Source organism: Myotis daubentonii, chromosome 3 (assembly GCF_963259705.1).
Source record: "Myotis daubentonii chromosome 3, mMyoDau2.1, whole genome shotgun sequence".
Lineage (NCBI taxonomy): Eukaryota > Metazoa > Chordata > Mammalia > Chiroptera > Vespertilionidae > Myotis > Myotis daubentonii.
The window spans coordinates 165,403,997-165,525,892 of NC_081842.1; the positions used below are offsets into that span (position 1 = coordinate 165,403,997).

The window sequence follows — 121,896 nt, forward strand, 5'->3', positions numbered from 1 at the left end:
TCCAAATTTCCCAAGGACTTTGGATGTGTTTTTATGGGAGCGCTTCAGTGCTATTGAAACAAATTGTTGTCTCTGGGCCCTTGTTTCCAAATTGCAACCATTAAATGTTTTCAGGTGTGATCAATATTTTTTGAAAGTTTCCAAATTTCATTTGTAAAAATGCATGCTTCGATTGTGGAGCAATTATGCTTTCATATGCTGAGAGATATTTTAACTCTTTCCTAAGGCTATGTACAAAAAGAAGATATCTACATTAAAAGGTGAGGCTCTCTCTCTTTATTTAAGGAAAATAAATGTTCCTTTGCCAGGAGCCGGTCCATCCTTGCTGTTTCAAGGGACCTGGCATATATGGCATACTGTTCTTAATATGTTTGCTCACCTTCTTGGCACTATGTGTTTTAACCAAGGTCACCTCTCTGAGAAAGGTTGTTTCCCCAGGTAGGGATTTTCCCCTGAAGTTAGGGAGGGAATAAAACCCCTTAACTAAGTGCCAGGCGGGTAATTAATCACTTTAACTACGAACAATCATGCTTAAGCTACATAATCTTTACTCCCTGGAATGGAGATAAGAAACGCCCTAACCTTTGGAATAGAGATTGATAGGATTGAATCAACTGGTATAAATACAGATGTAACAAGACAGAACTTAGAAGAGAGACAGAACCTAGGCACAGAACCTACACAGAACGTTCTCTAGAGACAGAAGAACTTCGCTGGAGAGAACATGGCAAAAGATCCTGGACAGAAACTGGCCTCAGAACCTAGAGACAGAACCTAGCAAGAGAACATGGCAAAAGATCCTGGACTGAACCTGACTACAGAAATTGGCAAGAGAACCTGACTAGAACCTGGTGACTGAACCTGGCTGGAGAACCTGGACAGAACCTGGCTGGAGAACCTAGCGAGGGAACATGGCTACAGAACCTGGCTGGAGAACCTGGAGAACCTAGCAAGAGAACATGGACACAGAACCTGGCTGGAGATCCTAAGCAGAACATCTCTGGAGATCCAGACCAGAACTTGGCTGGAGATCCTGGCTAGGCTGCTGATCAACTGAATGCTGCCTCTGTGTCATTCCTTCTTCGCCAACTCCATCCACACCTTTGGGAACCCCTGGACCTGCTGGGGTTGGACCCCAGCATCTGGCGCCTGAACCTAACCAGAACCGGGCTGGAGATCCTAAGCAGAACCTCTCTGGAGATCCTAAGCAGAACCTCTCTGGAGATCCAGACCAGAACTTGGCTGGAGATCCTGGCTGGAGATCCTGGTTAGGCTGCTGATCAACTGAACACTGTCTCTGTGTCCTTCCTTCTTTGCTGACTCCGTCTACGCCTTTGGGAACCCCTGGACCTGCTGGGGTTGGACCCCGGCATTCCATTAATTTTTTTAAAATAAGTTTTATTGATTTCAGAGAGGAAGGGAGAGGGAGAGAGAGAGATAGAAACATCAATGATGAGAGAGAATCATTGATCAGCTGCTTCCTGTACACATCACACTGGGAACTGAGCCTGTAATCTGTGCATGTGACCTGACTGGGAATCAAATTGTGACCTTCTAGTTCATAGGTTAACACTCGACCTCTGAGCCATGCTGGCCAGGCATTCCTTTGATTTTTTATATTAAATCTATGTAAGCGTAAAATGTCCTTAAAATCCTTCTTCTTCCTCAGAGTCCATATCTAAACATGCTCTAATATTGGCTGATGCTATTCCTGAAATTCTCCCCTCTGCCCATCCCCACAATCCTTGCCCCATTCAGACTCATCTCTCTAGAGCTCTTTCAGCAGCTTCTTACTTTACCTTCCTGACCTTAACTAGTCTTCCTCCCTCCCTCCCTCTACACCAGTGGCTCCTAACCATATTTTGGCCATGCCCCACCTAAGCATCTCTAAAATCTTGATGCCACCCCCCCCATGACATATAATTCTTATTATTCAAAAAGTGAACTCCTATTCATGTGGAAGAAGGCTAAAAGGTCATTAACTTGGTCTAAACAAGCTTCCAAAGAACATGGCATCCATGAAAGAGAAAAATAAAAGAACGAAAGGACAGTTGAAGTACTGAAGAAGAAATCACTAAGATATTGTTAAAAAATAACAATATGAAGTGATATGAAAAATAGCAAATAAAGTTTCAAAACATATAATAGAGCACTGAAATGCATAAATATGTCACAATCTACACTAATAAAAGAGAAACATGCAAATTGGTGTCACTCCACTACACCCACCAGCCAATCAGAGTGACTATGCAAATTAACCCAACAAAGGTGGCGGTTAATTTGCATACATAGGTGCGAAGTGAAGACTGAAGACTCCGGCTAGAGTGAAGACTGAAGACTGAAGACTAGAGACTGAAGAGGCTTGGCTTCTCTGCTGCGGCTGGACCAAAGACCTGGGTCCTGGGTGCCAGAGGAAAACCGGTGCCAGCAGCCAGGGGAAGGAAGGACTATTGAGCGAATCTTTGTTCAATGGGCTTCTAGTATATATTTATATACTGTATATGAGGCCCCTAGAACCATAAGAAATGCAAAAAATTCACTGTTAATAACTCATTCTCGAAATGCCCCCCCCCTTAAAAATCAAATTGCCCCATGTTGGGAACCACTGCCCTACACTGCAGCCAGGGTGATTTTTCCATAGCTCTACCATGCTTATATCTTTCAATGGGTCTCTGAAGTCCAGCCATGATCGGAGAATCAGGTGCCTTTTCCGCCCTGGCCAGTGATAGCAGGAAGTAGGGGTAGAGCCAGCGATGGGAGCTGGGCACGGTCGAAGCTGGCAGTCCCAGGAGCTAGGGGTCCCTTGCCTGGGTCTAAAGCGAAGCCCATGATTGCGGGGCCGCTGCAGCTGTGGGTCCTCGCTGCCCGGGCCGGACGCCTAGGCCAGAGGCGTCAGGCCTGGGCAAGGGGCTGATCCTGCAATTGCAGGGTGATGGGGGTCAACGCCTGAGGGCTCCCAGTATGTGAGAGGGGGCAGGCTGGGCTGAGGGACACCCCCCCAACCCCACACACACACCCAGTGCACGAATTTCGTGCACCGGGCCCCTAGTCATTACATAAAAGGGTACGGTCTTTTTTTCTTTTAGTTTTATTCATTTCAAATGGGCTGGATCTGGCCCACGGGCCGTAGTTTGCCCACGGCTGGCCTAGTGCATCTGCTATTCCTTTAGTTTCCAATGTATTGCACTGTCCCCTCTGCACACCCTTCGTCCTACCTTGTTGCCTGGCAACACCTACTCATCCTTCCAAGACTTCAGCATCACCTCCTCCACAAGAGCCTCCCTGATTCATGAGAGTAAGTTTCCTCTGTGGGCCTCTGTAACATCTTCCCCGAACCAACACAATTACAGTGCTGACATACTTGATTGTAATCCCTCTGTAGATGGGTGTGTAGCTTGAGATCCCCCCTCCCTCCCCCCCCGCCCCCCCAACACACACACACCAGGAGGCGATTGCATTCTTGAATGTAAGGATCATACCTTGCCCTATCAGTAATCCCAGTGCCTGTCACAGAGCCTGAGACATATCAGGTCTTCACAAAAGATTGGTTTGTTGCAATAAAATCTATCCGGGAGGACCATGGTCTGAATCAGTTTTTGCTGCTGTTGACAAAAATACAGTTTGTTCCTCACCAGAAGGTGTCGCCCTAGCTCTATGTTTTCTACACATATTTTGGCTTTTCAGCTTTGCTCTAATATATAATTGGGTTCTTATGGGAAGGAGATGATAATTTAGGCACTGTTTACAGAATAAAACTGATTTAACCTTCAGTTTTTCTGTGAATGTTTTTTTTTTTTTCAAATGTAGTGTTCCAACTGAAAGTGCCAAAGTAAAAAGGAAGATTTCAAGTTTAAAAAATGATTAGAGCAAAATAAAAATTCAAGTGAAGACATCAAGTTAAGAACACAGGAGAATGTTAAGCACAAAATCAACACTTCAGAATGGTAATGGCACAATAATAGCTATAGCCACACAACTGTTTCTATCTCACAAGCAAAATGCAAATTGTGTCTGATATTTGAGCAAAAGCACTGAAAGGGAAAATAAGGCCTGGAATGAAATGGCCTTGTTGTAGGATGTCTTTAACTTTGAAGAGCCCCAGATCCTGTATAAAGAACTTTTAATCATGGACCTATGCAAAATTACACATATAACACAAGCAGAGAATGAGGAGAAATGGAGATGCAGACAGAAAAGGAAACACAAGGAGATGATCAATGATCATTGAAGATATGAAGGCATGCAAGGAAGAAATATTTAAAATAAGATAGAAAGTGGCCAGGTACACATTGCTGAATGCTTGAAGCTTGGTGTAGTGAAGGAGATAGACTCTTGGAATCAGAAAATCCAGGTTATGGATTCTAAAATCTATTAGCTGTGAGAACTAGGGTTGTATAGGCCTGACCTATCAGATGGTCTGTTTTTTGCAAACATAAAATAAAGTCTATCTCCAAATGGAGCCATGAGGGTCAAATAAGATAATACAAGAAAAACCTTGCTCTTTAAAATGCTATATTAACGTAAGTAGTAAAAAAGGGAAAAGGAAGGTAACATTTACTGAGCATCTACCCTGTGGCAGGTCAGGTAGGTGCTGGGCATTTTTCATAAAAACACCTTCTATGTTTTCCAGTGGGTCAAGACTCTCCCCTATTCAATGAGTTGCAACCACAGCTCTCTCCTCCACACATCCCTTCTCTTTCTTTGCCCTGTCACTGCATTCTAATAAGTATCTCCTAGAAATGGAAATTATGGACATTACTATCTATCCCTAAACAGTGAAGGGTCTTCATGAAGGGTGAGCTTTACTGAAACCGGTAGTTTTCAGCTTCAGCTCTGCCTGGTGGTAGTGGAGCCGTAGAATCGGAGGAAGCTCTGGATGGGTTTGCCAACTAATTCCTGGTGGAAGCTTTCTTTTGAAGGAAAAATATGTAAAATAATTTGTCATCAGATCAGGACCATGTGTTCCTCATAGACCCCTTCTCAAATGGGTAGATGAGACTTTTTTAATTCAAAAAAATAGATTCAGAGACATAAAAGCATGGAACAGACTGACGAATTTCAGAGGGAAGGAGGGTGTAGGCGTAGGGGGGAGTGGGGAGTGATTAACAGGAGAATTTATGTGTGTATATGGAAACAGACAATAGAGTGGTAAAGGCCTGGGAGGTGCAGGTGCAGGGTGGAGGGGGCCAAAGGAAACAACCAACAAACAAAGGGGACATCTGTAATACTTTAAACAATAAATAAATAAATAAAGATTTCTTTATTACAGGGTGAAAGCAGTTTTGGAAAATGCCACTTTGAGACAAGAGGAATAACCTTGTTCTGGATGTGTTCTCCATTAATGTTTACTAAATTAATTTAGTCTCCATAACTGACAACAAAAACAATCTATATTACTAAGGTTATTGAAGTCAATACATGCACAGAATTATAAGTTTTCTAATCCTTTGTAATTTCCATTTCAGAATCACTGGATTTGAACAGGAAAAACATGTTTTCTTGCATGTACATCCTTTCGGATGCAGTGGCGTCAACAGTGTTATTATTCTAATGAACTTTACATGGGCTGGGTGAGAAATAAGTAGCAAAAAATAAAATGGTTATATAGAGAAAGTAAATTTCAAGATTTTATTCAGCTTAAGGTAAAGAAAGCAAATCTCACAACTGTGTTTGTCCTCAATTTGATCCTAACATTCTCTCCTTTTATTTGTCCTTGGCTTTTCTATATATTCTAAAAGTTTTATATAGAAATTAAACTTTTGTAGACATTTGGATCAGCATCACACAAACACTATTAGAATATTAGCCATCTATGCAATGGATTACAACTTCCATAGATTTTCTTGTGCACTTTTGCAAAACTTCATTCATTATTTACATGGCTGTTGAACAGAGGCTATTGCCAGTTACTATAACAGCAGGTCGAATATTATGTCAATTGCTGATGAGTAGCTCTATTCCTTGTCAAGATTAACAGGTTTTTGATGTTTTCTACACAATGGAATTAATGTTATTCCAGAAGGTAATGGTAATGAACTAAATTTTACATCCACAGAGGAGACTGGACAGCAGGGCAGTCTTGCACTTTCGTTTTTATTATCTGTAATCAGGTGCTTTATCACCACAAATCCTGTCTGTCAAGTTGCCTCAAATAAGCTGGATTTATTAGCACAGGTTGTTACCCCTTGTTCCCATAATGAGCTCCACTACTGGTGGTGGCTCAAAGAACCACAGGAAACAAAGCAGAGGACCTGTCATTAGACAGCAGACTACATAGGCAGTGGGGATTGGAAGTGGCTTTTAACTCCGCACCACTGATGGTAATTTTTGGTTGCTTGCCTGATTTGCCTGGGGCAACTAAAAACATCACCTTAGGCCAATTCAAGCTAACTGTCAGCCTATGCAGTGGTGCTAAATTTGAGATATGATTGACAACTGTATATATATGCTCAGATGTGTGACCCCTAGTTCATAGTCATTAGCATCCAGCACTCAATCAGGGCTGGCCTGCCCCAAAGACATTAGTGGAGGCCAGCCCTCTGATAAGACCAAAGAGCTCTGGGGAGGAGCAGCAGCACATTCTCACCCAGGTGTTCACGGTTCTTGTTGCATCACTGACCATCCCTGCACAGGACAAGCTGGACAGCTTAGGGCCGTGTGATGACCTTGTTTGATATTCATTTGTGTGTAGGGGCAGTTACGGCTGAACGCCATCTGGCCTGACTTGGCCAGCCATTTCATCATGTGCTGCCTCTCCTTGATGATGGATTTCTCTGAATAGCTGAGAGGGTCAAGCATTAGCTAAGTAAGTAAAAAACAATGTGTAAGCTCTGACGTTGCTCATCACATTTCCTCTCAATCTAGAAAATTGTAAAAACTGTCCTTCTGTGACTTGCCTGTAATTTTAGGGAGCACACATACTTATAAAAGTTATTATTATAATACTACAGGCCCACTGCATAAAATTGTGCAGTTGGGGGCGTTCCTCATTCTGGCCTGTGTCCTCTTGCAGTCTGAGAGACCTCGGGGGATGTCTGACTGATGGCTTAGGCCAGCTCCCTGCGGGCCTAAGCCGTCAGTCGGACATCCTTAGTGCTGCTGCGGCTCTTCCCCACCGCCGCTGGGCTTGCCAGCCATGAGCCCAGCTTCTGGCTGAGGGGTGCTCCCCCCGTGGGAGTGTACTGACCACCAGGGGGCAGCTCCTGCATTGAGTGTCTGCCCCCTGGTGATCAGTGCACATCATAGCAAGCAGTTGAGCGGCCTTAGTATACAATTAGCATATTATGCTTTGATTGGTTGAACAGCCGACCAGCCGACCGAACACTTAGCATATTAGGCTTTTATTATATAGGATCTGCATATTGCATCCATCACCTTTACATTTTAACCACATCTCAAACTCTATTCTTTCTACATTTAAAAATTTTTTTTTTTTGCATGCTTCTAGTGTTCCGGTGCTTGATCAAACTTGTACCAAAGCTAAAATCAATATGAATGAACTGTCAGACCCCTCATCTAAAAACAGGGCTGACATTAGATGTGCTGTGCAATGAAGGGTGGTACATTAGTTAGGGAAAGACACTTAAAATTATATAGGAAATATGACTTTGCACCCAGTCTCAGGATAAAACATCCAAGGGCCCTAACTGATATGGCTCAGTGGATAGAGCGTTGGCCTGTGGACTGAAGGGTCCCAGGTTCAATTCCGGTCAAGGGCATGTACCTTGGTTGAGGGTACATCCCCAGTGGGAAGCATGCAGGAGGCAGCTGATCGATGTTTCTCTCTCATTGATGTTTCTAACTCTCTATCCCTCTCCCTTCCTTTCTGGAAAAAATAAAATATATTTTTTAAAAAATCCAAGGAAGTAAAACATTCACTAGGGTCTCCTGGTGATCATCTCCAGCTTCTATCTTTGCTGAACTTTCTAAGATCTCAGCTGGCTCCAAAGAATGTCTTTCTCTTCAAACTTGGCCTTGAGAAATTTCACTTATCCTTTGGGAAAAATTCTACTCCGTACCTACAGGGACTGGAGTAGATCCAGTGGCCTTCCTAAATTTGTTATTCAGTGGAGAGAGGAATACCCAGGAGCTCCAGTGCAGGGTGGCCTCTAGCCATTCACATCCTGTAGAGCAGTGGTTCTCAACCTTCCTAATCCCTTTAATACAGTTCCTCATGTTGTAATGACCCCCAACCATAAAATTATTTTCATTGCTACTTCATAACTATAATTTTGCTACTGTTATGAATAATAATGTAAATATCTGATATGCAGGATGTATTTTCATTGTTACAAATTGAACATAATTAAAGCATAGTGATTAATCACAAAAACAATATGTAATTATATATGTGTTTTCCGATGGTCTTAGGTGACCCCTGTGAAGGGTCGTTCGACCCCCAAAGGGGTCGCGACCCACAGGTTGAGAACCGCTGCTGTAGAGCAATCTCACATGGGGAATCACCCTCATGGAGCCTTCTGCATGTCTTCCCACCAGTGTAGTTGCTCATACTTTATTTATCTTCCGTTGCCCAGTAGATATCTGCTGGCTCACCTGGAGATGGTAAAGTTCTACCCACAGATAACTTTTGTTTGGCCTGCATAGTGTCCTAAGAATTAGAAAATTTCACCCAAAAATATATTTTAAATTTTAATAATTTGTTTAGCTTCTTTGAAAAAAATAAGATGTGATTCTAGAAGGCATTTCCAGGAGGCAACAAGTGGCCGAGCCCAGAAATTCAGCTTTGTAGGCAGGCTGTGGGATCGCCTCTGCTACAGGCCTGTCACTCCCCTTTGTCTTATATTTTTCTTCCTCCTTTGGGTTTCTTCACTTCTGGTTTAAAAGCATAAGAAGGAGGAAAAATATTCCAGATCGGACACCTCTCTCACAGTGGAGTTGGCAGAAGTAGTTCATTTCAGAGCAGTGTTGGGTTCTTTATTCTTACTTTTCTCAAATATTCTCACTCTTTCAAATTGTGATTCTTGGGTCTTCCAGGAATAAAAATAAAATGTGTCTTTTATTAAACTATATACTCCCTGTGGCTTTTGTTTAGCTACATAAGACTTGACAGATACTTTGAATTGTCACATATGAAAATTGGATCAAATACCTAATATAAGGCCTCAGCTTCTTTCCATCAGAGAAATGAAAGGATCTCCTTCTGCCAGGGCTGGTGGAGGTTCACAGGGGATTGTTACATTCTCTATACCTATAACCTCATATAATAACAAATTTAGAGCTTCTTAGAAGCTGTATAATCTACTTATTTCAATATAACTCTGTACAAAGATCTCCTTTAGAATATGTGATCATTTCTAGGGATAAAGAATCCTACCATCAAACTTGTCCATTCTGTTTTTGGACATGTCTATAGCATATGTGTAAAGTATGTCCTTGCTTATAGAATTGTTGCAATAGGACTTCTAATTGTTATGTGTTCTAGAAAGTTCTTCCTTTTACTGAGCCAATCATCATTTTATAACTTCTTCTCTTTTATGACTTCTTCTCCTAATGATCTCCCATGAAACTTCTCAGTCTCTTCCTCATAAAATCCTTTCAAATATTTGATGACATTGATACTTTCCAAAGTCCTGTCATACGTAATTTCAACATTACCAGTTATTTCAGTGGTTGATTTTATGAAATGGTTTCCACAATGTCCACCAGTTTAATAAACATATACTTGATATTACATTTTTAAATGTAATTCTTTTTATTTTAGAATGTTGAATGTAATACCTAGAAGTAAGTGAAACAGGTTTTTATATTTTAATTTCAGCAAAGGTTTCCTAGGCAGAGATTATAACAATAGGTGCTAAAAGGGATGCCAGTTGCATAACTGCAGGGGGCACATTTACATCATGGTCTATGTGAACAGGACGCCCTGGAGTTGTGCATGCTGTGCACAGCCTGTGTGATCCCATATGGACTACCCCGACATATCCTAGAGAGAAGTGCTGGAAACACATGCAGGGTATGCATTAGCCTATCACTCACTACCAGACACAGAGGAAGAAGCTGGTGGTAAGGATTTCATTGGAGAGAGAGAGCTAAAAATGTGTTCATTTCTCTGTTTCCACATCTACCTGCTGTGGATGAGAGGGAACAGGATGCTTCCCCCTTACCTTACACTAAATGAATAGGGCTTTCAGAGCCTGGGGTTTGCCTTTGCATTTGGAGAATGCAGTGACTGATATGTACCTGAGATATAACTCTATCATGTGGGAACAGTGTTCTAGATATGATCAGATCAATGAACTTGATCTGAACACAGAAGAACTTGTACATGTAAGAATGTAAATCAGTATCACATTGATGCTTTTAGTTGCTATGTCACAAAATTGCCTTATATTGAGTTTCCAAATAACTACCCAGGTATATCTCAGGTGAACTATAATTTGGTCAGGTATCTTAATATTTTATACTAGAGGCCTGGTGCACAGATTTGTGCACTGGTGGGGTTTCTCGGCCTGGCCTGCACCTTCTTGCAATCTGGGACCCCTCAGGTTGATGTCGGACTGCTGGTTTCGACCCGATCCTCACAGGCCAGGCCGAGGGACCCCACCAATGCATGAATCTGTGCACTGGGCCTCTAATATGCATATAAGATCTTTGGTTAATCTCTTCCCACCCTCCCTCATCCCTCTCTCCCTCTGAGATTCATCAGTCTGTTCCATATTTCCATGCCTGTGCATTGAGCATCTGCCCCCTGGTGGTCAGTGCACATCATAGCTGCTGGTTGAATGTTTGAATGGTCAAATGGTTGGACGGTCACTTAGGCTTTTATATATATAGATGGGAAAACAATTATTTTGAGGCTAAATCAGAATCACCTTACTTCAGAGCAGCATCACTAAATGTGGATTTAGACTGCTTTGGTTTGTGTCTTGTCTACTTAGTTGGCCAACCCATTAATCTCTCTGAGCCGCAACGTTCTCATTTGTACCATGAAAATAATAATACCTCCCCTATCCCAAATGTGAGAATTTGATGAGAAAATGTGTGTGGGTTGGAAGCACTGGATAAATACTGGTACTTTTCTGTCTCCTTGATGACATCCTCAATTTGTGGTTTGCTCATCCCCAGTCACACTGAAGGGGGCACTATAACACAGGAGCTGAGAGCCCTTGCTAAGGAGGTGTCATCTTCATAAGCATATGACTTGAGCAAATTACTTCACTTCCCTGCTTCTCAGCACCTTTCTCTGCAAAAAGGGGAACTAATATTATTTTGTGTATACGATGAACATGGCATTTAAAGCATTTAGCACAAAGCATGGCACACAGCATGTATTCAGTAATTTTTTAAAAATTGTCATTACTGCTACTGCAACTATAGTAGAGTTTTTTAATTTGCTTTGATGACAAGGCCTATGACTGTCCTCCAGAAATCTAGACAAAGAGTCTCTTTGAAACATGCTTAGACACTCTGCTTGCTCTGGGAATGACTGAAGAGCCTTTAATGTATTGGGTCTGAAAATGAGTGGCCAGTTTCCAGCAGGAGGTGGTAGAGGGAGGAATGGCTACAGAATGCCATTTTGACCAGTTCTCACTCTTTTTTACCCACATTTCCTTAAAAAAGCTCTTGCCAATTCCTCTGAGACATATCCTCCTCCACATTCTAGGTGTCCTGACCATGTCCCCGAAAGTTTCAAGGTTACTTTGATTCTATCACTTTCATTTCTTCCATCATCTCCTCCCTTTATCAAATAAACTAAAGAGGAATTGTTTTCATCATGGATTCCTATGAATCCACCCCTCTGCCTGTTCCACTACTAATGCCACATTGTTTGTTCATCTTCCCTGATATCATCTGCTTTTCCTGCTGTGCTTCTTTACGCTACCTCTCTGGACAGCAGAGGACGAGTTGCATTGTTTGTCATTTATGTTTTCTGCTATATTATAATCCCACTACCTCTCTGGACTGTAGGGTCCAAGTTTCAAAGTAGCTAAATTGTAATAAGATGGAAAAAGTAAATTTAGGCTTGTACACTTTTAAAAGAGCTCCTTGTACACTTTTAAAAAATAATTATAAGTATAATACTTTAAAAAAGACTATTTTTATTCTGGGATGATAATTAATAATGTCTTCCTATGAGAAAGCAAAATGTACCATAATGAGACGACCCATTATAAATTCTGATAAAAGCAAACAAAAAGAGAAAACATTTTTATTTAGCTTGGGCCACCTTGTCCTCTGAAAATTTATTATTTCTTCTAGACTTGTGGAAATCCTGAGAATATCTTGCAAACCAATATTATTACCTTAATAAACACTCAGGATTTGCTGGCTATGGCTTTAACTGGAATTGTTAAAATCAAATCATTTAGTGGGAAAGATGCTATTTATGTTGAAGAAAATAATAATTTAAAACTCTACTATTTGTTTTCTTTTTCTTTGTGTTTTAATGTTAAGACCTTTTTTTTAAATTACTAATTTGTTGTAACTAAGTTCTCACTAAATTAGCTGAATTAGCTGTGTTGAGGGGAGGGCGCATGGTAGAAAAAGCAAGAGCTCTTTCTGATCAGAAAGATCTGTTTCTTCTATTCACAAGGTGGTTGACCTTCATTAGGCTGGCAAACCTCGTTGAGGGCTGGTTGTATCATCTATAAAAAGATAAATAGCACCTGCCTTATCAGACTGCAGTGAGAATGAGAATAAAGTGGCTGGAACAGCATAGGTAGTTATGAGAGTGTGGTTACATGTTATAAGGACGAACAAGTTACCATTTTCTGATGAGGAAACTGAGGGTTGGAGGCTGTCAGTAGCTTTCCCTAAGTCACACAGCTATTCCATGGCTGCAGTAATCACTGTCGGCCAGTTTTTCTGTGATAACCAATAACCCTCAGATCTCAGTGGCTTTACACATCAAAGGTTTGTTCCTCATTTGAGTCCCTGTCCATCGGGCGTTTGCAGGGGGTCTCTGGTCCATGCTGCCCCCACCTGGGAGGGAAGGCTGAGGTGAGCACCATCATCTGGAACGCTGATGATCGCTGAGGCCAGGGAAAGCAAGGTGGAGAGTCCTGCTCTTAAAAGGTTCTACCCAGAAGGGACACCCATCATTTTTCCATTCATTTCTCATTGGCCAGAACAAATCCTATGGCCATGCCTAACTTCAAGGGGATGGAGATGTGCAAGCCTCTCCTATAACCTAAAGAGAAGAATCAGATATTGGTGAATAGTAACACTTTCCACAGTGACAGAATTCCCTTTCAAGCCCAGGTCTCTGATTTGCATATGGGCAAAACAGGGGAGCCAGAGCCTGTCACCTCTTCCTAAACCAGTTCTTCAGCACATGGCCGGCCTTGATGGAATATCAGAAGAAAATTCCCACAATTCAAATATTACATATGTGTAACTGCTCAAATGTAAGTGCAAAATCATGATGTCAAGCAAAATGAAAGGGATTTGTGGATTTCCTAATTTTTGTAATTATGAATAATTGAAACTAAGTACTTTCCATCTAAGATTTTGCTTCTTTCTTCATCACTTGGTTGCCTTTTAAATCAGTAGAACTGTATGACTCCTCTTGACTTCTTTCCCCCGAATGCTAAATGCTTCTTTCTCCATACAGTAGCACGCTCCGGTGGTTACAGCTTTGCCTTTTCCCCTTTGGCTTACAGCTGACGAAATAACCTCAGTTGCTTTGTGTGACTATGGAACACATTCGAGAGACAAGGCCAAGAAATTTCGTGCTTCTACTTCTAATGCTGCACAGTGTTGGCTCATCAGTGCACTTCTCCTGTATCCCCACCTGACTGACCATTTAACTTAGGAATAAACATTCCTGGGGTGCCAGCCCTGCACAGGTGCAGACAATAAACCCTATAGTCACGCGTCCTCTTCAACCAACATACAGGGTTACAAAACTTTCCCTATACAGGGTTTTTACTATCGCCTTTACTATACAGGGTTGCAAAACTTTCCCTATTTCAAGGAATCACCAGATTCTTTTTTTTTTTTTTCAGATGTAGTTGTAGAGCTCATGAGCTCAAGGTTTTGCTGTTTTAATCTGCCATCCTGTTGATTTATTTTCACTACTTTGACTTTTCCTACAGTTGGCTGGTGGATAATCTCTCCAACTCCCATTTCAGAACAGTCTTTTCCACTTTGTCTGTTATTTGATGCTTGGTCCACATTCCCATTCCATGTATCACAATAGGAACATTTCATTAATTCGGAACCTATGATCACTCCAACAATAACAAAACCTTTCTTTAACCTTTGTGCTCTTAGGGAGGAAGGGTTGGTGGCACAATTATTAGTGAAAGCATATTCAAGCTCCTTGAGGGGTGCTATTTCCATAAAACTAATATGTTAATTACCAAAACATTTTTAGTTAATATCCATTTCTCAAGGACTTTATCGGGTAGCACTTCTGTAATCGAGTTTGAGTTATAATATGAATTTGTAAGTAACAAAGCTTTGTCTTTATTTAAAGCTTTGTTATCTTTCAGACAGTTTGTTGTTATATGAGGTTCACTATCACTGCCTCCCATATGAACAACCCAGTCTTCTGCTCCAAGCCATGCACCCATCTCCTTCAACCTGAGTTTAAGAAGTGCCGTGTTTTTGTCAACATGATCAAATCCAAGGGCTCACAGTCCCCTCCCCCATGTCCTTCTAGCTGTAGAGAGGAAGAGAACAAGACATCCAGTCAGCTGTTTGCGGTGTCAGAATGCTGGAAGCTCAGGGCTGTTCTGTTTTCACGGAAGAGCCGAGTGCAGTGTCACTTAAACCAAATGAAGCTGTAAAACTTTTTAGGAACGGTTGCCCTTAAGGGCTCGAGGGTGTGGACCATGCCATTTACTCTGTCAGAAAACACAGGTGTGGTAATAAATAAAATCCTATGCTTCCTGTGGCAATCAATAAAATTCCTGTGCTTCCATTTATTTTCACCAGCCACACTATTGAGTCACTGCGCCTGGGGAACACTGGGAGGAAAAGAGTTGGTGAAACCGAGAACATCTTTCCCTGAGATCAGTGGCCTTCCAGTTATTACTGTCTCCACTGGAAGTTATGCTTCCTTACCCCTGGGAGGTGGGAAGGAAGAGAGCAAAGTGTTTAAAAGTGTGGGTTCTGAAATCCTGGAGAATGGGATTTGAATCTCAGCTGTGCTACGTGGTAGCTGGTATTTAACTTATTTGAACCTCAGTTTCTTCATCTGTATAATAGGGATAAAAATGACACCTTACAGTTGTGAGGATTCAGCGAGTGAAGCACTTAGCATAGAGCCTGATACATAGTCAAGTCGAAGAAGAGTCTGATATTAGGCCGAGTGGTGCCTACATGGAGTTCTGAGTACTCTGAGCATGCTCTGTTTCTCATGGCGACCAGTAGAGTCAGACATGTGTAGCTGCTTAGGAAATGCTGGATCAAGTCAGCAAACCTAGTCTCTCATTTCATGAGGTCGTTGTGATGGCTCTGCTTGGTTCCTCTCTCCAGTTTCAATACCTATGGTTTAGAAAGCATTTTTTGGCTATTGGTGGAAAATCATAGACATGGCCAGCTTGTTAATACATAACAAATGTACTCATATGTAAGTGAGCCAGAGTCAGAGAAATAATTATTTATGACTTTTATACACCTTCTTCACATTGTCCCTTCCAACGGGAGTGTCCAGGAAAATATGGCTTGCATTTCTTATATCATTTATTCAATGAATACTTATTTGATTAAATACTTTCCAAAATCGTGGCTACTGGATTGACACTGAAGGAGAAAGCAGAAACTTAGCCTGGAGTTGGAGGAGATAAGAAATGCATGCAAACTACACAGTATAATATGCCACATGGGAGGCAGAGACAATGCAAATTGGCAGAGGTGGTGATCTCACAGCAGGGATTTGACACACCAGAGCTCTGTTCAAATCCCCTTTCTTTAATGAAGCCATCTTCTCTTAGCTCTTCTCCTTTTTCTCCTCTTCCTTTTTTCTGTTCCAAATCATAACTTCCATTGATGTTTGGGCTACAGAAACCAGGACAGGGTCTACAGGCACTGGCAGAGCCTACACTCACCTTGAAAGGCTTAAGTGGCGGAGTCTACTCTCACCTTGAAATATCTTTTCCCCCCAAGTCCCATCTACCTGGCCACCTCCTACACATCTTTTAAGGCTTCTCTTAAGCATTGTCTCCTCTGTGAGTATTTCCCTGGACAAAAACTTTAGGATATAAATGGGGAGTGTATACTATCTAATAAAAGAGTAATATGCAAATTAACCATCAATCCGTCACAAAGATGGTGGTGGCTACGGAGCTGGAGTGAGCAGGAGGCTTGAGTTGCCCCGGCAATGGAGGAAGCCAAGCTTCCCACCTTCCCTGCTGGCCCTGAGCTCCACTCAAGGCTACAGAGTTTCAATTATAGAAGATAGATAAATCCCAGGTACCTGCTTCCAGCCTGTGGCGTGGCCAGCCTGCAAACAGCCTTCAGCCCCTCACCCAGGCTGTCCAGGCACCCCAATATAGACCCCTACTCTGAAGGGACTGTGGACAGCCTGAAAACAGCCCTCAGCCCCTCAACCCAGGCTGGCCAGGCACCCCAATATAGACCCCCACCCTGAAGGGACTGTGGACAGCCTGAAAACAGCCCTCAGCCCCTCACCCAGGCTGGCCAGGCATCCCAGTAGGGACCCTCACCCTGGAGGAAGTGTGGCCAGCCTGAAAACAGCCCTCAGCCACTCACCCAGGCTGGCCACACCCGCATGGGGTGAGGGTCCCCACTGGGGGGCTTGACCAGCCTGCAACAGCCATCAGCCCCTCACCCAGGCTGGCCAGGCACCCCAGCGGGACCCCCATCCTGATCCTGGACACCCTTCAGGGCAAACTAGCCAGCCCCCACCCATGCACCAGGCCTCTATCCTATATAATAAAAGGGTAATATGCAAACTGACCCTAACAGCAGAAGGACTGGGAATGACTGATCACTATGACACACACTGACCACCAGGGGGCAGACGCTCAATGCAGAAGCTGCCCCCTGGTGGTCAGTGCGCTCTCACATGGGGAGCTCTGCTCAGCCACAATCCAGGCTGATGGCTGCCAGTACAGCGGTGGTGGTGGGAGCCTCTCTCGCCTCCTCAGCAGCGCTAAGGATGTCCAACTGCAGCTTAGGCCTGCTCCCCGCTGGCAAGTGGACATTCCTTGAGGGCTCCTGGGCTGCCAGAGGGATGTCTGACTTCCAGCTTAGGCCCAATCCCCCCAGGGAGTGGGCCTAAACCAGCAGGTGGACATCCTCCGAGGGGTCCCAGACTGTGAGAGGGCACAGGCTGGGCTGAGGGGACCCTCCGCCCCAGTGCACAAATTTTTGTGCACCGGGCCTCTAGTTTATCAATAATATAATGATTTGAAAAGAATAAAAACATAAATATTCTTTATTCTGCTTTCAGATTTCTTAGTGGTTATGCCTCCCCAGTAGCCTCTGTGTTTCTCTCTTCTCCATGATGGTTAGTCTCTTATTTCTCTTGGTGTAGAGTCCCTGGGAGAGGACGGTAAAGAATAATCAGGGTGTCAGGGTAGAAGAAATAATACTGTCATTAGTGAGAAGTGATGCTCAGCATCACAAAGAATGGGAACATGGCTGGAAATGGTGGGGGATGGGATAGTATAGGAACATTGGTCAGAAGGTACTTCTGTATTACACCTTATACCTACTTCCATCAGATCACTCATCACTTTACTTTGTCATTCTCTGTCTGCATCTCCGTATAGATTTCAGACTAGAGGGCAGACAGGAATTCTGTTCATCTTTGAGACCGCAAGCATAGTAAATACCACTGATCTCCCATGGCCACTAAAGAAGTTCATTGACTCTCATACTTCAACTGATCGGTCTGCAGATTCTATCCAACTCAGAAATGGGGATATAAGGATCTGGAGAAGCCTTGCCTATCCTGATTACTCACAACTCTACATTAGGGATGACCCTTTGAGTTTGCTACTCTGTCCACTATACATACCCTCTCAGCCTTTCTTATACCTGAACCCACAGTTCACTAAATGGTTCACTGGAATTAAGCTAATTAGGGAGGCTTATTAAAGAAGGCTAGAAAACAATTCAGGTTTGAAGTTAAATCATTGGACATTTGCTCTTCAGCTTCTCAGTGGTACACTTTTGAGTGACACTAGCTAATGTTGGAGGATGTCAGGTATTAGGAAGCTCTGGTAAACTTAACCTTCTGCATATTGTGTTCTTCTGAAATGCTTACATTATCTACTTCCTACTGGGGTTTGATGTAGTGTTGATAAAAGAAGGTAGTCCTGGGGTCACATCAAATCATCATGCATGTCTGTTACAACTGAGGAGGAAGTCCTGATGACTTGACCTTTATGTGTAGGAGAAAGATAAACCTTTATGGGGAAACTTACTTCTCCCATCTATTTATTCATTCCTTTGTTCCTTTTTTGAACACTCTGTGAAAGGCACTGTGATAGGTGCTGGGGATAAAAGGTGTAGTATCTGTTTTCAAAGTCCATGAGGGTAAATTATCTCTCTGATTGCAGTGACAACACAGTCCAGGGGTCAGCAAACTATTCTGTAAAGGGCCAGATGCTAAATATTTTAGATTTTTTTTCTGGCTATCAGGTGACTTATAAACCACTCAACTCTGCCACCAAAGCAGCCATAGATAATTCATAAACAAATAGGTATGGATGTCTTCCAATAAAAATGTATTTAGGATAGTGAAATGTAAATTTCATGAAATTTGCATGTACCATATAATGTTATTATTTTGATTTTTTCCAACCATTTACAACTGTAGCAACCCTTCTTAGCTTGTGCAATATACAAAAAGAGGCAGGGGGCTGGGTTTGGCACTTGAGCCATAGATTTCCCAGCCCTGATGGTCACTGGTAGGTTAGATGTGTGTGTGATTCCTAAGTCCAGCTCTTTTTCAGTCAAAGCAAAGATCCAACCAGCATCATAGGAGTAATCCTTGTCTTTTCTACTGTCCTACCTCTATTAATCCCCTGTCCTCCAAATTCCAACTCCACAGGTCTGTCTACAAAACAGAAATCTTTTTATAAATTGATGATACTACCAAGGACATCTGGGGACTTGTTTTCCTGTGAGAAAATGAAAATGACTCCAATGACTATTTGGTCTCTAAAACAGTTTAATTTAGTATTTTTTTTTTCCCTTTCCCTATCTCCATACTAGAAATTAACATAAAAATTCCTTCTGGCTAAATTCCCAATACATTTTCACAGTGAGCATTTTCTGAAGTGAAAATTAGTAGCTTTCTTGCAGTTTTCATCAGGGATGTGAAATCATGCAGCTCACAGGGGTGAATAACTCAAATCCCATTTATGAATTAATGCATGCTGCTGAGGGTACCTCGCTGTTTTCCTAGTGACAGGGATTCATTTCTACAGAATCCTGAGCATCTAAAGAGTGTATTTTAATTTGCTTCTTCATTCCACCAGTGAGAGAATACCATTTCCTATTTGCACAAATGAATTAATAAGTAACAACTGGTACCTATATAAGATTATATTATTTACACCATCCTTAGGGGTTGGCAACACTTGGGCAAATTATAATGTCTCTCCCTAGTCCCTCCTCCCTCCATCCCCATTTTTATCCAGGTGAAATCTAGAAACAGTGAGCATTAAGGACACCCTGAAACGGGAATCAGAGTCTGTGGGGTTAAGCATTTATGGAAGAGGGAGCCCAAGTCCTATTTATGCCTGCACAATGAATAAGTACTTATAGGGCTTCCTTGTTTAAGCTTAAGATGCTACTTTCATATCTTACATCTTCCTTCTTTGACAACCTCTGCCTCTCTCTAGTTCTAGCTAGCTGTTCCCCAAATCAGCCTGAGTCCTCAGTCTCAGAACCTAAGCTATTAGCCAGACCACCCCCCTCCCCCGCCCACACACACACATTGGGATGGCCTCTGGTCTTTTAGGTCAGAAAACTCTGATAGTATGGAAAATGAGAGTGTTTAGTAAGTACTCAATAAAAATGCTTCCATTTTGAAGACATTTAAAATTTTTCCTTCATTTATACTCCAAACATTTATTGAACTGCTATTCGCTTCTGAGAATACAGAAAAATAAAATAGAGGAGCTCATGTTCAAGTAGAAAAGGCAGCCATAGACCATTCAGTGCAGCACAGGGGGTGAGTATAAAAGTGAGCTATGTCCAGGCAGTATGGGGCCCAGAGGTGGGAGTCATCCATACACTTGGGCACATCAAAGAAGGTAGTGTTGGAGAATGAATAGAAGTCCGTCAGGTAGTCAAGGGTGGAAGTAGGTTCCCGTTAGAGGGATAGCACAAAATTTGTTTTGTGAGAGAGTTTAGGGTGGCAGGGGTGGGGAAAACGGTCACAGTGACGCTGATGAGAGATGCTGGGGAGACATGATGAAGGGTCTTGAGTGTTGTGCAGAGGACTGGGCTCCGACCTGTTCAGTGGCCCTTTAGGGTGGGTGGGAAAGCAGAAAGACATTAATGAGGTGACAATCTTCGCACTTGCAAGAGAGGCTGAGTTAGAATGGAGCTCCATGTGTCCAACCTGTCACCTATACCAGAGGCCAAGTCACCCAGCAAAAACCCTGACAAAGCAAGGAGAGGACTAGGAATAGGTCATCTGCATCCAACGCTTTAAAATTCCTCCACACCGAGGCCCTCTCCCTTAAGTCGAGGCTTCATCAAAGCCTTGCTGTCTACCTACTGGATTCGAATACAACTACTGATTCCAGAGTAACTGCATCTTCCCTGCCTTCTGAGCTTCGGAACAGCCAGCCTCCTGGGAGTGGGGACTCAGCTAGGAGCAAAGATGGGAATTTTACAAGGAGGAAATGACCCGATTACAGCGCCTTGCAGATGCAGAAGCAACATAAAACCCCAAAGCAGATTGAGAAAGGCTTCTTTCTCTTGAGTTTGCAGTCTAGGGTCTGTTTTACAAGAAGCAATGCGACACACTGTAGCTGCTCCCTGCTCTTCTTAGTGCCCAGAGGGAGCCAACTCCCGCCTTCCCTGGGGCCTAGCAGGAAACACACCAGCCTAAGCACACTGCCTGTGTGTGTGTGTGTGTGTGTGTGTGTGTGTGTGTGTGTGTTCAGATTACAGGTGCTGGGGGACCCGCGTCCCGCAGCAACAGACCAGGAGCTGGGCGTCCTCTCACTTAGGGGCCCAGAAGACGGGCCAGCAGCTGAGCCTCCCCGGGCTGGGTTCCAGCACAGCCTTGGCTTCTCCGCAACCTGGGCGCTTGCATTCTCTCCTCCCTTAGCAACCGGGAGGCTGTGGATACCGCCCGCGGGTGGGGCCCGGGAGGCTGCGGGTGGCTGGGGCGCAGGGGTGGCGGCAGCCCAGCCCAGGTGCCACGCGAACGGGCGACGCCGTGCGGAGCCCCCGCGCGAGCGCGATTGCCAGGGCGCCAGGGAGCATCGGCCCCACGCAGCCACCCTCCGCACCTGCTGCGGGGTCCAAAAAGGACCCTGCAAAAATGAGCCATTCTCACCCCGCTGGGTAAGTGACAACTGCGGCTTTTTTTTCCTTTTTTTTTTCTTTTTACAACTGCAGCTTTTCCACGCAGTGGCAGGTGGCGGCTTCAGGCGGCGGCCCCTCCTTCTCCCTCCTGCGGTGGAGGGAAGAGGCGAAGGGGAGAGCGAAGGGGGGGATGGGGCGAGGAGTAACATAATAGGGATTCTGGGTGGCAGCGAGGATGGCAGAAATCCCAGGCTTCGTGTCTCCTCCCTCCCCTTTCCTCGCTTCGTTCACGTTCGGCCCTTTTGAAATGTTCGCTCTGGAAGGATCTAAAAAGTGGATGTGAGAAATGCATCCATTAAGCAGGGACCTTAGCTGGGATCAAGGCGACCCTGTGGTGTGGAACGTATGTGCTTAAATGCTAAAGCAGAGGTCACCAACATACGCATTCGTTGGGAGATCCGGGAGTGAGATAGACACATTCTCACCGTTGCATCTTGCAGACACACGAAGTGTGAATTGGCCTGAAGCTGAGGGTGGTTGCATTGTGAGGAGTGCCTCTCATTTCTGGGGTTTTATCTGCCCCGAGCCCAAAGGAACATAAGGGGCCTTTAATAGCATTTTGACCAGGAGAGGTGGTATGACACAGACAAGGAAGGAGGAACGGAAGGAGTTGTGTGCCTGTATGTTTACAGGCCATCTTGCCTTTGGGGAGGGTGACTCCACCGAAGACATATTTAGGCAACTATTCAATCCATTCTAGAAAGTTAACAAGGTCATTATTGGCTATTGCCCCCTCCCCCCCCCCAAAAAAAAATAGTCTTGGTCCTTTTAGTGGAAGCGTGAATATCCAATTTCTGAATTAAGCAATGCAATGCATAATACATAATTTTTTATCATGATACATCTAGTAAGTAGGTAATATCCCAGTTGATCTTACAACTAATTTGAAGATGTTTTCCTTTTTAACTGGATTTATTGCACATTTTCAAGAGCAGCAAATTAGCAGAGGACACCATATTTAAGATCATTTGGAGTTTGTAATGTCTAAAATACCACATTAGTCTTTGTGCTTTGGATTTATAGTCAAACTTAAAGATTTAATTTTTTAAATGAATTTTCTGTAATGACATAAACAAAAATATTTGAAAAAACTAAAGGCATACAAGGTGCCCTGTTGGAAGTCAGTTTTAGAACTTTCTGGAAAGTGATGTAGCTATGACTAGACAAAGTTCTTATTTGATCTCAAATTGAATTTCGCTGAGGTGCTTCAAGGCTTTGATGCTGAGCTCCCGCGCAGTTTCAGTTAGCCGTGGAGCACGTGGGATGTGGATGGCACTATTTTTCTGCATCTGCTGTTTGCAGAATGTCCACATTCGGGAAAATGAATGTGTCAGTCATGGTTGTCTTCCTATGTTTTTCAAGTTTTTAGCTAAGTGAGAATCTGATTAGACCATTTAATCATCTATTTTAAAATGTGGAAAAACTTGTAGCTGCTTATGAAACTGTGCATGATTAAGATTTCAGAAACTGCCTTTGCCGGTTCAGCCTAGTGGATAGAGCGTCAGCCTGTGGAATGAAGGGTCCCAGGTTCGATTCCGGTCAAGGGCATGTACCTTGCTTGTGGGCACATCCCCATTAGGAGATGTGCAGGAGGCAGCTGATCGATGTTTCTCTCTCATCGATGTTTCTAACTCTCTATTCCTCTCCCTTCCTCTCTGTAAAAAATCAACAAAATATATTAAAAAAAAAAGATTTCAGAAACTGAAGCGAAATTTTTCTGAAGCTCCATTAGTTTCAAGTGCATGGGAGAAGGACAAATCTGTGATCCAGTGAACGAGTATGCTTCACAGTGCTCTTCGAGAAAGGTATTAAGATGCCAACAATCATTTTGCACTGAAATTGGAAGCTCCTGGAGTGTAGACACCATATCTCATTCCTCTCTGTGCCCCCTTACCTAGGACAAATGTGCTGCATACAGTAAAGCTCCACAGATGCTTGTCGAATGAATGGCAGCATTTGACGGAACATCCGGTCTCCAGGTGGATGTACTCACGTGGGAAGACCATATTAGAGCTTAACATTTATCAAGTGCTTACCATGCGCCAGACTCTAGTCTAATGTTTTACACGAAATACCTCTATTAATCTTCGCATCTATTCCATAAGGCAGGTTCTAGTCACCCTTATTTTTACAGCTAAGGGAAGTGAGGACTGGGAACTTTCTAAAGATCTCACAGGAAGGCAGGTTCAGGGCTGGCACGCAAAGCCACGTAGTCCAGCTTCAGAGCCCATGGGCTTAAGCCATCATACTACATTACCTCTCCCGGTCAACAACTGAAGTTTGTGGGAGCCCTACACATATAGCAATTCTTATCCAGATCAGACTGACATCTTTCAGGTGGTAGCTGCATACAACTATCTAGTCTCTTAATATATGATTAGGAAATGATTTTGTTATAGTGTGTAAAAGTACCTATATATTTTGGTTTCGGATCATCAAAAATAAATGAAAATAATAAACATAACAACTCTAAATGTCTTAAAATCCACCCGAGAACAAAATTATTCAAATTGCTAAAGTTTTCCCCTCCATATAAGTAGTGATTATTTTTCTTGCCTGTGCTACCATTTGGAAATAATAAAACTTTCAGTAGCAAGTAAAAGGTTTCATTAAAGCCGAGAAAGCTTTTCCATCATTACTGAAGCAGTTTGTACTTATTACATGTGAAGGATAAAGTGGTAATAAAGTGCAGTTGTACAATAAAACAGAAATTTTAAATCCCTAAAATTCCACCGATCAATAAGTGACGCCCTGATGCTTTCTCTCGGGGCTTCCTTCTGAGTTCCACTGCTTACTTAATTACAGCAGGAGACACTTGACGTACAAATTGCAAAGGGCCTGTGCTGACTTCGTTCAGATGGAGTTTGGAGTCAATAAAAGTAGTCTTAAAAACGTCTGCCACAGATTATAATAAAGACTGAATCTGAGCTGCATTTCAATTTGGGGGAAGTCAAGTAGAAAGCACCATTTCTGGCATTGCCATCTCCAGTGAAACCGTCTTAGAGTGGGGAATTTCAGTTGGTAGTCTCTCTGGTTTGCTAAATCTCACCAAGTTGCTCTTTGTTTGTAGGTTGTGCGCTAGTCTTAGAGATGGAATGGCGATTTTATACCCCTCAGTCATTCATGACAATAAAATGATAATGCTCTCTTGGCTCCTGCAAAGGATCATCTCTGAATCCTTGGATCTTTTAAGTAGAAAGAGTCACATTCGTATGTAATTTGCTTTGCGGAACTGGAAGAATGGGGAATATTATCGTTTACGACAAGATAAAGACGCGCAAGATGTGTGTTTGGAAAGATTCTGCCAAGACTTGGAAGCACTTATTTTTGTTGTTTAAACTTATTAATTCACACTTTTTTAATGTAAGGAAGTGTTTCTGTAGTGACAATATACTGAAGTGTGATATAGAATTAACACATCCTTAGTACTCTCTGATAACTCAGCCCTTCATCAAAAGCAAAGTAAAAACTACTGAAAGTAAAATTGTCCATTTTTAAATAGTAGATATGTATATCCAAAAACAAACCCCCCAAAATCACAAATCTACCATGTTATTTAGTGGGAGCGTCCATTGCCCTTTGTCTCTGCTTTCCTCATTAGCGAACAGTGTAATGCTTTGTATGTTTGTAGTCATATTCTAGTTTGTTGCTCATCAACCACTCCCACTACCAAAATACATCACACAGAATTTCAGATTTGAAATCATTATGTATTTCATTTCCAATTGGGTAGTCCCTAATTAACCTCCTGCTAATATTAGCAACTTAACTTCTAGAAGTAAATGGTTTCTGGTTAAAGTGAATTGCATGTGCTCATTTTTTTTTTTTTTTACTTCCTCTCTTATTTTGTTAGAGATTCTGCTCATTTGTTTTTATAGATGGGATGTCTTCTCTTAGTCCTTTGCTTAGCAAACCTGTTCATATAAGTAGATGAAAATGAAAAGGGATTTGTTATACAATGTCACTCAAATCTTTGAATTCCTTCAGAGTTATATGCCAAAAATCACATAGTGATCTATCATTGAAAATTGTTTTCAAAGATCTTTCAAATGACAACTCAGTTAGGTCTTCCCTTCAGTTATGTGGAAAGCAAAGGATTGGAAACAAAGGATTGCAATCCTACTTGTTGCCCAGTTATGAAAGCCATTTGTTGTATCATCATCTGTATAATACTTCAAGTTGTCCTTTTGTTTTGCAGATGTTTTTCTAAGTTTGGTGCACCCTAATAAGACACTACCAGATGGGGAGATATGTACCTTTCTGTTGTAAAAACAGAAAGATAAACGGGAAGGATGAATTATTATGTTTGGAAGTGCATTTTTCAGGTAGATCGGCTTTAGGAAACTTGAGGCTCTAAACTTTTTTTTTTAATCTTTTATTATTTTATTTATTTATTTATTTAATTGTTTTATTGCTTAAAGTATTACAAAGGGTATTACATATGTGTCCTTTTTTCCCCCCGCCCTTGACAATCCCCTGGCCTCCCCTACCCTCCAGTGTCTTATGTCCATTGGTTATGCCTATATGCATGCATACAAGTCCTTTAGTTGATCTCTTACCCCCCTCCCTCCTGCCCCCCAACCCTCCCCGGCCTTCCCGCTGCAGTTTGACAATCTGTTTGAGGCAGCTCTGCCTCTGTACCTATTATTGTTCATAAGTTTATAATGGTCTTTATTATCCATGAATGAGTGAGATCATGTGGTATTTTTCCTTCATTGACTGGCTTATTTCACTTAGAGGCTCTAAACTTGATTCCCTTAAAACTATCCTTGCCTGGGATCCCCTAGGAAAGTCTTTGGGTATCCCCAGAAGTGTGCATATCCCAATTAGCAAATGTCCAATTTAGAGAACAGGTGCTGTCAGATGCATCTTCTGTAGCATTCTTTCTTTCTCCTAGTCTTTCCCCTCCACCCCCCAATTGAGGCATTTCATTTGGACATATGCATTGTATCCTTAGAAAAAGAATCCCAGGATTTTCCCTCCTGTATGTTCTTGTCTTGCTTCTTCATGGTCCATAATGCTTGCTGTGGTTGTCAAGGCATTGCTAACTGGGAAGAGAAGTGGAAACTTCTCCAACTTACTTTAGTTATTAATAATTACATAATTTTTTCAGAGTGTGAGAAAATAAAACTTCTCTGACTCAATTTTCAATTAAAAAATCAGCCTCAAATAATTGACCTGAGGTTTATGTATTCTTGAGACTTTATGTTTCCAGAGATATAATTTCCATTGACAACTTCAGATTCTGTAAGATAATACTGCCATAATATTTTAAATGTTAGTTACTAATTTTGGTATAGATCCAGAGAAGTTGTATCAGATTGGATTATTGGATCTTTTCTTCAAATGGCTTACTCACTTTTCCATACAGTTAATTGTAAATGGTATGTACTTTGGAATAATTTTATTATGTCCATAAGTTTAAAATAAGATCAAATTAAGTGAAGGTAAAATTTGTAAAAAAGAAAAAAATCTAGGATTCAACATTCATAATGGTTTGCAAATATTTTTTCACCTTTCCCTAAACTTGAAATCCCAAATGATATGTGTATGATTTATATTTAAAAAGGAAAAAGGATAAAGAGGACAATTAATTAAATCATGTTCAAAGTAAAACCCTTGGCACTACAAATAAAAATAGTGAGTGGATACATATTTATGCTTTTAATTAAACTATTTAAGATGGATGTATTTCTATACATTTACTTCATTAACTTATTTTTTTGTTTAAATGATCAACTACTAGTCCTGATTGCTTTGGAGAAGACTTGTACAATGCCCTCAAAAGAGAATTAATTATTTTAGTGTGTAGATACTACATTGTGATTTTGGTTTAGTTCCTTGCTTTGGCCAATCTCCATGATTATCAAACTTAAGCATGCAAAGAATTACTGAGTAGAGTGGTATAAATAAATCCATGTGTATTGTACTTTTTTGAGTTAAATTAATGACGTTTAAGGATATTTTTGACTACATAGTATGTTTGCATCTTGTACTGACTGGAAAAGTCAACCCAGATGTAAGCTAGGACTCCATTATACCTCTGGTCTTCAGCTGAGCAGAAGCTATTTGGTTCTTTCACTCCCCAGAAGCTCTAGATTGCTCTCTTCTTGCAAATGTCCCAATTAGGGAATGCATCCTTCACGGACAACAGCATTATTGCATTTTGTTTTATCAGAAAATATATCTGCGTTTAAGTAAATCACCTGAGAGCTTGCCTTTCTGGATGAGTGTTTTTCTGGAGAAAAGAGAAAAAGAGGTGACAAGTTCAGTAGATGCATCTTAAAAATCATGCTTTACTGAAACTCTGTCTCAGGTATTAGGATTAAAAGTCTATTGAGAATTGTTGTCAAGTCATTGTTTTTATAGTGAAATATAAGAACATACAAAAACCACACAAACATACAGGAATGATACTTTAAAAGTGAAGAATATTTTAAAATGTAGATGCAGGACTCTGGTTTCCTTAACAACTTCTTGTTTTCTTGCAGGTCGCCTCTCACTCCCACTCTTATTTCCCTACCCCTTTCGTATGGTTAACTCTAGTCTATGGGTAGATTATTGTGAGTTGCATTTTTTTCCTTCTTCCCCATGCTCTGGGGACTTTCATTGGAGAGCTTCTTTAACCTCTCTTTATCCATCCCAGCTCTCTACACGAATATGGTAAGATCCTGAGGGTATCTGCTCCCCTTTTAGGATGAGTCACCAATGATCCGTTTCTGTTTGACAGATCAGATCATTCAGAATCAAAGTGTAGCAGCTTGGGTTTCTTTGTACTCAGCAAACATGTACTTTTTTCTTCTCTCTAAGTCCACGTTACATACTTAAATTGGTCACATTTCTGGTTATGCCTGTGTTATGGGCTGAATTTTGCCTCCCACCTCAGTTCAAATATCAAAGCCCTATCCCCCAGTACCTCATAGCTGACTGTATTTGGAGGTCTTTAACGAGGTAATTATGGTTAAATGAGGTCGGTGGGTTGGGCCCTAATCTAATATGATCAGTGTCCTTAAAAAAAGAGGAGATTAGGACACACATACACACAGAGAGAAGACCACTGTGTTGATGCATAGAGAAGACAGCCATCTGTGAGCCAAAGAGAGATGCCTGGAACAGATCCTTCCCTCATGGCCCCCAGAAGAAACTCATCCTGCTGACACCTTGATTTTGGATTCATAGCCTCCCAGAATTGTGAGAGAATAAATTTCTGTTGTTTAAGCTACCCAATCTGTGATACTTTGTAAGGGCAGACCTAGCACATTAATACAACTATTTGCAATGACTGATGCTCTTTATTACTTGGTCCTGCAAAAGCTGAAGATGGTCTTTATGGGAAATGCAGAGTCATTGAGAATACATGATTTGAGAATATGAGGTCATGGGGGGCGGTGGAGATTGGAAGCCAAAAGTTCAAAAGGGAGATAAAAATAAGAGCAAATAGAAGATATGATTAAAGGATTAGTGAGAAGAAATAATTAAGACAATACATCAATGATCTCTACTGGTAAGTATTGAGCTTTTCTTTTGTTAAGTCTGATTAGTAATCAAATTACTCCCCACCTCTCAGTGGGTGACACTAGTTTTGATAGAAAATTGAACATTTTAAGCTGGTGATCCATTTTTCAGTGACTCTTATTATTTTCTTATAATAGTAATAAACATATAAATTAATGAGAATTCTTGGGGCAAAATATTGAAGCCAAGAAGGAACAGCAGGGAACTAAACAGGCAATATAAATTGCACATAGTAGTTATGAAACAGCATTAAAAACTAAGGATTTTCAATTGAATTGAATCATTGTTTTATAGTAGCAGTTAATTTGGTATTCTCTCTATACACAATATTGTAATATTTTATATTTGTGAATATTATGTAGCTCTCATATTGAGAAGTTGTTTCTCTTGATGTCTTGCTTCAAGATATTTACAATAATATTGTTTCTGTTGCTTAGATTCAAATAAAAATAAGCTGCTTTAAATTAGAATAATAAACTCAGAAGGGATCTGAAATCTCTGGTACTAAGGATACAAGTGGTTTTCTATTTTCCTCCTTGTACTTATCTGTATTTTGAAAAATTTCTACTTTGAGCAGGAAAATACAAGGAGGAAAATAAAATTGTTTGAAATCCTACCATCCATAAATAATCATAGTTAGTACTTTTGTATTTTCTTTCTTCTCCATTTTCCTCTGGATTATTCCTATTCTTAAAGCTATGCTAAGGAAGCAACACTGTTTGAAAAGGTGTTTCTAAGATGCATTGTTTTGAATTTACACCAAAAGATATCATATAGACATCCCCCCTCCCATTCCAGTCATCTTAATCTTTCCCTTATAAACTACAAAGCCTTTGAGGGTGGAGACCACAACTCTCTACATATTTTGCTCCTTCATGTAGCTCCAGAACAATGACCTGAACTTAGCTCAATAATCGCTGACATATGTCTCCTATCTTAGTGATCATTTATGAGAAGTTCCAAGAGTACATTTTTTGCTCATTCATTCAATTAGTATCTACCGGGTGCCTATTATGTGCTAGTCACCAAGCTTCCAGTTCATTTGAGTTCTTGAAACAAAACATGAGTAGGGAGTTTTTTAAAATAAATTTTTCAAAGTCACTGACCTTCATTGAGTTTTGCGGTTTGGGGGCAGCAGGATGATTATATCAATTAGGAATATGTTCAACTGCAAGTAAGAGAAACCCAAACAAATAGTGGCATAAACCATAATAGCATTTATTATTTATTTCACAAGTCGTGTGGAAGTGGGTGATTCTATTTTTTACTCATATTTCACCGCAATTCATAAGGATTTACATAAGTTATAACTGTTACTCTTCGTTCCTACATTTTCCCCCTCTAAAACTTGAGACTTAGAGCTTTGACCCAGGCTGGAATCTTCCAGAATAGGAAGTGGGTCAGGCTGACCTCGGGCTGCAGACTGTGAAGAGGGGTTTTGAGGTTCCAGTCCTTGGTGAGGAGATGGGCTCAGAGAAATAAAAAAGAGAAAGAAAGAAAGAAAGAAAGAAAGAAAGAAAGAAAGAAAGAAAGAAAGAAAGAAAGAGAAAGGAAGAAAGAGAAATCTGATGTTACAAAGTCAAATGCAAGAGCATGGAGCAGGAACCACATCCCAAAGCCCTATGTCAGGGTGCAGGGAGCTCAAGCAAGGACGCTGGGAGACAGAGCCAAGGGAATTTAGAAACTGTAGTGGGGGGTGTGGAGAGGCAGCATTTCACAGGAGACATGATGAAGGGCTTGAAGTGTCTGAAGGATTGGAACTGTCTGCAATTTTCTCTTCTTTCTTTTTTTTCTTTTTCTAAATGAAATGGAATGAAATTCCAAAAGAAAAAAAATCAATGTTTCATTAAAAAATTATGAGATAAGCATGCTATAGTGGGAAGCGTAATATTTTTAGAGTCAGAAAGACTTAGATTTGAATCTCAGTTTTGCTCCAGGTGAACTGAGGAAAGTTAATTTCTCTGTGCCTCACTTTACTCTTTCAAAAAATGGAGGGTAAAAAACACCTTTCTTGTAGAAACATTGGCACGTACTAGAGAATCGCTGAATGGCAACCACTGTATATTTATTTTTATTTTGGTGCAGAGAGCATATTGCTTAATTTTTTTCCCTAGTTTTATTTTTCTAGCTTTCTTGAGATATGACTGACAAATAACACTGTGTAAGTTTAAGGTGTACAATGTGACACTTTTATATACAGTTATATTATGAAATGATTATTACAATAAAGTTACTTAACATATCTTTAAATCTTTAGGATTCATCTTTTAAAGTACATCAGCCAAAAACACATAAAATAAACAGCTCAAAGTAAACAGAGATATCCTAACTAAACTAATTGGGAGGGAAGATGAGGAAATTAGCTTTCAGACCATAAATCACTTTCTTGTTCCATTAAACAAATTCATTTTAAATGGTAACCTGTTCTTAAATTTGTGTATTTTTACAAAGAAAATTAACACTGACCCACCTCTGCATAATCCAAGAATGAGGTTGCCCTTTTAAGAACCCATAATCTGGATAATTGAGAATTCTAAGAAACATGAATGTTTGTACTTCTCTAACATATTTATTCTTCTTGTCTAATCTGATAATTTGGGACAGACTCAGGAAGCTGCATCATTACTTTGATACTGACGAATGGCAGAAAGACTGGTGAAAATATGATGGGGCCTTTCTTTTAATGATTGATCATTTAAAACTTAGTCAACCTCTTTAACTTTTGACCAGATGTCCTTACTACTTTAAACCTCACTATGCATATAAAAATTACATTTTAGAGAGCTGAGAAGATATCTAAAGAGGATAATTTGTTACCCTTCCTCACCGAACACACCTGGTATTTTATTGTTGTGATCTTCTTTGGTGGCTGTTTCTTGTTGTTTTGTTTTGTTTGTGTTTGTGTAGTGCACGTTGGCTGGTCCGGGAGGGACTTGCTTCCGTGTGCAGATAGTGGCCTGTAGATTATCCAGCTGTCAGATCTTCAGGGCCTGCCTTCGCTCCAGAGTACCACCTGGTCCGAGGTCACATCCTTCCTGGGCAGCCCTCAGAGGTGCCTGAGCATGGAGGGATATAGATAGAGGCTTGGCCACTTCAGCTTGGCCAAGGCTGTGCTTCCTTGATTGTGCATCTTGACTTCTCCCTCTGCGCAATCCTGCTTCCACTTTCTTCCTTTCACAAATATTGGCCCCTAATAAACATCTTGCAACTCAACTGAATTTCAGTATGTGTGCTGAACAATTCAGACATTTGCTTTCCTGAGAGTAGGTGAGTATGGAGAAGCAAGAGAAGGAGGTGGGGGGAGGAGGAGGAAGAATCTGAAAACACCAAGGTTTACTATGTAGAGAAGAATTGTCAGTTAGGAGTGAGAAAAGACACAGGGAAGGAAGGTTGGGTGTATGCAAGGCAACCTTCACCTACTTATTAATTTTGCTTAAATCAGTTCTTGATATGGGAATATATAGAATAACATGGAAGTTTTTCAGACCTTCTCTAAAAGGCCTCACTTTTCTAATTTGTTAACTCACAATGGATATCGACAGCTAGAAGGCATTTGAAGATTAAAAAAAAACAAAACACCCCACACAATATTTATTTACTTTTAACATTAAAAAATACATTCCAGACATTGTTCTGTGTAACTAGAATACTAGGCCTTAGTGAATAGGACCAAGCTAACACCCTCATGGAATTAAAAATATTTAGATAAGAGTACTTAAGGAACCTGTCTTTCTGACTTAAAAACATAGTGGTCAGATTTTCATGAGCTTCTTCCTAAGAGGATAATGAGTAACCACTCTTTGAGGAATAAACAGGGAGAATAAATAGATTTTAAGTGTTGTCTCTTTCAAGGAAGTCTTTCTGCCAATGGGGAAAGTTAAATATGGAAAGAAATTACTCATGGTAGAAGCCTTTAAAAAGTAGTTACTGTTACCTGCATAGAATTATTTCAGTTTGGGTTTAAATTGATGATTGCAGCGGAGGTGTATACTCAATGATAACTTCCTAAAATTCATTGAGCATTTACTGTGTGCTATGTAAATTATTGAGTGCTTTATACATATTGACTCATTTAATGTTCTAAATAACTTTCTAAAGTAACACTGTGACTATTTCCATTTTCAGAGGAAGATGTAAAGCACATCCAAGTTAAGCACCTTGCCCCTGGTTGCTAATCTACTTAACAACCCAGTTAAGATTCAAACTCAGGATATTGGACTTGAGAGGTCAAACTCCTAACTACCATACTCTGCCATCTCCAGACACAGCAGGAGGATATACGTGTCAAAAAGAGAGAACATATAATTCATCTCATTTCCTCACCTAAACCCTCCATTGCTGTCATAAAACCATACAATTCCAGGACCTATGGGCGTCAATACTACAGGTCACCCCTTTGCTCTTTAAACAATTTCCTTTTATTGAGTGAAAATAGCATTCCTATAGTTTCATTGTGATGGACCTGCCTTCTTAGCGCCTTTCACATGGCAACCATCCATTTCTCTGACTCCCTACATGTCTTTCCTTCTCCAGGCTGACCTCTGCGGGACATTTGACTGTACTTCATAGGACACAATTCAGCTAGTTGTTAAAGCAGAGCAGTCCCTGATTTGAATCCTGGATCTCTCTTGAACTAGTTGTGAGCTATACCTCAGTTTACTCATCTATGACAAGGGAGGATAATAGTACCTTGCAGGTTTGTTTTGAGAATTAAAAAAATACAGAATACAGTGAATGTCATATAAGTGTGTACTGTGTGTCCTACAGAAATTTAAGTGATCAGTAAATGCTACAGATGAAAACAATTGATTTCCAGAACTTTTCCTTTTGTCACCTTTGCTCCAAATAGCCTTCTTACCATTCTTAACTTGGATGCTACTTTTCTATTAATGCACATTTTTAAGTGGCCATAGTTTTTATTTTCTGTTCAAAGATGTAAGATTCTCAAGTGTCCAAAGAAGAGCATGTTATAGGGAAATGGCCCATCTCAGTGCGCAGGAGCCCACCGACTCCCACGCACTGCTTTCCTATGGACGCATCTGTGAACAGTGCAAAACCATCTTGCCAGCAGTCAGCACCGTCAGAGATTAGTTTTGTTTTTACTGGTCACTTCAAACCATCATATTAAGGCTATAAATAAAATAATATTATGGTTCTCATCTGGCTGCATCATTAGAATAGATGAAATTGTAAATCAATATTTAGCATAATTGCTGAGATCTGGCTGGTTTGGATGCAAATAAAAAAGAATGAAGAATGGAATATAAAATCATTTATATGATATCAGTTCAGTCACCCTTCATAAAGTGGCAGGCAGCAGAGACTCATGGTTTAATTTTCGGTGGCAGAGTTTTCTTATAAAGGGTTGGTAAATAATTGACCCTTGTGTCAATTGCTCTTCTGTATTGGTCTTTCTGCAAGTTTCCTTTCCAAAAAGGCTGTGTTTTGGTTTTTTTCTGCCTCCATGGAAACTTTTTCTTCTAATGAAACTTCAGAGTACACTGTAAAGGCACTTATGTGACAAAACAAAACTAACATTGTCAGCATGCTCATCCACACTGAGCATTCTGCATTTTAAAAAGGACAAAATATTTAAAGCATGCTTTTAAATTTCTTTTGTTGTAGACTGTTTTCAGTTATTTCCTGAAGCAGAACAAAGGATGTGATCCTTACACATGGATTTTTTTTTAAGGATATGTGTCAAGGAATTGGACTAATATATGTTGTTTCCATTAATTGATTTATTCATTAATTCACAAATATCGGCTGAGTGTTTGCTGTAGGCATGGCTCCAGACTGTACCTTTCGGGAGGGACACAGGAAGAAATCTTATATGAAATTAAAGGGAGTGATTAAATATGGAGGAAAGAAACTCTGGTGGAAGGTAGTGAGACAAGGATCCTCAGAAAGGGATGGGTAGAGTTCTGTGGGAATTACTATAGCATTGTTTTTGAGGTCTTTGATCTGAGTTTACTGACGAAACTCGGTTTCTTGAATATAAAATGAGGGAGTTGGCTAGATCTTATGTGGTCATTTCCACATAATTTCTATAACCCAGTGATGCAGTAGCTCCAAGAAAATACACCTCCATACCAGTAAACTTAGATCAGTCACTTCAGGAGGGAGTCACAACATTGTAGGTCATGGTGATCACTGTAAGGGGCAGAAGATGGATGTCTTCAGCATTATCCATCCGTAAGGGGTGGAATTAGAATCTGACCTCAAGACTTCTGAATTCAAATCCCATCTTTTTTATTTCATCAAATTTACTTTGGGAAGGACATATTTGATATAGATTTATTTGCCTTTAATTGCAGGGAAATCGTACCTCTTAAGAATTAAAGTATCTGGTCACATATTTCCTAAATTTTGTTTCTCATCAGTAATAGACAGGCAGTTTTAGAGATAGAAAGCTGAGAAGCTTAATTTTTCTGTGCAGTTTCCAGATATTTTATTTGGAGAATTTATTTCAATTTAGATTTTATTAACTTCCTAGCTTAGAATCTTGCTGAGATTCAAAATCTTAGGCTTGGTTGAGTGGCTTGAGTGTGATGAGTTCCTCCTGAGAGCTGTAATTCAGTGGATACTTGCAAATCTTTTCTGATGGACAATGAGAGAGGCCTTTGGGTTGAGGGATGGAGCTCCATTCCTTGTGAACTGCAACATAAAGGCAATCAAGCCACAGCAGCCTGTGATTTGTTTAACTTGCTTTCCCAATACAAGGACCTGTGGCAGAAACATTTTACCTGACTGCTGTTGCTAGAAGCTGGCCGTGGTAGTGGAGGACTGATGTGAGCCCTTCTTGAACACGATCATAGTCTCTACAAAGCACAGATTTAGTGACCTCTGAAATGCAAAGCACCTCTCGATTAGGTTTTTCATTTTTAGTAATAAAACTGTGCTCATTCACCTAAGTCTCACTTGATTCTGTTAAATATAAAATGGTGTAATCAGTTTTTCCAGATTGGTAGGTGAGTTGAAATTTTCCATTTGTGGCGATGTAAAGAGATATCTTGCATAAAATCTTTTGATTGAAATGCCACTGAGAAATGTCAATGTATCTGCCAGAGTCCTTGTGTTCTATTTGTTAGGGATAGGAAATGGTTGAATGTGTATATAAGCCCCTTTGGTCAAATATTGTACAGTGGGGCCTTGACTTACGAGTTTAATTCATTCTGAGACCCAGCTCGTTAAGGAGCTCGTTAAGGAGCTCATTAACTCAAATGACTCTGTCAACTCAATGCAAAAAATCCGCCTAGAGACAGGTGGTATCTAGTCGGGACACTCATAAGTCAAGGCCCCACTATATCCAAAAAAATAATTTCTGGATTAATAACTACATACTAAGGACTAATGTGTCTTTTTGCATATTAGATAAAGTAAGTTACCTCTGTACTCTTATCCTTGTGAGGAAAAATAAAGTGCTCCTAGACTACCTCTTGTTCATTTGTTTTAGAGCTCACATTTGGCACATCGAGATTAGATCAGCAGGGTGGGTAGGCTCCAACTTGCTTTGTACATCTTGGTGTGGTTTTAAAACTGTCTTTCTCTGTCCCAGAAGTGTCTTTTTGGAAAGTGGGGGTCACTGGCATGGCTGATCACTAGACAATGTGTGTGACAGCCAACTAACCATCACATTCAGTGCCCAGTGTTTCTGCTCCCTCGCATCTGGCATATAAGAAAAATCCATGGTAGACAGAATAATGACCCCTGAAGTATGCCCCTGCTGTAATCCTCAGAACAGGTGACTAGGTTACTTTACATAGTAGGGGGAATTAGGATTGCAGATAGAAATTAACCTGGCTAATCAGCTGACCTTAAAATAAAATTGTCCTGGGTCAGTCTGGATGGACCCAAGGGAAGTATTCACAGTGGCCCCTCAATGAGGAAAAGGGAAGCAGAAGAGCCAGACCTGGAGAGATGGCACCATGAGAAAGATGACCTGCCATTGAGGGCATTAGCAATGGAAGGAGCCGGGAGCCAAGGGATCACACAGCCTCTGGAATGTGGGAAAGGAAAGAGAAACAATTCTTCCTTAGAACTTCCAGAGGGAATGCAGCCCGGCCGACACCTGGGTTTCCACCCAGTGAGACCCATTTGAACTTTTTGTCCTCCAGAACTATGGGGCAATAACGTGATCCTTTTGTACAGCAGCAATAGGAACTACACAAACTTCATTAATTTAAATGGCCTAAGTCACAATTTGACCTAATAAAACTGGTTATGTCCAAAATGATTTTTATATTCTTCCTGAACAAGTTTGTTAAGGAAACCTGCAGTGTAAAACAGATTGTAGAAATATATACATACTAGAGGCCCGGTGCACCAAACTTTGTGCACTGGCAGGGGAGGGGGTGGGGGGTTGTCCCTCAGCCCCACTTGTGCCCTCTCACAGTCTGGGACCCCTCAGGAGATAACCACCTTCTGGCTTAGGCCCGCTCCCCAGGTGGCAGATGGCAGGCCTGATCCCTCAGTGCCTGCCCCGCCTCCCCGGGTTGCACACACGGCAGGGCCGATCCGGGGGTTGGGGCGCCACCCTGGGTCAGATTGCACATGGGATGCCAGGGAGGGCTGGCAGATCGCTGCTGCCCCGCCCGGCCCCCCCCCCCCGGGTTGGGTCGCACACAGACGCCCACTGCCCCGGGTCACAGATAGCAGGCCCGGATGGTGGCAGGGCAGGCGGGATGGTGCTGTCCTGCCCTGCCTGCAGTATGCAAATTATCCACCATCTTTGTTGGTGGTTAATTTGCATATCATGCTGATTAGCCAATGGGAGACATAGCAAAGGTACAGTTAATTACCATGTTTGTCTATTATTAGATAGGATAATATATTTAAGAATAAGAAGATTTAAAGATATCAGCACATTGATTTTATGTTAATATTATAGCTACTTATAAATGGAAGTTATATATTTGTTAATTTTTGTCTATAAGAAACTTCATTTAAAATTTTTCTATCTATTTACTAGGTAGAATAATATTTCTTCATGAATATTTCATGATTCATATTTTTCCATCATTATGAATTTCTTATATATTTTGTATATTAACTCCTCATCAAATATATGGTTTGCAAAGGGACTTTTGAAGGTGATTCTAGTGATGGCTCGGGAGGAAAGGGAGTGGAGAGAGAGTCCTCTTCATAGAGAATGCATAAATAACCACTTGCAGGGTGTTTTGTGGCAAGTAGAACCATTGAGGTGGAAGGAGGGTAGGCCATTTGCTCCCATTGCAGATGCAGCAAATGGTGGAGACAGGATTGAACTTGTGGACGAAAGGGGCCACATGCTAACCTGACAAGCTCAGGGAAGGCCTGCATGGCGGTCTTGCAAACTCAGAGACCTAAAGTAACTGATAGAGTCTCCCTTCCCCCAACTGGTGGGCAGACTATGATGTAACCTGCAGCCCGGAAATACCTGAGTGACTAACCCATGTACCTTATATGGACTATACATTGGGCTACCAATCCACACCTGCCAAATACCTTAGCCCTTGTTCCTATATGGACTATACAGTAAGCCACCAATCAGTGTGCGCCGAGTAGACTAAGCCCCCACCCCTTCCCATTCCGCCCCTCAAAAGGCGTGCCCACCTCTGCAAGTGCTGCTGTTCTCCCCTTGCGAGATAGCCTGGCAGGTGCTTCTCCTCTAATAAAGCCTGTAGTCCTGGTTTACGGCCTCTGTCTGATCTTTCAGTAACCACAAAGGATGGTCTGAAATTAAACTTTAACTAAAAGCAGTTATGGTAGGCAGTTACATCCTAGGCTGGTATCTTCACTGACAAGGTCAACCTTTACCTTAACTGAGCCTATGTGTCTTTTTTGCATCTATAATAACATATCCTTGAAATGTCTGGGTAACTTGTAACTTCCTTTTCTTTTTCTGGACCCCTTGGGGCACAACCTAATGTGCCTGGGCTCCAGGACAGATACCACAAATTCCTTCATTGTTATGTTAATTGTTCTTACACTCACCTAAGTATGTGTCTATCATTTTACTTTTTATCCAATCCCAGGGGTTTCCCTGCTTTGCTTTCTCCCACCTCTCTAGTCTATCACCAATGGATTTCATGTAACACACCTATCTCCCTTGATGGCAATGTATAAATACAGATGTAACCTGCCATTCTCCGGAGCATTATCTCAATTCATTGAGGTTCTGCTTTCCGGCATATGTCAACAGTTTGGCTCAAATAAACTCACAAAAATTCTTTACAGGTTTCAATGGTTTTTTTTACATTAACAAACTGGAGCTGGAGTCTGAACCACTGCAGGCCTCGCCTTCCACAAGGGTAGACAGTGTGGGGCCAGGCATTGCTGGGAGAGAAGGCTGCAGAATTCCTCTATTAGTGTGCCCACGACACCTTAACCCTAGGTTTTCCTAGGATGGACTTAACATTAGGCAATAATCTTGTTTTGGAGCTTTTCCATTTTAGGAAGGTAGAAGATATGTAATAGGTATTCCCATTGCAGGAACCTAGAAGAAAACAAGTAAGAGTTTGTGTGTGAAAGTGGTTTGTGATGTGCAGAATGGGATGGGGACTGATATTGGGACACTCAGACACTCAGTAACCATTTATGAATGAATTGGCCTCTCACAGAGGATGAAATCAAGTGCACACACACTCTCTCTGTCTGCACATGCACAACTCCCCACTGGACTGGGGCTCTTTAGTGAAGGATCTGTGCCATCTCACAGTCCCAGTGCCTCGTCGCATGCCGTGAAAACGGTACTCAACCCCGATGAAGTTGAGACGGCCCCTGTGAGGTCGAGATGGCCCTGGTGAGGCTGAGACGGTCCCAGTATGGTTGAAACAGCCCCGGTGAGGTAGAATCGGCCCCAGTGAGGTTGAGACAGCCCCGGTGAGCCTACAACGGCCCTGGTGAGGTTGAAACGGCCCCTGTGAGGTTGAGGCAGCTCCTATGAGGCTGAAACGGCCCCCGTGAGGCTGGCACGGCCCCTGTGAGGTCGAGACGGCCCCGGTGAGGCTGAGACTGCCCCGGTGAGGCTGAAATGGCCCTGGTGAGGTTGAAATGGCCCCGGTGAGGTTGAAACGGCCCCGGTGAGGCTGAATCAGCCCTGGTGAGGTTGGGACAGCCCTGGTGAGGTTGAGACGGCCCCAGTGAGCCTTCAACAGCCATGGTGAGGTTGAAACGGGCCCTGTGAGGTTGAGGTGGCCCCTGTGAGGCTGAAAAGGCCCCCGTGAGGCTGAGAGAAATACCACATGAACTCACTCATTTGTGGATAATAAGAAACATTATAGACTAATGAACAAAAATGGATACAGAGGCAGAGCAGCATTGAGCAGAACGTCAAACTATAGTGGGAACCCTGGGGAGGGTTGGGGGGAGGAGGAGATCAACCGAAGGACTTATATGCATGCATATGAGATTAACTAATGCACACAAGACACTGGGGGGTGGGGGAAGCCGGGGGAATGTCAGGGGGGAAAAAAGGAGACATGTGTAATACTCTTTGTAATACTTTAAGAAATAATAATAATAAAAAAACGGTACTCAAGAAACTTTTGTGATGAGTAATATTGCAGCACCTCCCCTAGTCACTGGGGTTTTTATGGGATAAATGCTCTCTCTGTGCAGGCAGATGGAGGGTCTGATAGGAATCGCGACTTCATTACTTCAGAGCCCCATTTAGACATTCAACATGGTGGGGGGCAGGGTGTTCAGGACTGAGGCTGCAGCTGGGAAGGCAGCACCCCCAGTGACTCAGCAGCCACAACTCTAACCCTCAGGCGCCACAGGGTGTGGGTGTGCATTTGTTTCCCGGAGGACTTTTCTCCAGGCATTGAGCCAGAAAGTGGGTCATTCTCCACCCAGCAAACGGTGGTGTGTGTGTGGGGGGGGTGGGGGGGGTGAGGCCAGGGGGATGGGGGTGGTGAGTAAATAATCCTGTCCATCCCATTGACCAGTTAGACTGGTCTGGCCAGTACGCTGTGGGACTCGGTGTGAATAGCATGGCCTTTGAGTAACCAGCACAGTCCTTGATCCTACTGAGGGGAGCAAGAGAGGATCGCAGGACTGAGGCAGTGTGACCAAGAAGTCCAGCTTTGGCAACAGATTTGAAAGTGACTTACAGGGGAAGTGAAAAGCCCAAGAAGCAGCACAATCACCAAGCCCAGGGCGAGGTACTTCAGTGGGCCACTGAGGGCAAGAAAGAAAAGAAGAGAGTGGAGGGTGGGAGGAAGACAAACAGTGGCAGTGAATGGAGAGGACAAAGGCAGAAGCAGCTCTAAGTTTGTGACTGGGTCAGTGAAGCTCTTGTAACCGAATAAAAGCAAGGGAGGCTTCAAGCCCGTACCCAGCCACACGAAACGGAGCAACTGGAAAGGGTCAGACAGACCACGGTACTGTGAAGTACTACCATCTCCTATGAAGGAGGTTTGATAGTCAGGACAAGCATGATGTTTACATGGACACGGTGGAAATGTTTGTATGGACTACTGTCCTAGTCTGTCCCGGCTGCTAATACAGAATACCATAGGCTGCGTGGCCTAAACAACCTGTTTCTCACAGTGCTAGCAGCTGGCAAATTCAGGGTTAAGGTGCTATAAGACTCAGGTTCTGATAGGAATCGCCCCCTTACATGGTTCATAGATAGCCCTTTTCTTGATGGCCATTTCTCATAGAGGAAGGAACAAGGGGGTTCTATAGGGTCTCTTTGAAAAGGGCAATAATCCCAGTCATGAGGCTCTGATCTCAAGACCTAATCATCTCCCATAGGCCTCACCTCCTAATACCACCACATTGTGGTTAGAATTTCAACATAGAAATTTAGGGGTGGGGGAGCAGGGACAAACAGTCTGTAACAACTGTTTTACTAAATCTGTATATAATTTACTCTTCTTATCAAACAGTTCATTTATTTAAAGTTACAGTTAAAAATAATTCAGGCATTGCCCTGCCAGCATGGCTCAGTGGTTGAGCATCGACGTATGAACCAGGAGGTCATGGTTTGATTCCCGGTCAGTCCATAAGTCTGGGTTTGCCGGCTCGATCCCCAGTAGGAGATGTGCAGGAGTCAGTGATGATTCTCTCTCATCATTGATGTTTCCATCTCTCTCTTGCTCCCTTTCTCTCTGAAATCAATAGAAATATATTTAAAAAAAATAATTCAGGCATTGTGTGATAAAGGAATGATGCCTGGGTAGATCCAGTTAGTTATTCCTCAAATCATGTGATGATAGTCATGGAAAGAGTTGCTTTGCAAATGGCATCCCGACCTGAATGCTTAATCGTTCCTAAATAGGGAAAGGTATGAAAACAGGTGTGTGCAAAGGTTTCGATTGAACTGGATCCATTTGACCTGTAAGAGTGGAGGGGCATTATGCATACATATTCATTTAGTAAGAGCCTGAGAGAGTAGAATTGAAATGAGGTGGGTGCCAAAGCTGGCTAAGCACTTTTATTAGCACCTAAATATTTTAAAAAGTTACAAAGGGTGGATTAAAAGAAGGGCATATTTTCTCAGTTAGTAGGGAAATTGAGGTCCATGTTATCCCATCTTTTTGACCCTACTTCATTTAATCAGGGTTTTAGCACTCACAGCTATTCCAAAACCATTTATTAAAAAAAAAAACAACAACACAGGTGGAGCTGAGAAAACAGACAAAAGGCTGTATGTGATATCAGTCTAATGATTTATCTGAAGAATCTGTGACCTGTGGAATCATGATTGTTAGGACTGAGAGACACCTGCCCACCTTTCTGAAATGAGCTGCTGAAGAGATATTCTGAGATTCAGAAAGGGTAAGGGATACGATGCTGACCTTTTGGAGACAGGAAACCTTTGATGAACTATAGGAGACCAAGACAGTTCATTTAAAAGGTGGTTTCAAAGCATTATCGGCGCTCGTTTTGGATATGCATTACCGGAGCCCTTGGGTTGTCTTTTTACGTAAACCCAGTGAAATAATTGTTTCCACACTGGTTCATCTGTCTGCAACCCTCACGTGGCACCTTGGCTTCTGGGCTTTGTAACTGCCTTTCAGTCTCTTTTGTGCACAAAATTAAAATTTCCTTACCATTTGACAGTACGGAACTTTGCCGAGATGAGCGCTAAAGAGAAAAGAGATAGGAAAAGGTCACAATGCCATCTCCATGTAATTAAGGCAGTGCAAACAGCTAAATAAAAGGGTTGCTAATGACATCTACTTGACTCTCTACATGAGTCCCTGTTCTGGTATTGGAATAAGTTAAGGATCAGCTGCTTGTAAAATGTACAAATTGTAAATCTTTGTTACAGGTAATAGGATATGTATTTTTTAAAGACAGCTTTATGTTAGGGCTGTATTTAGGCTTGTGTTCTCTCTTTCTCTGTCTATTTCTGTCTTGGTCTCTATATATACATGCACTCATGTTTATATATGTATATGTGTGGGTGCACATATTTGCATACATGTATACATGCATGTATATATGTGTATGTGCTTTTGTCAGGTAGTAATATTTAATAAACTATAGGTTAAAACTAAGAAAAAATAGCTACAAACTTTTCCTTACAGTCTTAAATTGACCATCTACCGAGGTAGAGCATGGAGTCAAGGAACCAGTTTGTCTTCTTTTAACTCTTAAGATGGAGGACCCTAAAAATCAAAAGTGATCAATAATTTTTTGGCGGGTTCTGGAATTAATGAAATTGTCTGGATATATATGAGGTAATTAAGTTTAAACTGCTGAGCTTAAACTTAGATAGAAATTTATATCAGTAAGAATAAGTCCCAAACAAAATTGTGCCTTCATTTATTGAACACATCATTATGAAGTACACAGTAAATAACACCAACAGGAATACCAAGAATAGTACACCATCCTGGCCTTGAAATCTAGCAGAAGTGACTAAGAAATAAACTATAACATATTGTGTGATGGGTAATGCAACTCAGGGGTGCAGGGGAGTGGAGCAGGAGGTAGGGTAACACACCCTGTGTGTGTGTCAGGAAACGTTTCCTGGGAGAAGAGATGCTTGTGCATCACAGGTGGCGGCCACCAGCCAACAGGCGAGGCAAAGCCCTTTGCAATGGTGGGACTGTGCACTGGGTCCAGAAGACATGAGAGAACATGTTGAGGAAGTGCAGGTAAGTGTGAGTTAGGGTTTAGGGTGTAAGAGGAGAATGAAGCATCCCCTGAAGGACCCCCGTCTTCTCCACCAGGCTTCCTCCTTGAGGAAATCCCTGACAACTGGAGTTGGTGTTCTGTGTCCCATGACTTTTTACATATTTCTATTGTTGGATATTTTACACCAATCTAATTGTTCATGTCTGATTTTCATACTTGTCTTCAGGATAAACATCAGGAATGTCTTCCAGTTCTTGTCATAAAACCTAGAAAACAGTAGGTGCTCAATAGTACCTGTTTATTACATGCACATGTGGCTGTCTGGCTGGCTGAGTAAGATTATGCACAGTTTGGGAATGAGAAAGTCAAGAATTGCCTTGGTTATCAAGCAGCATTTCATAAAACCGTAATGGTTTCATTTTTTCTGTTTCAGGTTACTTGCCGCATATAATAGTCTTACCGACAAACACCTGACTGGATATTTTAACAATACAAGGATCAGGCGGCATCTCTTAAGATCAGGGCTGGTAAGCTTTGGTTTACGCTCTACCTGCCCTATTGTTCCATTAAGTCCAGTAATTCTCTCCCTTTCCTGGTTTTCTCTTTGAACTAATTAGGGACATCTCCCCTGACCCCCATTTCAGAAAAATTGTTTCCTTTGCAAAGCTCTGATTTAACTTGTTGAGGTTGTTTTTCAAAAGATAGGAAAGGAGGTCACAACGACTGCTAAGGCAACTTATAAATCACTGAGGAAAACCCCTGAGTTTTTAACAGCATATTTCACTTTGTCTATTTATTCAACACATTTACTGAACACAGTCTATGGGCCAAGAACTATTAAGGATGAAGGGTGAAGAGGATTTGACTGTCTTTGGGAAAAAGTACATTGTTTTCAACCATCACAGAATCTGCTGTGGAAGACACAAACAGCTCAAATTTCTCTTTGAATTTTTAAAAACAGTTTCATTTTCAGGGGTGGTTTATGGATACATTAATGTATTTTGCTAGCTCCAAAACTATCATTTCCACACACACAAAAAAATCCTATTCTAAATGTAATGCAAAGCCAGTAAAAAGTAAGATAGCTTTCCATAGAAAGACATGGGTGTGGGTAAAGAAAGTAGGACTGAAGAGTTGTGCAGCTTACCTTCTTAAAACACAGTGGTTTTCCTTAACTATTGTTGCTATGGTATTGAAAGGACATGCATTGCGGTTCTAATTGTTTATGTGCTTGGCACTCTGGCTGGTATGTCCCAGAGAGCTTGCTTTTTGCCTCCAGTGGCTTTGTTATCAGACAGATCTGGCTGGAAGTGGGCTGTCATTTACAAGACATAGACTTGAGCAAATCACTTAGCTTTATCAGCTCCAGCTTCCTCAATGGTAAAATAAAGATGATGATACCCAGCCCTCAGGATTGTTGTGGCAAGGAGAGATGTGTGACACATGGCTGTAATTATTGTGGTTACTAGTAACACTACTTCTTTGGATAACAATATGTGAGCTTCATGTGTAAATAGGAAGGACTTGGTATTTACTTATCGACATCATTAACAAGCACTTAATTGAACATTGGTTATGTGCATGGCAACTCAAGTAAGGAAGATACAGCTCTTTCTCTAGAGTAGTCTTTCAAATATAGTCCCTGAATCAGCAATCACCTGGGAACTTGGTAGAAAATGCAAATTGTAGAGTCCCACCCCAGACCGATTGAGTCAGAAGTTAATGGGGTGAGGCCAATCAATTAGTTTTTTAAAAGTTAAATTTATTGGGGGTGACATTGGTTAATAAAGTTAAGTAGGTTTCAAGTGTACAATTCTATAATACATTATGTGAATTGTGCATTCACCACCAAAGTCAAGTCTCCTTCTATCACCATTTATTTATCCTCTTCTATCTCCCCTCACCCCACTTTCCTTCTGGTAACTACCATACTGTTGTCTGTGTCTACGAGCTTTTGTTTGATTTTCTTGTTTGTTTGTTTGTTGCTTTCAGTTTTATATCCCACATATGAGTGAAATCATATGGTTCTTAATTTTTTTTCCATTTGACTTATTTCACTTAGCATAACATTCTCAAGATCCATCCAGGTTGTCACAAATGGCAATATTTCATCTTTCTTTTATGACTGAGAAGTATTCCATTGTATATATGTACCACATCTTCTCTGTATCAATTATCTGTTGAAGGACACTTCGGTTGTTTCCATGTCTTAGCCATGATGAATAATGCTGCAATGAACCATAGGGGTGCATGTATCTTTGCGAATACATGTTTTCAAATGTTTCAGGAAGATACCCAGAAAAGGGATTGCTGATATGGTAATACCATTCTTAATTTTTGAGGGACTTCCATACTATTTTCCACTGTGGCTGTACCAAATTAAAATGGCCACATGACCCAAAGCAATACACAGATTAAATGTAATCCCCATCAAAATTTCTAATCTGTTTTTCAATTGTCTTCTATGTGATCTGAGGCAGGTCCAAGTTTAAGAGCATTTGCCCTGTAGGAACTTCCAATCTAGTTAGAGAGATCAGATGACTCCCAGGGGAGAGATAACAATGACACATGTTAACTGCAGGGGAAGAGGCAATGCAGCACATTCTCTATCTATTTTTCCAATTGGAGCACATGACATGATATCCCATGGACAGCACATTTCAAAGACTATGACTGAATTGTAATCTCAAGCGTACTTCCTATAGCCACACCCCTTTCTTTCATTGGAAAATGCATTCATAAAAAAGATTATCAGTAGTCAATTGCTTGTAACACAATTTAATCACAACACTTCAATATGTTACAACAACAGTGCTAAAAAAAACTACAGTTATCAAAATTGAGAAACATGTGGGTGCACATTAGACCTGAAAAGAGGAGCAGGCTTAATCAAGTGGAAAGGAAGAAGATGAACAATCCAGAAAAAATAACACTCTTTGTTTAGAGAACATACAGAAAAATACAAAAAAAAAAGTTGCCATAAGAAGGATTAAAAGAAAAACAAGTATAGTTGACCCTTGAATAACACACAACACAGGTTTGAACTGCATGGGTCCACTTATGTGGATTTTTTTCCAATAAATACCTGTATTATTTTTGATCTTTGGATGCTGAAAGCTGACTGTATGCATTCATATACCCCATTTTACATAGGGAACTTGAGCATCCCTGGATTTTGGTATTATCAGGGTTTCTGGAACCAATTCCCCATAGATACTGAAGGACAATTATGTTTTTGAGGATTCAAAAGTTACATGCAGATTTTTGATTGTGTGAGGGTGGGTACCCTCTAAACCCCATGTTACTCTCAAGGGTCACTGTAAATGAAAAACAGAACCTACCATTCCTGGGACTTGCAATGCTGCCAATAGACACCAATCTGGAATAACTTCATATCTGCAGCACTACATCATCTAAAAAAATCGAAATCACAACAAATTCTATTACATTCTGGGCTGGAGAGTGGAAGACGAAAAAGCAGAGTGAAGACAAAGTAATGAAGCCAATTATTTTAAAAACCAAGTGATGAGAGCCTCTGTGGCTTACCTGTTTTGCCTTTCAAAGTAAATTTCCTATGAGATCATCAGTCCTGTGATCACTGCTCCTATTCATTGTATCATGGTAGCACCCGGCACTTCCTCCCCAATGCGTACAAAAAAAGAAATGAAAAGAACACCTGGGTTCCATCAAGGGAAAGTTGCTACTCTAATGAAAACCTTGCTTTAAACAACAAGTGCACCATCTGTGTGTGTTTTCATGGTGGTAGGTATATAGGACTGCCTTTCTCCCTTTTTTTGCCTTATGAAATATTTATTAAAAGTGAAAGTTTATCAACCACAGTAGTATATTCCTTTAGGCTTAGGAAACATTGCCTCTCTAACTCTCCCTGTTTGGTGACTAACAGTACATTTTCTGCTTTGTAGTTCTATGTGTGTCTTATTTATTCATGACAGATCACAAGAAATGGAAGAATACTTTCTGAAAAAGAATACAAACTAAATATCATGAAGAGGGATCACCAAAAATATATCCGGGAGTGCTTAGCCCAGGCTATTTTCCATAAGGTCCTTGATATGGAGGTACAAGAATTTACCCTTTTCTTTATAACTGATATTTTCTAATGTGATAATTAATAATACTTCTGTATCCCGAGGCAGAGACATTCTTCTTGTATTTCATTAAAAACGAATGGAATAAGGGGACCTGAGACATGCTCTCTATCTCTCTAGGTAGCAAGCAGCCAACAGACTAAAGTAAGCTTTTCTCCATTTCAGTGTGAGAAAATATGGACACCATTATATACTTTGTGATATTTAATTTAACAAATGTAGATTTCTAATCCATAATGGCTACTCTAAAACAAAACCACCCTCACCATCTGTACCTCAATTTCCATTTGCTAAAAAAAAGTGACATCTGTTTAAATATCAGTAATTCCACTGCCATGAATTATTTCAGATTTGTTATTCTTTTAAGGCTCCGAAGCTCAGCCGTATGCTAAATTTCAAGGAATAGGCTTTGAAACATCTGCTGTCCCTCCTACTTTAGGCCACATTGGTCAGCATGGACTTATAATCAACAACATTTCTTTTTAATCTGACATGGCATTTTTAGTAGGATATCTAGCTAACTTGATAAATTATTTTAGCCTTGCACCATGAAATTTGTAGTTTCAAGCATCAGTACCATTTTAATCTCTGTGAAAAAGCATGTCACTTCTTGGCTTGAACATAGAGCAATAAATCAGAAAACTTGGCTCATAAAACCATTGACCTGTGGGTGCAGTAAACATTCATGAACAACTGTAGAATCATCAGTAAACCACTACTAAGTTTAGTGCCACTGAAAATTATGCTCCCATTATATTGAGCAAGTGTTGTATTTAGTGAAGATGTATGTGATCTGTTAATTTAGGAACTCATTTTGTGCTTATATCATGTGCATGAATTACATATAATCACTCTTTATGACCCCTAAATCCACTAGCTTATGAAAGCATTAGATACAATTCTATAACTAATGGTTAAAAAAATAGTACTGTGTAAAATCAATCTATACCTAGTTTCAAACTTAATCAGTAGGCACGAAGTTCTACATTAGCCTTGATCCTGGAGGTTTTTCAAACTTTCATAAAACCGGCACATTATAACTGGTAAATATGCTATTATTTAAGCATCTTTGTGTATCCTTAAAGTTTGGAATAAATATCTTAAATAAATGGTAAAAATGTAATATATAATATATAATTACAAAATATAATATATAAATTAACACATAGACTATTTCTGCCTAAACTGCCACATTTAGTTTAGGCTGATGCTGTTCCTAATTAGTGCTATTAATATTCATTCATGCAACAAACATTAATATGTATCAGGCTCACCTATGTATCATTATGAGGCTCTGTGATGTATAGCTGCAAGATATAATTAAAAAAACAACAACAACACTGTAGAAAGTGATCAAATGCTAGAAGAAAGGAATGGACAGACTGAGCTCAGAAAAGTAGGGATTGGTGGCTTCCCTCTGTGAGAGTCCGAGGAAGCTGCACAGAGGTCCTGCTATTTGAACTGGACCTTGAAAACAACGAGACCTCACACGAAACCAGGAAAAAGGCATTTCAGAGAGTGAGGTTACAGAGATATGAAAGGACATTGCGGATGGGAAGGAAAGCTCGCTGAGGCCAGACAGACAGCACAGTGGGTTGGTTGAACGAGTGGCAGGAAGAGACGCTCTCCAATAAGCTGGGGCCCAGTTTCTGGAGAGCCTTCAATTCCAAACTAGGTTTGGAGTATAGGTGATGAGGCGATGAAACATTTTTTAGCAGGAGACTGAAACAAATGAGCAGAGCTGTTTTAGAAAGATGATGTTGCTGAAAATGTGGGAGATGGATTAATGAGCTGGAAAAGATTGGAGGTGGGAGGTCAATTAGGAAGCTGTTGCCAAAGGGTGTGAGCTAACAGCAGTAGCTGAAACACTGGGGAGATGCAGCTGTCTGCAGAGACAGGGAAGAGGGAGGAAGACTGGCACTGGCTGAGTGAGGGGTGGGGGGAAGGAGCCCAGAGGAATTCTGAGGTCTCTAGCTTGGCGGGGGTGTGCATTGCAGGAGATCAAGAACAACAACAACTTAGGCTGGAACAGAACCTGCCAGTGGTGAAAAAATATGCCTGAGAGCCAGGAGATTCTCACACGTGGCAGAATGGTTATGTAAGATGGGTACAGGGACACAAGAAATTAGGTTTTGACCCAGAGGACAAAGACAGTGGTGGCCTTGGTGAAAGCAGGTCCAAGGGTGGTGGTGATGAGGGGTGGTGAGAGTGGGAGACTTTGGTGAGTTGGAAATAAATGGAAGATGGAAAGTGGTTGATGTAGAATCTAATCAAGTTTGGTGAGAAGTGGGAGAGAGAACAGGAAAAGGGGAGACAGAAAAGGGAAGTGTGATGCTGAGGAAGGGAATGACTGAGTCTGCAGTCTCAGGGCAGCTGGAGGGGCTCAAGAACAGAGGAAAAACACTTTACAATGCTCTCAGATGTGTCGCAATAATTTCAACCCAAATTATACGCAGATTACATGACTAATATATTATAGAAAAATTGGAAAGCATAAGAAAGTCTGAAAATGGAAAATAACCACATTAATGCCTCCTCTCAGAGATAGCTGCTGTTTACATAGTCACCTTTTCTTTTAGTCTCTATTCATATTTATACATTAATAAAAGCATGCTATTTTTTGAGAAGACCATGGTTTTGTGAAAAACAAAAAACAATAACAAAACAAAACAAAAACCCAACCACAACCAAAAATTCAACCACTGTGTGATTTGAGGAAAAATTCATGATCCTCCGCCTCAGTTTCTTCTTTTGTAAAACAAGACTGCTTAGCAATTAGAGCAAGAAGAGATGATGTACACAAAATGCACCCCCATCATGGGGTCAGGCACATAATATGAACTTGATAAATTAAATTGCATTTCTGTGCAATTCTGTATCCTCCTTTCTTTGTGTATTACATGTATTTTCCATTTTTTTGAAACAAAATATTTATAACTTTATTTTAATGATTATATTCTATTCCATTATATGGATGTGCCAAAAACTTAACCATTCTCTTCAAGGTTAATAGTGCTTCTGAATTTTTGCTTTGAAGAGAACAATACTACTAACAAAAAAACCCCCTTTTATTATATATATATATATATATATATATATATATTCAAATATATATTTTTATTGATTTCAGAGAGGAAGGGAGAGGTAGAGGGAGATAGAAACATCAGTGATGTGAAAGAATCATTGATCGGTTGTCTCCTGAACACCCCACAATGGGGATCGAGCCTGCAATCTAGGCATGTGCCCTGACGGTTCATAGGTCGGTGCTCAACCACTGAGCCATGCTGGCCAGGCAACAAAAACTTTTTAGATAGTATCTTTGGGCCATTTAGATAGTATCTTATGCATACCAAAAAAAATTCAGATTTCCTCCTAAGTTTTAGAAGTGAAATTTATTGGTAAAAGGAAGGGACACGTTTACATATCTGAGATATATGATATTGGCTTTCTGAGATATATTATATTGGCTTTCTAAAGGGTTGTACCAATATATATTCCCACTTGCACACTAAAGCAGGTGATTCTTCTCCATCTCAATGACAGGAGGGTAATTGAGACTTGGTTAGCTGGTAGGCTTATTTTCCTTTTAAAAAATTGTTGCTGTAATTGATATGAATCTCTCCTCCATTTTTCCTGTATGCTTAGCGTTACCATCAGCTTGAAATTAAAAAGAAACTGGAAACCTTAGCTAGAAAGGAGCGAATTCAGAGATTTAAGGTAAGAAGCCACATAACTCTCTTTCATCTCATAATATTATTTTATGATTTTGGAAGCCAATGATGCTATTACTTGTTTCTTGGGGCACTTTGGGATAACTCATAGCTGAGGTCAAATGATGGTGTCTCCAAGACTAAATCTTGGCCACCATTATTACAAAAGAGCATGACAGAATAGGAGCTGCCCGTGCAAAATGTTTTATAAAGCACGAAGAAAACTTGATAACTTTCAAAGAAAAACTTGAAAACATTCTTTTCAGACCTGGAATTTAGTTTTTGTATTTCTTGGCTGATATGTGATAGAGGCCTAAGGATTTTTGTTTTTGTTTTTTGTCTTAAGAAGGTAAAAATAAACGGTGATGTTTCTGATGTGATGGAAAACAGAGCATTCTAAGAATTATCCAATGGTACATTTTCATGCAAATGTGAGCCTTGAGAATACGTGGTAGGAAAAATCTACCTTAGCAAACAAGAGCATAAGATTTAGACATTTTGTACAAGGTATTTCAGAATTTCCTGTTTGTTTTCTATTCTTATATTTGATATTCTTCTTTGAAGTAAGCTTAGGAAATTTATAAATTTGAATTAAGAGACCAGAGATTCAATTAGGCATGTTTGAAAGGTTTCAATGTAGGTTGGCAATTTCTTGAGCCATTCAAACTTACATGTTGTTCTTCATTTTCCGTGTGGTATTACAAATGTGAGGCCTAAGACATTTCTCAAACTGATGAATATTTGTAAAGCTTCTGTAGAATGACTTGCCATATAAAATAGTAATGTTTCCCTCTTGCCTGATAGACTCAAATCTTTCTATTTTATCATGGTCAAAAGATAATCTTGTTACAAAATTGTTGTTAAATAACAGAAGATGGGCCAGTTTTTCAAGATCAGAAGAGTTAGTGTGTAGAGATTTGTGGTTAATTCAACTTTGCCAATATTGACCTACATCAAGGACTGAGTTATAGATTCTATAATTCACTGTGAACTGTTGTTGGAGAAAAATAGTTACTGGAAATAAAGAGGGACTAGTGCTGCCTGAAGAGATGTGAGATCCACTCTCACCCAGTGTGCCAGGCACACTAACTAGACAGATGGGCAGGATACAGCTTTGGAAAATTTGTGATAGACACTCCAGCTCCTCCTTGTCTGATTTGCACTTGTAACAATTTTCACTTTAGAGCTGCACTTAGTGAAAGACCTACTAGTATGTTTTGGCTTCTTTTATGTAACATGGAAACAACCTTTTCTTAGGGCATTATTTAATAATTTAAAAATTTATATTTTTATTGATTTCAGAGAGGAATGGGGAGGGGAAAGAGGTAGAAACATCAATGATGAGAGAGAATCATTGATTGGCTGCCTCCTGCATGCCCCACACTGGGGATCGAGCCCACAATCCAGACACGTACCCTGACTGGGAATCAAACCATGAACTCGTAGTTCACAGGTTGACGCCCAATCGCTGAGCCATGCTGGCCTGTCTATTTAATAAATTGTTAAGGGAGAAAAGTAATACTTTCTGGTATTCTCTACTACTGATCAGAGTAGTGAGGAGCATTTTGCTTCTTGTAGTGATCTGCAGATTAATGGATGCTTTTGCTAAAACTGAGGATACACTGCTCTTGTAGCTATTTCTTTGAATAAAGCAGACTCAGTTTCCTGCCTATCACTACACACCCACCTCCCCAGTACAGCTGTGGAAACTTTTTCTGCCTATCCTGATAGACCTCAGAAGGAACATTTTGAAAGTAACGACCATGGACTTCTCTAGTCATACAGTATTTTTTTTATCTGGTAGGCCCTAACCTAACCTAATTTTCTAACTATGCATTGATTTGTTAAATTACTTTCTTATTTTAGGGAGAGCCCACAAGATGGTCTATAGAAAAAAACATGCCAGTGCTGTCTCCCCACCCCCCAGTGGGCCCAAAGACTCACCGTGGCCATAGTGTTCTGGTTGATGAAGGACATCCCAGTCCAATAACAGTGGTGAGTTATATTACACTCTCTGTCATGTACCATCCCAAGTCCATTTATAATTTCTTACTACTCTCAGAAAGAATGCTCTCTGGGTAGATGTCTGTATAAGCCTGAGACTTCTACTGAATGAAAGCATAGTTTTCTATCTATTCAACTCTGTCTCTACTGAATGCCCCACCTCGAATCAACATCACCCTTGTCGAATTCATTTTGCCTGTTATTGCTAGGTCAGTTTGCTTTAGGAAGAGATTACTTAAGTTATTTACATGCCCAAATACCTTCACTTGCTTTGTGTCACCTATAGAAAACCACAGGCTCTTGCACTTGACATTTAAGACCCTGAACCATCTGACCTCAATTTAGCTATCCCCACAATTACACTTTAGCGCCCTGCAATGCAGCAAAATTGAACCACTAGTTGTTCCATATTTGTGCTATATTTTCTGACCTCTGCATTTTGTTCTTGCTGTTCTCTCTACTCTCACCTTACTTGTAGCGCTTACTTATGCATACAAATTCAATGGTACTGTATAGCATTTGGGGCCAGATACTTATATTTGTACTTTATTTATCAAAAGTATGTGCCCATACTCTAAGATAAAAATAATTAAATGTGTAGTAATTCTATTTAAAGAAATTGTACACTGACCTTTCTTCTAGTTTGATTCATTTATACAGTAGAGGTGGTGTTTACTTGAAGGAAGGTAAGGTAGCTTGAAACAATAGATACAGGAAAAGATTTGAAAAATATTTGCTGGAGGTTGATGGGTTAAGCTGTAAATGAATTGCTTGATTATGTCTTTATTCTTGCTTTGTGTAGCCTAATATATTTCCTTGTTAGCATGAACATTTTTTTTGGATTGCACAATGTTTATGGAGAAATTGCAGTGCTTTCACAGATTGCTAAAGCACGTTCATCGTTCATCACATATAGTGTTAAGCTTTGACATTTTTCAGAAGGTAAATATGTTTTGACATTTCCAGGTGAACAGCTCAAGTTATGAAAAGCAACCGTCTTCCCTTTGTTGCTACCATATTTCCAAGCTTCATTTAAATGCATATGTACACAAATAATTCTTTTATTAGGTGGCAAACTCACTAGACTCTCAAAAGCTTAAACTGGGTGAAACAAAAGAAACCATCAAGTGCTGTTTTCTATCTTCCCACCTGTTTCTGAGTGGAAAAACCCTTGAAAGGCTTTCTTTTCAATTTTCCAGCTGAATACCCTCAATAAGTAGTTTATGATACATCCAGGAGATCTTAATGTGGCAGGAATGAGAAAGTAATTTAAAAATTACAGGAAACACTGACACCAGCACTTCAGAAGCCTTTCTCTCTGGTAAGCCACAATTCTTCACTTGGTCACCCCCTGTGGCGAGTCTGCACTGTAAGGGATACCATTGTAATCTTGGCATTGTAGTTCCCATCCGACAGAAATTCAAGTCCTCCTCTTTGTTTTCCCAACCTGGATACATATCCTTTAAATTTGACTCCTGACCTCCATGTGCCATTGAAACGAAGAAAAAAAAATCCTTTGGGGATACTGCTATCGATTTTTCTCTTTTCACTTTCTTGAGCGAATAAGGAAAGCATCCAGTGAGTAGTTATTGCATTTGGTCACTAATTGCACCTCAACTTTCAAAATAACATATAAGCTTTTAGCTGTATTGCTCCCATTAAAACTCTGGAAAGTCATTCAACTAATTCTGCACAGGCTTGGAAAATGCACCCCCAGAGATCTCCCACTAAGAATTAGAAATGCTCAGCTAAGCTGAATAATCACCAGGTAGTCAATTTCGATTCACATTCCGGTGCAGATTTGAAAATGTTAAGCTACAGTGCCATGTTTATTCCAAGAAAATATATTATGAACAATTTAAAATATAGCCAATTTAACGTGGCTTTTGATGTGAACTACAACAGTTTGTAGCTCACAGCTGTTGGTTGAATGGTGCAGATTTGTTTTTAGAGATAAATGTAATCAGTTAAACATTTGACTGCCACACTCATCTAACTGAATGATATCTGTATGCAAATGTGGAGAAGTAAAATTTAGAGCACAACAGCCCATTGATCATGTCCTAGTTTATAGGAACCTGCTTTTTTGAATTCCTACATTTGATTTTCAATGTTTTTGTGTTCAGTTGGATTATATGACAGGAGTCTTAAGGCATATTTGTTTCACTGAGTTCAAAGGAATTCTTTTGGGTGATCTCATTCCCTTGTTCAGAAACCTCTAGCTTGATTTTTTTGTGTGTGGGTGTTACGACCTTCTACTTTTGGACTCAAATAGGCTTATGTTCTGTTTCATGAAATCAAATGCTGTTCTTGTCAGTTCACTGCGTTTTCTGTCTCGGTCAGGATATAGGCTTGTGTGTAGACAATGCACATGCATGGATCTCGGCTGGTGCGCCATCTCTACTCCATCAAGTCAGCAACAGCCTCTCTAAACTCATGATCTGGAAGTTTCATGTATCACTTCTGCTCACATCTTATTACTCAAAACTGAGCATATATCTATACAGAATTACATGAGATGCTAGAAAATGTACTCTTTATTTGTAGTAGCCGTGCTTCCTGATTAAAATTCTATTACTTGTGAAGAAAGGAAAACAGATATTGGGGACTATTATCTTTGTCCCCTTCCCATGTCTGGCTTACAACTGGCTCTCTTCTTACTCAGATGTTCAAATTTACCAGTCCTTTGTTTTCTCCTCCATTTTCTTCTGTTGCTCATCCATTTGAATAAAATATAACTGCGTCTGGAAACTTTAATTTTCCCATCTCATTGGCTTATTCCAGATAACTTTAGTTCTAATTGCTGTGAGTTCCCAGGTATGCTTCTTGTATTGTCCCTTTGGTAGTATTTGTGTGGGTCATTTGGCACTAATTGTCTTGTGTCACTCTTAGATGTTAAAAATTACTTTTTAATCTCTTCATAGTGCCTATAATTGGAATTCAAAAAATATTGACTTAATAAAATCAGATATTTATCACATATGATATGCTTGTCAGGATGGTATGGAGACCAACTTTTGGTGGTAGAAGCTGCCCTATCATTTTTTAAAATGTATTTACACTTTTATATAGTTGAATATTCTGTTCACCATTCTTTAGAATAAATGTATTAAACCTCCTTATGAGTCATTTGCATACTATCCTCACACCCGCTGGTCCAAATAGGCATGTATTATTCTTAACAGGTTTTTTTTTCTTATTTTATTATATTAGAACAACTGGCCCAAAAGCCTTGTTTTTTCCTCACTTTTGAAACATTGCTGCTCTTTATACTAAACTCATAATGTTCTGTCAGTGCCACAGAAGACAGCACTCATGTTCCATACTGGCATGTTTGGTTCTCTCCGCAGTATATTCTTGATTAGAAAGTGTATCAGTCAGGGTCTCAGCAGGAAACAGATGGCTCACACAAATAGGGTAATTAGGAAGGGTTTAATAAAGAAACTATTTACAAAGAAGCAGACAGGGTAAGGAAAAACAACTAGGGATGTTTAGCCTGCTGGGGTCAGCCCAGTGGGGAAGCACGCCACCTTGGTCCGTGGGGGAAGGGAGGGTTTGGACAGAGAACCTCTCCTGCTTGTGAGCTGGGGGAGGACTTCCTGATAGAGCTGTGGACTTGGTGGAGGGCCCTAGCTGGCGCATCGCTACCTTAGGGGGAAGGGCCCAGAAGAAGTAAATCATCCATCTCATTTCCTCCTATCTTTTAATCTCCTGCCAGTGCCTTTGATTGGCCAAATCTAACTGGAACCTGAGGTCAGTTGGTATACAGTCCATAAAGAAAGACTCCCAGAGGCTGGAGCAGGAGAGAGAAGGCATAGAAGAGGGGCAAATGGAAAACTCCCAGCCTGCAAAAATCTCAGTTTTTTTCACAATGTTTTCCAAAGTTGCCAGTTACTATTTTTCACTTTTGTTTTCCTAATATTTCAAGGAAGAGGTTGACTAAATAGTCATGCATTACAGTTACGCATTTACCTTTCCTCTGTTTTGAATCATATTGCTTGTACTTCAGCACTAATCTTAAGACTTAGAGGACTCACAGTAGAACTCATGTTGCAAACATTTAAATAGAAATGAGTCCATTCCAATCATAGTCCTTTAGATCTCTAAAATAGGAACATTATTCAACTTAACATTTAATTGAGCAAAGCTAATCTATGCACAGCATAAATTAGGTATTGTCAGTGAGTTTACAGTATGAATAAAATACAGGAACCTGACAGAGAACGTCTCTTTTGTCTAGAATCCTCTGTAATTGTGGCATTTAGTTATGTGGAGAACTTCCACGCCATATGTTTTAATAAATACTTCAGGTCATAAGGGTATGTATAATGGAAGGACATAATTAAAGTTTAATCTGTTCTGTAAAAAGGCACCATTAATTACTCTAGTCAATTTGTTGGGTTATTAATTGGTTCTGGAAACATGTCAAGGTACTAATTTAAATGGATTTTTTTTCCTAGACAGCCCCTCGACCACACACTGCCCCAGGAATGATGCAGCCTCCAATTCGATTACAGCCTCTTCCCAGTCATCCTGCAGCAGGAACTGTTCCAAAGGCAACTCCAGGGTCCAGATCCAAAACCTCACCGCCGGAAAATGAAGCTCCATTTCCCATTGGGGTAAATGTTATTCCATCAAGGAATATCTTTTTATTCTTGATTAGAATATTAGATTATCACAGTAGTTAAGATGCTAGATTTAATTAATCTACTCAATGACATTTGTATTGTGCACTTATTAAGCACTTATTATGATGTTCTATTTAATTATCTTACTCAAATGGGAAGGCCTATAATTTCCATGTTAGTGAGCAAAAAGAGTAAGGAATAGATGTAATAATGTAAAGTGATCTCTCATTAGTTCGAAGGGTTGTATGAGAAACAAAGAGGAACTTTTTATAGCCAGATATGACTTCTATGAGCATAAACCCAGTGTTGACTGCTTTTACATTTTAAATGCATGAGACCTAGAAAATAAAACTTTCCAAGAATAGGTTTGCATTTGCGTGCTGACTTACTTTACCACCAGTGTATGAAATTGCTTCAAGTTTGACTTGGGAGAACATTGGGTATAGAAGGAAAACAATGTCCATCTTTTTTAAAATGCTGAATTAATCACACACAGTGACTCTGCTTCCCTTTCAAGGTTATGTATGACTCAGGTAATGTCAGTTATTTTAATAGAGCACAGAAGGAGGCATAGTAACCATAAAATATGAGTTCCTTAAACAGGGAGATATAACTAAGACATTCAGTAATTAGGGAGGGTATTTTTTTGGGGGTGGGGTGGGGTGGGAGGGTATTATTTATATTTCTAGCACAAAGGAGAAACATTGGCAGCTTAAGAACCTGTGTCATAATACAGCAGTCATTATGTTCAAATGGGTGAATTTAGTTTCATTCCTCTTTTAGGAAACATAAGATACATGAAATTAAGGTATTTTTATCTGACACTGACAAAGACATTCTTGACACTAAGGAATTAATTCATACAAATGATTGTTTCATAGTAAGAGTATAAATATAACTCTAAAAATGATAACTAATATTTTAATCCATTTACTATGGTTTTCAGCTTACATAGCACTTTTTACAAGCCTCATTATAATAGTAGTTTATCAGAAAACGGCAGGGGAAATTAAGCCAAAAGTGGTGGCACATTTTCTAGGGAAGACTTTGTAGAGCTAGGCAGGAATTTATTGGGTCATAAGTCAATTAGGTTGACACTTTCTAGAATCTGGTCTCTACTTAGAGACCCAGACATTTCCTGTTTCAGCTAGTGTTCAGGAATGGTCAGGTCCTGAGAGATATCTTGGCTAACTGAAATAACTCACAACGACCTAATTTTTCTCCCTATAGTAAACTGGAATGAGGAGCAAAATCATAATCAGGGACCATTAATCCACAAGATATCACATAATCACAGCTTGTAGAAGCAGCGTGCCTCCCCCTGAAGGCAGACCTACATGGGAAGCCATGTCACAATGAGATGGTTGCCTGGTGAGCATGGTGTCAGAATGAGCAGATGTGGAATGGAATGTTACTGCATTAGGCTAAGACGGCATGATGCACCTAGCTCATTTTAGGAACGGGATGCCAAAGGTTCCAGAAAACTCAAAGGTCTTTGGCTAAAACCCCCTGTATGCTCCAAGAATAACTTTGCCAATAGGACTAGAAATATTCAAAGTCCAATGGGTGATACATCCTCTACCCTAGATAGTACTTGGATGCGCACTTTCCATGTTTTCCAAGGTGATTATATTCTTTTCTATGTTCCTATAAGTATTTTATTTTACTATACTACTTTGATAGGCACATTTTCCTGTAAGATATGGGAATAATATCAATCAGGTAATATTCAAGTTCTGTTGGCTAGAGAGGAATTTGTTTTTCTTTCAGGTGGTTTTCCATACCTGCTCTTAACCACTGTATGGATTTATTAATTAAATTTGCATAAGGACTTTTATTTTCCTGTTTTCAAGGTGGGGGATGTGAATGATTGAGGGACAGGCATTTAATGGTAACTTACATGGCTGACAAGATTGAGATCAATCCCATATTAATTTAAACTAGCTAAACTTACGCTTTTCATTCAATAAATATTTATTGGCTACTTACTGCTCTAAGCATTGGTGGTATATCAATTATCAAGGCAGGCAAAAGTCTCTAACTTACTAGAGTTTTTATTATAATGTACATAGGCAAAAGAAAATACATCTAATTTTTTTCAGTGGCATTGATGATAAAAATGATTTAATATAAAATCAGACAAGAAATTCCTAAAGAATAGCAGTCTGCATGATTGAGGAGTATGTAGTGATTTTAATACAATACTAAATTTGTATTCCTTTCTTAAAGATTACAGAAGGATGTGGTATGCATATGGGAACTGTTCAAAGGTGCGACAAACATAAGCAGGTTGATCTTTCTAAATGTCAGGAGTAAGGGTTTTTGATTTAGCCAAAAGCAATTTGGTAAAAAACAAGCTGGTTGAAATCCAGTTGAGTAAAAATAATGACTTGATTGAAAATGATTATCCTTAGAATGAGAGTTTCTCATGGACTATTGATAGAAATAGAAATTGGTACAACTCTTGTGAAAGTAATATGGAAATATTTGTCAGCATTTTAAATGAACATACTCAAGCATTTTAACATAGGCATTTTTCCCAGGAATAAACACATATTTGAAAAGGAATAAATTCAAGAATATTTAGTAATATAATAGTGAACAATTATCAAATACCTACAAATATAATAGGGTATTGTTTTAAAATGTTATAACATATTAAAGTATGTTTAAAATAAAAAGGTAGAATTTTCGTACTGTCATAAAAAGATGTTCAAGATGTTTTGGGCTAAATGTGTGAGGTAAGAAACGGCATGATAGTTTTTTTTAAATTATCACACCATTTCCAAATAAGACATGTAGTTGACTGATAACTACTTAGAAATTAAAAATTCTTCAACCTCTGAGAGTTTTCTATTCATACATTTTATTGTTATTATTTTCACTTATTTCATTTATAACTGTTATTACAATATCAATGCACACCATCACAGAAAAAGGAAAAATGTAGAAAAAGTAAAACGAGAATATGCAACCTGCAGTATGAACCATTCTAACAATTCTAAACTTCTTGGTTAATTCTATTTAAATCCCTCTCTGTTCACATAAATGTTGTCTTCAATCAAAATATGTATGGAATATATCTTTATTTGACCTGATTTTATTAATTTGTAATGAGAAATGTTTGGAGAATGATTTTCCTTTCTTAAAAATAACTTTTCACTATTTAAGCACCTCAAAATTAAGAATAAACTGACTGAAAATGATTTTAAAACCATACCAAATAAATTAGTATAAAGTAGATAAAAATGATTAAAGGTGACTGAAAGTTTGGAAAACTACTTCATAGACACAAAAATAATCAATTTTTGAAAATGTAAAGACTTAAATATACCTGAACAAAGTGACATAATTATTGATTATAACTTTGGTGCTTTATAATTGTTGAGGTAATACATGTTGATCAAACTTTCAAATAATATAAAGATACATTTATAAAATACAAAATGATATCCTCCCCAAATCTCCAAATCTCCATGAAAACCTTATGTTCAATTCTTCTAGATATCCCTAATTTTATCAAAATCTATATGTAAATTATTTAAAAGAACTGTATGATTACACCACATAGGTCTTTTTATGAATAGATTCACACAATTCTTTTTGAAGCTTGCTGCAACTCTAAGAACAAAGAAAAATTTAGTTGAACATTCTTCTATTGATGGACTTGATGTTCAACTAAGTTTGTTATACATAATGTGTATTTGTGTGTGTGTATGTATCCTTACATTTCCATCAGTGTACTTGTGTAGTTGTCTTTGGTAGCATTTATTCTTACGAGTGAGTTTCTAGGGGAAAATAAGCTGAATAAAGCCGTTGGGTTAGCCTCTGCACTTGGTACCTTGAAATTGTACTGTCAAGGACTACTATAACACCTGAATGGGTGAAATGAATATGAAGAAGGTGCTAAGACCCCATTGTTAAGTAGACTCTTCAACCATGCTTCCAAGTAAACACTTTAAATTTCTTGATTCCAAATTGTTTAACTCTACTTAGATTTAATGGATTGTTGAGGAAAAATCCCCAAAGTACTCTAAAGATGCCATCATTGTATATTTGGTTTAAAAATACACTTAAATAATGTTAGAAATTCATAAAAATTTAATTTGCTATGGATGCTTCAAACAGAATGGATTGTTTTGAGTTTGCCTATTTATATCAGTTGTGTTGCACTGCAATGTCAATCATACAGTCTGTCTCTAATTTTGGGTGATACTGAATCACCACTTAATTCTCTCTCACTGGTTTTTATGTCATGGAATGTGATTACAGGGCAAGAAGGCAATGATGAAGCTCAGGAACTCCATGGACAATTCACAGGGAATGAAACAGTATCAACCTCTGAACATTAACAGTTACATGATGCCTGTTCCTCCTCCACCTCCTTCCCCGAATGGAAAAATCACAAGGGAAAATAGATCTGAAACATGGAGAAGGAGAAGAGTTCGGTCAACCACTGTTCCAAATGGCTTAGAACCAGCCTTTACCAGGGTGATTATGGAATCAAGTTTTTGTTTATTAATTTAGCAGAGAGTACATTGCATTGTTAAATTTCTAGATTTGCAGTAAAAGAATTTAAGAAAATCAAAGGCTAAATGCCTTGAATAAAGAAATATAATACTTTTATCAATGTAATTGTAAGCTTGAATGAATCTGCAATCAAATATTCGAGAAGTGCAGTTCAGAAACTAATTGCACAATTGATAAAAAAAAATCCAGTGAATCTTGAGATCAAATTTAGTTTGTACTATACCCATTTCCAAATTATTCATTATTATTATGGAAATTTAATTTATTACTTATTTATTTCTTTTAATTTGTTCATTCAATCACACATCAGAAATATCTTAACATTTAATTTGTGAAAATTCTGAAACTTAAACATAAAAAAATACTATATAAAATAACTTTTAGTAAGCTTTTAGTAATCACTTTTAGTGATTGTTGGCAAATTATAACATTTAGAAAAGAGTTTATTTCAATGTTCTTCAAAAATATTGTACTTTGTTGTACTCATTTCCTCAAAATACTGATGAATAGTCCTAAGACCAGTTAGACTTTATATATGTACAGGCTAGTATGAAGGCAAAATACCTCTTCATTTTTATTCTGTATATATACAACTAATTGTAATTATATGTAACTTTTGTGATTTGCAGGTAGCTGGGTCAACATTTCACTGAGTGAGAATCAGGGAATATAGTACCAACATGCACATAGACTACATGCTGTCTCTTTAAAATCAACCTCACTCTTGTTTTTTAAATTATTATGGTGGTAAAATTGGTATACAACATCATATATATTATATTTCAGGAGTACATTATAATTTGATATTTGTATACATTGTATAGTGTTCACTACTATAAGTTTAGTTACCACCCATCACCATATAATTGATCCCCTTCAACCATTTCACCTTCTCCCCAAGATTCATCCCTTTTAGTAACCACCCATCTGTTTTCTGTATCTATAAATTTGTTTTTGTTTTATTTATTCAGTTCTTTTTAGAGTACACATATAAATGAAATAACACTATTTTATCTTTGTCTAATTTTTTTCAAGGTCTATTCATGTTGTTGCAAATGGCAATTTTCCTTCTTTTTTTATGGCTGAGTACTATTTCAGTGTGTGTGTGTGCGTGTGCATGTGTGCGTGTGCGTGTGTGTGTGTGTGTGTGTGTGTGTGTATCACATCTTCTTTAATCATTCATCCATTGGTGGGCACTTAGATTGTTGTCTTAACTATTGTAAATCATGCTGCAATGACCATGGAGGTGCATATCTCCTTTTGAAAACTAATGTTTTTCTATTCTTCAGATAAATATCCAGAAGTTGATTAGCTGGGTCATATGATAGTTCCAATCTTAACTTTTTGAGGAATTTCCATACAGTTTTTTATAATGGCCACAACAGTTTACATTCTCACCAAGAGTGTATGAGGATTTTCTTCTTTTCACATTGTTTCCAACACTTGTTATTTGATGTTTAACAGATATGAGTTGATGTTTCAATGTGGTTTTGATTTGTATTTCCCTGATAATTAGTGATGTTGAACATCTTCTCTTGTGCCTATTATAGTCTTCTTGGCTGTTTATAGTCTTCTTGGGAAAATGTCTGTTTAAATAGTCTGCCCATTTTATAATTGGGTCATTTGTTTTTATGTTGATGGGTTGTGTGAACTATATATTTCAGATATTAACCTTTTATCAGATAAATGATTTGCAAATATCTTCTCCCATTCAATAGGTTCCCTTTAGTTTTGTTGATGGTTTCCCTTGCTGTACAAAAGCTTTTTAATTTGATATAACCCCATTTGTTTATTTTTGTTTTTGCTTTTCTTGCCTTTGGAGTCATACCTAAAAAAGTTATTAAGACAAGGAGCTTATCACGGACCTTACCACCTATGTGTTTTTTCATAGGAATTTTATGATTTTAGGTCTTACATTAAGTCCTTAATCCATCTTAAATTAATTTTGTATATGATGTGAGACAGTAGTCTAGTATCTTTTGTGTGTGGCCATCCAGTTTTCCCAGCACCATTTACTGAAGAGATTGTCCTTTGCCCATTATATATTCTTAGCTCCTTTGTTATAAATTAATTCTTTATATTCTTGCAGATTTGTTTCTGGGCTCTCTATTCTGTTCCATTGATCTGTGTTTCTGTTTTTATGTTAATACCATACTGTGTTGATTACTATAGTTTTGTAGTATAGTTTGAAGCCAGGAATCATGATACCTCCAGCTTTGTTCTTTCTCAAAATTGCTTTTGTCGTTTTGGATCTTTTGTATTTCCACACAACTTTTAAAAGTATTTGTTTTAGTTCTGTGAACAATGCTACTATAACCAACCTCATTCTTAAGAGCTTTATTTATTCTTTGTCTACATCTTACTCTTGGCACCTATACTCACCAATAACTTTCTCCAAAACTTGGGACTATGTTCCTCATGCTTGCTCAGATTTCCTCCTTTCACTTCTATTTACCACCAATTCTCATCTTTTGGTCCGGTCTCTGACATGGCATTGTAACCTCATCGCTGAGGCTCAGGCTCCTCCCTGTCTCCTTAAAGGTATCCTTTTCCTTTGCCCATGGCACCTAACATTGTCTGTCATTCTCCTTCCTAATTTGTATTTTTTGTTCTTTCTTTAATATTCATCTCTGTCACTCAACATCTAGGCCTTATGTAAAGTAACCAAATCTTCTGTTTTCTCCTTTCTTACTGAAAATTCTCTGAAGAGTAGTATAGCTGAGTCTAACAAACAACCGCAGGCAACTCAGCTTCTAACAACAAAGGTTTATTTCTTATTCTCATTATTATCTGTTGTTGGTCACCTGTCATTCTGGGACCTAGACTCGAGGAGTTGTCCCTGTCTGGGGTATGTTGCCCTCATGGACAGCAGAACCATGGAATTCCTTGAAGATTCCACTCAGAACTGACACATGTCACTTGCACTTGTGCTGTAGTACCAAATTTGACATTAATAGAGTGGGAAGTATCATCCTCTCACATAGATTGGGAGTAGATATTGGAGCAATAATAGAATTTACCACATCTACTAACTTATTTTGAATCCATTGTCTGCTGGTCCCCCAGGCCAACAAACATACTGTCTTTAAGGATGTGGCTCCCACTTAGCAAATATAGTGGCTTCCTTATCCTCATTTAGTGGCAGCATTTGATTTTTTGATATTAAAAGATATTACTGAGATAAACTCTACCTGTTCATCCTTTAAAAAAGTTTAAATGTCTCACAAACCGTAAGAATATATAAAATTTATATGTACAAGTTAAACAACAATAATCAAACAAACACTCATGTTCACACCACAACTTCTTAACAAAGTAGAATGTTACTGTCATATTCTGAACCCCTGAGCTATCACATCCCCTATTGCTTCCCAGAGCAACTCCCATACTGACATCTGTGTTAACTGAGTCCCTGCTTTTCTTTGGAGTCCTATCACTTACATTCAGTAACCTTCGGAAATAAGTTCAAACCTAGCATTGTAAGAAAATGATATTTCCTGGAGAAAACAGGCTGAATAGAGTTTTTGAGTCAAGGTATGAGATTGGTATAAATTTTTAAAGTAGTTTTAAGAGCTTCCTCTGGAGAAGTCAGAGAACCAGGTCATGAGTGTGTCCTAAGAAAATGGAGCTCACCAGAGACCGGGCATCTAAAGAGGTCCTCCTGTGAGCCAACCAGTGGACATCAAAAGGCATGTGGTCAGGTGAATGAGCTTCTGTAAACAGGCACAGAGGCGAGAGTGGCAACTGGGGCAGCTTCCCTTGGGCATTCTGCCCTGAGGTTGGAATGCAGCTGTATGGTGTCCACAGGCATCCTTGCTTTGACGGACCTTAGCATGCCTTTCTCTTGAATCACAGGGCTTCAGTTTGCCCAGGTCTTAAAAAATAAAAACAAATAAACAAACAAGAAAACTTAAAAAAAACCCCAACAACACCTTCTGTCCTCTCTTTTCAAAATCCCTATGTTAGGAATGTTGGAACTACTAAACTGATGCTCTAATATTCTTAGCTTTTCTGTCTCATTTTCTATGTCTTTGTCTTTTTGTTCTACTTGCTGGGAGATTTCTTCAATTTAATCTTCCGCACATACTGCTGAGTTTTTTCTTCCACTGCCTTATTTTAATTCTAAGTACTCCTTTTGTGTTCACTGAATGTTACTTTTAAAAAGCTTCTTATTCTTGTTCTGTATGATTTTGATTCTTTGCTATTTGTGGAGACTTGCTTTGTAGGCTAATATATGTTCAGTTTTTGTAAAGAACATGCTTCTCTAAATGTTGGGATCAGCATTCTATAAATGTCCAATAAATAAGAAATGTAAATTGTCATCCATATTTTTTATATTTTTAGCATTTAAAAAATCGGTGTGGTCTCACGGTTTCTGAATTCTAATGATCAGTCTCAATAATTTAGATTGTCGCTTTCCCCTCGTTTTGTTTTGTAAATGTCAAGTTATCTTTTGTAAATGTTCAAAACATCTTGGTATGTGCTCTCAAAATTAGGATTACTCTATTTTGCTGGTGATGTGATTTTTTTTTGTCATTAAAAAAGATTTTCTTTATTACTTACTACTTTTGGCCTTAAAACCTATTTTGGCTAATAGCTCTTTTTCCTATTTTCTTTAGATTAGTATTTAATATAGTATATTTCTTTTAGTTTCTGTACATTTAAACTTTAGGCTTTACATGTATTTTTGCAACATATGGGTGCTCTGTGTTTATCTCAAGCTGAGAATCTCTGTTCCCTTAATAAGTGAGTTTAGTCCAATTACATTTATTTTATATGGTAATGTATTTAGACTTACTTCTATCATCCTAGTTTTTATTTCCTACTTACCATATTTTTTTTAAGATAGTAGTATTATATGCTTTTATTGATTCTTCTTTGAAACTTCCCTCTCTTGCCTTCCATGGCATTCTATTTTAATGCTGCTTTGCCATCTGCTTTTATCTCTTGTCTTCCTCCTTTGTGTCTCTTCTTCTTCACCTCTTAATCTAGCCATCAGCATGGCTTAGATCTTGACACTTTTTTATTGTAATTAAATATGTACCCCTCTTCCCACATACATGGCTTTGATAGCTTTCTAGGTATCCCTTGGATTTTTTAATCAGCTCCTGGGTCCTGGGGTATAGAATAAAATTGGCATAATGGGGTGACTCATGTACTTTTAGTACTTGGATTTATTTTATTTTGATCTAGAACTGATTTTTAAAGGAGAGGTGACTCTCATGACTAATTTACACATTAAATTCACTCTTTTATTTTTTGAGTACCACCCCAAAACATCCTTTATTTTTTTAAAAATGTATTTGCATTTATTTCAGAGAGGAAGGAAAAGGGAGACAGAGATAGAAACATCAATGATCAGAAAGGGTCATTGATTGGCTGCCTCTTCCACTACCTACAGTGGGGATCAAGCCTGCAACCTGGGCATGTGCCCTGACCAGGAATCAAACTATGACCTCCTGATTCATAGGTCAACACTCAAACACTGAACCATGCTGGCTGGGACCAAAGCATCCTTTAAATGCTCTTAAAAGGAAAGAAAGAGGTAGAAGGCAAGGAAACATGGCTTGCTGGTGGCCCATCATTGGTTCCTCTATGAATGTGTAGAACATGGTCCCTGGATTCTGTGATCTGTGTCCCTAGGGGATGATGCAGGGAGCCAAATGATGAGGTGTGGTAGATCTCACAGCACAGCACATTGCTTCTGTGTCCTCTTGCTTTGTTCGAGGACTTGCTCTTACAGAATCTATGAGACTAGTTAGAATTTCCTTGGAGGCTTCTCTCACCCATCTGAAGATTCTTGTGTTCCCACTCAGGATTGCTGGTTCTCCTACACTATACAGCAGACTACAGAAGAGGTAGATGGTCCCATCAATAGGGTTTATAAATGTGAAAATACAAGCTTTCAGATAAGAACCCATTTAATCATCATCTTTATTAAAAAAAAAGCCTTTTTAAATTTTATATGATTTGTGAGAGGGCAAAGAGCTTCCCCTGGCAAGAACTGATCTGTACATTTTTAAAATACCATGTCTTTAAATTCAATAAGTATTTTATATGTAAAACACTTCTCATTTGAATGAGCCACCTTTTAAGAGCCCAGCAGCCAAATATGGCAAGTGGCTGCATCTCAGACAGCACAGCTCTACACCTTAACAATGGCTCATGTATCTGGTAATCCTTTTTCATCCTCACTGCTACATCTTCAGTTCAGACGCTTGCTACCTAACTCTTAACCAGGCTATTGCAATCATCAACATACTTATATCCTGGCTCTAAATCAACAAATAGCTCAATTTAGCTTTTATTGATAATGACAAGCACTATGCTAGGTGCTGAGGCTACCAACATAAATAAGACCAAATCCTTGTTTTCGGAAAGATTGCAATTTAGCAAGAGAGACAGAAACATCTGCAATTAACCATGATGCATTGCGATGAGAACAAGCATAGCAGTATAAATAAAGCACAATGGGAACATAGAGGGAGGAAATAGACATTCTGAATGAGGAGATTGGAGAGTGCTTCAGAAAGAAGGTGGCGTTTGGAATGGGCTTTGAAAGATGAGTAGGAAGCTAGCATATAGAACCAGGGAGCAGCGTGCAAAAAAGCAGGAAGGGGAAAAAAGAGTAAGGGACGTCCATCTCAGTGTTAGCAGATTCTACATAATGATGTTAACATCAACTCTGTGAAGTGCCTTTCAGCATGCTTCTTTCCTGCTTAAACCTCTTATTAGTCCTCTTCCCAAATGAGAGCAAGTATATTTTTTGCTTGGCTGTTTGAAAATGTAGGTTTTATTGTGATTCTGGTATATTGAGATCCATAGATCAGGAGATGATTGCCTTTGAAGAGACGGTTGTCACTTGAGTTCCCAAGAGGCGGGAACATGCCATGGATTAGTTAGGGTTCTGTCCAGAAGAATGTTTGACCACATCTCTGGGCATCGTGGCCCAGCTAAGGTGACAGACAAAGGTAACCATCACACCATGTCACACAGGGCAACAGAGGACAGCACCACGGTCAATTGGTAGGCTGCGGGAGTGTGAAGAATATATAGGCAAGAGCCTTTGTTGTGTTTCTGAGAAATGGAACCAGAAGGCAGGGTAAGCAGGCTTAGGGTTGGGTAGTATGAATAATTTTGGCAATTTCCAGGGTCTAAGGGCTGTCTTGAGTTGTCTGGTACCTGATCCCGGGGTGATTAGGATTTGGTAATATTGGTCTGGAGTTCAAGAGCCGGATAGTAGTTTTCCTGGAACAATTCAAATTAATGCTCATTTTTTCTAGCATGTGTCCTAGTTTGGATTATAAATTCTATGGTGCCCTAGCCGATTTGGCTCAGTGGATAGAACATCAGCCTGTGGACTGAAGGGTACCGGGTTCGATTCCAGTCAAGGGTTCCTACTCTGCTTGAGTCTTGTTTAGGGTGTGTGCAGGAAGCAACCAATCGATGTGTTTCTCTCACATTGATATTTCTCTCTGTCTTTCCTTCTCTCTTCCATTCTCTCTAAAAATCAATGGAAAAATATCCTTGGGTGAGGATTAAAAAATAAAATAAAATTGATAAAAATATATTTAAAAAATAAATAAATACATTCTATGGTCACCCTATTAACTTGAAGTTTATTACAGTGGTCCAGGTAAGATTTTAGGATGTCCAAATTTCATCAGGGCTTGGCTAAGTGGCTGGAAAGGAATTGCTGCCCAAAACTATCAACAAGTACAGGCTCTTTGACATCTATGTTAATCTCTTATATCCACCACAAACAGGCCTGGGCAGAGATACAGGAGACCCCAGTGAGGATTTGTTTTATCAATTGAATGCTAAATATTACGAATACGTAACGGCTAAGTCGTTAACCATTCAAGAGTCTTGCTGTTGGTCAGCACAGATTGTTATTGCCTGAGATATTAGAAAAGAAATGAGAAGGAAAGTCATAAGCAACTGAAGAGGAAGTCAGAAAGATAACCCTAATTGTTCAGGGCCATGAGGCCTTGCTGCTCTTCTTAATGCGGAGCTGAATTTTTATGGACATTTGTTGTTGTTGTTAATCCTCACCTGATGATATCCACCCCCCGCCCCCACGCCAATGGATTTTTAAAGAGAATGGAAGGGAGGGGGAGAGAAATACAGAGAGAAATGTCGATGTGAGAGAGACACATGGATTGGTTGCCTCCCAACGAGCCCTGACCAGGGCTGGGGATCGAGCCTGCAACTGAGGTACGTGCCCTTGATTAAAATCAAACCTGCCACCCTTCAGTCTGAAGGCCAATGCTCTAACCACTGAGCAAAATTAGCCAGGGACAGAGGGTTTTGACTCTTGCTTGAGGATAGCAGAGAGGGCCATGAGAGCTTGTCAAAATGTCATCAGTTTGCAGTCATTCTAACCTTGGAAGACAGTAAGTATAGAGGCAATTTAGTCAACTGGAAGGAACAATTGTTTCCTAGTACACGTACTTAATCATGAGCTGTCATTTGGGCCTCTCTTTAGAACCCAGAAAGGATATTTGGTGACAATAATTGGGGAATAGTTTTTAAAGGAATCAAGCAATTAGACCCAGGGAAAAAGAAGATGTTGCCATCAGGAATACATTTTAGCAGAGGAAAGAATATGAATGAGAATAAATGAAAAGGGTGAAGAGCTGTTATGTCGTTTTATTTTAAATGTTCTTCCATCTAGTTCTCATTTTGTATACAGGAGGCAGGCTTTGCTTCACTCCACTCCCACTATTAACTTGTATTTATATAGCGCTCATCTACCAGAGGCTCACAGGGCAGCCTCCGAATCCATGTCGCTCTAGAAAGTATTGCTTAACAAAAGGGGGATGCTCTTATTTCATCGTCATATCATGAAATGTTCCAGTGGGAGCTTGGAGCTGGATTTGCCTTAGGCTGATGGTTTTGCATTGGGCTGCACACATGCATGTCACAGCTCCACATGCCCAGGCAAGAGGACACATGGCATCATTTTGCAACGAGGAGCCAGCCCTGCCATCATCCCTTTGCTTTTGACTGTGACTCAGGGAGGTGTTTCAATTTACCTTCATGGCTCTTGATGTTCCTGAAATATTTCTGTTGGGGAGTTCTGTGTGTCTACAGGCAAGAAAAGTTGCTTAAATTTTAAACCTCACAGCCCCTCTCTATACTTTTCACACATTATTTATAGAATTTCATTTGTCAGATTTACTTCCTCTGGTTTTTGCTTCAGAGAAATAGAATTGAAGCATAAAAGTCCTCTGAGGTAGAAGGGGGTGGGTTTGAAGATGGAAATATTTTAGTAGTTACTTCAGAAATTTTTATTGCAGCTTTGTTATTCTTTTTAAAAATGCATGCTTCCAAGGCATCCGTAATTCAATGAAATCAAACTCAAATAATTGCCTTCGATTCACTAAAAGTTGGTCTCTTCACATTTTTCATTTAGCTAAGAATTGATTTTTAGAAAAATGAAGTAGGTTAAAAGTAATGTTTGGCCTCGGTGTGATGCTAGAAGCCAAAAATATTCTTACTAGGACGGTTCTCAACCTGTGGGTCACGACCCCTTTGGCGGTCTAACGACCCTTTCACAGGGGTCGCCTAAGCCCATTCCTGCATATCAGATATTTACATTACGATTCCTAACAGTAGCAACATTACAGTTATGAAGAAGCAAAGAAAATAATTTTATGGCTGGGTTACAACATGAGGAACTGTATTTAAAGGGCCAGAAGGTTGAGAAACACTGTAACTAGGTCCTTTTAAAGTCTTTCAGTGAGCCATTCCAATTTCTCTGCCTTCTCTTCTTCCTTTTTCTAAATGCCTTTCCTCATCTTCCTATTGCAGATTAGGCAAGCACTATGCTCATTCACTATTGTGACAAATACTTTAGAATATAGAGAGAAGTTAAGGAATAGGACATTTCTTTTAACCTCTGGCATTTAAATTTGTTTATCTTGTAATTTATTTAAATTGGTCAATGACAGAGAATATCAGCTATGAGCTTTATGAGGTGGTCTTTTGTTGTTGGGTATATTTGATACTTAAAATAATATAATAATGTTGATTTTCATTGAATTGAATGCCTCCTGTGAAACTGGATATTCACAGGCACAGAATATACATTGTGGTTAATCCTCCGAGTGGCCACAGAAGGATTCAAATGTGTGCATCGGAATAAACTCAGGTGTCATTGCTGGAGTATTAAGCGCTCAGTTACAAAACCAATTGTTAAATCACAATCGCAATTGTTAAGTCAGTTCAAATTAGAACAAAATTATGTCACCAAAATTTAATTTGATTTGTTGTTGTTGTTGTTTTTTGGAGAACCAGCTCAAAGAGCGAAGAGCAGTTTCCCGTTAGCATCCTTGACATTATGGTTGTATGTAAAACACATGCACATAAAATAAAAGTGACAAATTTTGTACAAGTCTTAGCATTTAATTAAAAACACAAAGCCCAAATGTGTCTGTTATAACTATTAGAAAGATATATTTTGTAATGGGCTTCACTTTTTGAGCTCTGTGAAGATTGATGTTTTATAAAGGTTTTGTTGCTTGGTACCTAAAAATAGACTTTTCTATTCTTCATATTACAATGTCATTGCACTCTGTTAGAGGGTAAGTAGTTAACAAGCCCCCCTTTTTATTTATTCTAGGATTCAAGAAGGATTAATAAAACACCTCTGCATAGTAATGCAGTTATTACAATGATCTATTTGGGGAAGACTGTGCACTTATGTTATGATTACCCAGACTTCCGGGATGAAATACAAATTTATCAACAGCACTGTGGTGGAGAAAACCTTTGTGTCTACAGAGGCAGACTACTTGAAAAAGGTACACATACAATGTGAATTCTTTTTAAGTACTTGAAGTGAATGTTATCGATAAACTATTGTTGATATCAGAATGACTTCAATTTCTCTATGAAATTATGCATAGTCAGGGACTTATAAAACAGCTGCCTCAAAGTGAATCTGGATTCACTGCTCTGTGATTAAAACTGGAGCAGCAATTACTCTGACAGACTGTGAAAGAAAGAACTTGGAGTGATTTAACCCAGTAACAGATTAATTTGGGGGATAGAGATATATGATCATTAAAATGTTGCACAAATAAACTGTCCCCAAATTACAAGTTAATTATTTGGCTTGCCACAGTGAACTACGTCATACATTATTCTAAGAGAAAAATACAAGATTGGCAATTTGTTCCTGAGAAGCATGTTGAGATAAAATCACAAACCCAATAAACTTTAGGGGAAATCACACCTAAATAACATGGTGCGGAATTTAGCCAAATGCATTTAATACATTTTCACTTTCATTTGATCATAAATCCATGTTTGTTAGTGTCGGGGAGGAAAAAAAATTTCTTCTACACTTTTAAGTTCTAGCTGGAATAAGAATTAAACTGGATTAACAGACAGGGGAAATAACCAAATTCAGTTATGCACATAGAGGGTGGAGTGGTTTCTGTAAGAATGTGGGGCCCAGAGACATACTGGGCAATTGAGGCTTATGTGCCTTTCTAAGGAGAAGGGGTTGGAGTCTAGGACTGCAAAGGCTAGGAAGGCAATTCACATGGAGTTGGAAAAGCAAAGGTTCGGTAAACAAATTTAAAAATGTTTGCTGGGCCATGCAGAGACAAAGGGAACAGAAGGAACTTTGATCTTGAGGCTCTGCTGAGTCTCCCGACCACACCTAGTTCATATTGTATTGGAGTGACCCATGGCGACAGCGCCCTTTCTGGAACAGGCCCTCTACCTGGATTGCTTTAGGCAGGAAGGGAGAAGGTCTAAGGTTCTTTCTGAGTGTTTCCTTTCTTAAAAAAAATCAACTTAAAATAATCAATATCCCGCTCTGGCCAATGTGGTTTGATTGAGCGCCGTCCCATGTATGGAAAGATCGCCAGTTGGATTCCCAGTCAGGGTACATCCCCAGGTAGCCAACCCATGTTTCTCTCTCTCCCTCTCCCTTCCACTCACTCTCAAGTCATTAAAAACATATTTTAAAAAATACTTTTAAAATAATCGATATTCCCGGAAGACATATTTTGGTGGCATAGGCTAATTTTTATATGCATATAGAGTTTCACATATTTGACTGAAGTGGTTTTTGTCTACTTAATCTGTGGGACAGCAGTTAAAAGGAAGAGTTGTTACAGGATTGTGCTACTTGTGATTTCCTTGCTTGAGAAACTCTATAGAAAGTAATGGAGTTTTCACTAATTAAGATAAATATTTATATGTGAGTAATCTTGATATAGACTTAGGGGTTAAGAGAGGAGTTGGAGGCAAGCCTGGAGTTGTTACTTTTGGCTTTTCTGTTTTCCCTCATCAAGAAAACAGTGATATCAAATTAAAAAATTCAAGTACTTAAAGAGAAATAATCCATATTTAGGGATTAAATATTAAAACTTTCCAGAAAGGGCAAACACTTGAATGTTAATTTTAATTTCAAGTAAAATACATTATGTTTTACTTTATAAAAATATGTTTTACTTTATAAAAATATGCATAATTTATAAAAATAATGTTTAATAATGCTGGAAATATTTTCCCCCATTTTATATACTTGGCTGAAATATAATTTACTTTTGTCTCATTTTTGTAGCATTTGAGAGTTCCTTCCTTCCATTTTGTAGATGAGGAAAATGAGAGGAGTCCGGAGATACAGGCTTCCCAAGGTCACACACGCAGCTGTGGGCAGGGTCAAAAGCAGGTGCGGCTCCTGACTAGGTGCAGGACCTTTGATTAGTACCGTCTAGCTCCAGTTAGCTATTCTCAGTAGCAAAGAGCTTCCTACATTCTCATCATACAGTGGGTATAATGAGAGTGGCATGGATACATGCGCTCATTTTTTAAAAGTGTAACTTTCAACTATTAATTTAGAAGAATTGCTAAAATTAGCTGTGGTCTAAAATTGGAATTAACATAATGAAACTCTTCCTGGGTCTTAAATTACTCTTTATTCAAGAAAATGCATATATAATGTCTCTTTGACTGCTGGAAAGCATGGTACATACAAATGAAAACAAAACAAAACAAAACACAACAATACAGTAAGACTTAGCTGAATGAATTTTTGGGAGAGGATATATATACTCTGTGATTAGTGTGCCAAGCCAAAGGTTATGAGGGAGTGTTACCTGGTTACGTGTTATTTTGCATACATACTGGTCCTGGGACTGTCTTTTTGTTATGTCATTGGACAGTCTTGAATTATAGGATGCAATGGGGACATAAGTAATTGAATCCCATCCACACAATAATTTTGTCTCAGCTTGTTCTTGATTGCCAGGAAAGTAATTATTCAAAATTGGAAAGTGCGGTGGCTCAGAGTTGACTTGCGGTTCAGCAATCTTAGCAATTTAGCTGAACTGAAAAGAATCTGCCCTTTTTAAAAATCAAAGCTGTGTAAGACTCAATGAAATGTGAATAGGTTTTGAGAAGATTTCTGTTAGGAAAAAGCAACAACATTTAATGTTATACTTGGAGCAGAAAACTCATTAAAAATGTGGCATTCATTAACTTGTCTCACTTTTGGATGAGAAATAACAATAAAATTAATTATTTAATAGTGTGGCAAGTGCATCTTTTATTCCCATAGTAGTTCCATGATGTCTTGCGGTTTGATTTTAGACGTCAAGCCGCACATGATTGTTTAATATGTACACCGAGGAAGCCACTGAACATTGCTACAACTTGTGGAGAATGCAGTTCTTCACAGGCCTTTTGATTTGCCACGTGCATCGTTAAACAAGGCAAACCTTAGCCTCCTGGGTCCATGTGGATACAAAGAACAAAGTAACTGTTTTCTGACCCTCTTATAATCTCTTCCTTTTGGCCCCATTATCTCTCATTTCCAAACCTGATTCTGTTGTAACTATTTGTGATTCCAAAGTACTCCCCCTGCCCCCAATTCATTCTCTGGTCTTTTTGTGTGATATTTCCTTTGTCTGCAATAGAACAATGGATTTGAAATTCAAAATAGGATTTTAAATTTAAATCTTCCCCATCTTTTAAGATTCAGAATAAGGCTGTGCAGCTTTCTCAGTTGACTCTGTTATCCATCTCTCTTGATGGCAACGGCTCTTATTCTATACTTAAAACCAAAGCATTTCATTGTACTGAGACTTATATTAACTTTTTTTTTTTAATTTCTCTTTTTCCGTTATCATATATTGAGGGGTTTTTTTGTTTAAAAAATAGCTTTATTGAGTTGTAACTTACATTCTGTAACATTCACTCATTCTAAGTGTACAATTTACTAATACTTGGGAACTTTCTAGCATTGTGCAACCATTATCTATCACAGAGCAGTTTTAGAACATCTCCATCAGTTCTAAAAGCTTCCTTGTGCCCATTGACAGTTAATTCCCATTTTCATAGCCAGTCCCAGGCAACCTCTGCAGATTTGCCTTATATGGTTATTTCTTATATATGAAATTATACAATAGGTAGTATTTTATGTCTTGCTTCTTTCACTTAGCATAATGCTTTTGAGAGTCATCCGTTTGTAGCATCTATCAATAGCTTCTCTAATCTTATATCACTGAATACATAGTTATCTATCTCCAGGTGATGGATATTTGCATTGTTTCCACTTTTAGGACTTTTATAAATCATGCTGTTACGAATATACAAGTTTTTATATAGACATCTGTTTTCATTTCTCTTGTGTAAATCCTAGGAGTGGGTTTGATAGCTTCCCCCCTCCTCCCCCGAGTATGGGTCATACTTTCCTGTTTCTTTACATGTTTTCAGATTTCTTGATGAAAACAGAACATTTTAAATTACGTAGCAGTGGTTCTCAACCTTCTGGCCCTTTAAATACAGTTCCTCATGTTGACCCAACCTTAACATTATTTTCGTTGCTACTTCATAACTGTAATGTTGCTACTGTTAGGAATCGTAATGTAAATATCTGATATGCAGGATGGCCTTAGGAGACCCCTGTGAAAGGTCGTTTGATCGCCAAATGGGTCGCAACCCACAGGTTGAGAACCACTGTATTAGAGCAACTGTGGTTTTGGGATTTTGCATTTCTCTTTTGAAGATTATTGTTCTTGCTGTTTGTTGTTGCTGTTTGTTTAGTAATTTACCTGGACCAATTCTGTGAAATTCATTTTCTCTCTCCTTCGTATATAGCTGGAGATGTCTCTACTCATAATTTTTTAAATTCTATTTTTCAGTTTTCAGGCTTGTTTCTTAGGGTTGTCTCAGGGTCTTCATAGTTTAGTGATCATCCAGTGATTTATCAAAGGCTGTGTTCAAAATTTTGAGCCAGTAAAGTCTCCACCTTGTGCAAGTAGATGTTTGTAGGTTTATTAGTTTCCTGAACTGGTGTAAAAAATGTCCCCTAAGTTGGTGGCTTAAAACAATAGAAATGTATTCTCTCACAGTTTTGGAGACCAGAGCCTAAAACCAAGGTGTTAGCAGGTTCGTGTTCCCTCTAAATTTTAGTAAAAGCTCTAGGGGAAAACCCTTTCTTGTCTCTCATAACTTTTGGTGATTCCTGCAATACTTGGCATGCTTTGGCTTGTAGCTTCGTCACTCCAATCCCTGCTCTGTCTTCACATGTCATGCTTCTCTGTATGTTTCTGTGTGTGGCCTTTCCTCCTCTTATAAGGACATAAGTCATTGGTATGAGAACAAAATTCAGGGTGATCTCATCTTGATCCTTCACTAATTATATCTGCAAAGACCCTAGTTTCCAAATCGACTCACATTCTGAGGTCTAGGAGGTCATGAATTTTTCGAGGGCAATGTCCATCCTGCTATAGTGGATTCAAGAATATAGATGCGGGGGAGGGGGGAGAAGAGATCAACCAAAGGACTTGTATTCATACATATGAGCATAACCAATAGACACAGACACTAGGGGGTGAGGGAATGTGCGGGGGGAGGGGGTGGTGGCTGGGGAGAGGTCAATGGATGAAAAAGGAGACATATGTAATACTATATGTAATACTTTAAACAATAAAGAACTAAAAAAAAATAAAGAGATGTTAGTTGACATTCCAAAACAAACAAACAAACAAAAGTACATTCAAAGTTCAGGCAATTTTCAGGTCTGCTCCAACTCTGATTTTCCACCAGGCTCTCTTGTGTTTCCTTTATTCATGGATGCAAACTCCTAGTTGGCTAGGGATGTATGAATAGGTTGAGCCTACTCCAACCCGTGCCACTTCCAGCTAGCCGAGGATGTGTATAAAGTTTACTGAATGTGTGAGGGAGGGGACAATATCCCCCTTCCCTTCTTTGGTTCTTTGGGCTGGTCAAATAATTAAAATAACATAAGGTAGATTACCAGGATAAAATCTAACACATACATTCGGGAAATCTGCACAGACATAAGAGATTCCAAAGATAGTTAAGGCAAGATAAGGTGTATATGTTATTCTGGACTAAGGAGATGGAGGAGACGTCTGGAATTTCAAAGGGAAGTCACAGGTAGATGAAAAGAGTTAATTTTTGGTAGATAAATGTTTGTGGGCCATGCAGAAACAATGGGACAGAGAAAACTCTAATCAAATGGGCCTTGTAGCTTCATCCCTGTCTGTTATATCTAGTTTGTATTAAACTATAGTTATGTATGATGATAGTTTCCTTATTGAGCAGGTCCTCTAACATCTTTTAGGCAGTTAGGAGAAATGTGAAAGTTTCTTTCCGAGTCTTTTGTTTCCTTATAATAATCCCTACGCCACAGAGACACATTTTGGGTGGCAAATTTTGCTCCCCTACAAATGCATCTATGATTGCCTTATTACCTATACCCCATGGTTGAATTTCTAGCTAGCCCACTGGCCTGTTGCTTGCCCTAATTAGAACTACAGTTTCAGGCTAGCAAACCCTCTGTCTTTCTATGTTAGCTTGCCTCTGAGATTGCTACCTATTAGTGGAAAAGCGACTGGCCAAGGTTATTTTGCCTTCTGTTCCAAATCAAGTGATCTCCCACTGACATTGAAGCTGCTGGTTATTTATGGCCTGCCCTACCTGTTAGAACTGCAGTGATGAAATAGTGGCAGGTGAGAGGCATGTGAGCAGCCCCAGGCAAGGATGCCTTAGATCTCACTCTTCTTACCAAAAGTTCAGTAAGTTTTCACAAATAACTGCTGCTCAGTTTAAGCCTTTGGTACATTTTCAGAGACGCCATTTTAAGAGGAGAGGATTTGGTGACCACATTCCAGAAGTCTGATACATTAATGTCTCTCCTGCTAAATTATAATTTCTTGAAGGAGGAGACCACATTTGATGTTTTTCAGTATTTTTGTTTCTCCTTAGTTCAGTGGTTCTCAACCTTCCTAATGCCGCGACCCTTTAATACAGTTCCTCATGTTGTGGTGACCCCCAATTTCATTGTTACAAATTGAGCATAATTAAAGCATAGTGATTAATCACAAAAACAATATGTAATTATATATGTTTTTTCTGATGGTCTTAGACGACCCCTGTGAAAGGGTCGTTCGACCCCCAAAGGGGTCGCAACCCATAGGTTGAGAACCGCTGCCTTAGTGCCTAAAATAGTGCTGCCCATTTTCAGTGAACAACGAATAACCACATTATATAAATATTACAGAATGCTTTCCAATATTGCACTGTATATAACCTTTAAGACTGCTCTGTGAAGTGGGTAGACTGGGTTGCCCCCTCCACTTCACTCCCTCACCCACTCCTCCTGCCTTCTCTATTTCATAGATGAGGATTCTGAAATGGTCTATCTTCCTTCCGCGACTCCAGGTAGAAACCATCAAGTCAGGGCTGGGAAGTGATGCTAAAGTTTAAAATATAAAATTATAAAATAAGTAACAAGGGAATAAAGGCAGAGGGTGTCAATTCTTGTTCAGCGTGCTTGGGGAAAAAGAAAAAAAGGCATGGGATACTAGGTGGATGTTCTCTCCAGTCACACGAGTACCAAATGGCAGAGCAGTCACATCTAGAAGTTGGTGTCCTGTGCCCATTCTCAGCACTTCCTTGGGTGCACTCTCTTCCTAGGCTGGGCACTGTGGGTGTCATGAATCACATGAATCACATGAATGCCCCATTCAAGTTTCTGTAACGAAATTTTTCTAGTCACCACTAAGGAGTCCAAAAACCATAAAGACAATTGGATTTTAAAATCTATTGCATCTTAGTTTCTCCAGACACTATCCCTTCAACTTTCTCTTTCCTAGTTTGTTTAATTTCACATCACAAACACTAATGTACAAATGACAAAATTACTTTCTCAATAAGTCAATTCTTTAAAAGCTTTGCAGTTCTACTCTGCTAGATTTATTTAGCATCTGATTCATATTTCTTTTTACAGGCATGCAGTGCTATAAATGTAGTATTTTTAGGTGACTGTGAAAGAATTAGGTTAAAATAAGAACTCAATATTTATCAGGGGCCTCCTATGCCATAGTCCTGGGATCGGGGGAAACAAAGATGATTATGACCAATTTCAGCTCTCATGGATTTCATAAACATGTAGGGCAGCAAACATCTAGATCGGGGTTCTCAAAGTGTGATCTCTGGACCAACAGCATAAGCCTCACCTGGCAACTTGATAGAAATGCAAATTCTTGAGCCCTACTGAATCAGAAACTGTGGGGTGAGGCCCAGCAATCTGTGTTTTAATAAACTCTCTGGGTGATTCTGATGTATACGGAAGTTTGAGAACTGCTGGTGTAGGCATATTTTAATATATAGCAATAAATGCAACCATAGGAAATGTGTACATAGCAGAGATGCAAAAAAAATCTTAAGTCTATTATTAGTAGAAGTGAAGGGCTTAGGGAGGCTTCTTTTGTAGGAAGTAGAAGTGTCAGGAGTAGCAGGTTTCTGAGCCACTCTGCAGAATATGGTATCTCAGATGTAGGGCTTAGTAACTTTAGGGTGAGACCTTTTCAAAGAACTTATAAAGACTTGGAAACATTAAAACTGATCAATTATAAGCAGTGGCTTTTAATTTATTGGTGGGACTTTTGAGTGGTTCGGGGGGAGCAAAAAGGGGTCTCCAATTCAGATAGAATTGAGAATGGCCTGGAGATAGAATAACTTTGCCTCATATGTATGAATTAGGATGTTTCAAGTCACAACGAAAAATACACTTTTTATTTAAAAGTATTACTGAGTTCACACTAGCCCTTTGCCATGTACTTTTTCAGTAGGTAACAGTGAAATAGAGGCATGGGATCTAGAGAGATGTTCAGATTCAAATGCTAACATTCTCACTTACTGAATGATTTGGGGTAAATTATTGAACTTCTCTGAGCCTTCATTTCTGCATCTAGAAACTAGTGATAATAATATTCCCACCTCATGTGTTTGGTGAGAAATAGCACACTCAAGATAATCAGGATAATGCCTGGGCATAGTAAGTGCCATACAATGATAGGTATTTTGATTTTTTTTCTTTTTTTAATAAAATATATTTCTTTATTGATTTCAGAGAGGAAGGAAGAGGGAGAGAAAGATAGAAACATCAATGATGAGAGAGAATCATTGATTGGCTGCCTCCTGCATGCCCCCGACTGGGGATCGAGCCCGCAACCCAGGCATGTGCCCTTGGCCGGAATCATACCCGGGACCCTTCAGTCTGCAGGGCGATGCTCTATCCACTGAGCCAAACTGGCTAGGACTATTTTGATATTTTTAAAAATCAGTTTTATAAAGGCTTGGGGTACTTTTTAATAGATGAAGATAATAGAATGTATTTTTTTTCATGACGAAAAAGTATCCCCAAGTTAAAAGGTGATCTAGACCATAAAATTGTACTTATCTAATAGAAAAATGTGATTTACATGTTAGTCAAAAATCAGTTGCTTTCACTAATTTCTTTCCTTTTTAATTGCAGAGACCTTTCAGTTTATTTCCAAAAGGCACCATGGTTTCCCCTTCAGTCTCACCTTTTTCCTGAACGGGATGCAGGTGAACAGGCTGAGCTCCTGCTGTGAATATAAGCATCGGAAAGGTTCCAGACTTGGAGGCAAAGGAAGCTACTTTGGGTTCGTGTGTGTGGAGAGATCGTCGCCTTGCTACAAGTACGGAGACAGAGTTCCTTTGGGAGAGGGCACGTTTTGCTACACTGTCTTATGTTTTTACCGATATATTTCTCTGCACAATTTGTTGAGAAATATATCAGTGCAAATGAGCCTAAAATACCCAAGTTAAAGGTGGTTTAACTGTGTGTTGTACTAGACATTATAGAATATAAATTAGACTTCCAGATGTATGACGGGGATAAAAGCTGGTGGTGTTTTAAATCCTGTAACCCTCTCTATCTGATCCTTTCCGTATCATGCTTTCAGCTCTGTTTCTGAAGTGAAAGAGAGAGGCTTTTTCTTTTCTTTCCCCCCCCCCCTTCTTTTTTATCATTCCTCTTAGTAACTGGTTTTGGGCTGAGCCCCAAAGCATGTGCAAGAATCTGGCTTCTACAGTCGATTATTGCAGGTTATGCATTTTAGAGCTGTGACTACATTATCGTGTGGCCCAAATATCATTCTTATGCCCCTAGTTTTAATCTCAGAAAATGCATAATAAAAGGTCAGTTTTTATTGTTGTTTATCCATGTTTGTATTGAATATTCTGTTTGAAACTGTGAGACTTGTTTGCAACCTTTCTAGTCTTAGGCCAAGCTTAGAAAGCAGCAGTGAACCAAGCAAAGTACCCCTCCCCCCATGGAGCCCATTCTAATGGGGGAAGGGCAAATAACATCTAAATAAATTAATTAATATATACCATATGGCAATAAGTGGTGGTGGGGGGACAAAGGTCAGGGTGTAGGATTATTTTATATATGATGGTCAGGAAAGGCCTCTCTGAAGGGGCCAGAGAGACAGGGGGGCCAAGTCATTGGAGTCCGAAGATCCAAACAGGGGCTTTGACTTTCATTCTGAGAATGATGTAAAGCTTCTGGGACAAGTTTTGGGCAATGACCTGCCACACTTTGACAGTAGCTCCCATGGCAAAAATAAACTAGGGAGGTTGAGGGGAGGGTGGAAACGACTCAATCCAGGGGAGAATGGTAGAAAGGTAAGTGATTGCGTCCTAAATGTGTTTTGAAGATAAAGTTTACAGAACTTATTGATGGATTGAATATAAGACATGAAATTAAAGAGCAAAGTCAACGATGATTGAAAAGGTTTTGGCTTGAACACCTGGAAAGATGTCCAGTTAACTATACTATGATGGAGAAGACTTGGGTGGGGGAGAAGGGCCGGGGGGGGGGGGCGGGGAGGAAACACGTTTGAAAGTGGAATGAAAGGATTTTGGTTTGGGGCAAATTAAGTTTAGGATATTTATTGGTTCCAATAAGTGGTCCAAGCTAGAAATATGAATTTGAGAATGGTTTGCATATAAATGACATTTAAATCATAAGATGAGATGAGATTGCTTAAGAATGAAATGCAAATAGAGAAGATACCTGAGTAATGAGCTCTAGGTCACTCCAGTTCAAAAATGAGGGAGAGCAAAAGGCCTAAGAAGGAAAGCCAGTAATAGAAAGGAACTTAGAGAGAGTGATGTCCTAGAAATGAACAAAATATTTGAAAAGAAAGGCATGACCAACAGCCCTGAATGTGTGGATAGATGAAGTAAATGGAGAATGAGGATTGAGCATGATCTGGTAAAGGGTTGGTTATTGTTGATCTTGGGACAAGTTACAATGGAGGGTAGGAATGCAAGTTTGATTGGAGTGAGTTTAAGACATAATTGGAAAAGAGCTAAGGCCAGAGAGTATATACTGCAGACTTCCAGTGAAAATTGAGAACTACCCCTAAGGAGACTGATTCACTTATAATATTGTATAATCTTTGTTTTTTATTGTCACATTCATAATAATAATTTTAGTTATTTTAAGGGCTGTTCAATTTCTTAAATGGAATTAATTTTAGTTCATTTTAAAAGTAATGGTTGCTGGAACTTTTACTATGATAAAATAAAACAGTAGGTAATTTGAATACCAAAATTGATTAGGAATTACCTGCTTAAGGTTTGAGGAAACAAGAAAAGCTCAACAGTGGATACTTACAAAGTATGGAGTTTAAACAGTTGTATTTATCCCACAATCATGGGAACTGTTCCAAAAGACGTGATAGTTATTTTCAGTTATTAGAGCAAAACACAGGAAGAAGGATTGCCTAACCAAATAGAATGCAGACAGCTTTGAGTTTAATAATCAACACCTCAAACTATACTCAGAAGTCAACTAGGTAGTCAGTGATGAGGAAAGCACAGATGTTACTCACTTTGTTTGTCCAATTCCCTTAAGCAGATGGGCAATAAAAAGTCTGTGCATGCAGTAGGGAGGCAAAAAAAGAGTCACAACATAAACTTAAAGTAATAGCATAGCAGAGGCTCCAAATCAATGGATTTGGTGTTGCCGTGGATAAGGGAAGAACAGCTTGAACAGAAGGCAATGCAGGTAATCATATTCTGTAAAGATTCATGACACCTTTATTTTAAGGAAAGTCATGTGCTAAGTACATCATCATTGAAGTCAAGTATTTATCATGCTTAATATGGGTGAGGTAAGTGTATTCTTATATCTTTTTTTTTTTTTTTTACAGCCTGATAGTTACTTTGAGTGAAGAGCCTTTTAGTTTTATTTTATGGGGAGATATTCAAAAGATGAGTAACATAACTAAATTTCCATATTTGCTTGTTGGGAGAATTAATTCTTATGCTATTCCTAGACTGGAGATGGCTGAAATTCAGTGAATCTTGAGTTTAAGAAATTGTCATTGGATTTGACTCACCTTGAGGCAATTTTCAAATTTTACATATTATTTCTAGTCTTCCTGGACTGACAAGTCTTGACTACATTCTGATCTTTTTTTTACCTACCCACTCTATTTGATTCAGTTCTCTGATAGCCATGTAACCTGTAGATAAAGGGACGTGTGTATTTCTAGAGAAGGACTGAGAAGTGCCAGCCCCCTTTCCAGGTCACAGATTGTCTTTAGAGTTTGGTGAAAACTTCTCCAGATTCTGTTAATTTCTGGTGGGGAGTGTGAATACTTTCCCTGGTGGTAAACCCAGCAGTGTAATATTTGTCTGTGTAGCTGGTCATCTGAGAGGACTGTACCTGTAACCTAGCAATATTTTTGTACTTCAGTGTGAGGTCATGGGGTTTAACAGTCCTGAGCTGGAATCCAGCTCCATCACTCACCTGCAGGGTGAGCTTGGGCATGTCATGGAACCCTTGAAGCCTCAAATTCCTCATTGAAAAGTAGTGATGATCGTTCCCAGTTTATTGGTCTGTGGTGTAACAAACCTGGTAAAATAATGCATATACAGGGCACATAGCAAAGAGCTGGGCACAGAGGGAGTGCTCTGTAATATTATTATGATAACCATCATGTTATTAATGTATATGTTATCATTATTAGAAATTTTATTTTGACACTAACTTGAGAGATAGGAAAAAAGCTATGGAAGAATTTATTCATGTGACTTGTTGTAACTGATTTAAAAATTATTTTTAATATCTTAGTGCATGCAGATTACCTGCTTGGTTCACCAGATTTGACTTTGAATGACTTTAAGACCTCTACAAACTATTGTCATCTTTAAAGAACAAAGCTTATATCCAGTAAAAGTCACCAAGGATTATGGTACAGGTTTCAAAAGGCAATTCTAAATGCAATAATGACATTTCTATTAAAATAAGTAGGAAGGTTCCTGAGATATTTATTTAAAGGGCACCACAACGTGTGACTGTATATTTCTTAAAAAATCAATCATATTTATTCAGAGTCAACCTGGTATGTAAATCTTCTGTTGTTGTGTTATTGGAACAATAAATTATCATGCACTGAATGGCATCTTTCTTTTTCTGAATATTTTTATCTCAGCTTTCCTGTGCTTGCAAACCTGGATGTTCTTTTATCACATAAGTCTCATATAAGGACTTGAATTATATACCATATGACTCTGTTATAAGGCCAAAATATGTTTTAAGGCACTAATTTTAGTTTGGGACTAAAGTTCTCTTGTCGTTTTCTTGTTTATTAATGGGTAAAGTTATTAAGAATTTTTTGTGCTTTTTATGAGATTTTAATATTAATAAAAAGAAAAGAATTTACTTTAGTTAACTACTGATATATACCTTAATAAAATAGTTCTTATAACATTTCTTATAATAAGAGGTACATGATTTAAAAGCTTTGCAGTTCCACTCTGCTATGTATAAAAGTTAGTAAACATCCTATATTAATATTTTTCATAGGTGCATTATTGCAATGGGCCTTGACAAAAAACCAACTTCGCCAAAACCTAGGAAACAAAAAAGTCTTGAGAAAAAAGAGGAACCGAAGGGCGAGGGGAAACTGAGGAAGGATAGAGCATACATTGTCCCAAGAAGGAATGAGATGGAGGGGAGCAAATCCTCCTCAGTCTTTTTTTCAGCCGACGAAGAAAAAACAGGGGTTGAAGATGTAAGAACTGCTGTAGAAGAAATGGAACATAAAGGAAAACAACATGCTTGGGAAGATGACCAAGAAAATATATTTAAATACGGTAAGGTAACGGGTGACACAGGGTTCAGTTGTTACTGCGGTGGTTCTTTTGCTTAAGTCTTTAAAATGTGATTATCGAAATCTGCAAAATTATTTATGAAATGTTGTCACGGTTCTGGCATTTAGGGGATCCTATTACACGTGAGGACTCCCTGACCCCCTTCCGCCACTGTTTTGCGTGGAGCGCCGTGTCGCCTACCTTAGTGGAGGGCAGGCCGAGCTCTGCAGGGGCTGAAGTTGCTTGAGGAAGAGAGGAGAGGAAGGGGAGTTTAGGGCTGCTGCGTACATGAACTAGAGACTAGGCTATTCACTTCTGCAGAGAGAGACATTCTAACCAAACAGAATTTTGCCTATTTGTTTTTCAGTATTTGGGTTTTCTTTTGGTTAATCCTCACCCGAGGATATGTTTCCATTGATTATTTTTTAGAGACAGTGAAAGGGAAAAGGGCGAAAAGGAAGGGAGGGAGGGAGAGAGAGAGAGAGAGAGAGAGAGAGAGAGAGAGAGAGAGAAAGACTTCGATGTGAGAGACACAGCCATTGGTTGCCTCCTGCACCCACCCTGACCGGGCTGGGGAATGAACCTGCAACCCAACCAAGTACATGCCCTTGACTGGGAATCAAACCTGTGACCCCTCAGTCCACAGGCTGATGCTCTAACTCAGGGGTCCTCAAACTTTTTAAACAGGGGGCCAGTTCACTGTCCCTCAGACCATTGAAGGGCCGGACTGTAGTTTAAAAAAAAAAACTATAAACAAATTCAGGAACAGGCAGCAGTGGCAAAAACACCTGGTGGGCCACATAAATGTTTTCAGCGGGCCGCATGTGGCCTGCGTGCCATAGTTTGAGGACCCCTGATCTAACTATTGGGCACACTGACCATGGCTTTTTTTTTTTGTATTTGAATGCATAGTACTTGCTTTGGTGATACTGGTGATTATTGATGGCATTGGGTAGGCACAATCTATATGATTGTATGGTGGTAGAGTATTCCATAGATAGAAACAGTTGCCATAGGCATGGGGTCCTAGAGTCTACCTGTTCACTTTTTTGTTTTCTTATTCTTTTCCTCCCCTCTTCTTTTCTCCTCTCCTCCCCTCCCTGCCTTTCCCTTCTCTTTCCTCCTCCTTCACATCCTCGGTATCTTCCTCACCCCATCTTGTTGCTGCCCAAGGGTTTCAGGAATCCGAGGAGTAACCCCAGGGCTGGTGGGCACCGGATTCTATGCTTGTTTGTCACTGAAATCACGTGACTATCTTCAAAAGTTTTCCCTTCTAACACTTTGACCCAGTTGCCTCTCTCTCTCCATTATCCTTTCTAGTCTTTATTGTTATCTTAGATTGAGAATGTAGAAAAATCTATAGCAAGAGCAATAACAGGAAGATTCACAAATGGGATGTTTTCCCATTTGTTTTTAACTCTCAAGACCTGTAGGTTTATTAAAGCCATGTTCAGTAGAGGCTTTTCGTTTTCTTCACTTATTCTCTCTCAAACCAATATGGCCAGTGCTGTGAGTTAGCATAGTTGATGCCTATCATACAGCTTTTCCAAGATTTTTCTTCTGGGTTGGCTAGTTAATGGACTTTAATTGCCCATTTCCATTAAAAAAAGAAAACAACAGCAGCAGCAAGGCTTCAGCTTTCCGCAGAACAGTGGTTGATGGGAAGGGCACGAGAAGCTTGAGGAGGTCAGCGAGGGAGGGTTGCAGCTGGATTGATGTTGACCTCGTGCTGACTCTCTTCCTCATTAGTGAGGATGGTAAACAACAAGCTAATTAAAATCTCAGGAAGCAGGAAGATGAGATGGGGGAGAAAATGAATTCATGAAAAGGAATCCAGAAAGCATGCCTCCAGTTCATTCATATTAAAAACACGGGAGTGGATGGTACAAAGGAGACATGCTTTGAGCTGTAATGCTAAGAAGATGTGGTTCATAGAAGGCTGATATTTAGATGCTATGATAGTGATGGGTAAAATAAAACCACAGAAACCTTAAATTTCATACTTTGGGAAAAAACGCAGAAGATCCTGCAAAATAGGAGGCAAGGACTTTTCGTGTGGTCACTACATGTTCCTTCAGTTTTCTGCTCTGCTTCAATAACATAACTGTAATTGTGTTCTAATTGTGGAAATTTGTACATCGCTGGTGCTTCCATCAAAGTGTATATAGAGCACATACTGTGTGTGTAATTTCTCTTGTTCTACAACCAACTCCCTCCATCCCCCAATCACAATCCTTATTGCTACTAAATGCCTAATATTGAGTAGGCACCTACTGGCTGTGGCACTGTTCTAAGCATGTTCCAGGGCTGATTGCTTTTAGTACCACAGCTTTTTGAGGCAGATTGTGTGACTTTTTGTGCCTAAGTTACACAGCTAGTGAGTGTTTGAACTGGGACTTGGACAGGTGACTGCCTGCCTCAAAAACTCTCATCTTTCCCCATTGATGGAATTAATACTATCTAGTATTGTTGGTGGAATTACCTAATTCACTCATGTGCTCTCTGGCCCCCTGCTTATCCGGTGACCAGGAGCAAATATCTGTAAAGTGATATATGTGTGTGTTTCGCCCTGTGTGTGCATTCTGTGGCTAGCCTAAACTTCTCCTTTTACAAAGTTTTCCACAATTCCCAAATGCCTTTCTGCTCCCCTTTGATTCCATTCCACTCATTTTGTACTATTTCATATAATTAATCAAACCCTATATAAAAATCCATTGCCATGGAGATCAATAATGTTGAAACAAACAGTACTGAGGAGTATGTATACAAACTATTATGAGTGCATATCTCTTCTGTAAGTATGTCTTATTTTCTCAACAAAAAGTGGAGATTCCTTGATGGTAAGTGTTGTGTTACTGTAATATCTTTTATCTTCCAATATAAAGGCTTATTGATTGATAGCTAACTGGGCCCAGTGAAGAATTATTCTATTACTTGGTCTGAAAATTTAAATCAAAAGATTCATTTGTTTTTATTCTATTTCCTGTTTGCTTCGTGCAATATAAACCAAATTCTTCATCTTCTTGTGTACTTTATAATTCTTACTGATAATAATTCTCACTTAATGTTCTTCATATTAAATCTCTTTCATGAAAATAATCTTGTGATGAATTCTCGTTGCTTTTATTTAAGTTTCTGATTTCACTTTTCCTCTTACATCTCCTTTATACATTCTCTGCATTGACAGGGTTTTTTTTTTTTAATACACATAGGGCTTGCATTTCTAAATTAAGTTTCTTTCATTGGACAGGGTGGATAGCTCGCATGTATTTACCTGAGAGGCCCCCACCACTGGAATAACTAATAACTAAAAATTCAAAATAGGGAAACCTTTACTTTCCCTGTAATTTTCATCTTAAAGATAATTGTTTATTTGCTTAATTGATTTTTCATGAAATCCTTTTGCTCTCTATCCTCAGCATGTTGTCACTCCAAGATTGTTAGTTTTTAGTGAAAGAAAAAGGGGAACAATTAAATATGAAAGGTGAACATTTCTAACCACAAGGGACAGCTGGAGTTCATATGATGTGACAATTTTCTTTTTTCTGCTGCAGACTTGTTGCACCTCTGCAGGGAATGAAGCAAATTAGTGGCTGTGACAGTAATATTCTATTCTATACAAATTTTTACCCTTGGAATATAATTATTTAATTGATTGTAGGAATGAATAATGCATATGATTGCAGTCCTGGCCTAGGTATAGAATTCTTCATAATGCCTTTTCTTGAGGTCCATTTGGTTCTCAAAAAATGTGCTTTTCACAGTGTTACTTCTTAGGGCCTTTGGACTTGATTAATTACATTTTCCCACTTCACTATTCATTAACTTGATATCCAAATATTTTGAACATTTTTATATGAAATATGACCTCACTGGATCTGCAAATTAACTTTCATTATTATGATCCTATTCTCTTCATTTTTTAATTTATTTCTAATTTATTGTTTTCTATCAAGTTCTTCTCTTGTCCATTTTGGTTATTGTTAGATGATGTGCTTTTGTAAATGAACTCTTATTAGGTTTCAGGCATGTCATTTGGAGCCTCATTTCTTTTGTGCTCCTCTATATGTAACTGATTGCAATCTTTGATCATTCACTGTTAGTTTTCCATGTTCACTAATTATGTGAAATAGAAGTGAAGAAAGACCCCAAGAAAAGAAGATAATCGAATCATAGTTCTCATTAAAGTGAATTTGGTTAAGTGTTAGGGATTCTATTTTCATTTTCACAGTGGATAATTTTTTTTCCTCAGAATATGAAGAAGATTTTGAAGTAGACGAGGAGAAACAAGATGAGAACGCTAATAAAGAAGGACAGGCTGATGATCAAATGAATGAAATGTCAAAGTCACCATCAGATGATGAAAAAGATAATTTAGACCCTGAAAAGGACAGTGAAACCTCGTCACAGAAGGCACCAGATGCTGATGACAGTGTGAAAGATGAGAGTGATGGATGCTCTGATAGTGAATTGGAAGAAGATAAACAAGGCAAGTCATTTAGTTTATCATATGACATGGACTGTTGAACAAGTGTGCATTCCAATTTTCTTCTTTATGTTTAACTAGAGGCCCAATGCATGATATTTGCGCAAGAGTAGGCCTTCCTTCCCCTGGCTGCCGGCACCAGCTTCCCTCTGGCACTCAGGACGCAGGCTTCCCTCGCAGCCCCAGCTTTGTCCAGAAGGTCGTCCAGAAGGATGTTTGGTCTAATTAGCATATTACACTTTTATTATTATAGACTAGAGGCCTGGTGCATGAAATTCATGCGTAGGGGGAGTCCTCTCAGCCCAGCCTGCACCTTCTCCAATCTCGGACTCCTCGGACATCCCTCTCACAATCCAGGACCACTGGCTCCTAACTGCTCACTTGCCTGCCAGCCTGATCACCCCTAACTGCCTCTGCCTGCTGGCCTGATTGTCCCTAACTGCCCCCTCTGCTTGCCTGGTTGCCCCCAACTGCCCCCACCCACTGGCCTGGTTGCCCCATACTGTCCCCCCCCTGCCAGCCTGGCTGCCCCCAACTTCCCTCCTCTGCCGGCCTGGTCGCCCCTAACTGCCACCCCTCCCCACCCCCGCCAGCCTTGTCGCCCCACGCAGCCTGCTGTTTGGTCTTTACTGTTATTGTGATGGTGTGACAGTTGTCCTGGACAAGTTGCATAGTCCTCTATTATTATTATAGATGAGATAATCTTCTTTTAAAGGAATGTTTAGAGCATGTTTCCCCAACCAGAGGGTGCTGATCAATCAGTCTTCTGTAAATATCCAAATTATGGAGTGACTCTTTAATCCTTCTTTCCTTAGTTTGCTAAGATTTTTTTAGCTGGATGTCAGGGAAAAGTTATAGTGACACATCTGCTGTTTACTTAAAAAATTATTTTTTTTAATCCTAAACTATCCCCCCTTATACAACACACACACAGGCACACACACCATTTTATGGCTCTGGAAAAATGAACAGTAGCTTATACTCAATTAAAGAAAAAGTTGAAGATTCCTGTCTTAGGGTCATTTTTTTTTTTTCTCAATTTACTTTGGACACATGATAATGGCGTATTAGTTTCATGAAAAGATTATCTCTTGGCAAAAGTGGCCTCCACACAATCTTCAAGCCTAAAATAACTCGAAATGGTCTCAGGGAAAACACAGATCTTTCCATTAGAGAAAGAAACCCTCATCATATGAGAATATCTTAAATTTTTAAGACCTTTTTAAAGATTTGAATTCATGGAAGTTATGTCCAATCAAAGAAGGAACCCATTTACTTTAGACTAGAGAATGAGGTCATATTATGATGAATTTTTGAGTTACTCTTCACTTTCTTCATTGTTTTCACCTCTCAAAATTTGTTCTAATAAAATCTCAAAAGTTTGAATTTAAGGACTATATTAGGATAATATAAAATAAGAGTAATTTAAGTAATCAAGCAATCACCCAAGCAAATATTTATAGTTCTGCTCTCTTTAAGAAAAAACTCAAGTAAGCCTATTCTAAAATTCCATGCACACATATACAAGATGATAAAGAACAGAAGTTAGAGTTAAAAAGAAGATAATTTTACTAGGAACAATAGATGAAATCATGACTATGCTTGAACCAAAAATTTAATCCTAAACTTTCTGACAGTCAAAGTAAAGAGTAAGACATAATGTAAACATTTAGAATGGTGTTACCTATCAGTAAACTTGAAAACAAAATTTACTCTAATTTTCATTACAGTTGAAAGAACCAGTCAAGATTAATGGTCAAACATTGAAATATTTTTTTATAAAGTCTTAAAGTAGACCTTTTCTATAAATTCTCTTACTACTTACATTTTAAGTTTCTACATGTGCCTAATATAAGTTATTTTCTCAATTCAAATGTCAATATTGGGTTTATGTATATAGTCCTATCTGAAATAGAGAAAGTTAAAGAATTCTATGGAAAAGTGGAGTCACCTGAATCAAATTTTAAAGAAACTATACAAATGACTTGAACCTGGAAAAGGATTGAAACTGTGTTTGCATGTAGATATAACTGGTTCAAAATACAGGACTCAATTTTGTAATTTCTTCAATAATGGTGGGAAATTAGCAAGTGTTGGTTTCATAAAGATTCGGTACATTTATTTAATATGTGGTCATCTGATATTTTTGTGCTACATAATCAGCTTGATTTCTTGAATCAGATAGATTTTTTTCTAACAGTAATTTTCTTTTTATGTTCAAACTGAGGGTGTAGGCAATACTTGGATCTTCCTTGGAGGGAAAACTTAAGTCATGTAGACATGTAATAAATGACAATGATATGTAAGCTTTAACGCTGAATATTGCTTATATATAAATAATTGAAATTCTGTGTTTAGAAAGGCATTCTATAGTTATTGTTTATTAAGATTATATTTTGTGCTAAGCACTGTGCTAAATATTTTCAATGAATTATCTGATTTACCTCCAACAATAAGCAGGTACTTTCTTTTTATCTCTATTTTACAAATAAACTTAGAAATGGTGAGATTAAGTAACTCTCACAGCCAGAACTCACATTACCAACTGCAGAGCCTGAATTTTGGAAAATACAAACATAATGTTTCTCCAAATAAGAAAACCTCCGCTTATATGAAATTAAAGCAAATCCCCTCAATAAAAGGATTATATTGCCTTAAGAATAAACATTTTAGAGGCATTTATCTTGAGCTTTAAAAAATCCTGTTCTCTAGTCTCTGTTTTTGTTTCTTTTTAGTTTTGTTTTATTTTTAAACAGAGGAAATAGAAATGGAGGTTTTTTAAATTTTACCCAAGCTCATGTTTCTCCTCCCTGGATAGGCTTCCCAATCAATTCCCAGGCCTTTTGCTCAGTTCCAGCTCACCCCCCTCCTCCTCTGACACATTTCTACTTCATCAGCCTTCACTGAGGTCTTTACTTTATGAGACTCTATCATTCAGTAGTTTGGTTTATATTTATGGGTGTTTTTTTGTGTTAAATTTTGCTCAAGGTAATTATACCAGTTCAGAACACACAAATTATAGGAACTGATAACATCTAAGTTAATTACCCTATAGAAGCTAAGATATTATCTTTGTTATTGCTCACAGAGGTGATTTCCTAAAAGATCTTTTGTAAATATTAAACAAGTACAATTAATATTTTTAACACCGAGAACACTAAGGTACTTTTGTTAGTGTCATAAAATCTAGTTACATTTATGCTATATGATTATTATTAGAATTTTATTGAAAAAATTTTTATAAACTTTGCTGCATTATATAGATATAGAATGTAGAATATTTTAAATAGATATGTAGTGAGAGCTATTAGAATGTATAAAATCTAGTCCATAAGTGTTGAGGAATTTAAGAGCCAATAATTTTAAAAATATATTTTATTGATTTTCTACAGAGAAGAAGGGAGAGGGACAGAGAGTTAGAAACATCGATGAGAGAGAAACATCGATCAGCTGCCTCCTGCACACTCCCCACTGGGGATGTGCCCACAACCAAGGTTCACGCCCCTGACCAGAATCAAACCCGGTACCCTTCAGTCCGCAGGCCGACGCTCTATCCACTGATCCAAGCTGGTCAGGCAAGAGCCAATAGTTTTATTGGCCAACAATTTTGTCTTAATTTTCAATAATGATATTATTAAGCTATACTTTTAGAGCTTCTTTGTATCTTTGGTATTTACATCAAAACTTTGACATTATTATGAAATAAAGTGTTTGTTAATCTTTCTTTCTTCCACTGTCAGGCTTGTTTATTTTTCTATCTCTTTGTTTTGATAACCTGACCCTATGTTATTTAAAAGCATGCCTTTTAGTGTGTGGAATATCAGAATTACAGATTTCATTCATCAAACAAGTAGCATGTATTAAAAATGATAATGTCATGATAGATTCCTTGGAACACTCTCCTGAAAAGCCAGACAGCACTTCATCTTCAAAAGCGTAAGAGGCATATTGTGACCACTGAATCCCAGACACCAGTACATCCCTTTTATTGACATGATTAAGAATCTTGCTCTTAGTATTTGGATGTGTTTCATTTGAACCTGCCTGCACCTGTTCCCAGAGGGCAAACAATTGCCCAGGCTGTCACTCTTGTGACAAGTTGGCCCCATTTAAACTGCCAGCTAACAATTGCACCGCCGGCCTTGATGAATACACCATGCTGAACAGGGTGTGAGTGATAGAGTGCTAGGGACTGAGAGCTGACTCAGAGAAGACCCTGCTTTAGGAATGATGTGTGAGACTTCCCATCGTTTATAAAGAAGGACAGCTTACCTTTCTCTGCATTTGTGTTGGCAACCCCAGCTGCTAATTCGCCAAATGAAAATATATTGTCGTAATGAATGTTGTAAGGTTGAGGGGACAGTGTCATGATACTGAGAATATATGTTCATCCTTTTATGGACAGTTTAGATGATAGTGCCTATGAGTAACAGCTAAAGACTAAGTAGTTCCTTATGAGAAAGATGTGAGAAGGGAGTGGGGAGTGGGGAGACAGTGTTCATTCCTAGAATACAAAGAGAAGAACTTAAAAATTAAAGCAAATATCTTTATTAATAAAAAAGATAACATTTCCCTTGTGCTATTTTCCAGTCTGTTGAACAAATAGGCCGTATAGAAATTTAAAATCCCAGAGTCATAAAAATATTCTGTTTATTTGACTTACAGACTTCAAGGATCTTTCTCTTCATTTCTTGGCCTATGGGCTTGAAGAGATGCATATGAGGGAAGGCTGCTCCTCAGTATGATATTATACATGCTATGAAACTACACTCTGTGCACTTCAGTGTAACTTGTCTGCTGGTTGGGCCAGAAAATATTAAGGGAAGATTGTAGGAGACCTTTTGGTCAAAGTCTATATGTGTGATTTTTGCATGATTAGTCAAACTTTAATTTTTCTTAATGGTAAGAATTCCTTAATTGCCAAGACTGACCAGCAGACCCTGAACGATGGATGAATGATTACTCTGACACATGTTTCTGTGAAAGAGAGGCTAAGGGACTACTTGGCTGTAGCCACCAAGTAGCCTCATTCACCTGCCTTCTTGGGCTTTTACTGTAACAACAGCTTGAACTAAAATTAACTATTAAATACTATCAGCAAGGTAAGCATCTTTCAGAAAACATATGCATCCTTTAAGCAAGGATGTTTTGGAGTTTAAACATAAAGATTCCAGTAAAATAACTGGGGATCTGACTTGTTTGGAAAAGTCAAGGCAGGGGCTGCTGCCTTCGGCAAGGTCTCCCAGAGGCCTCTGACCTTGCAGAGAATCCTCCTTACAGACTCTCCCACCAAGTCCTGTGCCTCCCCCCACATAATCTATATTTACTTTTCAGTTGTCAAAGTAGGAAGTCATGGTAAATATTCAAATGCAGCAGCATCTTTTAGTTTACATAAAATACTTTCCATGAAGTATTTTTTTTATAGCTTTGATATTCAAAGCAAAGGCACTGCCCAGGCACCCAATAAAACCTTATGGAATGCCAGGCTGTTTGGCTAGATTAATGGATAAATGTAAAAAGACTTAGGCAGTAGCACAATGTGACACATGATTTTATTATATTCTCAGTATTTTAAGTGTTTGTTTTAACGTTTATAAAGTGAAATTAGAGGTAAAGATGAAGGAACTTTTAGGCTTTTTTTTTCTTTTTCTTTCCTTCCTGCTATGTCTACATTTACCTGTAAATATTTATTCTTACAAAGTAATGTATATATTTCTCATTGATGAATTGAGTAATGAATGATCAGTATGAAGCTATATGCTCTCCCATAATACTAATAACTAGTTACTGTTCATAGATGAAATTTCATGATTTCTATTTATGTATTCATTAAGCCTATATTCATTTGACAATACTGAATGCAAAGCACTTGTCTAATTAGCATTATTGTACATGAAAATATTGACTGAAACACAGTATCTAATATAAACAGATTTTTATAGGTATAAATATAATCAACATAGTAGTATTAATACAAGTAACAGTATAAATATAAATTCATGTGTCATAGTTAATTTGAAGAAAATAGGAGCAGAATTTATGTAGGTTTTGCTTAGTCAATCCTTTAGACTAAGGAATGGGAAAGAGATACATAATTCATATTAGAGTTCAGAAGAGTACTGAGTCCACTGAGTTTGGATAAATGGTATGTCACTGGGTGATCTAAATTTTTCTGTCTCATGCTGTGTAAAATAGTGGTGATGCAGAAGAAGAAAGTTATCAATAGTTATCAATGACATGAAAAGGGAGGACAGTGAAGGATTTAGTGACTGACTGAAGGTAGAGAGAGAGGTCAGAGATCCTGCTTAGGTCTTGGAACAGGGCACCACACTTGCTGGCTTTAGCCAAGGTCTCAGGCAACACGTGCACATCATTTTTTTTTTTTACCATGAAGACTAAGAGCAGATGCTTTCAGCATCAATACCTGGAGCGAACACTGGAGAGACAAATGGAATTGGGTGGGAGGCTGCACTGATTTCCAACATGCCCCTGAGATTACTTTTTCCCTGTTAATGACAAAAACATTCACACATATACCCTCAAAGTTCCTTTATATAAAACTTGCTTTATTTCTAAGAAAATAAATAAAATTAGTGTTGAAAAATCCAATTCCATGGCTCTAGCACATTTTGAGCATTTTTTTATATGCCAAGTCTTGCCCCAGTGTCTATATGAAAATGAGAGTAAAGAATGAGAGTGAAGCAAAATTATATGGTGAGGTTAGAGAAATGCAAAAGCTGAAATGAGTTTATATGGGAGGTCAGCCACCCTCACCACTTTGAGGCCATTCATTCTCCAAAGGACTGACTCAAAATGGAACCAGAGTGTGTTTTAGCCTTTGGAAATCAAACGATTAACAGAAGCTACTAAAGAAATATAGAGAAGCACTCTTTTTATTTATTTATTAGTGAACAACGCTCAGAGCCAAAGTGGGACTCATCATGACACTATTGAGGTGGTAGACATGAATATTTTTGGAAGTTTGGAACAAGTATGACCTTGTGCCCTAGCTTGTTGTGCAATTAATGAATGCCATTGACCAAACCACTAGTCAACTGGAGTTGTTTTTTATTGAAAACAAAACAAATTTGAGATGCTTGGGGGTGGGTGGGTGGTGGTCATCATCTCTAAAGTTTTTGAACTAATAGGAAAAACAGCATATCCTGATTTCATAAAGTGGAGATAAAGAATAAGAAGCTAAAGTATGTGGTTCCTTTGACAAACTGTGGTCATCTGGTACCTGTCAAGGTAGTTGGGAGATAAGAATAAATGGAATTGTACTTAAGGGATTCTGTTGCTTAAAGGCTTTCCAGAGTTTGTTATTTACTGCTGTGCAGCGTCTCTCGAATCTTTGTGGAAACTCTGATATGTCTCTGAGACTATACTTAAAATGCTAAGACCTGTCATGGAAGCTGTTGGGGCTGGCGGGACTGAGGGAAAAGAATAAGAGTGAAGACAGGTAATTCTTCCCTTAAACTCTGCATCAACTGCTACAGCCATCTGTGTAGCTGCCAAGCAAAAGTAAAAGAGACAGAAAAAAGAGTAAGGAGCACACAGAAAAGAGAAAATAAGAAAGCTAGGCAACCTGCAAGTGTAGGATACTACATTTGAAAATATATTCTATTAAAAACAATTATAAACATATATATTGGTTAAAAATTAAAAACAAGTTTGTATTTCTCTGATCCTCAGCAGCTTATGCCGTGACTTGGAGGTTAGGCTGTTCATCATCCTGACTAAGATTCAGTGTGTATGTCACTTTCTTGGAGATTTTTTTTTAAAGTTTTTTGGGGTAGTAATTACTAAACTAATGTTTGGTTATGTTAAGTCTTTAGATTGCATATCTGTAGTAACACATAAAGATACTGCCTGGATCTCCTAGAATCTCTTTTAAAGATTCAGTGTGCCTATCCCCAGCTTCTGCACCCTCTGCCCTCTTCATAGGATAGCCATGGGCAACTGGAGTTGTTTCATCTTGAGGCAAAGAACCTAGGAGTGCCAAGGAACTTACACACCCCTGGGGTGAACTAGACCAGAGTATGAAATCCAACTCCTCCTTCGAAGGAGGAAAAATGCTACTATAATTTAGAGTTCGGAGGTCCCTGTGAGATAAGACTGTTCAAATGTTTCTTGAAATAGCTCTTTTGATTGACTTCTTCCATTCCCTGTCCTGTTCCCCCACACCTGTAAGAGTTTCTCCTGGAACATTCATAACCTTGATACATCACTTATCCATGAATCCTCATCTCAGCATTTGCTTCTGGGGAACCTGAAATAATACATCTTCTACACACACACACACACACACACACACACACACACGCATCATTTCAAAAATTTATTGTTTTTTCTATGACAAAATATACTTACAAAGGTTTTCCAATAAAATGACATTCTAAAAAATACATTAATTTTTAGTTAAATGTGATTTCCTGCTGAAAACTACTATAGACTCACAGATTACACAGGTGTTTTGTTTTTTGAAATCATGGCAACTATGTAGAACATATAGGGAAAGGGCATCAAATCTACTAAACTATATTAACTAATTTTAGTAAGATTGGTTATTAACATAATTCCCATAGTTAAATCAATTACTTTATAAAAACAATGACACCCACCATTTTACTTTTGTAGACATAAAAACGGCGTCGTCCTCCTCGTGCAGAAGTCACCCCTACTCTAGCTGCAGTGAAGATGAGTCTGTCCTGGAGGACAGGGAAGCGCATGCTGAAGACAGTGCAGACGAAAGTGTCAGAAGTTCATCTTCTCAGGAGTTGAGTGAAAATGATGAGCCAGGAAAATCACACCTTCCTACTGAGAATTCCTTAGAAATTGAAGATCAAAAAATCATAAAAGCAGATGTTGAGATCAAGACTCTGCCAAGAGAGGAAAGCTTGGAGAAAGTTCTTGAAGAAGAAACAGAAAATAGAACCCAAGTGATTGCAGAGGGCTTATCTGAGAAGTCCCGGGAACATGTTTCCAAGGAAGAAAAGAAAAATTACAGGAATAAGCTTTGGAAAGGAAGCACTGCTAAGGGGAAGGACAAAAAGGCAGGTCTCTGTAGGGTGGAGAGAGGTGGTAAGTATGGCCATTGAGTTGGCCTGCCATTGTCCCCATGCATGGAAGTTGATTTTGGTCACTGCATTCTGCCAACGCTTGGGAAATACTCTTGTGATAATGCCAGGGGGATTGGATTGTGTCCTATTTCTCTCTTTGTCACATAATCATACATGTATTTTCAGCTTGCTGTTTTCCTTCTATTGCATTTAAAAAATAACTTGATAATTCTTATATAGCCTGTTTCCTATTTTCTGTAAATGTCTTCCTATGGTAATTCTATCTCAAGAATCAAATAAAACCCAGCAGGTGTCTTGAAGACAAGGGTGTGTGTGTGGCATTTTAGAGGTTAATGCCAGCAATGCTATGTGTCTTTAGCTATATACACATGCATAGACATCCATAGCTAACATTGATGGGTGCTTACTATGTATCAGTTCTAAGCACTTGCATATATTAACTAATCTAATCCTCACAACAGCTCAATCATGGTAAGTTAGGTCCCATTATCATCTTTTTTTTAATTTTTTTTATTTTTTTACAGATGACAAAATCATAGCTAGAGGAGGTAAATTTGTAAGGATATAAGGCAAATAAACATTCCTAGGATTTGAATTTAAGCAGAGCTGTTCCAGTTTCAAAAAATATCCTATTATATCTGTTCAATAAACATGTTTAGATTTAGATAAAAAATACAAACATTTCATAGAAACCTCCAAACTTCACTTTGAGTTCTTCTCTGAAGCTTAGTAACTTGATGGCTCAAGGGGTTCCTGGGTGTGTAAGAAAGTTCCATTTGACAGGGAAGAGGGGGAATATTGCAGAACAATCAGGTCCCAGTACCTTAGACACATGAAAGGTCTGCTACTTTTCTCAACTTTAGGAAGACAGTGAAAAAAACTGAGTTATGTCCTGTGAACAGTCCGATACTGCCTGCCAGACATTTAGCTCTCCTGTAGCAAGCACCCTGTGCCCTGTAACTCGCATCTCGATCGATCCTTTCCCTGTGCTCTCGCTCATCTCTCTCCTTAGCCAACCTGGTGGGCATTCTACTTGATTCCAAGATAGAATTTGTCTTCACATTTAAATATTACTAAAAACCCATCTTTGTCTTAAAAGTTATAAACACTTTTCATGTCCATATTTCTTTTAGAACCTTAAAAGCTGTTATCAAACCATGGGGGCCTACATCTAGGAATTGACGAGGTCATTGTTCACTCCAACCGTTATTATTGACCTGCTATTATGTACAGGGCACCATCGTCAATAAGACATGTGTAAGAGAGCATTCCCCCATAAAACGTTGAAAGGAAGGCTGGGCACACCAGTAACTAGACAAAGCTCAGTAGCCATATGTAAAACCAGAGAAGGTACGAATGCTATGGGATTTCAAAGGGAGAGAAGTCCCATTTGGTTAAAGACACCAAAGGTTTTGTGAAGGACCTGTTGAGGAAACCTTTAAAGGTTAAATATGATCTTGAAGGTGAAATAGAGGAGGATAAAAGCATCCAAGACAGTGGGACACAGCAGAAGATAGAACCTTCAAAGAAGTTAAAAAATAAACTCCAGAATGAACAGTGTACAACCTTCAGCCCATGAGCCAAATCTTGCCTAGTGCCTTTCCTTCTGTATTGCCTTTGAGCTAATTTTATTTTTTAATGGTTGGGGAAAATTCAAAAGAAGAAAAATACGTTGTAATGTGAAAATTATATTAAATTCAAATGTCAGTGTTACAAATACTGTAAGTTTTATTGGAAAAGAGCCATGCTCATTCAGTTACATATTCCCCATGGCAGCTTTTGCACTACCAGGGCAAAGTGAAGTGGTTGCAACAGAGACCCTGTGGCCCACAAAGCCCTAAGAATTCACTCTCTGAACCTTTACAGAAAAGGTTTGCCAACCTCTGCCCTAGGATTATAACACAAGTATCTCCAACATTGTCAAGAGGATTTTGCCATAGATGAGCTAGAATTCTTATTAAAATACTAGAGACCCAGTGCACGAAATTCATGCAAGGGGCTTGGCCCTCGCAGCCCTGGCTTTGTCTGGAAGGTCGTTCAGCTGTCCAGTCTAATTAGCATATTATGCTTTTATTATTATAGATATTTAAAACTTTTATAAAGTAATTCAAATCTTTGATCTTGGATTTCATTGTTCAATTCAGGTATATATAATATAGAATCAAGAAAATGTGTACAATTTGGCAAGCTGCTGGTCCAAAAAGGTAGAGATACTAAAATTCAGTAGTAACATTGACATTATTATTTTTATTTCCACTTCAGTTAACTAGATTCTTTACCTGGATTGATAAAAGTAAACATTTTTTTTTTTTTTGTAAAGTAAGATGCACACATATAGGCTGTATTTGGGCAATGGATAGAATAGCAGAAACACTGATAGGATTATGTCACGTGGAATAGGGTGGGTTTTCTTTTTTTCTGGATTTGTGAAGTGTATGTGTGTACACTTATTATTTTTCTCAAATATGATGGGAACTCTGTGTTCTTAAATTGATAACATCTATAATTTGAAACATTTTATTATCTTTTTATTAAGGTTCAGACTAGATTGAAAGTTTTGTGACAATCTTTCTTAAGCTCTAATATATGTACTGAGTCCCTTTATCAGTATTTATTTTTCATGAATAGCTTAGAAACATTTAGAAAATAGGGAAAGGTAGTTTTAAAAAAATTACCCATAAACTTATCACACAAAAACTCACTTTTAACATTTGGTCAGGCTTTTTATTTCTAAACTTAGGGTTTACAAAGTTATGTTGTCATCTTACCTAATAATAGACAAGCATGGTAATTAACCATACCTCCGCTATGCTTCCCATTGGCTAATCAGCAGGATATACAAATTAACCCAACCAAGATGGCGGACGGCAGCCATGCAGCTGAAGTGAGCAGGAGGTTTGCTTGCTCCAGTGATGGAGGAAGCCAAGGTTCCCTGACTGTCGTGGCTCAGCTCTGAGCTCCAGTCTAAGCAACAATGTTGCAATTATAGAAGCTAAACAAACCCAGAAACCTGCTTTCAGCCAGCAGTGGCCACGGAGCTGGAGACTTGGGTTGCCTCTGGCGATGGAGGAAGCCAAGCCCTGGCCCCAAGCTACAAAGTTTAAATTATAGAAGGTAAATAAATCCCAGGAAAAAAAAGAAAAAAGGAGAGGCTGGGAGCTTCTGTTGCTGGGGAGGCTTGGCCAGGCTGAAAATGGCCCTCAGCCCTTCACCCAGACTGACCAGGCACCCCAGTGGGGACCCCCACCCTGAAGGGGGTGTGACCAGCTGCAGACAGCCATCAGCCCCTCACCCAGGTTGGCCAAGCACCCCAGTGGAGACCCCCCACCCTGAAGGGGTTTGAGCAGCTGCAAACAGCCATCAGCCCCTCACCCAGGCTGGCCAGGCACCCCAGCGGGACCCCCACCCTAAAGGGGGTGTGGCCAGACTGAAAATGGCCCTTAGCCCTTTACCCAGACTGGCCAGGCACCCCTGTGGGGACCCCCACTCTGAAGGGGGTGTTACCAGCTGCAAACAGCCATCAGCCCCTCACCCAGACTGGCCAGCCACCCCAGCGAGACCCCAACCCTGATCTGGGACACCCTTCAGGGCAAACCAGCAGGCCCCCACCCATGCACCAGGCCTCTATTCCTATATAGTAAAAGGGTAATATGCAAACTGACCCTAACAGCAGAACGACTGGGAATGATTGATCACTATGACACACACTGACCACCAGTGGTCAGATGCTCAATGCAGGAGCTGCCCTCTGGTGGTCAGTGTGCTCCCACAGGGGGAGCTCTGCTCAGCCACAAGCCAGGGTGATGGCTGTCAGTACAGCTGTGGTGGTGGGAGCCTCTCCCGCCTCCTCAGCACCACTAAGGATGTCCGACTGCAGCTTAGGTCTGCTCCCCGCTGGCAAGTGGACATCCCCCAAGGGCTCCCGGGCTGCCAGATGGATGTCTGATTGCCAGCTTAGGCCCAATCCCCAGGGGAGTGGACTCAAACCAGCAGGTGGTCATCCCCTGAGGGGTCCCAGACTGTGAGAGGGCACAGGCCGGGCTGAAGGCTCCCCCCAGACCCCCCGTGCACAAAATTTTGTGCACCGGGCCTCTAGTATTTTTTATCAAATGTATACTTTTTATTCTAACTTTATATCCTAAGCATTTTTATGTTTTTATGTAATCATATATGTTATTTTTATATACAGATACATTTTGTTTTATAGCTTGATTTTTTCACTTAAACTGTTTCTTGGGTATTTTTCATATCAACACACATAATTGTACTTTATTCTTATTTACTAAACATGTTAATTATTTGTATTGCCTTTTTTTTATAACTTTAAAACTTTTCTGAAAAATATTTTACTTTCTGTGCAAGAACTGATATATTTGTTCTATGGCCCACCTTCCACATAGGGATAAAATTTTTGTGTTATGAAGTCCAAGAGGTAGATATTATAAGGTACAGTGGAAAATAAGTAATAGGTAAAACAAAACAAAGACTATATAAAACATTCAGAGTGATGTAGAAAGATTAATGCTATGAAAATCTAAGAATGAGTATATTATAACAGTTGGATTCTAATGTTTTTAAAATATACTAAAAGAAATGATGCAATAAATATGTAAATATTTGAAATAATAAAAGAAAAGAAGTCATAAAAATTCTCAAAGATCTTCATAAACATTTCTAAGAAAATTATAGATAAAATCATCCAAGAAGTGATTGCATCATGTGTTATACTGATTTTGATGGCAAATAAAGAGATGATGGCTAGTTGTTCTTTCTTGAGTCTTCAGTTAGATGGCTCAGGGAGAGAGATGGAACCAAAGTTACATGCTTGAAATGAAGATCATTTAGATGACTATGCTGCAAAACACACCTTACATGAATTAGACTAGAAGGTTGGTGCAAATTGAAATGTGTATATTTTACTTAGATTCCTGATTAAACCCTTAGGTTGAAATTCAATATATAAAAGATTATCTCTCATACTTGTCTGGTGCTGAATTAATCATTTGTAAACTAAACAGAATAAAAACTGTGATTATATTAAAATAGGTCTATAGGCAAAAATATTATATACAATTAATGATGTTTTATAGTATATAAGCTAACATAACTTAATCTGAATTGTTTTCACCTAAAATCATAACAGTGGCTAAATTAGCAAAGTACTACATTCAATACCTTTTACCTTTAAGATTGAAAATATAAACTGATCTTTTCCTTCTAATTATTTTATAATATGTCTCTATTAGGCTTCACTCAGTGCACCAAAAAATCAGGTAAACTGATATAAAAGATGAGTTGAGTGCAGTAAAATATAAAATGTAAAAGATTATAATTGCTGGCTTCTATAAGAGTGTCTTTGGGAGTCAATTTAGTATTAAAGGGCATAGTGTTTTTCAGTGTGTTTATTTTTCTCTTAATTTTAGCTTAAACTGCCTCAATGCATTGTGACACAATCTTTGCAATATGTCTTAATGGTGGAACAATTCAGAAGTATTAATTTGTGAAGTTAATATACGTTATACATTATGAATATAAATAAAATGTTAAGAATAAAGCATTGCAGTGTAAAATATAATGTAAAATGTATACAGAAGCAGGCATTTTATACTTTTGTATGTGAATCAGGAGAAGGCATGGTGATTGGACAGGTAATTCAAATCTAAATAAGGTTGTGACTAAAGTGAAATGCAATTTTATTGTCATGCAAGCAAGACAGAATAGTCCTGATAAGAGGACAAGAAAGTCATGTGTTACCTGTTGCAGTCTAAGGTAAACACACAACGCAATATACAGGTGCACTATAGAATCATATAGCTGAAACCTATATAATTTCAGTAACCAACGTCACCCCAATAAATTTAATAACAAGTAAATTTTTAAAAAGAAATTCCTCCAAATTTGAAAATACATAAATAAATAAGTACAATTTCTGAGTGAAATGTGAAAGCATGCAGTTGTTTGTTCCAATAGATTTTTTTTTGTCAATAAATATTTGTTGGGTGTCTGCTTAATCCACACAGTTCTTTGTGTGAGCATCACAAAGTCCATGACTATATTGAAATTTATATTTAGGGGGAGATGTATCTAGCAAGTGAAAATATGTCCTGGGGTATCTAGGCAAAGTGCTAGAGGAAAAATATATCTGGGTGAGGGAAAAGAGTGATGGTTTGAGGAAGGGTTAGTATTTCAAGGATGGGCTTTCCGAGGAGGGGACATTTGAGCAGAGACCTGAGTGAACTGCAGAGGTAAGCCACTCTGTCATCTGAAGAAAGAAGAAAGAGAGGGACCAACAAACGCAAGGACTCTAAGTTGGGGGAATAGTTGCTGAGTGAAGGATCGAAAAGTAGGCCAATGTAATAAGAGAAGAATGGACAGTCCAGGGAGTAGTCAAAGATGAAAGTTGAGGGTGACACTTGTGTGCCATGGGGAGGATTTTATTCTGAAACAGGAAGCCACTGGAAAAATTTGAGTATAGAAATGACATGATCCAAAGTTGTGAAAAGATCACTGTAGCTACTGTGAGGAGGATAGACTTTAGCTTTCTGCAGCGGCTACCTTTGAACAGCTGTGGTCTTGAGTTTGTAATTAATCCTGGGTGTTTATGGGCCATGTTTCAATGCCAAAGGCAATGCAGGAGCATCTTGACTGTGTAGGTGGATGATGTTAGTCATGCATTTTGTCATGGTGAGTTGTTGGGAAGATAATAGATTGGCTACACAAAGAATGATCAAAGCACAGGGATCGTTTTCAAGGTGACCAGGAACTTGGAACAAACTTGGATATATAATGTTTCTGCTTTTATGGCCTTTTTACATTCTTAAAATTCAGATGAAAAGTCCTTGGTAAAACTTTCTTCTGATATTGAATTACTCAGGATTCTTAGCATGTTCCAAGATGGTATTTGTTTGTTTTGTTTCAAAACAAGCAGAGGAAAGGGAATTCATTTAGAAATTTTGCCTACTAATATTGAAAACCATATTCTTGCCACCACTTCTTAATTACTAAATTATCAAATACAGAAAGAATTGGTGGGAATTGTGACATGTTTCCAATAGTACAGGGACATAAGGCCATTTATCATTATCAGTAAAATTGCTCATTGATACCTCCTTTTCTGAAGAATGATAGAAATTTATCAAAAGCATTTAAAAACATCATTCTCTTTGGCCCAAGAATTGCAACTTTAGGAATTTATCCTAAGGGAAAAGTAATAAATAAATAAATAAATAAATAAATTAAATAAATAAATAAATAATTTTAAGTGGTATTTAATATAGCTTTATAATCATGCACACACAAAAGAAAATAACTCAATATCAAATAGGCAATTTGTTAACCAAATTTTAGTAAACATTAGAAAATTTTATGCAGTTATTGAAGAAATGTTTTATTTAATGGTATGTAAAATGGTCACAATATATTGCTACATGAATAAAATGGGATACAAAATGCTATCTATATTGAGTAAGGTAAAAAATACTCAAAAATCCATAAAAATGTTAACTAATAGTTCTTTCTGAGTTAGGGCAATTTTTATTTTCTTCTTTGTACTTTTTATCTTTTTAAGCTTTAGATAATAAATATGTACTACTTTTATATTTAGGGAAAATACAGTATATATTATTTTAAAATATACTCTTTTATAATAAAAAAGCTAACATTGTAACATAAGAATATGTTAGTGTTTTAAAAACATCTTAAAATATCCATATTATTTGAGTGGACAAAAAGGCTTTTCTAAGAAATTCGCTATATGACCCTCTTCCATTTTGCTACAAAAGCTATGAGATCTGACAATGACCTTTGCTTTTCATGGTCATCTTTATGGAGAGGTAAAAGAGAGGAACCTTGAGGGATGAAGGGCTAACTATAGAGAACAAAGTGATTGCTGGTCTGGGAGTCTCAGCATGCAGTCCTCCCTTATGACAGGCCAAAAATGGTTAAGGTTGGACCCTGGCCAAATTCTTGCTTTTAAGGTTCAGTTTCACAAGAACTGAAAAAAAAAAAATGACCAAGTGAGGCATTTTCTGGTCTCACACCTAATAAGTCCTTGATGCTCAGGCTAGGGTCTCATTCTTGCTGAATCAGAAGCAGGCAACAAACAGCCAACTGTACAGGTTTTCATCTACTTCCAAAGCGTAACCCTCCAATGGCGAGCCAGCAGACATGGGCAAGTGGTGGTTACAGTCCTGAGACAGAGGAACTTCATGCTACACTGTCAATCCTGAGTGAGTTGTAATGTTCAGATTTTGCTAATGCTGTTTGGCTTCTTAGAATAGTTTTTTGGTTCAATAGCTGCTAATTATTTACTTTCATTATTGCTTATTATTAGTGTTAACTTATTTCTTAAAAAATTTTATTGAGGTATAATTGACATAATACATTATATTAATTTTAGGTATCCAACATAATGATTTGATATTTGTGTAATAAACCATATTTCTTTACAGCTTATGGACTACTTGGAAATAAACCTTAGATGTCTTGTTGGCTCTGATGAAACAAAGCTCCGAGTAATTGCTACAAAATCAGACTTCCTCCCTTTGTCCTCTTCTACCATCCTTGGGATTTCTAATGCTCAGTCAGCCAAGCAGATTTATATGCAAAGACCTAAAACACTGCTTATTTAAGCACTCTAGTTATGCAGTGTTAACATTATTGGAATGAGGAAGATGATATTTAACTTATATATACTATGTTTCTAAAGTTACTAAAATAAAGGTTGACTTGATAACAAACCCAAGTATAACCTAATTTTCATAAGTTGATGTCATCTCTAAATTATTAAAAAACATTTTTATTTGGCATACTGTATGAATGAGGAAAATCGATGTTCAAAAAAACTTTTAAAGGGAATACATTTGAACTATATGATGCACCTCTTCTCATTTCCATTCTTATTCCTTTAAGATTAATGTAGTTAAGTTATTCCATCGCCTCCTGCCCCAAAGCTAATAAGACAGACATTACACTCTGTTTCCAAACACAGAGGGATCAGTAAGCAACTAATTTAGAATTCACCTTAAACCAAGCAAGAGACCACATTCTAGTTATGTTTTCCTCAAAGTCCCTCAACTGAATCAGAATATCTGAGAGGCAAGAAAGTATGAAAGAAGGGAGGAAGTGTGAGAGGGAGGGAGGAAAGGAAGGAAGGAAGGAAGGAAGGAAGGAAGGAAGGAAGGAAGGAAGGAAGGAAGGAAGTAAGTAAGGAAGGAAAGAAGGAAGGAAGGAAGGAAGGGGAAAGGGAAGGAGAGAGGAAGAAAGGCAAGGGTATTTTGGAGAGATCATGTTCTGATCTAGGAGGGAGGGATCGAGTGTTATTTGAATGAGCTTTGTTAACCATAAAGTAGTATAATGTTAGATGTCAGGGAATTAGGGACATGGGTCATCAGATGATAGGCAAAGGATGGAGACAGGGACATGTCAGAAACTAAAAACTTAGTTGATATTACAGTGTTGTCTAGAATCATACCACATTGGGTGATGCTACATATAATACCCATGCTCATCATCATCATGATCATAACTATTGTTTATTAAGTGCTTAAGTGAAAGATAAGAATGCTCCATATATATTTTTCTTAATGGGGGGATAGTGGAGTAGATTTATAGTTGTTTGTGTGGAAAATAATGAAATCCTATATAATAAAGAGATAATATGCAAATTGACCATCAATCCAACACACAAGATGGCCACCCCCATGTGGCCACAAGATGGCCAGCAGGGGAGCAGTTAGGCGTTGATCAGGCTGGCAGGGGAGTGGTTAGGGGGTGATCAGGCTGGCAGGCAGAAGCAGTTAGGGGCAATCAGGCAGGCTAGTGGTTGGGAGCCAGCAGTCCCAGATTGGAGAGGGTGCAGGCTGGGCTGAGGGACACACACACACACACACACACACACACACCCTAGCACGAATTTCGTGCACTGGGCCTCTAGTAATCAATAATAACAATACAAGAATAAACTATTTCATGTACTTACAACTGTAAACCTACTTTTGCCAACCCCTGTATTTAATCCTCACAATAATCATTGAGTAGATATACCTCTATTTGACAGATGGGTAAACTGAGGTTTAGGTTTAGGCTAAAAACTTGCCCATGGTGACACAGTTAGTATCGAGTATGGGACTTGAATTTCGGTCTTTGTGTTCTTGAGATTCTGTGCTAGTAATCACCTGCAGATAAAAAGAATTTCTATAACAGCTTTTAATGTCAAATTTATAGGAATCATGCAATAGCCTTTTTGCTCTGTCCACATCATGGAATGAGTATTGAGGTCAAATCACTAAAATATACTAATGGATAAAATAGTATAGTCATCTCTGGTAGTTTTAACAATTTAAAATAGCAGTGGTGATTGGTGTTATAAAAGCCATAACACACCTTTCTGGAAAGTAAAAGGCAACCAAATTCCTTTTCCAATCATTCTATTGCATGTGCATTTGGCAAATCTGTCACTGCTTCTGGCTGTTGTCATTTTTTTTTAATGCAAGCATTTCTTTGCATGGGTATCTCTACTTCATAATCTATTATCTTTTCTTTTTAAAATCATAATTGGCAACTTTAATTAATAGATTTAAAAAATAAGGTCACATATTCATGTGAATGCTTTAAAATTAACCCCATTTGCTGAAATGATGTGAAATAGCTCAGCAATGTGCCATCTCCTGTTTTTATACCTCTTGATATTTCATATAATCTGCAATCAGTTGGACAGATATTAGGCGGAGCTATGGAACCTGGCTGCCACTACCCCTGTGATGTTCAGTCTGGTGTTAACAGCACAGATGAGGAGGAGAAGCTCTTGACCAAGCTGGAGATTGACACAGGTGCAGGTAAGGGCACATCATTACCTAAAAAAAAACAACCTTCAGAAATCCTCTGCCAAAGTCAGCCCCATTTCCATTTTCCATCTTTTTTATCCTTGTTCCTCCTTCTTCCAGGTCTAATTTCTTTTCAAATGATGAATGTGATGGCAAGAGGGGCTGAGAGGCCTCAAGGGGAGTTTTCAAGCTGATAACAGATGTAGATGTTAATTTTTGAATACACTGGTACCTAAAATAAAAAAAAAGGAATTTTGGATTATAAAAAACATTGATAGAGATTTTCAGATCCAGTCTTCTTTTTATAAACTCCAGTTAGTTGACAGAATAGGAGGGTTGAAGACATGGATAGCCAAGGCACACTTCAGAATAACTTATTTGAACTCTCTATATTTTAAAAATTAGGAAATAATTTATTGCCATCAGCATATGACCTGGCTCTTGATGCTGAGCGTTCAATTAGAGTGACCCAATTAGGGTGACCCAACAGACATGACTCATGCATATCTGCTCAAACATCCTCTGTCATTGAAATCAGGATTTCCATTTGTTAGTGGGTGACTTTTTCAAAAATACCCTGATTTGAACATATGTTTATGGGGGGAGGGAGTATTCTTTTTATTCATTATGTGGTCACATTACCCCCACCTGAAACTTTTAATGGTAGTCATCAAGCACTGGGAGGTATTTGAGATTTTACCCTATTTTTAAGCAAACAAGTTAGCCAGCCATAGTTTCATGAATGCTAGCAGAAGACCCAAGACTTCTGGGTCAGAGAAAAAAAACAAAACTTTATTATTCACACACACAAAAAAATAGCAGTATCTAGGATATTTGCACTTATGCTGGTTTCCTGAGCTCCCACCCGTGGTTGGCAAACTGTGGCTCATGAGCCACATGCGGCTCTTTGGCCCCTTGAGTGTGGCTCTTCCTAAGCCTTAGTTGTACCCTAATTAAGTTAATAACAATGTACTTACCTATATAGTTTAAGTTTAAAAAATTTGGCTCTCAAAAGAAATTTTAATCGTTGTACTGTTGATATTTGGCTCTGTTGACTAATGAGTTTGCCGACCACTGCCCTAGGCAATGTGAAGAGGGCCAGGTGACATTTGAACATGCAGTGGGCTGAGTTGTATGACAAGGACCCTGTTCTTGGAGAATCCAAATCTTTTGTACTGGGCATTAAACCCAAGGAGTTCCCCAAACATTCTACAATGCAGGCACAGTAGTTGTTAGATCAAACCCGGTTAAACGAAGAACATATATCATCAACAGTGGGAGGGGAATACGGAAGGACGATTTTTTAGGGCTTTCTGTGTGCCAGGCAATGTGCTAATCATCTTATGATTTACTGTCATAAGAATTCTGTGAAATTGTTTTCTATTTCTATGTTATGATTAAAGAATGAAGGCTTATTGAGGCATTATTTCCCAAGTTCATACAGAGGTGGCATTCTCACCCAGGTCTGTCAGACTCCCAAGTATGTACTCATTCCACTAAAACAAATTACCCCTATTTGTGAATATTGCTTGCTCTCTTATAGTCATTCTTTCAAAAGCCCACAAGGTAACCATCAAAAATTATGTCATATTTTTGTACTGACATTTCTTAGAAGGGCCTCAATTACTCCTTCTCCCTTGCTTTGGGAATGTCATGTCTGACTCCCCAACAGTGTGTGTTCATATAATAGCTCAGCTGGATGCCATTAGTACTTTCTCTTTTTAAATGTAGGCATAGTATATTATTACGTGGTGGGTAGGCAATTTTATTCCCCTGTTTTCCTGAATGTTCTTTAAATAATCCATAATTTTAGAGGCCAGTTTAGCAAAACAGAGGACTTCATTTAAACGTCTTTCATAACTGAATTTTAATATATTTCATGTAGGAATTTGAATAACAACAGATATATTATTAAAGAGACTTGTCGTGCTTTGTAGTTTCTCACTGTTTTAATTTTGTTTTAAATCAGAAAATAATCTTTAATGAAATAAAATGGACGATATTCTTTCAGGTGAATTGGCTGCATGTTCTCTGAGTGAACATTTGGTTCAACAGTTTCTTCTGGGACTTTCTATATACAAGTTTGTAAATAACCACTATGATATGCCGAGGACAGTCTATAAAAGTCAACACCAACTCTGTTGATAGGCCTGAAATTTCTGTGTTATTACTTTGAAAGAAGACATTAAAAGATACCTTCTGAATGCATTTATTTTAAGGAAAATGTAATGTCAGTTATTATTACCTTACTTCAAAATGGTTTCTAGTAATAGCTGACAAGAGACTGGGAATGCAAGAAAGGACATCCATGTTTTGTATTAGGAGAGGAAATGGGGTGATAAGACTGTCCTGGGTGGGGTTTCAGACTACAGAAAATGTGAATAAGGTCAGGGCTTTAGGTGTCTGGTAGATTGTTGGTAATGGGATAGGAGGTGAAATGACTACTCAAAAAGTCAAGCAAATAAGTAAATGAGGAAGACACATTTTCCTATTTATAGATTGACATAAGTTGGAGGTTGACACCCTGGTATGAGAACTTATTTTATAACATCTAGTCCAGTGTCATATATAAGTGAAAAAATTTAAATTGATAAAAATTATTAAGATAATCATTTTAGAAGCAAGCTCTTAGCTTTCAAAGTATTATTTTATGGTGTGAAAATTAAAATGCTTTAGATGAATGGCATGACATGCCTTTATTTTGTGTAGATCATTTCACAGAAATATATGTATTTGTTAAATAAAAAGAAATCCATTTGAAGACTTTTAAGAAACATATTGAATTTGTATTTATTAAAGTATTGATAGCTAGTACACCCAGATTTGCCAGGGAATTATGGATGAGAACTTATGAAATACTTCAAGAACATTATTTCTTGAAAATTGTTCTAGGCTACAAAGTCTTGTCTTGCTCTGTGATCCTGCTTTGCCAAAGGCAATCAGTTTCTGGACATATATGGGAGGCACCCTGACCTATGATACAAATTGGTGTTTTTAGTAAAAAGTCTTACCTTGAGCTATAAAGTTATTTGATAATGATATCTAGATATAGTCATTTAAAATGTGAGAGTAAAAGATGGAATAATGATGAGCTCATACTGTATTATGATTATGTTGCTAAATGCCCATGTCAGTATAAAAAACATGGGCTGGGATGGGCATATTATGGTGCTGTAGAGAACCATGATTTCTAAGAAGAGGAAATACTATTTTTATTGCATAATTTTTGAAGTTCCTAATATTTCAAATGAAAGTAGGAGGGGTGGGGTGTGTGTGTGTGTGTGTGTGTGTGTGTGTGTGTGTGTGTATGAAAGAGAGAGATTTTTTTTATTCTAAGACGGAGTTTTTGTTTGTATTCAACATTTCTGATGTTCAATTTTTCTTTAATATAAATGTATCCATTAAATTTGATAGCATTTCTTTTCATCACGAAAAGCCATTTTGATGCATGTTATAGTTGATATCATCATAGAATGGAGAAATGTTTTATATATAATATCAATGGCCCCTTGATATTATATATAATGCCTCTTGTAGTACATAATATTACATATAATATCTCCTCTCTGTGCACTTTGATTAAAGTTACCTTGTTTTCTAACCTTACTTTATAGTACCAAACAGGATTTTAGTGGCAGAAGAAAGCACAGCCCTCTCCTCAAACAAAGAATCCAAGCCAGTTGCATCAGAAATGTACACAGTGGAGAAAGAAGAAGCAGTGGAAGAAGATGGGGCTCCCCAACACAGGGATGCTGACACACTAGAAGAAAAAGGGGGTGTAACACTGGGGAGTAAAGCAGGGATTAATGAGGTTCCCTTGGGGGAGTGGAAGCCAACAGCACAGCAGACAGCTCTAGTAGCACTGTTTACTGGGGAAAGGGAGAGCCCTCAGGGCAGAGCAATCAGGGCAGAGGCAGAAGGGGCTAGAGAGCTGGATGAAGAGGGGTTAAAGCCAATGGGAGAAGAAGCAGCAAGAGCCTCAGGAAGTCTGAATGAAGAAGAGGCTCCTGAACAGCAGGCCTTGATGCAGACAGTGCTGGAGACAGAGAAGGCAGTGTTTGCCAGCAAGGCTGCAGCTCAGAACTCAGAGTGTGTTCAGGAGGTAGCAGCCCTGAGAGAGGCTGTGACGCCGGAGAAGGGAGAGGCCGAGAGAGGGGTGGCTGTGAGTGAGGCAGGCTCTGAAAAGCCAGACCTGGAGGACAGCGAAGAGAAAGCATCCATAGATCTAGGGGACGTGGCACCTGAGCGTGACACTGCATTCGAGAGAGCAGATGGTTCAGAAGAGGCAGTATTTGGGGGCGAGGAACCAGCCAAAGCGAGGAAGACGGTGATGAGAACCGAAACACCTTTGAGCTCCTCCACTTCTGAGAAGGCCGAGGCCGCCAGCATGAGGAATTCGGAGGAAAGCGTGGAAGAACTTTGTAAGAAAGCTGAGAAAAAGAAGGATGCTGAGACTGAGGTAGACTCTAATAAGAAAGATGATAGGAAAGAAACATTACCTGAGGAATTAGATGCAGCAAGACAGAGGAGGAAAGCTGAGAGGCCAAGAACACCTCTGGGGGAAACTGAATCTGAAAGAGAAGAGGTGACAAGGGCAAATGCTCTTCAGGATGAAGATATTTTAGCAGGAGAGCAAAAGTTTAAAGGGGAAGAGGGGGGGATTGGGAAGGAAGTAAGACCCGTGGAAGAGACACCAGGCCCCCTCGATGAAACAGAGTGTGATGTTAAGAATGCAGCACCCGCGGAGGGTCCTGAATGGACTGGAGACACAGGCCCGCAAGGGGATGATTCACCGAGAGAGAGGGAGGTGGGCATGCTTGAAGCAGCACCTGGATTTGAAAAGTCACCGGAAAATACAATAGTTGTGAGGAAAGAGGAAGGAGGGGAAAGACTAAGAGAAGCTGGAGACACAGGGCATAAAGGCAGAGCAGAGCTACTCTGCAGGGAGAACGGGGAGAAGGCGACTCCCTCAGATCAGGATGATGGGCCAGGCCCTGGGGGAGAGGGTGTGTTAGGAGCTCCTGAAAGTGACCCAGCAGGACATGCCCAGGAGCATGCAGCCAAAGATCAAGATGGCCTTGCAGGACTGAAAAGGAGGGAAAAGGAAGGGTCTTTACAAAGGAAACAAGGAGTGGGGGCCCAAGAAGATATTTTTGAAGGAGAGTCCATGATGGTAGAAAAGTTAAGTGAGGAAGTGATGGATGAGGACCCAGAGGAAGAGGTGGATCAAGAGTGCTCTCTGGGGACAGGAGTGGTGAAGAATGGGCACAAAGAGGGGGTTAGGAGCTTACAAGGAAGAATGGTTGTGGCTAAAGAAGATCTCCAGGAAGGAGGAGTGGCAGGAATGGCTGACGAGAAGAGAGAGGTATTGGCAGATTTGAAGACAGCTGAGGAAAAAACAGAAGCAAATACAGCCTCCTCCCTTTCAGATGTTGCTGATGAGAAAACTTGGCACAAAGTGGATGAGTTACTAGAAGAAACAGCTTCTGCAAAGAAGGTGGCAGCAGAGGAAATAGCGCTGAGCAGGGAGAGGGTGCCAGCAGTGGAGGAGGTGACCGTGATTGGGGTGTCAGAGGCTGAGGTGGGGGCTCTAGGAGAACTTTCAGACCTGGAAGAGAAGGCCCTTCAGCTAGGGCCAGATCAAAAGGGAGGGGAAGCAGGGATGGGGAGCCCTGCTGGGGGGCAGGAGTCAGGCAAGGCTGAAGGTGTCAGACTGGGACTATCCCAACAGACAGAGTCAGGGCTGAGTAGAGAGGGTCTACAGGCTGTGGAAATACTCCCTGGAAAAGCCAATTGCCCTGGAATTCAAGAGAAGCAAGAGCACAGAGTGCAAAGAGAAAGTGAGAATACAGATGTTTCCCTGAACAGCAAGAAGGCCTAAGAGACTGCATGGCAGATGGTGAGTTTAGACCTCATCTGTTTGCAAGATTAAGCAGATACCCCACCTTGGGCCCCCTCTCCTTTGGGCTGGCTCATCCCTTATCAGTCCTTGTGTACACATAGCACACAGCTTCAGTTCTGTGCTGCTTAGCACCCAGTCTATCAGGACAGGGCTGGGTAAGATGGAGGTGGGGTCAAAGCGCACACAGGGACCCACTCTATTCCCTTTGCAACTCTAAATCACATCCTTGGCCTTTGCAAGCATAGCTCTCTGAAATTGTGAGCTTCTTATCTCCCCTACGGGGCCCCAAAGGTGCACTACAGAGGAGAAGGTGCCCCAGGGACATACCACAGAAGGAAAGAAAGCAAACTGTTCCAGAATTCATCCCCCTTTTAGTGTTGAAAGGAATGGCTGTGATTATTTGCCCTTAAATGGGCTCCATTCCTTAATTTCTGCAGTTTTGTGAAATTTAATATCTATGTATTAAGAGCCATACATATATAAAAGAAATAAAAATATTAAAATATGAAATATATATAACATATGTATATACTAGTATGTAAAATATTAAAGATGGTAACAAAAGGCCAAAATTATTTTTAGCATTTCCTTGTTTGCCTGCTATTTCCTTGATGCCTCCATATCTTTAGTGCCCAGTTTCTACTATCCTGAGTGATTATATTTATAGTTCTACTATCTCTTTTATTGTTTGTTTGTTTGTTTTTTTAGGATATTTTAAAGATGTTTTCTGGAAGACTTCAAGAATGGAGAAAGATTCACCCAAGCATCTTGCCAGGACTTTAGATTTTATCTTTATTAAGAAAACTCACTGTGCTTGTCTGAAATGGTTTCCAGTGTGTCATTCTGGTCAGAAGCTCAGTAAGCACCTTGAGAATACCTGGCAGATCGTAGGACCCTTCTTATGGGCAGTGGTTTCTAATAAAGGACTCTGAGGCTGTCACACATTCAACATAGCTGAGACATCTATATTCAAATCAAATTCATAGTGTTCCAATGCCTGACTTTTACCAAAGATCACCTGAAAGGCCCAGTCCTGACATCTAGGGTTTGTTTAAATTCTTTTTTATTTATAATCAAATATTACTCCCAATTTCATACATGAAAGTTTTATTTAAAAACTGTGGCTTGGGGCTTTAATGACTCCGTCTGTGAAAATGAGTTCTAAAGGTCCTTCTATGTATACTCAATACTAAAGATTGCCCGGAACCTGTAAAATGATCCCATGCCATGTATAATCACTTACAAATATTCATTCCTTCTATTTATGCCAGAAGGGTGATATAAAATGGACATATTATTTCAAAATGCCCTTTGTTTTGTGTGTGTGTTTCTGTAGTTTTGCTTCTTGAGGTAGACTGGTAAACGCTTGTGAGATTTTGTCCTTGGGGGCCTTATTTGTGGGGCTACTCAAATTTTAATCATAGTAGTGAATAATTGAGCTGAGTGGAATGAGTAACAATAATTATAGCATGTAAACCTTGCACATCAGCACATATACCAACATTCTAGACTCTAGACTGTTTGGTTGGTGTCATTCAATAGAAAAGAAAGTTGGATTAAATTAGTGTGCTGCTCACCTTCCCAAGTTCTGTTATTTCAAACCTGTGAACTAACCTTGGAGTGCATTGTAAATCAACAGTCACAGTCATTCTCTGATTTACTCCCTGATATTGCTAGCAATAGCCATGTATCCGTGTGCCTACTGGAGATTTTGATTTCCTTGAAGACGTCTTTGTTCATATACCGATAGTCCAAAGGGCACATATGTCTGGCTATCTTTTCTTCTCCACGTGAGGTGAAAGAAAATTTCCTAAAGCAGTGATTTTCCAGCTGGACTACACATTAGACTTTCATGAGACATTTTCCTGAATGCATGAATGATTCAACCCCTGGTTCCACCCCAAAGATTCAGATTTAATTAGTTATAGATGGGTGTAGGCATCAGTTTTTTTTTTAATCCGGTTGATTCAACTATGTAGTTAGAATTGAGAACTGCTGCCCTAAATCATCTTATAATCCATGCTGGCTGCCTCCAGTGATTCTCAGAATGTGATCAAGATATCAGCATCACTTGGAACTGTCCCAAATATGAATTCCTGTCCTCGTGTTATTCCTATTAAATTAGAAGCTCTGTGGGTGGGGTCTAGAAATGGGTGGTTTTTTAACAAGCCGTCCAGGTAACTCTGATGTGCTCTAGTGTCTGAAATATGCTGTCGTGGTCAATTGATTGAATTGAGGATTTTGTGTCAGTCAAAAAATGGATTGTAGAAGCATTGTGAACTTTCTCTCTCTGTCTATGTCTATCTCTCTGTCGCTTTCTATTTTTCTTTCTCTAGGAAAGGGTACTCACTATAAAAATGATAAATTCAACTTTAAACTCGTTTTTATTATGGCTGTAATTACATGTCTATGAAGTTCTTCAGCCCCACCCCCCTATTGAGGATGTGTCACTGATGGCACATCATTGATTTCTGTCCTCTGAGAGAATTTCATCTACATTATATCTGATTTCATTGATGACTGAGCTGCATTACAATGGAACTCTACAGTATTTGTTCCTTGATCTCAACCTCAATGCTACAAAGCACTTTGAATGCATAGCACTTTATGGGAAAGACTTGTTAATTCTACAAGTTTAGGAAGAAGAAGAAGGCGCTTGGTACAATGTGTTAAATGGAAATTGCATTGGATTATTTTTATAGTTAATACATTTCATTGAAACATTCTGTAACATAATTCTACAGTCTGCATGTGGGTTTAACTGTGAAATTCAGTATTGTGATAGTTTGACCAAATGGATTCTTTCTCAGCAAATACTATGTTGATAAAATTATTCGTATGTTCTATTAAACTGATTTTTTTCTAGTTTCATTATTAAAATCATAAATAAACCATATGTTTACAGATCAGACATGTGAATGGTTCTTTATAAATAAGACTCAATTTTTAAAATTATCTTTGCCCTTTTCTTACAAAAATTTAACTCCATAGAGCAGAGCAGAGAGGCTTAGTTTCATTAGACTATATTTTTGAGTGTATGTGTTTATACTGACTGACTGCATTCATACATGTCTTTCACATACATGGGATCATTCAGAGGAAAATTATTGTCAGTATTTCACAGATAAGTAGAAACTCAATAAAGTTAAGTGGGTTGTTTAAAGTCATGGTTAAACTCAGGTCTTCTTCCCTCCAAACTCTATTTTAACACATACACTACCTTCTAGGAATACACTAAGATACTATAGGTGAACCTCTACTAGTGCACATTTTTGTTTACGTGTAGAAGAAAGGGAAAACAATTAGCAAAGAAGAGAAAGAAGAGTGAGTTGAGAATGACTTTAAAGAATTGTAGCTGTGTTTATTTCCTGTTCTCTTAAACCTCTTGCTGCTGGCCATGGTGACGGGGAACTTTTTTTCATTTTCATTTTTATTTTTTATTTGAGAGAGAGAGAGAAACATCGATGTGAGAGAAAAACATCAATGTGAGAAAGAAACATCGATCAGTTGCCTCCTATATGTGCTCCCACCGGGGATTGGACCTGAAACCTAGGTATGTGCCCTGACCAGGCATTGAAACCACAACGCTTTTTTTGTCATGGGATGATGCTCCAACCAACCGAGCCTCCAAGCCAGGGCAGGGAACTTTTCTTTAAGTGACACAATAGGTTGTTATATAAAGGGAAAGATTAAATCTCATTAATATATCCCATATCATCAAGAAGAGAGTTATATTTCCATTCACTGTCAATCAAAGAATACAGTAAATTATTTAAATAATTCAAGAGGAAGATAAGACAACCAAAGTAAAGGTAGACAGAATTAGCCTACTTAAATTTCTTGAGTTAAGCCTTTTCTATGACTTTATGCATTCTTGCGTTGTAAATTCATAGTTGAATTACTTAACATTTCTAAGATTAATAATTTCGCCATCATTATTGCTCTTAGAAAATGATTAAGAAAAGAAAGCTTTACAAAAATTCACATAGTAAATGAAATATTCCAACACCTTCAAGGAGAGTGAGGAGAGGCCACTTGTAACCTTGGAAAATATTTCCTTCCAGTCTTCTA

General features: G+C 38.9%; 1 protein-coding gene across 1 annotated transcript; it reads left to right on the top strand.

Annotated features, from left to right (window-relative positions):
- Nucleotides 1–21,080: 21,080 nt before the first annotated feature.
- ERICH3 (glutamate rich 3) lies at nucleotides 21,081–120,729 on the top strand. The gene is made up of 15 exons (XM_059689171.1): nucleotides 21,081–21,468; nucleotides 44,513–44,606; nucleotides 48,033–48,158; nucleotides 51,834–51,905; nucleotides 53,765–53,893; nucleotides 58,363–58,521; nucleotides 62,803–63,021; nucleotides 73,688–73,868; nucleotides 82,874–83,060; nucleotides 87,248–87,537; nucleotides 91,787–92,023; nucleotides 100,658–101,101; nucleotides 111,810–111,935; nucleotides 115,538–117,822; nucleotides 118,534–120,729. The coding sequence occupies exons 1-14, from the start codon at nucleotides 21,446–21,448 to the stop codon at nucleotides 117,802–117,804; spliced, it is 4,554 nt and encodes a 1,517-aa protein (XP_059545154.1). The 5' UTR covers nucleotides 21,081–21,445; the 3' UTR covers nucleotides 117,805–117,822; nucleotides 118,534–120,729.
- The last annotated feature ends 1,167 nt before the right edge of the window (nucleotides 120,730–121,896 follow it).

Coding starts and splice junctions, on each gene's coding strand:
- ERICH3 (XM_059689171.1), top strand. CDS start 21,446: ATGAGCCATTCTCACCCCGCTGG. Junction 51,906..53,764: donor AGCGAATTCAGAGATTTAAG/GTAAGAAGCCAC, acceptor TTCTTATTTTAG/GGAGAGCCCACAAGATGGTC. Junction 83,061..87,247: donor AGATCGTCGCCTTGCTACAA/GTACGGAGACAG, acceptor TATTTTTCATAG/GTGCATTATTGCAATGGGCC.